This window comes from Pelecanus crispus, chromosome 9 (genome assembly GCF_030463565.1).
Source record: "Pelecanus crispus isolate bPelCri1 chromosome 9, bPelCri1.pri, whole genome shotgun sequence".
NCBI classification, from domain to species: Eukaryota; Metazoa; Chordata; class Aves; order Pelecaniformes; family Pelecanidae; genus Pelecanus; species Pelecanus crispus.
In genome coordinates, this window is record NC_134651.1 from 21,873,152 (window position 1) to 22,017,330 (window position 144,179).

Here is a 144,179-nt window from a genome sequence, read left to right on the forward strand (position 1 = left end):
TGAGGGACAAGGGATCACAACGGGTCAAGGCAAATAGTTAGTCACGCTCTTAGAATTGAACCCATTGTTCAAGTAGGGTAAGCAAGTTTTACACTACTAATTTTAGTCTGCGTTAGAAACTGTGGCCAGTGAGTAATGTGAATAAGGATTAATAATGGTGATGGGCAGGGGAGATAGCTGAGGGGAAGGGTGGCATTTTTGTGCCTGTAAAAGTTGTAGTGGTTGCACATTTCTCCCCAACATAATATTTTTGCTGTTTACCTCAGGATACTGCAAGAGGAAATGTTTGGGAAAAAATGTGGTTGGAAATATCAGCTGCATACATGTTAGGAAAGTCTTACAATTGACTGTCTCAGTAAAGCAATACCAATGAGTAATTTCTAATGGAAACCTTGCCTTAAGGTAGAATTCAGAGAGATATGTTCCTGCTCTTTACTGCTGCTACAGACCTGTGTACAAGAAAATACACTCAGGGTTTGGGGCTGACTTCCATTAAAGGAATGAGATGGTTACTGCTGAAAAAAAACTGAGGGGAATGGGACTTGACAAAAGAGTGGTTGCAACTGAAGAAACACTGTTTGTTGGTGCCATCAGCCTATGAAATAAAAGGAATTAATTTGTATGTCATAAATTTAAAAAATTCTTAAAACGAGGTTCATGCCTGTGTAACGCAGGATGCAGGTACAGACCTGTGCACGTCTTTTGCTCTAATGCTACAGTGATGCTCGGATCCCTGAGAGTGGATTTGAGATCTGGTTGTGCTAGAAGCTATACAAGAATATCTCAGTACCTGACAAGACCCAGCAGATGGGTATAAATAAAAAGAGAACAAGAAAATACAGTGGCAGTGTTGCCCAGCACAACAAACTACCTTATTCTCTGAACTCTTCCAAGATCAGTGACAGTATTGAGGAAAACAACGGCTGCCACTTTTCTGACCTAAAAACAAGGGGTGGGTTTTTTCCATTGTCCATCTTGCAAGTTTTCTTTTCTGTGCCTACTATTCTGCTTATATGAAGTTAATCCAGGATTTGGAATATCCTGCTATAAAATCAGTGCAAACACTGAGCTAGAACACACGCATATGCTCATTTTCCCCAGTTAGTGGTTCCCCTAAAATAGGACAAATAATTTCTTAGATAATAAACAACCATTCTCTTGTAACTATAGCTTCTCTGAAATCGGGACAGAGAAACACAGGTTTCAGATTCTGAGGTAAGCTCATCATTATTACTTTAAGGCTGGCCAACCTATAGACCGCAAGTCCCACAGTGCCTTATGGATGTTACCAAATGAAACTGTACATCTCCATATTCTTTGCAAGAATGGAGCAACAGGCACTGGATGTCTACAGATATCTCCAACTTGATATTTATTTAGCATCGCTGTTTTCCCGTGGGCGTTTAAGGTAATCGCCTACATCCGATTTCAAAAGTATTGCTGCAGTGGCTGTTTAAGGTCCATAAGGAAGTCTGTGCAGAACTCGGGGCAGAGCCCTTCTCCCAGATGTAAATTCCCAATTTTAATCTTTCTCCTGTCCTGTGAATGTATCAGTCATGCCTGCATGCACAGAAAAAATGCACAAATGCTTTCCACTTTCTAGAACAAAACCCAAGGATTTTGTGTTTAAGTCTAAAGAAAGGCAGAGTCTTCCTCTGCCCTACTATTACAAAAATAGCACACTTTCAAAAAGGAGGGGTTGGTTTTGTTCCTTACTTTTAACACAAACAGTTTTCTTCTACATGGTTGCAAATATTTTGTTCATAATAATGGGTGGACTATCTCAGATAGGATGGTTTAATCTGAGTTAATTAGGATTTACCCTCTATTAGAAGTGCCAGAAATCTTCAGTGCTCTGTAGGGAACCTGTCTCTGATGCAGTTTGATTGGTACCATCATTGCATAAATAATCTCTGAAAAGATTGCTGTCTCTGAACACACAGAATAAAAATGAATTAGAGCTCTGACACTCTGTGCTTTCGATTATTTTACCAAAAAGACAATTCAGAGACTTTGCTCAAAAATTATCTTTATTGATACAGAACATCTAGTGGTGCTATAGAAGTAATCCTGTGTACTTTTGTTTTTTTTAAAAAATAATACGTGCAGTAAATTATGGCAGAAAACCTAAAATTCCAGTATGAAAACAAATCTGGGAAACATTTTTTTTTAATTTATATTAATTTTAGATTTATTCTGTTTCACATTAAGGGCCCAATTCTGCTTACCTATTAAAGCTTAGTAGCTAAGCTGCTACTAAAATTCAACTTTACCTTAGTACAGGCCAAAATCTAGTTCAGAAATCTTAAAACTGTGACCCTGTTCTTGAAAGAGGCAAACTAAGTCTGTCTGACTAAATACTTTTTTCCCACTGCAGAAAAATGGGTGTGTGCTTCTAAAGAAATCTGGATGTAGTTTGCAATTCTCTCTGCTTGGACTTTAGCTCTACCCTTCAATCTCAGCAAAGGCTGCTCTGAAATCGCTACAGGTTCCCCGCAATTTTTGGCAGAGGCTCTTTCGCTTACACTTGTTTTGTTATTAATGGAGCACGCTCCCTTGCAGCCGCTGCAAGGAGCAGTAAGGAGGAGCCCGCCGGTGCAGGCTCCCCTCTGGCTGGTGGCCCTGGCCGCTGCCAGCAGCGATCCTCCCACGAACGCCGCTTGCAAGGCCAGCGCGCCCCAGTCCTACATCTTCGTCCCGCTAACTTCTATTTTCTGGAAGCCGATGCTGCTCCCAAACGATGGTGAATGAGTAAGAAGCGCAGCTGCTAAGGACTGGCAGTACAAAGCCAGCGACATTCAAAAGCAGTTTGTAATAATTAAGGTGTCTGTTAACCTCCACTGCTTTAAATAACCTTTCAATGAAACGTAGGCAGGCACATTCCTCTCCGGGTTGCCAAGCATCTGTGCTAGCACTGCAAACAACCTGCAGCCTTACACAGTTATTTGCACTGCTTTATTGGTCACACTTCCACAGGAAAAAAAACCTGCAGGTTGCTGCTTGCCCCCTGGTCTTACTGAGGGTGAGAGCAGCAATGAGCTAAGCCGACCCCTACGTTGCAGAGGTGGGCATTTGTATTTATTACATTCGATGTGCTTATTAGGTGAAAAGCGGTAGGTAATACCTGGTTGGACATCCTGGTGCATTTATTTCTCTTTTGCTTGCTCAGTCTGTACTGCTTTTCAGATTTTACCTTTTGCCAGTGCCCTTTAATGTTTGTTTATTTTAGGAAGCATAAACTGCATCATAAACACTCCTTGCTTTGTAAATAGTTTTGGGGCTCGGATTTCCTTTCAGGGACTTGATAATGGCATATTATAAATTTTAGACTATGAGATCTGAGTTGTGTTGTCAGGAGCAATGTAATAAAAGGTACGACTTCAATTGTCATTAAAATCCTGTTACATTTCACTTACGACAATCTAGTTTTCCTTAGCACTGTTGGTTAGAAAAGGCAAAAAATCTATGCATCTGCCTGTCCGTGTATTGTCAAGTCACCACATGTGCCTAGTCCGAATAAAGACACTGTCACAGGCCCTGTAATCAGCATCAAGGCAGTAACAAATAGCAAACTCTTGTGATGATGATCACGATTAAGAAAAGGAAATGTAAATAATCTGCAGTGCCTAAAGCTCGCTTTTTTTCAGAGTGGATTTGCAAATGAGCTATAAACCTGATCCTTTTCTTATTGAGGTCAGCAGCAAAACTCCTGCTAATCCCCGCTGAAACAAAATCATTCCACCAGCTTGATGTTTATAGAAATGCATATTACCTTCATGTAGAAGTTCTCCTGCTATGGCTTTTCGTATTACAGACTGCAGCTTCATCTGACGTAAACATGACCTGAGGAATGAAATCTTACTCTTATCAAATAAAAAGCTGTTATTCTCCGATAGCTAACAATAAATTTTGTCAAGTAATTTATCGGCAAATGTTTGATACTCACAGGTCCATCAAGAATCAGTAAATCCAGGGAGGGGAAGGCTAGGCACATCTGAGCACTCGCACTGGGAAGGAGCCGGCAGTTACTCTGCGGTGCCAAGCCTGATAAAGGTGCACCTTTGGGGCATTATTCCCTTTGACAATGAGACTCTGTGTGTGCGTGTTCAACTTCCCGGGGTTATTTCACACTCCTTTGCAAACAGCTGAGTAGTGTGGAAGTTCTGTGGGAGTGGAGTAAGTGGGATTGCATTTTGGTGGGCAAAGGCTTTTCAGAGGAGCCGGGTGAATTTTTTCCTGCAGGCTGTGGAATTGCATACTAAAGGAAGAGCTTGTGCTTCCCCCCCCCCCCCCGCCTCCCCCCGCTTTCTTCTTTTTCCTCTTTTTTTTTTTTTTTTTTCGCCCGTCTAAATGTAGTGCTGGGCCTCAGGAGGCCCATGAACACATAGAGCTTCCTACTGAGGTTGTCACTTGACTGACAGCAAAAAGCTTCTGGGGAGATGGACGAGCATGAGTAGGTGGACATAGAAAAATGGAGAATGAAAAGATAAAGTAAAAATAGAACAGAATGTTCATCCAAAATCACAGCCCTTTCGGGGTCTGTGAACTATTTAACTTATGAGTGTTGTGTTCGCGATTGGGCAAAATGTAAACCAACTACATGCGTGTAAGTGTATGTGCGCGACAGACACTTAAAATCTATTCAGAATGCTCTATTAGAACTGATACCACCTACAGAAATACATCCAAGACAAACCACATGTGCCAATGCCCAACTATTTGTATACTAATACATTCCCTTGATGTTTTAAAATAAGAGGAAAACGAATTGTGAATGAGTAGGAAATAAACCAATCTTTCAGTCCTTACATTTCAAGATGATTTACAGTTTCTCAAAAACTCCATGTTTGTGTGTTCATGTGCCTGTTTGTCTATACCATTCAAGTCCTATAAACAGTTCCCTAAATAATTCAGCTGGGGTTGACCTCTACGAAGCAGACAGGATCAAACATTTAACACATTGTCATAATTATTACAGTGTGTGCTGCAAGTGAATATCATTTCAATAAGGAGCTGAGACAAATATAAGATCTGAGACAAACAGCACAGACACTGGCTGTGCTTTTTCGAGCTGCATTAAATTGACCGTTTAAATGGTGTAAAGTTGATTATGGTGCAAACATGATTAGTTCCCATCAAAGCCAAATCACTCCTGATAGTGAGTTACAGTAATGTAAGCCGGCAGGTTGGCAGCAGTGCAGGCTGCTCAGTTAATAGGCAGTTAAGAAAAATGTAACAGATCCAACGGCTGTAACAAAATTTTAAGGAATAAATTCTGATGTCAGGTACTTTGTTGTACGGTGGAGTTACTTGCTGAAGCTGAGAACAGAATTTAGTCCAAGGATCAATGACATCTGTTAAAACCAAGCTGGGCTTTTACGATCCGTTGAAATGACACCAAGTAAGGAAATTGTGATTATTTTGGCAAGGCTTCTTAAAAAAAAACTTTTCTTGGAGCCAAAACGTAATGGATTTGGTAGAATTGCAAACATTTTACTTTATGACATTTGCAGGCCCTTTTTACATTGTCTGTGTTTATTTTATGTGATTTTTTTTAAAACAAATTAAAATTGCATTAATAGAAATATTTTTAAGGTTTCAAAGTATGTAGTATTTCTACGACAACTGACTTTTCTGGCATTGCAACAAAAATAACTTCAATGAAGAAAAGAAGATGTTTTGATGCTCCACCATTCCCATAAAGTTTGTCCTGACTTATAGTAGGTCTGTCAGATGCATCAAAGACGTGAAAACAAGAACCCTCAGATTGCTTTAATTGAGGACTGCCTATATTTTTGTGTAAATAATAAAAAAGGAACTAATCCTTTTCTTCCTCCTCATTAGGCCAAGAATTCTTGTAGATAATTAAAGTCAGGAAGTACAAGTTTTAACAGTTGCATTGACTGTGCTGCACTGTTTTCTAACTCCCATTATCCAAGCAGCTGCGTGAAAGGTTTATTTTCTACAGAAAGAGAAAAATACACCAGCTATCTTTGCAGAGTTATCTTTAAGGTTCTGCCAGTGGGTGCTCCAAAATAAAAGTTCAGGGCAAAGGAAAACAATCTGAGCCTCAGAGCGTAGAAACCTCATTGTAAATATTGCGTTAATAAACCTTTTTGAGGCGGTTTTAAAACCAGAAAACGCACCCTACCCAGACCTTGACCTAAAATTGAAACAGGTGAAAGATACTCTGTATTTTGAAGCAAAAAGTACTAGTACGAGTGCGTTTCTAAGCTTTACGCCTTACAGGTATTTGAATTTGGGACGAAGTAGAGCGATTTAAAGAGAAAACAGCTGACTGACGACTGGCATGTTTCCCGTTGCACAGAACTGTTAGCCCAACTTTAAGACGTATTCGAAATATTTTTTTAACTAACCGAGCTTCTATAGGGGTTCTGCGCTTAAACTGAAGTTCATGTGGCAATAATTCGTTTTACCCCAGACAGAAGAAAAAGCTGTGGGGAGTCTGGGTGCGATCCCCTGAAGCCGGGGTGCTGGGACGAAGCCGGGAAGAATTTGGATCCCGCTGGGCCGGCGGGCAGAGCCGGGGGGACGGGGGGGACGGGGCGCCGGGGGGGACGGGCCGGTGCGGCGGCCCGGGCACGGGCAGCGCTCCCGGCTTTGCTGCCGCCGGGCCTCGGCCCTGGCCGAGGGCACCGCCTGCCCGGGCGCCGGGGCAGGGGCCGCAGCCGCCGTGCCGGGGTTCGTCGCCGCCGGGCTCACGGCGGGGAGCGGAGGCAGCGCCGCGGGGTAGCAGCGGGGCCGCTCCGAGCGCCCGGGCGGCGGCGGCGGCGCCGCGGCAGCTGCCGCTCCCGGAGCCTCGGCGAGCGGCAGCGGCGGGGGCTGTTGCCGCTGCTGGCAGCGGTAGCGGCGACGGCGCCGCCGAAGCGGAGCCCGCAAGCCGTGGGCAGGCAGCGCTTCGGCAGGTCGGGAAGCGGAGCGGCTGCAGCCGGTCCCGGCGGAGCTCGGCCGCCCCCGGCCCCACCGTGCGGCGGTGGGAGGCGGCCGCCCGCCTCGGGGCAGGCCGCGGGGCAGGCATCGGGGCAGGCGTCGGGGCAGGCCGCGGGGCAGGCTTCGGGGCAGGCCTCGGGGCAGGCGTCGGGGCAGGCCGCGGGGCAGGCGTCGGGGCAGGCGTCGGGACAGGCCGCGGGGCAGGCGTCGGGGCAGGCCGCGGGGCAGGCCGCGGGGCAGGCCTCGGGGCAGGCCTCGGGGCAGGCCGCGGGGCAGGCGTCGGGGCAGGCCGCGGGGCAGGCGTCGGGGCAGGCGTCGGGACAGGCCGCGGGGCAGGCGTCGGGACAGGCCGCGGGGCAGGCCTCGGGGCAGGCCGCGGGGCAGGCGTCGGGGCAGGCTGCGGGGCAGGCGTCGGGACAGGCCGCGGGGCAGGCGTCGGGGCAGGCCGCGGGGCAGGCGTCGGGGCAGGCGTCGGGGCAGGCCGCGGGGCAGGCCGCGGGGCTGCTTCGGCAGCGTTGGCCGCTTAAGGACAGCGCTCGCTGCGCTGCCGCTGCCCGTACAGCCAGGGCTTCGCGGACTTCTAAAAACTGCGGATTTCTCCTAAATACGCATCGAGAGTAAAAGTTTCATGGTCGAAGCGTCCAAAGCAAAGCAGGGCTGCGGCTGCATGCCTCTCGTTAACAGGCGCAGCCTCTGCACCGCCTTGAAGACGCCGGCCAGTGCGGGTGTTACGCGGTGCCCCGCCGCCTTGAACCGTGGGGGTCGGTATATGTATATATCGCACATATAGCCGGGGAATAGGGCTGTATGCATGAGCGCCTGCGTCCTTACGGGTCTCAGCCTTCAGAGGGGATCGCTCCTAACCCTGGCTTTTTCCTAAGCCCCCCGGGCTGCTGCCCTTGTGCGTACAAGCATTAAACATTCGCACGTTCGCGGTAAACGGCGGGAGCTGCCCGCTGCCCCCCGGCGTTGGCGGGAAAACCGTTCCCCGGCGACGCCGCCGCCGCCGCCCGCCGAGCCCGGCGCCCCCCGCCCCCCCCGGCCGCCCAGGGGCGCGCTGCGCCCGCCAGGTGGCGCTGTTGCTCAACGGTGGCGCCGCGGCGGGCGGGGCGGGGCGGGGCGGGGCGGCGGGAGGCTCCCGGGGGCCGGGGCCGCCCCGGCCTCGGCGCGGGGAAGGCCCGTCTGCGCGGCGCGCCCGCGGCTCCCCCCGCCGCTCCGCGGCACCGGGGGAGAGCGTGAGGGCTGCTCCGAACTTTTTTTTTTTCCCCCCCTCCTTTTTCTGTCATTTGTGTCCGGCCACGGTTAATGTTAAAGATCTCCGCGCAGCGCCCTCCTCCCGGCGGCCGCCGGCTACGCTCGGCCAGCTCGGGGCAGCGCGCCCCTCAGCCCCCGCCGCGGGGCGCAGCGCCCGGCCCCGCTCCCCGCTCCCCGCTCCGCGCCGCGGAGCTGCGGGGGCCGGGCGGGGCGGGGCGAGCGGCGCGGGGCGGGCGGCGATTGGCGGCGGGGTCTGACGGGCAGGCGGCGCCCCGCCCCCTTGGCAATGTCTACCGCCCGACGCGCGCCCCATGTAGGCAGTTATTCCACTGGGATAGAGCGGCCGGAGCGGCGGCGGCATGGCCGGGGTCCCGATCTGCGCCCTCCTCCCGCTCCTCGTCGGCGTCTGCGGGGCCGTCACCGGCTCCCGGGTCTATCCCGCCAACGAAGGTGAGGCGCCGCGCGCGTCCCGCGGCCGGGCCCCGTGTTCCCCCGGCGGGGCGCCCGGGGGAAAGTTCGGCGCCCCCTTCCCCGCCGCTCGCCGGCCCTCGCCGCCGGGACCGCGCCGCCCCGGCCGGCGGCTGGGCGTCCGGCAGCCGCTGACCTGCCGAGCGGCGCTCCGGGGGGCCCGCCCGCCGCGGCGGCCCCGGCGCAGGTGTTGCGGGGCGGAGCGGCCCACGCCCGTCCCGTCCCGTCCCGTCCCGTCCCCCCGCGCCGCCGCCGGTGCCCTCGGCCGGGCCGCGGGGCCGCAGCGCTCCCGCAGCGGCGCCGCCGTGCCGGGCGGGCGGCTCATGAAACCGGTTTTCCCGGGAGCTGTCGGCGGCTCCGCGCCGCTCCCCGGGGCCGTGCCGCAGCCCGTCCTGCGGGACGGTTCGGCGGCGTCTCCGCGGCCGTCCCGCCGTGCGGGCGGGGGGCGCCGGCCCCGTCGGGGAGCCCCCCGCCGGCTCTGCCGGTGCCCGGCCGGGGCTGGGCGAGCTCCCGGGCTCCCGAGAAGTGACAGCTGCGCCCCGGTCGCCAACGTGCAGTCGCGCCTGTGCCGGGCGGCGGAACAGGCACCGCTCGCCGGCCCGGCCCGTCCCGCCCCGCTCCCCCCTTCACGGCAGGAGCACCCCTCTGTGCCCCCCGCCCGGGGCGGCGGGGGGCCGCGCCGTTCCTCTCGTCTAAACCGGAGAGAGTTTCAAATTGGTTTAAGGTACTGGCGCAGTCGGAAATAACATTTCATTTCAAGCTGGAGGTGGATGCGATCCTGCTCCGCGCATATGGAAACGCTGAGGTGAACGATTTATTTTAATATCGCCTTTTGGCAGCTGGAATTTAATCTGTTTTATTTGTACCTTTCCGCAGTTACCTTGCTGGATTCCAGATCGGTTCAGGGAGAACTGGGGTGGATAGCGAGTCCCCTGGAAGGAGGGGTAAGTTTTAAACCGCTATCTGATCAAAAGGGTAAAGGGGGTGATTAGTAACTTTCAGAGGGTCCTAATGGCTCGATTATTGTTGATTGTGGTGAGGAGGTCAGATTTCTTCCCCGGCTTACCAAGTGAATTACTCTTTGTTGGAGAAACTCTATACTCCCTTTGGATAGTTCTGTCATAGAAGAAGTGGAAACCAAAAGGGCAGAAAAGAGGCTTCAGAATTAGGAGATTGGTTGAGGCGTGGGCTTAGATGCCTATTTAAAACTGAAATACCAACAAGAAATGTGATCTGGCGAGTGAACTGGCATTCTTGACTGTAATTATTATATCTATGGGCCGTCTCGGCTGGGAGATGTTCTGGGCAATTGCTGTTCTATTTCTGGATGAAGGAGTAGGGATCAATATACAAGATAGACCTTTTGGTGTGACGGGACAGTTGTCCTATTTCAGGGTGTAAACATCATATGTTTTGGTCTCTGAACGGATAAACTGAAGCACCCAGTGCTCGACACTGATTCCTTGGAGTTTCTTTTTATGTACTTTTCAAAGAAGATACAATTGTAAGAGAAGATTGCTTGAATTGACTGCTGATGGTGATGTGATGGCATTGAGAGATTCACACAGCCATCGCTGGGGCTTAGAGCCCCTTGCTTAGTGAGCTGCAGGCAAGGTATCTCTGCTAATTTAGCTTTATTTTAGTGGATGGGCACCTTGCTGCTCCCTCATCTGTGTCCCATCGTGCAAGGTGCCCAGGACCTCTGTGGGAAACTCCTGAGAACGCTGGACTTTGGAGTCGGTGGGATCTGGTGGAGACTGTGCTTCATGGGATCTCTTGATTATTTTTTTTTTTTAATAAACAATTAGAAAGGCCTTTTCTTTCTTAAAGCGAACAATTTAAGAAAAATGCCAGCAATGCACAGTAAACAATATTAAAAAAACCCAAACCACCTCAAATCCTTTTAATATTAAATAAGTAAAGCAGCTTAGTACGCTTAAGCAAAAGTAACTAAGTCAAACTGATTGAAAAATAAAAGTGCTGAAAGATCGGGACCTGTGCGCAGCAAAGCACTGGGTTCCTTAGGAAACCTAGAAATTTACTTTTTTGTGTGCGTTCCCACTCGTAATTAGAAGAAGCAGAGCTAAGGAAACAGCAGTGAGTGGAAGGAATCCGAGGTTGCGTTGGTTGGTGATGCATTATGCATAAGCTCTGAATAACCATAACGTGGGAGAATGGGGGATTGTTTTGCTCCCCCATTGTTGTTCTGGGTGAACTTGACTACAGTCGTGGCTTGCGCTCTGCCTGAGCACACTGTGCTGTCCCCAAAACTCGCGTTTTTTCAAAGAGCAGGGAAGTGATTGGCAGGCCGCTGGCAGCGCCGACGGTGCACGTTCACTGCTGATTGCGGGCAATTGCTCTCATCTTTTGACAGTGTGGAAAGGTACAGCTCTGTCTCGGTGCGAGTCGGGCTTCCTTGTCAATCCTGTACCCCAGAAAGGTCAGTTAATGAGAGGGGGTCTTTCATATGGCTCTCCAAGGGATATCTACGCTGTATATTAACATAGGGCCTAAAATACAAGTTTTAATAAGTTGGTAGTAGAACTGATGATCAGAGGACTATTAATGGCTGTTGGATTTTCCTTTTTCCCCCATGTTTTCTCTGAAAGCGCCATGCAAGCTTGAGAAGGAAAAGTGTGCTGTATTGTGGACGTGACTCGTTTCGCTAAACTTACGTACGTGTGTTCTATTTTTAAGCCAGTAGTGAAAAATTTAAGAGTACGTGGTCTGTCTCTGAGATACAGTGCTTGGAAAGCATTTATTTTAACTTCATATGCTGCAGATTTATTTTGAGCAGCAGAATCTTCCTGGGAAGATTCTGTCCTTCAGTGCTAGTTTTTCTTTAACTGTGTACACCTTACTCTCTGTTACAAAAGGTATTTTTCTAGATCTGCACCATGCAGTTCCTGAGGTGTGAGGGTTGTGTGGATAAAAAGGGCTGTAGATAAACACAGTAATTTAGCAGTGACTAGCAGTAATCAAATATATAGTAGCCCTGGAGGAATTAATGAATTGCATTATAAATGTAATTAATGATTTACTCTTGCATTTCACAGTTGAAAAGCAGGTTTTGTGTCCAGAATGTTTTACCCTGCGTCTTTAAACCGTGGGAAGAGTTGAATTATAAAAGTTAATTTCAGCTTGAAAGCAAAAAGTTACAGCTCTGACCACATACTTAGTTACAAATAATTTACAGTGGCTGGAAATCTGGGGCTGTACTTATTTTCAGCTCTGGCAGTAGGACACGCTGAGGTTTATTTTGTATATGTGTGTTTATGATAAAAGAAACCCAGCTCTGTATGTTTGTGTGTCTGTCAGGAGCCAGGGGTGTGCGCAGAACCTGATCTGAAACTCACTGAATTGAGTTGCAGTCTGTCCGTTGACCTCGGCGGTCTCTTTATTGAATCCTCTAGCAACATCCTCCATTGTATAAATGTACTAAAGGAAATCCCATCAACAAGTATTATTTCCCTCTGCTTCTTCCTTTCTCTTGTGCCACACACAATATAGGTAGCATAGACAGTCTGAAGATAAGCAGAACGGAAAGTGATGGATCATGAAGACAATATTGTAACGGTAAACTAGCTCTGTGGCAGCTGTAAATTAAACAACTCTGTCTTCTTGCTAGCACCGTGTTACACTTTACATTGATAGATGACTTTTTAAGATTTATTTTTTTCCTTTTCTGTGAAAAGGAGTGACATGCTGAGTATTGATTTCCACACCCCCCCTCCCCACCCAGTTCATTTTAATTTGCCGTTATCTCTAGGCAGCAAATAAAAAATTATTCTTTCTGCTCCTAGTGACTCATGGTGCTAACTACTGTCATTCTATAAACGGATTCAGCTAAGCTGGAATCTTTTTAAGTAAAAATCACTTGCATAAGAGCAATCCTTGTGAGAAGAAGGCAGGATATTATACAAGAAGCCCATTAATGTTAAGAAGGCTTCTGTTTATCAAAGCCACGGCTTCAATAGTTCTGAAAAGCACTTCTGGGAAGTTTCTTTAAAGTTACTACTGTTTTCCAAGGATAATTTATACACTTCATTGTATCACCTGCAAACCCAGACACTATATCTAATTTTTTTTTAAAGAAGGATTTTTCTGATACTGAAGTGCTGTGGGGCTTTTGCTGGAAAGATCTCTCTCCCTAATGCCCCTCCTTCCCCCTCTCTCCCTACCAGGAAAGCACTGTGATAAACTTTCTTCTGTCTATGATAATCCTTAAAACAATTTATTTTGAAACTGTTGGTTAGGCATGCTTCCCTTTTAGAAGTTCATCATGCTGAACTACTGAATTAGTGCCAGATCTCTGCTTTCCATACCTTCCTTGGATTGCATGTATTGTTGTTTCGTAACTATGTTGCCTGTTAGTTTGGCACTTCTGAAGATGCCTGAACTTGATTTGAGGGGTGTAAGAGTTTTGAAGCATGCTGCTACCCTGCTCTTTCAGCACTTACCCTCTCTGCTAACCTTTTTGGGTTTTTGAGAATATGAATTTAGCTATTTCCTGACACTTCCTCTAGCACAAGATGTGTAATATTCCTTCTTTTCCCACTAATAAGAAACTTTGTTTGGATAGCAAAGTTATGGCAGCGTTGCTGGTAGACTGATGATGTTGTCTCCTTACCTGTCCTTCCATCTCTAAGTGCCACCAAAGTCAAGGACACAGTTCTCTCTAGACAGCTATTTCTGCCCCCCTCCAAAGTAAAGACTATTTGGTGAGTGCGACTGGGATATTGCTAGCCCAGGAAAATAGTTGGCAGCTTAGAGAAATAATAAGGGGTGGTTTAAGAGTTTAAAATATGCGGTGGTGGTGCCAGAAATGTGGATGTTGCTCTGTGTCTGCCCTGTGCTTTTTGTGTGACTAAGTCATGCGATCTCACTGTTTGATGTTCCCACATACGAAGTGGGGTCCATGTGTTTCCTGCCTTGTCTGCCTCAGGGGAAACACCATAGTGTCAGTGACGTACTATGAGTTTGTCAAGTGCCGCGTGTAGCCCTGATCTAGGCAGGGTCCTGTGGGCTGAACTGTAGCGCAAATAAACATCGTTGGTCGATAGAATATTCTTGGATTGGTTCAGAGGGCCTTTGAAACACATGCTTGCTTCTTGAGGTGTTACTTGATTTGGAGCTTGTTTCTCCTGAACAGATTCTTCTTTTAATGTCCAAGTAGTTGAGGTCCTGGCTATGGCTTGGTCTGCTGGCTTTTTTTTTTTTCCCGGTTTGTTTTCTTGTAATGGAAAAAATGCAATCTCCACGTTAGTTTTGGAAGTGCAGATTATGTTTGCTGTGAAGCTCTGTACTTCCTTTTAATACTGATGCATTTTTCTTCCCCTTTCCCTCTTCACAGTGGGAGGAAGTAAGCATTATGGATGAGAAGAACACTCCGATCCGCACCTATCAAGTCTGCAATGTGATGGAGCCCAGTCAGAATAACTGGTTACGAACTGATTGGATTCCCCGTGAGGGGGCTCAAAGGGTATATATTGAAATCAAGTTCACGTTAAGAGACTGCAACAGCCTGCCAGGTGTCATGGGAACTTGCAAAGAAACTTTCAACCTTTATTACTATGAATCAAACAATGATAAGGAGCGTTTCATTCGAGAGAGCCAGTTTGCCAAGATTGACACCATTGCTGCTGATGAGAGCTTCACCCAGGTGGACATCGGTGACAGGATCATGAAGCTGAATACAGAGATACGGGATGTGGGACCGCTCAGCAAGAAAGGGTTTTACTTGGCTTTTCAGGACGTCGGCGCCTGCATTGCTTTGGTGTCTGTTCGCGTCTTCTATAAGAAGTGCCCGCTGACAGTTCGAAACCTGGCACAGTTTCCAGACACCATTACCGGGGCTGATACATCCTCTCTGGTGGAGGTTCGCGGCTCCTGTGTCAACAACTCGGAAGAGAAGGATGTGCCAAAAATGTACTGTGGGGCAGATGGCGAATGGCTGGTGCCCATTGGCAACTGCCTGTGCAATGCTGGCTACGAAGAACGTAATGGTGAATGCCAAGGTAGGATGAGCCATATTGTACTCTTCATTAGGGCTTAGTTGAATGCATAATTGAATCGGAGATGAGAGTAAATGGAGTAAAGCCAGTAATTAGCAGCCCCTGTGGGATGCAGTGGGACAGAGGGGTTTAATGAAGAAGTCCAATAGCTCCAGGTGGCAAGGCTAAGAATTATATAATGCAAAACAAATGATACTGCCATAATAGGCAGAAGGCGAAACACATTTTCTAGCAGGCGCCTAAATTTGAATTGGCTCACGATAGTCACCAAAATGCGAATGACTGCAAAACAGTGCAGTCAAGCTACCGTCGTTTAAAGAGACACATCTTTCAAGTTTTATCTGAAGTGAACTTTGTTAAGCACGGGAAACTTTGGCAAAGTCTCCTCTGGATAATGCGGTGGGGTAAGAACCAGTCTGGGAGGTGGGGAACAGGAGTTTTAGCTGGATTATTTTTCCTCTTTGGGAAGGGGAAGTCTTCAGTGTTTTACTTGTTGCAAATTTTTAGCACTAAATAACCCTTTGATATTTGACACTGCTGCCTTTGTTAAATATTTTCATTTCTCAGAGGGTCTCTATTGTCAGCTTAATAATAGAGGTGCTAGGATACTCTTAGAAATGCTAGAAGTCTCCACCCCACCCTCCCACACACACCATCCTGTGTGCTGCAGAATTAGGGATTAAAGTTTGTATAAAAGACAGATTATCCTAAAAAGAAAAAACCTCAAAACCTATGTTCTCTTCACCTCCCCCTTCTGGAAAAAGAAGTTGGAAAAGGTTGGGAAAGGAGAGAAGGGAGTTTATAAATAAAATATCTTTAGCCTTGGCTTCTAAACTCTTGCTCGTGTAAGCATAAATTAAGATCACTCAAAGGGAATCTTGCACAGGTCAGTGGGCTTAATTTTGCTGGGTGCTCAGCTCCTTAGTGGATTTGGACCGATGTTTTTGGGAAAGGTTCTTTGGAGCTAGATGACTTTGCTTCGCATCTTCTTGGTGTGTTTTTCACTAGGTCATTTTTTTCATCTTGAGACTGAGAACAAGATAGCAGAGCAAGTAACTGACTGCTTTTGTGCTAGACTCCCAAGAGAACAGTGTCTTTTGCATGTCCTACTTAATTTCTTTTAAATGATAATTTATGGTCAATATGAAGTTCATTATTATGCATTTAAATTATATAGCACTTCTTTTCTGCCAAAGCTTAAACTTTGGCCTTCATTTTTAGTGTTTTTGCTATATGGAAAAAGCCAAAGTGTGCCGTATTGGCAACAAAATTACCATGGGCTGTAGAGAACCGCAAGATGAGCAGCACGATGACAGGGCATCCTGGCTGGGGTAAATTACTCAGTGTTTTTGGAATCCGGTGAAATGGAAACTTGAAAACCTGTGTATTGTTAAACATGTGAACCTGTGGCTGTGGTACTGACTGGGTGCTGCTGGGGAGAGCTGGTGGTGGCTGGGGAGATGCTGTTAACTTTCCAGTAGCTCTAACTTCTGGGCAAAGCTTCTTGACACCTTTACAGCCTGGGCTGTGAGAGGAGGAAGTGAATGGGGGAAAAAAACATCTTGGTTTATTGCGCAGAGATTATCTGACCTTCTCCTAAAGGTCTATTAGGTCAGTACTGGGTCAGTCTGGACACAGATCTACCATTTTTTGGCGTTAGTGGCCCAGACGTGATGAGCTAATTGCCTAACAAATCCTGTATTGTTCAAGGGAAATCTCTTGAGGTTTTGCTGGTGGGCAGTGGTGATAGTGGGATGCTATTTTTAGTTTATTTTTGTGGTGTTGGACCAGACCTTGGGGACGAGTGTCAGTTTACGTATCAGTTCTCAGCTGCACCCAGGGAAGCTTGTGCTCGGGAAACCCAATTCTCTGTTTCCCAAGTAAAAAGAAGGTCGGGATGCCGTATTTACAAAGGAGATAGAAACATTTTGTCTCTTGGGCTCTGCAAAGTGCAGTTGGCCTGTACTAGTCATTTTGCGAGGATTGGAGCCAGTATGTAATTTGAAAGCGCTAAACCCATTTCATCAGTGGCTATTTGTGGTTTCCTTTTCTCACGTTTGCCATTCTCCAGCCAGAACAGTTTACCAGGAAGCTCCTCTTCATGAATTCATGAAGTTTACTGGAACTATGCAGCTTGCTCTCTGGTTTCCAGCGAGGCTGCTGAAGCAGTTTGGCCTTTGACACTGCTGAATGAGGCTTCCCCTTTTCTTAACTTCATAGTTCAGCAACTGTTCTGCTCTGGCAGGTTTTTGGAGGGGAGGAGGATGATGAAGTGATGAGGATTCCTGTGGTTTTGGTACAGAGGATTGGGGGTGGAGGGAGGGACTTTGAGTTTGGGAAAGGCTGGGAAGGGGTGCGGGCTGGGGCTGGTGAGCAGGTTCCACCTCAGTTGTTTTTCAATAGGTTGGCTGCGGCAGGACAGAGACAAGGAAAGGTCAGAGGTGGTCACTTTCCTCATCCATCTTCCCCTGCGATCCTCGGGTCAGAGTTAGGATTGATTAAGATCTTAAATGTTTGACAAAAGCTCGGTGGGCAGAAACAGTTTAGGCCGGTGGATGGGGGCTTTGCGCTTGTTGGGAGATCCGCGGGAGATGTCGGAGCTCCCTGTCCTCTCCTGGACCTGCCCCCTGCCGCGCAGTGCCGGGGCGGGCCAGCTGGCGCTTGGGTTGCCCTAAAAGCTGCTTCAGGTTTGCTTGACCTTCCGATTATTTAAATAATACATTTTCCTTGAGCTGCTTTTGCTTAATTTCTGATGTGTGTGTGGGAAGCGTAATGGGAAGCCACTTCACATCTAAAGTGGTTCCTGTAGTGGGAGTTAATGACTCTCTGACCTTGAACAGGATTTTTAAAAAATTGTGTTGGTGGTATGGAGGTGTCTGAATATGATGACAAAAACCTGTCCTTCCTCTGACTGCTATTTTTTTTTCTAGCTGACTTTATTGATAATTGTCTTACTGAATGTGTGTGTGTGTATATATATTTACGCAAAAATGCAGGGCAGAAAGGGAAGGGAGCCAAGTATTTAATCCATATTTATTTGGGAAACTTCACAGGTGTGTCACAGGAGTGGTTCCACAAACTTGGCCTGGATAGGTAGAAATATTAGGTGAACAATGATTCTTTTCTTACAGGTGAATTTGTAGCTGTGAACTTGAAGCTTAAAAAAAAAAAAAACAACCAACCAAACAAACCCCAACCAACCAAAACAAAAAACAACACAAACCCAACTGGCTGGTGACTTTTTTTTTTAAAATTACTTATTTATTATTTTTTTTCCCCCAAATTTCTTGCATTAATAGCTACCCATTTAGGACAGCATAAATGTGGAATATTGTTGATGGAACATGAAACTATCCTAACTAGTGGCGCATCGCAAGGCTAAGGTAATTAGTGCTTCAGGGCAAAGTTGAGACATAAAGTAATTTTAAACTTTGCTTGTATGCATCATTGTCATGTAAATTGTTTTGTTACACATTATATTAATGTGGTTTGGATATAGGTACGATTTCTTTATAATAAAATGCATATCTTTTTAACTCAAAGGAGGAGGGGGGAAAACAAGCAGGAAAGGAGAAAAGACAGATTAAAGAAGCAATAGACTGTAGCCATCTGTGATGATTTTGATGCTGTGAAATTACAAATCTCAATTTTAGACCTGCCACTTAGTATAAATATGTGAGACGGTTGAGATTTTTACTGTGATATTGTAAAGGTTATGAGAGCCAACAGCTTTGTCTTCATCTACACTTGCTTTTTTGAGTTGTGAATCGGCCAATTGGCAGAAAATCCAGTGTCACTTAAAATATGGCTCAGTCCTGGTTTCATATCACTGCTGTTTTTAGAATTTTCCTTCGAACTTTGATAAGAGCATCCCTAAGAAGTAATAATTTGAATGATAAGATTCTTTTTATCTTGGAGGCTTTGAAGAGTGGCTGTGATCATTGAGAGCAGCAGTTCAGTTTACATCAGAAGGGTACAGTCTAATTACATTTTTTTTCCGTGATAAGATTTTTTGGATAGTGGGTTTTATAGGGGCGGGAAAGTGAAGTAATTTGTGTGTACTTTCCCATTTTAGTCATAAACAACTTTTTTTGTCAGAATAACACTGATGAACAGTCTGGCTGCACAAAAGGGTAATCAGAAGGGTGACTAAGACTGTGCAGATTTGAGATTTCAGAAGGATTTTTTTTCTGGTTGATTATTTTTGGCAGGGAATAAAAAAAATTCACAGACTCAACATGTTACATTTTAAAAGGAGCTCAGAAGACGGAAGCTACCAGGAGGGGCATGGGAGCGATACTGAAACACAGTCTGTCTGAACCAAATTTAGTTGGTTCTCTTCTCTGCTGAAGGAGTGATTTGGTTTTGTTATGTTCTCAATAGATCTTCCAAGGGTTGCTCCCTCTGATTTTTGTACTACCTGCTGCATTTCAAAATCTCCATTTAAATGTCATTGCAGGCTGTGTAATACTTTCCTCCTCCCTGGTCCCCTCAGAAGTCAAGCTACAGTTGTCAAGCAATTGTCCCTTCATGTATCCCTTGAAGAAGGGCTGGGATTGCTTCCTTCTGAATTCCCGACAAAATTTCTGGTACACAGGGGAGCAATATCTGGTCCTTACTCTGTGTGTTACTAGTAAAAGGCACAGTCCTCAGAATCAAAGCCAGATGAGCTGTTGTGGTGGTATGAATTTCGTGGCAGGTCTGGGTAGTCTTTTGTGGGGCATAAAATGACCATCTTCGGTGTTTTTGTGTGTTTTCAAACAAAACTTTCCAGACAACTCATCTTGTGTGTGACTTCAGTATTCAGATCTTGGCTGGGTAAGTGTTATTATCGGTCTAATAACACGCTCCACTGAGCTTGGTCTTTATTGCGCTTGTGAGAAGTGATTAAAGAAATGCTCAGCAGTACACTTCAGTCTTTTGAGACTGCATCAAAAAGCCCCCCAAACTTGTGAGATAAATATCTTATCTGGTTTCATTCCTTTATGCCACATCCTTTTGATATGTTTCAGGGAGCAGGTGAGGTCACACAGTTTTGTGAATCAGAGACAATTAACACTCCCATGACTAAATGGCCATTTTATGAATATTCAGAGCCTGCTTCACCTCCCTGGGAAGCAAACACGTTGGTTCCCTTCTCCTTCCTCCCGCTGGAGACTAAGGAAGCTCTCCCTGTGAATGGGGATTGGCAGCTGTCGGCAGCTTTGCCTTTTGCATGCAGCAAATTCCTCATTTACATCTTTTGTATACATCCTCATGCAAAGTAGCACACCCATTTCCCCATTTCACAAAGGAGATAAGAGCTTCCTTTGGAAACGCCAGCCAAAATCTCCTTCTGTTTATGCAGAGCTCAAAGATTTGGATTTAATGCAAATGGATTCTGTTTTGATTTTTTTGATCTCTTTGTTTAAGAGATAGTGTAATATTTGCACAGTGTGCTCCTTGCGTCTCAAGGTCTCCTCTTGACTGTGACTGATTGTCGCTCTTTCCCCAATCTCTGCAGCCTTCTTGCTTGCTTTAAGCCAGCATGTGGGAAAGCGCTGTGCTCTGAAACCCTAGCCTTGTTTGTAAATGATGGCTGGAGGTGCGGGGAGCACCGTTTCTCGTGCCTGGTGGGGCTGCAGGTCCTTGGGTGCCATCACCTCTAGATGTTCACTGGTGACCAGGAAGCCCTTCTGTAGCTACATCCTCAACTGGGGGGATGACCAGTTTCAGGAGGTGGGATCCCCCCTGCGCTGTAAGTGTGCGCGCGCACGTGTGCATGGAGAAGCGGTACATTTTATGACATTTTCTATGTGTTGAGTCAAGGACCTGCTCAGCCCTGGTGTAGTGCCCTTCACTTTGCTGGCCTGGCTGCAGAAATGGGCTTGGCTCACGGTTATGGTTTGGTGCAAAGGGGAAAGGGGGCTGGTAGCACTTGGGTAAACGTGCACAAATGTGCACAAATGAACTGCTGTCTTTATTTATTGAAAGAAAATAATCTGTGAGAAAAGTTCTGCTTTCTCAAGCCTCATGATTACACAAGAACCAATATTTTATTTTATTTTTGGTTTTATTGGCTTTCTTTTCTTTTTAACTTTTCTTTATTTCAACTTTACTTAAAATTGCCTTTGGCTTGCATTAAAGCTGAGGCTCATTAAATGCTCCCAAAACACAGGCTTGTTCAGAACGGATTTGTTGAAAGGTTTATTGATATAAGTTAGAACACATGCTGCACGAATGTACTGTATTTCTTTAAAGTACTGTTTTTCATTTTGTGTCTCTGTAAATCAGTGGTATGAAATTGGGACCCTGATCGTATTGGGGCTACATCCTATAAGAAACCAGAAGGAAAAACAAGGTTGTGGGAGGTTTGCGTTTTTGTTGGATGTCCAATTAGTGTTTAACTTGAAGGTAATTTCGCAGGGGTAGTAAACTGCACAGTGTGAAACCTGGTGGCATAATTAAATGGAGGAAAGGCTCTTTAAAACAACAAAGGAACGTGCAAAAACTTTGCTTTTGTCCTAATAGTCACCCAGAAGGAGAGGTCATGCTGTTTAAAGTACAATATGGATGGGCTATTAAGGTGGGGGGGCGGGGGGTGAGTTATACTGTACAGTTGGTATTTGCTTTGGCTCATTTAGTCGTGGATGCCTAGAGAAAACGCGGTTTGCTGGTCCCCTTAGATGGGTGGGCTTAAATCTCACTAAAGGAATCTGTAAAATTAAGTTCACCCATACAAAGCCACTGAAAGAGCTGCGCTCAGAGCCAGGCCTTCTGCGGAGAGGCTGGGGTCGCAGCGGGCTGGGCGGGGGGCTCCTGGCCAGGAGGAGGAGGAGGAGGAGGAGGAGGAGGGATGCTCTTGTGCTGCAGTGGCTGGAGGGCGGCGGGAGGAAGACTAAGTAACTTGCCCAGAGGCACGCAGGATGTCTGTGCCTGAGATGAGACCTGAGGGAAGGCTCAGTCTTAGTGTCCTAGCTGCAGGATAGCTTCTCCGCCCTCCACGCTCATCAAAAGGCATCGGTCACCTTTCCCCGCGTTACCCGTCGTGCACGCTGGAACTCCTTAAAACATCATTTGAACTAAGGCAATCGATAACTATTGCTTCTGCCTGTACGTGTGAATGCTTTGTACAGCCACAGTACAAAGCTGCAGTACAGTGTCTTAATTACCCAGATAATCCTGTTTGCTTGTATTTTTAAACTATGGAGCGCTGGGTAATTATTCAATTCTTAATAGAAGGCAAATGGCAATGTAAACAATAATTAGGATGTTAGACTAATGCGCTTCAAAGCAAATTGGATTTTTTTTTTCATACCGTTCAGCATGAAGTCCCATAAAGCTAACAATTTAGTGGCAAGGAAGCAAGTTCCATTTTGTTCATATTTTCTGGTGTTATCTCTTCATGCCTTGTTTCTGTGAATAAGTTTGCTCGGATGATGCTGCCTGCTCCAGAGCCAACGTCAGGTTGACAGTCGGCTCACCACTGCTTGCCTACCCTCTCCTGCGGCTTCCGATGGGCTCTTTGTCCCCTGCAGCCAGGGGTTAGAGGTCAGCGGCATCCCGAATTCCCTCCCGCCGCAGGGGCAGGTGAGCGCGGAGGGGGGCGGCTGGTGCTGCAGGTGCAGCCGGGGCTCGGGGCGGTGGGTCGCGGCTGCCCTGGGCCGGCGTCCGGAGGAGCCGGCTGAGCGTGGTGCCTGAGGCTCTTCCTTCATCTGGGTTCAGCTCTTCTTGCTTGCCGACCAGGGCTGACTTTACCCTTGGAAATAGAGATGTACTTGAAAGGAAATGCAAGTTTTCGACTCTTTAATCTCTGAAAGCAGGGTAATATGCTGTGGGTCAGAGCTACAGCTCATTAGCTCCCTTAGCTTGGAGAGCGCTCCTGGTTTTCACAGCTCATCTCTGGTTTTACTGGAAGCATGATGTGAGCCACAAACACGGATGCAAAACACTCAATTGATTCCTGTTCTGTCTGCAAATCTTGTGTGTGTAACATATTTCGGTACTTCCACAGACCGTTAATTAAATCCTGTCATTGTATCCATTCCTTGCGTTGTATTTAGCCAGTGATCGAAGACCGTGTGTTGGTAGCAAAGGCGTTAGTCAATAGTGCTGCTGCTTTCCAAAATATTTTAATAATGCCTTTGTCACACTGAGGGTTTTGTCTGGCCTTTGCCGTGCATTCTCAGCGGTCTGAAGGGATTGAACAATCGGTTTTGTTTTCCCCATTATTAGTGCTAAGAAAGGCCAAAATGTTCTCCAGTGTTGATGCTGAATTACAGAAATTGAATTACAGAAATTTGATTTTAACTACATTTTACTTTACTTCTGAGAAGTGGTGGTGGGGGAAATCAGCGGAACACTTCGAGCGGTTGTGGCTGAATTTTTTTGATACTAATACAGGCTATCTTTATATAAAAGTGTGCGCTTAAAGGGTGTGGATTTTCTTACTTTAAATCCCAGAGGCTTCTTGCCAGGCCACATTTTAATAGCATTAATTAACAAGTCTGTCTTTCCGTACATCAAACATCTCTCTCTGGGGAGCTGAAGAATACCGACCAGACCAGCGCTTCTCTGAACTTCGTGCTTGAATTCATTTGTTTTCAGTTTTAAGTGTTTTCTGCAGTTGAAAAAGACATCGCTGCTTTGAAAACAGTTTCCTTTTGATGTGTCCAGCCTGGCAATGACTGAAGCAGCCACTGGGCAAATTAGCATGTTAAAAGGACCGGATCAATACCTTCCTCTTGCCTGCTCTCCTCCTCCGGGGCTGGGGCTGGGTCCTGGCAACCCTTGCTTGGGTCTGGCCAGCCGTACCCGTGTGTTTCAGGGGAGCCGTCAATAGCGGCGCGGGTTGCATCAAGCTGAGACAGCTTGATCCAGTGCCCAGGCTCTTTCAGGGATGGCCATGTGAAAATGGATTTGGGGGAACTGACAGCTTTGGGAAGATCAGGCAGCACGTGTAATTCTGGAGAGGATTAGAAGGGAAGTGTAGGGAGAAATAGGGGATCAATCATAGCGCACAAGTTGCCTCAACTCCAAATGCTGGAGTATTCAGTTTTGTTGCACTTAGCTGGTGTGTGTAAAAGATTTCTTTGGGCTTTTTCAAGAGACAAGTAAACACAAATTAAAAAGAGGGTGTGTGGGTAGTCCCTACTGTTTCACAGAAATGCTTGGGGGCAGCGGCTGCTGGCTAAGTATAGCAGGAGATGCTTAGATACAACTGTGTTTGCAGACAAACCGAAGATGGTTCTGGCTTCCCCAGTGCGTGGTCTGCAGCCCCAGCCTATGTGCCCTCAAACCGGCAGCAGCTGGAGCAGCACTCTCCAGGAGCTCCGGGTGGGACGCTCTCCCCTGCACTTGGCTTTCTGGTTGCCAAACTCCTGCGCCCTGATGAAGGCCCCCCTGGGGCCCTTTGGGCAGTGCTCAGTGCCTGTGCCCTGCTGGGAGAGTCAGCCCCTCCAGCCCTCCTTGGGAGTGGGGTGAGCAATGAAGGTTCCTCCTGTGTCCATAAATGTTAAAACAATGAACAAATGATTGCAGTAGTCAAAATTGCACCGGAGCTATTCTGAAATAGAGACTATTTCTTGAGAGGCTTCCTGTGGTCTCACACACCAGAGATGCTGGAAGATAGCTGAATTCTGTTGCTGTTTCTTTTTAGTGGCTTCAGTGTTTGCATCTTGCACATCTGCCAACTTACCCTTAATCTCTAAAGTACCATAACACAGTTATTAGGTTGACACATTTTGTCCACCCGTAATTAGTTCTTGTATTTCCTCATTTATTTTTTGTGGTGATCGGAAGTGTCTAGGGTAGAGCTTATAAGACTACTGAAATCAGGACCAGGTTCCTATGTGCACTCCACCTGCTCATTAATCAAGGACTCTGCAGTTAATGAGAGTACTTTCCAGGTAATATTTAATTTCAGAGTAGCAATAGTTACAGTTAATGTAAAAGAACTTTTTTTGCAGTTTGTTGCTGAAGTCATTCCCATGGCACAATAGAAGCTGTCCTCCTGTGCTAATCCCAGACAGTTCTGTCACGCTGACCCAAATTTAGGCTACTTCTGAAAATCCATACAAGATTAAAGTACTGGATTCCAATACTTTAGGCTGGAACTGACAATTTAGTGGCTGCTGGTACACGTGCATACCTGTGGACGTGGCTGATAGTGTACATTGGTTTGTAATGCTTTGAGGTTCAAAGGCCTGTCTATGTGGGGAGGAAAGTTGAAAGGAATCCACTAAAGAGGTGAAGTCAGTGTGTATAACTTAAGGTGCATTGGTAATGACTTGTGAGACTATTTCCCTCCTTTTTGGCTGAATCTACCAGCGTGCAGATCCTTTATCCATTTAGTTGATTCACCTTAAAGTTCTTGGTGGCTCTCTGAAGACGTGCACTTAGTACCCACTTTTAACGTACCCAGAGTTAATGTACTTGGTAACCTTGAAATCAAGGCACCCAATAGCTTGAAAGTGAGCTTAAAGGGTTGTGGGCACTGTGAAAGCACCCATTTATAGCTTTAGCATAGATAGAGCACTTCAGTTTGTGAGAGAAGGGAGAACAAAATCCACCTACATTTACCTGCAATAGAGGATGGAGCAGCAGCGGAAGGGAAAGGAGCATTGAGCCTGGCTGCAGCATTGCCAAGGAGGGCAGCTGGCCGGCTCCAGAACGGGGCAGGAGACCTTGTCCACTGTGAAAGAGTAGCACTGGCTCTGATGGAGGCTGAAGGAGATGCACCATGGGTCTGATCCAGCTCTGCCGGGAACTGCCCTTGCCTTAGCAGGAACTGTGCAGTCCCAAGAGCAGTATGTGACCTTATGAAGTATCACATCTCCTTCCCCTTAGGCTGCAGTGGAACAGTGACTGTGCAGAGCTGGTCCTTTTAGTTCAAGATGAACTGTAACCAGGGTATGAAAGTGTGAGAAAGGAGGTCTCCTCTCCGTCTTTCCTGTTTGGTTGGACTTTGGTTTGTCCTTCCATGCAGTCAGAGGACCTCTGTAGCTCTAACTTGCACTGAGTTTTTAGCAGCTGCCGGCTCACTGTGGGGATACTGGGGAGAAGGAGCTCTGCCCACCATATTGCTCTGCTTCTTTAAAGGTCACTATTAATGCCTTTTTCTTGTGGTTGTGTGTTTTAGCTAGCCTTCTGCAGGGTTCATGGTAATTTGTCCTCTCTGTACACCTGTATTAAAGTTTGAGTTAAAAATGCACTGTAGCAGAGCAAAGGAGAGACATTCTTCCGTGGGTTTGTTGAGCTCTTTGAGAATGCCAAATGGCTGTTAACTCTTGTGCAAACACTACCTTATATTTGACTTTGTAGTTTGCCCTTTGAAATACAGACATATTTGTGTCAATCAGCCGGTCTCCCTTCCGGAGTTCTGGTTGACCCTGTGCAAAGAAATGTGACTGTGCAATTATTAAAGGTGAGGCCTTTGTTTTAACAAATGCTGAGTAATTGCTATTCACTTGTCTCTGCACCTCTGTCATAAATGATGGTGAACTGCCCTTCAGCCCAGCTAAATAACAAGGAAGATCCTTGTTTGGAAGGAATAACTCTTCAGAAATTTGCAATATGTCAGAAGTATTGTGTCATGGGGACTTGCGGGTAGGGCAAAGAAAAAAAGTTGCCTGTCTCATCTTAGATTGCAAGAACCTTATTGGGGCTCTAAAATGCAATTAGGTCAAATAGGTATACCTATGTCACCCGGGCAGAGTTAGTAGGCGTGGTCAAAGTCTAGCGGAGGGCAGAATTTGCCTATTATAAAACAATCTGAAGCGAATATGGAAATGTGATGCTCTGGCGACTTACCTAGCACTTTTTATTATGACAAAGATGAAAGCTCCTCCTCTCCCCTGCCATAGTGTTGGCAGGTATTGGAAAAAGGCTCTTAATGTTTTCCAGGAGTGTTTCCACAGTCTGGAGACTTGGACCTGGCTGGTGCCACTGCCCTGATTGATTCTGTACAGGGAAGTTGTCAGCCACAGTTGTGAGACTATGGATGAGTCATGCCAAAGAAACAGAAAATGAGACCTCACAGCTGGTTTTGGAGAATAACCCCTGTCCTCTTCCAGCTACTTTTTTTTTTTTTGGTCGTTGTTTTTTAGTAAAAACCTTCTGAAGAACCAGAAGCCTGGTATAAAATTAATTTTTTTAAGCAGTAGTGATGCTGTATAGAGATACTACCAAGATAGCCCAGTGCTGATTTGACCTGCCTCTTCTTTCTGTATTGGCTCGTAATTCCTATATCTTCATTCAGTCTCTATGTGATTTCTCAAAATAAATTGTTTGTTGCCCTGAGCTCAGCATCATGAATCTTGCAAGCAGGCCTTCGATAACAAATAAGTACACGTGATAAGGGGAAATAAATGTTCTTTAAGAGAGCACTTTTCAATTTGTTTGTCAAAGAGCTTTTTCAGAAAGCAGTGGGTTCTGTTTTACCTATTCGCATCAACTGGTGTATTTTGGCCTTACTCCAGATGGAAATAATTGAAATACTAGGTGGTGTCTTGTTAACTCGTCCAGACCTTGATTGATGGACTTGTAGCCGTCAGGCAGGCTTAAGAGACTAAAGCATCCCTTCTGCCTATGTTAGCATTTACTGTCCAGCTCACTTTAAGCAAGTCCAAACTTTGAACTCCTTAGAGTTGAACATACCTTGAAATTTTTCTCACCTTTCTTCTTTAACCAGAGGTGCGTAGAAGTTGGCTGTAAAGATGGAGCTGGTAACAGGCAGGAAATAATGGGATTAAATTGCTAAAAGAGAAGGTTAGGCTAGACCCAAGGAGAGGGGGGGAAAAAAAAAAATTATAATCGGAGATCTGTAGTGCCAGTGCAGATTGCCCTGGGATGTGGGGGAATCTCTGCATTGGAGGATTTTCAGAGTAAGTTAGTTAGACATCTAGTAGCATGATTTAAGTACAGGTTATCTTCCTGTGGGCCAGGGGAGTAGAGTAACTGGGGTTGCCTCCAGCCTCATCTCTCCTGGTAAATGCTCTTGCACAGTTGCTGTGGGATCCCCATCATCTTACAGCTGAAAGGTAGCTTTCGATGTCTGACCTAGAAATAGAGACTTGATCGTGCCGTCTCCTGACCTTTTTTGCCCCAAGAGGTCTCTTGGCTGCTAGAGCTCTTTCCCTGCATTTCAGTTTTCCACTTAACTAACCAGCTAATTTCAGCTAACCAGAACCCTCTTTAGGCATCTTGGATACCCCTCTGTCTGTTCCAGTCCCCCGCAGAGCCAGAGTGACACTGAACAGGCCCTGGCTTTTCCAAAGGATCGTGGCTCTACGTACGAGGTTCATAGCTTCATTTTACTGGCCTTGGTGTCCCCTCCTTATCGGAGCCCGTGGTGATGATATGGTGTGGCAGGGATGCTGTGGAACAGCCACAGTGAGCCTGTTACTGGCTCGCCCGGAAAGACAAGCAGAAATGCTGCTTCCGTCTGGGTCCTTCCTCCGCCCCCGTCTGCAGCAGTACTGCTTTCATGGCTCCGGAACAACACGCTGTCTCTAACACTTCAAGAAGCCCAGAGTAGATGTGCGTAGCAGATGCGGTGCTGTGCGCCTTGCTTTGCGAGTCTGTGCTGTGTTTTGGCTTAATTTTGCATTCCCTCCCACGCATCTCAGATACCTGGCAAATTTATCGCGGCTTGTTGAAAGATGGCCTCCCTCATGCAGATGGAAACCTTCTCTTTGCATCCAGGTTGGTTTTAATGTGCAGCACATGTGCTCACTTACAAGTTGAATAAACAGGTACCTACTGAGAAGATACTGGCTGCTCAGGTGCAGTCCTATATCTGTTGGGATGCGGAGAAGGGATATTAAAATTGTTTACAAGGTCAGAGCTATAGCGAGCCTTGCACCACCTTTGAGTTACGATATCATTACCTGAGCTGCGGGAACCAAGAAGTAAAACCTTTTACCATGAAATATGAGGCGTGCTTGTGACTTTGAAGTATAGAGAGGAAGAAAAATGTACACTATGTCCTAGTACATTTTTTTTTTTTGTTCTATTGCAGTGGGTTTGATTTTGCTTACTGGTGACACATATAGAATAGAGATGGCATTTTTTAATAATGTTTGTGCTAGAGAAATGCTCCTTTTACTAGTGCATTTCTTCTGGGGTCACGGCAGGAAAAATGTTCCTTTCTAAAAGGAATAAATTATTCAAGCTTATTTAAATAAACTTGCTATTATTTCGCTACCTGCACTGTTGCAATTTCAGTCACTTGTTTCCTTTTACCACATTGTGCTTCCCATCCTTTACGTGAACGGTTTTTTTTCTGCTCTGGTGTAGAAGGCATTATTATGTTTAGGCCAAATGAAAAGTTGCATTAAACCATCGATGGAGTAGAACAGAGATTGCTGAAGCAATATTGATTAAGCTGATTATTCTCAATAGACGAGAGCAGCTAGCAGTTTAGCTCTGTTACGAGAACCACTGGCAGTTTTTCAAAGACTGAAAACAGTTGATATCTGTATGTTCTATAGGTAGTGATCTATCAAAACATATTTTGGCAGTTCTTATATCGTCCTTTATAGGTACTTGTCTCATAAATCACTTTCGTGGAATTAAATAACACTATTACAAAGTTAAGTATCTGCAGAGTGAGAAAGAATTTAAAAGCCATCAACAAGAGAGAAGAATGTGTAGGTGTAAAAACTGGAATGAATGTGGGATATTGGAACAGAAAGATGTGCTGCAGACAGCGGGAAAGGCAGCAAAGACTGTCCCAGGAGAAGCTGAGAGACAACTGCCATGATGAAAAGCAGTAAATCAGTATTTAGCAAAGTTAACTTTTGGTTTCTTCAGAAAGTGGATTTTGTGGTCTTGCTGGTCTACTGTTATGTCAATAACTTGCATCAAAACTTCCTCGAGTCAGAACATCTGTTGCGGCCAGTGGAAAGACTCCCCTTGACTTTAATGTGCTTTGGATCAGGCCCAAAATGCAAATAGTTTTTCTCTCATCCTTTGAAGTCTTTAACATTTCATGGGCTCCCTTATGTTATTGGTAATTTGCACCAGAGGTATTTTGCATGCAAATGAAATTTCGGCAGTAACGACGACTGCGTTTGTGAATATGCATGTAAGTACGCACACACAAATATCAGTAAAGCAAATTTCAGTACACCAAACTAGAAATTTCTTTGTAATAGTGGGTTGTTCATAGTAACTAGAACTGCAATCAAATGTATTGACAAATACATGTAAAAGACTGTATAAAACTGCCAAAGTATGTTTTGATACATCTGTATAGAGCCAATTGATCTCTTCTTTTTTGTAGCTTGTGCATGTTAATGCATGTTTTCTATATGAAACTGGCATTTGTCACTAACTTGTTACAGCACTGTAGATGTCATAAATTTAAATACTGTAATTGAACCTGAATTCACTATGGATTTATTTACCAGATCAAAGACTAACTTCAACCTACAGCAGTCACTTTGTTTGTTAGTGTAAACTCATGAGCTTAGTGAAGTGCCAGAGAAGGATTATGCCTTTGAATTATGTGAGTGCTAGAAAATCACAGGGTTTTAGTTTTTAATAAACTGGAAGTGTAGTTTTTTTAGCTGAGAGATCCTAAAGTTGTTTAACTCATAAAGACTATTGGAGTGCTCTCATGGGAGTCTGAATGTGTTATTCTGCAATACCAGAGCAATAACATATGGCAATAAAATATGACAAGCTTACAGTGACCCTGTTTACCTGATATTAGGATCTTACTCTATCATGTGAGGGGGGTGAAGGTGCTTTGCCCCCTAGTACCTCTCCAGTTAGCCCTGTCTGAAAAACACCGAACGTTTATGGGGACGGCATATTGACATCTCAAGTTGTCACCTGCGCCGAGCGCTGGAATGCCTTTCCCTATGTAAAAGTCAGTCTTTCTTGCTTAACCGTTCAGTTTCATCCTTTTCTGACCCAGCCGTTTCTGCCTGAGCTCTCATTGCAGGGCAGTCCTGCTGAATCCCAGCAGGTTCAGCTGAAGTTGCATCCCCTGGGGACTCGCGCCGAGGTCCTTCAGCCCTTCCTGCTTCCTGGCTCCCTGGGGCAGCTGGCCCTACCTGTCCTGCTGCAGGGCAGCTGGGTCGGCTTTACTTCAAGGGCACAGCCAGCCGGTGCCTGGGAGGAGAAAGGGAAAAATAATTTGGGTTTCTAATTGCCCTAAGATATGATTACGAACACCTTTCCACAGAAAAATGTCTGCTAATAAGAGTAGTGCAGGAGGGGCTTGTCAGTGCTGTTGCCTGTTAGGAGATCACCACGTATGACTGGAAATGTAAAGAATTAATCGTTCTTTTCATACCCCAGGCTGTTACTTAAAGCTCTTGCTGGGAATGGCATTGCAACAGGGAGGGAGTAGCAGGAAATAAGGGCTAGGGTCAACAGTGACAGTGCCAAGTGGTGAGAAGGGATGTGTCAGAGGAGCGGCGGTGCCAGCGCCGAAAGCCCTCGCCTGAGCCGCAGCGCCCTCCCGCTGGGCGAGTGCCAGGCGAGCGGGGCGCTCGCCGCCCAGCGAGGTGTCGGCTTTGGTCGACTGGGATCTTCTGTCTGAATTTCTGTGCCTTTATTTGCCTGCGTAAAAGCAGCACGTAAATAATCAAAAACTGAAAGCGGTCTTTCGTAGACCGACGTGATTGCTCAACTCTCGAAAATGTAAGTCACCGAAATATTTGTCTGTTGTCGCGGGAAAGCGTTTAAAAGGAAGAAGTGTCTTTCTGGTTCTCTGCATTTATTTTGTAGTGATTTAACAAAGTTTCATTTTGAGAAAGAGGAAAGACAATGCAAGGGTGAATATATGAGGGGAGCTAATGTTGCAAGCCATATTAAGTAGCTGCTGGTGGTACTGGGACAAAATAAGCTGGGCAAATCAAAGTGCTTAAACTGTTAAGGATAGCAAAGGTGTTTGACTATCACTGGTCCTGGTCTGGAAAATACTGAAGGGAAGGAAAGGAGCGGGGTTTGGACTAGGCTTTGCTGAAAAGTGGATTTGGAAGCGCTATAAAAACCTGCCTCTTCCCACGAGGCCGTCCTCAGCTGAAGTGCCCTGAGCCTCGCTGAGTCAACACCTGCAGACCCAAGAGTTAAGGAAGGAGGCAGAGGGCCTCCCTAGGTTTTAGGGAGTTTTTTTACGGAGAAGCCAGTGCCAATGAGCACTCATCAGAAGCAGCCTGAGGCTGCCTCATTTAATCCTGGAGCCGTGGGCTCCTCGAGCACCCTCCAACTTGAGAGGGTAGGGTACCGCTTTGCTTCCTTCGGTTGCTTGTACTGCAGGGCAGTGCTTAAGCCACGCTCGACTTTCCCTCCTCAGCCTTCCTCCGGGCATTGCTCCGGGCACAGCCTCAGGGAGGACTTCAGGTGAGCAGGAGGGAAGGGTGCAGTGGCATTCATGCAAATCCTCGGCTGCTTTGAGCTCCTCTGTTCAAACCCAGGCTGTGGAGGTTTCTGATTCATGGGCTGTTCATTTGCTTAAACATCCTGCTTGCATTTTCTGAAGGCAGGTGGTGTCCCAAATTACTATGTAGCATGGACTCTTTAATATCATGAGTTTGAGGGCTAACTTTGATATGAGCTGCATAAGCAATGAATAATAGCTGCTTCATTCCTGGCAGAGGCTTGGTGACGGGTATTGGCAGGGAGCATCTAGTTAATTTTTGAACTCTCTTCCTCCATCCAAAGTTAAAAGCTGATCCCAAACTATCGGTGACGTCTGGCACATGAACTAGGTTGTTAAATCTCAACCCATCGGACTTTGTGATTTGGGGGCACTGCTCAAGCCGTACCGTGACACCCAAGAGTGCTTGGAATTCACCTAGCAAATGTGCTGTTGTGTTCCTAATTCACTGCCACCCCTCTAGAGAGTCAGCAAGTGACTGGTCAGTGCAGCAAGAGCTGGGGTCTGTCTGAATTAGCATTCCAAAATAAGTGGGAGGTATTGCCCAATTAATATACTCTGCATTACCTAAGACCATGAGTGGTCTCTTTTGTGAGAGCCAAAGTTGTCTTTATAAAGAAACAATACAAAGATGTCTTTAAATATGCATGGAATGCATATTGATTATTTTAAACACTAAAAAAACCTTGCTTGTTATCTGGGAGACGAAGGACAGTTGTTTTATTGTATTGAGCCTTACAACATCTTTGAAACTTTTCAGCTGGGTACAAGTCTAGAATGAGAATGATCTTCTAAGTCTGAATCACATACAAATTGTAAGCAGTATTACAATTGCCAATGCAGAAGGGGGAATGGAGGTGGGGAGGGCTCTCCTCCCAGTAATGGGACAGGTTTAAAATGCAGAAATTGGGAGTTTGCATGCTGTTCTTTCACTTCTGCGCGGTGGGGGTGGTGGTTGGTTGTGGTTTTTTGTGTGTGTGTGGCTTTTTTTTTTTTGTTTGTTTGGTTGTTTTTTTTTTTTTCTTTTTTTAACCCCGCTGGAGAGTATTTAGGCCGTCGTTCCAGGCTTTTTTTCACTGCCAGGAAGGATGTACGTTGACTCTAAGATGTCAGTGACAGTGCCCACTTAATTGTCTTTAGAGAGTGAAATTTTGATAAAACAACACACACTGTGCAGATCATGCAGCAAACTGCTGATAGCTGGCCTCTGGCCCATGAAGCGACACCTAACGTAACGACACTAAGATTTCGTGCGGTACACAAATCTGGTTCCTTGCGAGTCTTCTCAGTGCACAGCCCTTGGGTCTGCATCTCCTGCCTTACAACTTCTATATTGGTGAAACTCCACTAATGATGAGAATTTCAACTTGCTACTTAAATTTATGTTGATATCAATGTGAGGAGACTCAGACCATGTGTTATTAAGGCTGGTTTTATGAGAGCAGTGATCGGTCTGTTGAGTTTTTACATTTACTTTACACATCAGATTTTAATTGCTTTATGGAGCGTGTTAATTTTTGTTTAGTTCGCCTGTAGCTTATGAATGATACTTGCCTCTATCAAAAACTACCACCAGCTCTTTAATCACTACTTCTATATAGTGCCACAGTTCTTAGAAACATGCAGGTAGGATTTTGTCCTAGGTAACTATTAAGTTGTAGCTTCAAAAATACCATTATGTTTTGTTTTGGCTTGTTTTCTCCTCCCTGTTAGTAGGAACAGATACAATGCCCAGAACAATGTGAGCAATAATCAGAACTTCTTAAAGATCAACTAATATGGGAGATAAAACTACCCAGGTGACATATTTATAACTGCAAGCAGTAATAAAGCCATAGGAGACCTGATTATCTCCACATTTTAAAATAATTTGTTGAGAAGTATATTACTGTTTATTTTAAATATCCTTAGTATAAAGCTCCTGGGAATACACAGCTAGAATGTGGTATGCAAGTCCCTCTGCACGGGGTTTTCCGTAGGCAGCTGTTCTTTGACCTTGCCCTACATGAGGAGTTTTAGACTTTCATTTCTGGATTACTGACTGCCCTTTCTCAGTATTACACATTCACCTTAGCTTTCTAAAAATGCAGTGGCAAATCAGATTGCGTTAATGGAAAATGCCGTGGCCTAGAAAATGGCTTTTGCTGCTGACAGAATGGGCTGATGAAATCTGGGCTGGTAAGGTATGCTATTTTTGACTGTGAAAAGTAGCATTTTCTGAAGGTTTGCTGAATGCAGTAATGCAATTTCATGTTCTTCTTTGTTAGTCATCTCTAGCTGCTGGTGATGGTAATGGATGTTTTTAATGTTAAACATTTAATCAGCTAAAGTATATGTCTGTCTGCTTTTCTTTCTCAAAATTTGCAAGGATTGTTATCAGTTCCATATATTTTCTAAAAAGTCAAAAGCAGCTCAGAGGTGAACAGAGATCTGCTAAATCCATTTTAGAAGCCTGTGAGTACAAATGAATGATTATGTGAAAAGAATTCAGTCTTCTTACTGGCTAAAGAGGTGCTTGCAGAAACCATTGGCTTTCTCCAGCCTTGCTGTGACCATTTTAATGAGGTCTGATTCAGACTAATTCCCACAATCTGTAGGTTTTATTCCCTGCTGGGGCTGGAATATTTGGATGTCTGTTCAGACATACAGTTTTCTTTTTAATTAGCACATCAGATTTTTTTTTTTTTTTTCCCTCTGAAGGCCACAACCTCTGTCCCAATCCGGGCAGGTGAAATTTCACAAGCACTTTATCATGGCTCATACCTCAAGTATCCGGACACACCTTTCTAATTGTCATTTATATCCGCCTGTCATTGCCTCTGGCATTTGCTGAGTTCACATTTCCATGTGATTTACTGCAAAACATTTTGTTTAACAAGTCGCTAACACACACTGACAGGGAAGTCCCCCTCAAGAAGCTGAACTAATGATTGCCTTCATCTTTGCTTGCTTGAGGTAGATGCTAAAAAGTCAATCTGTTGGTATCAGTGCTTTAGACTTTGCACATGTGAAGAATTCTTGAAACTGGAAAACTCTGACCTTGAATCTGTGAGTACTTTGAATTGCAAATGCTTTTTGTCATGGACTCTGTGTGTGTAACAAGGCGGACGAGCTCTGAGGCAGCGCGTTTAATCCCCAGTTGCAGAATTTCGAGTGCAGTTGGCTTATGAGTCAGCGGCAGCTCTGCAAGTGTTCAGGTAACCATTAAAGTATTTGGATGCTGAGGCTGCTCCTTAACAGCAGTTCTGGGAAACTTTTTAATATACCAGGGCAGCTGCTCTGTCTTCTGGACTCAGCTTTCTTCGGTCCCTGTCCGAGGATCCCGTGCGCAGCAGGGAGGGAGCCCTCCTGGGTGCCCCTTGCCCGTGGCCTCTCGCCGGGGCTCGCCGCAGCGGCAGCCCGGTGCGGGGCACAGCCCAGGTGGGGAGGCTCCTCAGGGAGGCTCCTGGTTCACCTCCATGGGCCGGGGAGGCCTTCGGCCAGGGGTCTTGGCGAGCTAGTTTTTAAGGCCATGGATGAGTCCAGTGTAGCTGTTCCCATGTGGGAGCGACTTTCCTTCTTTCCTTGTTGCCTTGAAGCAATCTGGGTTGGGGACATCTAATTTAGGCCTAGAATTTGCTCTCCTTTAGTTAAATATTCAAGCCCCGCATTCCACTGAAGCCCTGAAATTACTGATGATGATCACAGATGAACAGTTCTGTTTGTGTATTTCAGAATAAAGTCACTAAGCATTTGCAATGTCAAAACCCACTTAATGTTGACAAAGATGATTCATATGGGTTTTTCAAAAGATTGCTTATGTCCCATGATGAGTTGGGCATAACCGAAAAAAATAGCTCTAAGTGGCACGTTCACAAAATGTAAGCAAATGCATAAGAATAAAATAGGCGAAATAACCATCTCCCCTCTTCCCCCAGCTGCTGACCTCATGTATTCAGGGCTCTGCCTGGCACAGTGCAAATTTACTGACCCATTAGTGGCTGCTGTTTGGCTGCACCTTCACAAAGGAAAAATACGTCTAAAAAATAAACCTGACACATCAGATGCGCCGTAACTAGTTCATTTCAGCCAGCACTTTCCCTCCTGCTCTGCTTAACTGCCTCAAGTTTTGATTATGTACAAATTTCATGGTTTGGTTCTGTTGGAAAATCCAGGGTTTGTCTATCTGAGTGTGTATTTCTTAATGAATGAATGCAGGGAAGAAGAAGTGTTAAGTAATTGCAAGTAAGGAATATGGAAAACTAGTACGCTGACATGAGCATTAGTGTTCAAAAGAACAGGTTCTTCTACGTTTTTTTGATAGGCTAATAAAGATTTTGGTAGTCAAGTGATAAAGTGCTTGAAAATTAAAGCAGACTGTGGTCCTCAGAGGAATTCTGGCTGGGGCAACCTAACAAATTCAGTGAGGTCGGCTTTGGTGGTCAAAGGTAGGGTGCAAGTAACCCTTCTGTGGGGCAGGTGCAGGAGAGAAGTCTCTGGTGGCCGTAGACGGCTGCTGGGGCTGCTCTTGAGGATCGTCCACTGTAGCTGTATGATGCCTTACTGTATGCCACTTGACAGTCACCGGAAAACCGGGAAGGCAGTGAAGTTTTGCAGGGTGGTTTTCTCTAATTTGGGATGAATCCACTGACAATTGACAAAGAGAGAAAAAGGGGAGCATTTTTGCCTCGGGTTTGTTTGGCTGAAGTTCAGAAGTGGAGGTTACTCTGTGTGAATTTGGGATCTCTTGAAAAGTGAAAGATATGTGCTGAAAATAGATGCTCTTGCATACCCAAGTATATTTGTTCAACTGATGTAAGATCACATTGTTGACAATATTTTAAAACCTCACTCTCCTAAGCTATCTTAGATGCAATTTGGAGGCTGCTGATAGCACTCTGTTAATTGTTGAGGCAAAATTAAGTCTTGATATGGTTTAGTGAGAATAGATAAAAGTAACGCTGGTAAGAACTATGAACTGATAACTTATCATATCGGGAAGAGTGTGGAGCGATCCGGGCGGATGTGAGTCACACCCCGCTCCAGAGCGTGTGAAGCCTCGCTGAGACATACCGCCAGATTTCCTTGCTAGACTAAATTTTTGTGGCCTGGACTGAAGTCAGTGGTGCTTTTGGCCATTTCTGAAGAGCTCCATGGTTACCACAATTAATTTCTTTGTTTATTATCTTGCACTAATTTACGTATCATGTAGATATTTGAATAAATAGCTTTATCATGTCAGCCGTGAGGGCCTCTGAGCCAAAATGGGATGTTATTGTTAGGTTTATTTGCCAGTAGTTTTGTCAGAGACGGATGCTTTTCCAGATTAGAAGCAAAATTGTGTGTGTTTTGTCACTTTCTTCTAATTAGCAGCTGTGCGACATCCAGCAGGAATTTGAAAGGAAGCTTTTCTTCATGTGCATCACCATTGCCGGGGTAAAGGCTCTGCAGGCTGGGCTGTGTCCTGACCTGTATCCCAGCCCATGGGCTGTGCCCGCCAGGTACCTGCTCTGGCGGCCAGGGGTGCAGGAGGCTCCGGGCGACGTGGCAAAGCCCCCCGGGCACGGCTCATCAGCTGCCCCTCCCAGGGATGGGACTGGCCTCCGGTGGTCTGCATGGAGAGAGGGAAGAAACCCATCATTTGTTCATCAGCGCTGACTAGCAGTAATCCAGCCACCTGAGAAGTCTTAATTTGCTTTAGTGATTGGGTCAGCCATGGGCTCGTTCCTTGTGCTGGAGCTAGTCTTGTCTTGAAACTGCATTATCGTGCCTTGGTTTGTGTGCTTCCTGCAGCGCCCAGAGTGTGAGCTCCATCTCCCACAGGAGCAATAGGCACCTCCACCATGTAAGCCTTGAGCTAGTGTGGTTTTGCTTCAGTACGGATGGATTCATACTCTGGATGCTTCACCTGGAGTGAGCCAGACCCCTGCCACCCCTCTCCTAATGTACCATTTCCACCTGCCCACGGGTGTCTGCTGAGAGCGTCCCTGGAGTTGCCTGGCAAAGGCTAAGCTGGGGGAGAAGAGACCTATCACAACTATTTTTGTTCATGCCTAACATAAGTTGCTGCAATTTTTTTCCCCCAGGATTTTATTTCATTTCCTACTTTTTTTTATGTACATTCCCATACAAAGGGTAGACTTTCTGCAGAAATCCTGAAGAAAAGTTTGGCTTAAAGCATCTGGCTGCCTGCATAAACAAACCTACTTTCAAATCTTACTGGGTGATATGCCCATTGCACAACTGGGCCAAATCCTGTACTCTTAGGGCAGCAGCTGTGTTGTAAATCTGTGGGTTATCTGGACCTCAAAGACGGATGGGCAGAGCTGTGATGTAAAGATACCATACACCAGCTAAAAGGAATTAGTGCATGATGTGGCTTGTGAATTCAGGATAGGAAGGGATTTAAAAGCTAAATCCGGCTCAAATCGTAATTCTTCTTATCCAGAACTCGCAGCAGCCACTCATAGAACTGGTATCTCTCTGGCTATTCTTTTTCTGAACCTCTTGCTTGCTGGGGCTGCTCAAACAGGTCCCCCAAACCAGCCTCTCTACATTCAGTGCCTTGCCTTCCCTCTGCAGAGAGGTGTGATGATGAGACGGGGCACTGAGTGCAGGCTTGGGGGAGACATCTGCTCTCTGCAGAGCGAGCGCTGATGCACCAGCGTGGTGGAAACCATTCTGAGTGCACCTGAACAGGGTCAGCAGTGCAGCCTGGACAGCAAACCTGCTGCTTTCCTATTCCTTCTGGATTGGCGCACTGCCACTGCTGGCATCTCCTTCAGGATGTCGTGATACGCAACTTAACAAGGGTTCTGCTGCACCGTTGTTTCCATTCGTGATCTAACAGATTGTGCTTCAGTGCTACGAGTGATAGGCTTCTCCCCAGATAATTCCCTCTCTTGCTTTTATTTATTGGTGATAAAAGACTGTCACAGGTAAATAAGCATGTTCTCACTTGACTTGATAATTTACATGACGTTGCTGAAGGTGATTTATAATATATACATGGAAAGGATTTGTTGATCTCATTAATAACTTTCCAAACATCTAGATAAACATGCTATTGCTCTGAATCAAGTGAACTTGAAACAGCCAAGGTATTCACCTGCAAGGGCTTCTGGCACTCCACTCTTTCCCAGACAACAGAAGTTTGACAAAAGAATGTGGGAACTGCCAAAACACGTTTCTCCTCACAGCCACCCAGATCACCCTAAGGTGGGAGATTTCATCTATTCTTGCTAAATTATTCTTCTCTGTTGAAAGGCTTGTTGACAGGAGCAGATTCCCAGCTCTTTGATTTTTAAATAGGGACTGTATTTCACAGCTCTGAGTGCTCAGCCCATGCAGGCATTTCTCTGCATCCTCTCGAATATCCTGCCAAAGCCTGTGATGCAAAGGAGCAGGTAAATAATCTCCGCAAGCTTTCTCTACTGAAGCTGTAAGAGGAGAGTTGAGGCAGCCCTGGATATTCCCTGCTGAGTATGCCAGGTTGTTGCAATGAGATTTTGTTTCATCAGAAGTAATCACCTACGGCGCCTTGTTATCTGGACATCTCAAAGTGCTCTATATGTACTTATTGCTTAATTAAACCTCACAACAACTTTTAGATGTATGTATTGTGAATTTTATTGCCACTTTGTAAGTGGATAAACTGAGGCAGGGTATTGAAGTTTACGCTCTGGGTGTCTGTGTAGTTACACCCTTCAAATTAGGGGGCCCAAAGGAACAGCCCTGCTTTCTCTTCCACTGCTCTCTGCTTCTTTCTTGCCATTAACTCCTGTGAGAAAGGGTTATCCACGCCCGGGAACCTCCCATGGTCCACAGGGAGGTGACCTGGAAGTTACTGAGGGGAAGATGAGGCCGGACCAGCTGGGAAGGAAATGAATGATTTTTCCTCTAACACTGTGATACACACCGTGTCTGGGAATGCCAGAGGAAGGTCAGGCAAGCTGTCCTCAGCCTCTGTGACAGAGCCAGGAATTAGACCTGGGTGCCTGTCTCAGTGTCTCCTGTAGCCATGAGATCGCACCTCATTGTGAGCATCAGGCTGTAAGTGAGACAAATGTAGGATGGCTTCCAGATGCCTCCCTGCAGGTTTTGCAAGTTAGCCCAATGAGGAGCAAATCTTCAGCCTGATTTTCACATCTAGGATAGAATCAGGGAAAAAAGGTATCTAGAGAAATTCTGGATGGTTTGAGTCTTCCTCTGCCACTTTCAGAATGTCTTCGGTAGCAAATGCCGCGTTTAAACAAGGGTGCACCTGCATGTGCCCCACGTCCGACACTTCTTGTGAAAAGGTGTGGCCTGTGTAGAATAAAGAAACATGCAGTTTGAGCAAATTTAAGGAGAAAAGGACAAACAATTGAGCTGCTGTTTTCCTCTTGTTGAAATTAAGCTTTGTGCTAAACTTTGCATTGGTAATGAACTAAAAGTGGTCATGCACTCCAAATAGCAAAGGGCAAAGAAGAGAGAAGCAACTCATCAATGTATGACCCTCTCTAAAATGTCATGGGTAATCAAGTGTGAAGTACTTAATGGATCATGATTTGCACGCCACTATTTTGATTGATGTACTACTTAGTAGAGGATTGATAGTTTTTTACAGTGATGTTGCTGGGAGTCTCTCAGAAGCACCTCCATCTATTTTCCGTAGTGCTGGGGAGAGCCAAAGCAGTGTTTGTTTGAAGCCATTGTGTTCCCAGCATCTTTGTTAAATGGTCAAAAATAGTACAGAGTTGTTATCTTGCATAGACCCGGATCTTACCAGAACTGTCTATATTTAGGCATCTTCCCAAAGCTTTGTGTCAAGCAATTCTCTGGGGAGACCAAAATAGCTTTTTTTTTTTTTTTTTTTTTTTAAAATCATGTCATACAACCATTTCGAGAGGATGTGATGATTAAACCATATTAAGGCATCTTGCTATAGCTCTGGAGATAGGAGCTTGAACTCTGTTCTGGGCTGTTCACAGTTAACCCAAGAATAAAAAAGCCCAGAAAAACACTGTAGTTTTTAGTTTGCTGGCATGACATGGCTTTGTCACAGTCATGATACAAGTTCAAACAGTAGCAGAAAACATTACAGCTATGCTGAGTTCTGCTGCAGAGTGAAATTCCACTTGCACAAAGGAGACAGCATTAAAGGATTTATGTGCAGGATCAATCCACAAATTCTTGACAATAGACAATTCGTTGAAGGGTGTTAATGTAATAATTATTTCAGCCAACTTGCAGTGTCTCATTAGGATGTATAAAATACAAGCACTTATTAAAATAACTGAAAATAACATGTTAGATGCTCTTTAATACCTTAGGAGTACACTGGTTTTCTGAGTCCAGGACCCTTAGCTGATGCCAGCTGATGCTTGTGTTAGGAGCAAACAGACATTTCAAACAACAATGTTGGAGCTACGTGTCAGGCCTTTCCACGTCAAACTGCTCAAGTTGCTACTGTGCTCTATCACAGACTTCATCTAGCTTTGGAAGTTTAATTGCCTTTCTACAGAGCTGTTAAGATTTAGGAGACGAGAGCTAATCCCAGGCTGGCTGGACAGTGCTTTGAGATACGGATCTCTGTTCCCATCAGTGCTTTTACACCACTGGGGAGAGCAGCTCGTAAGCAGGTCTCCTGACAAGGGGATTAGGCCTTGTTAATGTGGAGATTCAGGCCAATTAATCAGCTTTCGCTGCAGTATGTTGTAAAACTTTAGTAGTGATTTTTTTTTTTCTGTAAAATTTAGTTGCTTAAAGAACAAAAATCATGATTTTCTATGTTCGTTTTTATTTTATTTAAAAAACCCTTAACTTCTTCGGTTTGCTTAAAACTCTGTCAGTCTTGTGATTCTCCTCATGGCTGCTTCTGTTCAAGGGAAACCATCAACTTGTTTTTCTAATTGAGTAATTATTTGAAGCTGATTAGTTGACTCATCTCTTAAATCTCACAGCTTGTATAAAGGTGATTAAACTTTCAAAGTTAGATGAAGTCTGTGGTGGAGCACAGTGACAGCTTGAGCACTCTGAAATGGAGAATATACCGACACTTGACTCAGTAATATTCTGAAGATCCTCTTAGCAGTCGCACAAGTGTGCGAGCAATGTTGGTACTCCTGCACCGAGAAAGGACACAGCCGCTCAGCTGCTGTTTCTGAGAAGAGGGGTCTTTATCATACAAGGGCTGCTGTTTATTCTTTAAATATTTAAAAAACTACAAACGCAGACCATTGAGGTGCTGAGTCCCCAGTTCAGCAGTGCATCCCTCTTCATTCTAATGAAGTGCTTTAGCACAGACCATTGAGGTGCTGAGTCCCCAGTTCAGCAGTGCATCCCTCTTCATTCTAATGAAGTGCTTTAGCACTGAAATGTGAAGTTACGCCTGCTTTCGGTAGCCTGCGAGCTGGGTGCTGGGGCTGCCTGGCCGGGAGGGCCCTGCACGGACAGTTGGCCCCTGCCGCCCGCCGCACGGCCAGCTCCCGGCTCCCGGCCCAGCGACCGCCTTCCAGGGAGAGCGGAGCAGTGTGGCAGTGGAAATTCCTTGTGGGAAGTGCCGACTTCTCCCTCGGAAAGGTTTTTTGGTGTGGATTTTTTTTTTTTTTCCTTTTCCAGCCAGGAATTGTTTCACTTGGGGCCTGAATTTTTTAGCTTTCTAATTTTTGTTTTAATTTCAGACATACCCCCAGTGCAGCAAATACCTGTCAGGGGCTGTTTTGCCGTTGATGATGTCTTGATGAGGCTTTTCGGCTGACTCCCCTAGCACAGGGCTGGAAGCAGCTTGTGCCGGCGGTGTTGACAGTGCTAATGCAGGATCAGGGCACTACCAAAGATCAGTAGCAATCCTCATGTCGAAAATGTCAAACTTAACCCCAACTATTCCGCCCCCCTGCCAAATACCACAGCTGTAGCAAAGATGGGTGTTGCGTATGTAAGCTATTAGTTTATAGAAATACGGAATCTTCAAGTTTGTATATTTTTTGAAAGTGTTTTTTTTTTTTTTTCTTAGCAGTTGTGATTTATCACCTGTATGGTAAAGTTCAGAATCGTTCTTAATAGTTTTTAAGCATGAAAACAAATTTTTCACATTTTGGGCTTTTCCATGTATGTGCCTGTTGAACTTTAACATATGAATTGCAGATGTATTTAATTTTTTCTTTTATACTTTTGACTGTCTAGTTTCCTTAGAAAAGGGTGACTGATAAAGTATGTTTCAGTTTTGGAAATGATTGGGTTATCAGCATAAATCCATTTCTTTTGTATGTGATGAAAGTCAGCTTGAAAAGTTTCTGTAGAAGACAAGCGTAGCATTTCTTTGTGTAAAACCCAGGAGAACAGATACTGCTTAGGAGTGCCACTCTGTGCCTACAGAGAGGATTTGGAAGTGTAATGATGCCAGTGGTGCTGTGGGTCTGTGCCCACAGTATGCAGTCTCCATGTGCAGGGCTGCACGGTAAAAATGTCTGGCAATTGAGTCTGAAGGCTGTATCAAGAAAATGATACCTGGGAGAACAAGACCTCCTTGGCTGGGATTACGAGGCCGTTCTGGTTCTTGTACCGTACACCTGGCGGCTTTGTTTGTGCCTGTAGCGCTCTCTTGAACAGACTGCCGTATCAGATGTCCTGTCCTGTTGTGCTTGTGTCCTTTGCTGAGATAGCGACTTCTTCATTTCTCCTGTTTTATTTCACTGGACTTCATGTATATTAAAAAAAAAAAAAAAAAAAAATTAAAGCCCTGGACTTCAGGAGACCAGATTTTCACTTGTTCAGGAATTTGCTCGTCAGGAGGGCAGTGAAGAAGCCCCCATGACCTGGGTTGTAAAGCACAAGCTGCTGAAGGTACACAAGCAGCCCGTTGCAGCTGCAGAAGGCAAAGCAGGTGTAGCAGAAGCCCAGGGTGGATGGGCAGGGAGCCCCTGGCACAGCTCAGACACACAAGGGAAGCGCCCAGGAGGATGTAATCTAGCCATTGCCTGAGGATGCGGTGCAGAAGTTACGAAAGCCAAAGCTTGGCTGGAGTTGGGCCTGGTGAGGGGTATGAAGGACACCAAGGACTCCTGCTTCTGCAGGCACCAAAAGGAAGGCTGAGGAAAATATAGAATCATAGAAGCGTTCAGGTTGGAAAAGACCTTTAAGATCATCCAGTCCAACCATTAACCTACTCTACCAAGTCTACTCTAAGCCAATCAAGGGTAGACTAGACTAAACCATGTCCCGAAGTGCCACATCTACCTGTTTTTTGAACACTATATAGTCCCACCGCTCAGTGGGGCAGGAGACCTAGTGACCAAGGACATGGAAAAGGCTGAGGTACTGAATGCTTTTTTGTCTTGGTTTTCACTGTTAAGGTTGGCCACCTGGCCTTCCGGGTCCAGCAGAGTCCGTGGAAGTGAAGTGTTACAGGAGAGGACCGAGTTAAGGGGCACTTAAGTGAAGTGGACATATATGAGTCCATGGGACCTGATGGGATGCATCCGAGGGCGCAGAGGGATTTGGCTGATGTCCGTGTACAGCCAGTCCCTGCTGTTTGACAAGCCGTGGCAATCGGTGCCTTGCAGTTAGCAGTGAGCGCCTCATCTCTTTCCCTCATGAGGATTCAAGAAGAGACCTGGGATGGTGATTGTGATTTATTTCCACACCAAAGATATCTCTAGCTCCTTCTCCTCACTAACTTCTGAAACTGAAGTAGACAGCTGAATTTCTTGTATCCTAGGAACCAAAAAAAAAAAAAAAAGCCACCTATCAATGAGATGATCATCACCTCACCATGGATGCACACCAGGCAACACACTGATGGATTGCCAAAGGCTTCTGAGTACTGCTGTGACTACATACAGCCACTGCCTTGGGATGCTGCCCTCCTCTTCCTTGTCCTGCTCTCTGCAGCTGAGCCTTTCCTGATGGCCAAAAGGGCTGCAACAGTCACCCGCAGAAGAGCCACCATCGTTTGGTCCGGCATGGCAGAGTCCTCCTGCAGTGGCTGCTGTAGGTGCTTGGGTGGGTGCAGGTGGCTGATGGAGACTCGCCTCTGCAGTGCTGTGCAGCTGGAGACCACGTGCCCGGTGTCTGTCTTGTAACATTTAGAATTATTGCATTGGGAAAAATCCAGCCAGATAACGTCTTCCTTGGAGGATGTGGACTTTGGCCTTGCAAGGGTCGCGCTCAGCGTGGGTTGGAAGGGAACAGCCCCGTATGTGCCTGCGCGGCTGCCACCTCCGGCAGTGCTAGCCCAGCCTGGGGTGGCCTCATCTCCGGGCAGCCCCTGGGGGATCCTGTGCTCTCCTGGGGCTGGGTGCCTGCCACCCCTCTCCTCTCACCACCTTGGGTGCCTGGGGGATGATGAAGGTGAGCCTCTTGGCAGCGGAGTGGAAGCGCCTGGTGCGCAGGGCTTGTCCAGGGCAGTGGGGGAGAGGGCTCGCAGCCGGCTCCAGGAGGGACGTGGGTGTGAGGTGAGCAGCGGCGGCAGAGTCGCATCACCCACAGCGACTGGCTGCCAGACCTCTGGTTCCCACTGTAGGAAGTGTCGGAGGCAGCCCGGTGCAGCCCGGCAGAGGAGCGCGCCTTGGGCTGTCTGGGGTGGCTGTGCTTTCCTCCACTCCTGCCAGGGCTGCAGCTCTCCTGTCATCGCGGGGTCAGTCCTCGGCATTTGAAAAAAAAACCAAACAAACCACAGCACAAGCTGCAGACTTGTAGCCAAGGTTGCTACACTGGGGAAAAAAATAACCAAAGATGTGGGGTTTTTTAAGGTTGTTCAGATTGGCTGTGTGAAAAGCTCCTCCACTCAGTTTATGCTGCGGCTTTGGCTTAAACAGAGTTTGGATTTTGCATCATAGTACATTTGAGCTCCAAGGTCCCCTTCTGTTTTGAACTTCCCAGGTTTGTACACAATCATGGAGTAAAAGTGCTCTGAAGTCAGTCAATCTAGGCTCTTTCTCTAGTGGGACTGTGTTTGTGTTTCCTTGTGTCATTCATGCAACAGAAGTATGTGCTTAGTGTGTAGGAATACTGGTTTTCTCATCAGAGATACGAGTTAAAGATGGGGAACTCGTTTTAATTTGTAGCAATTGTACAGTCATTATCAACAGAAGGGAAAGATCTTGCAATGTGAACATCAAAGGAATCTGACGTTACTTGGAAACAGCATTTGGTACATTGAATCAAATTCTACAACTTGACTTTTAAGGAAAGGCTCAAGAGAAAGCTTTTGCTCCCCCCCACCCCCCCAGCTTCTAAGGATCTTTATTTATCACCCTCAGGGGCATTACAGTGAGTAATTAGATTGGACCAGGAGAACGACTTAATTTTACAAGAAACTCATTAATTCATCCTATTTAAAATCTTCTCATTTCACCCCAAACCCAATTATGCTTGTAGTGGCAATGATCTGGAAAGGCATTGTCTCGTAGGTATTAGGGGGGCCACTGGGACTCCTGCGGTATTCATGTCGGGGAGACAAGGGTGACTCCCTTTCTTTGACTTTTAGGTCAAAAGAACTAGTCGCTGGGACAGCTTGACAATTAGAAAACCCTGATGAGCATTTGGGAGTGAAACAGCTGTACAGTAACAGAGGGGTTCGTGGTGCAGGGCAGAAAGCTCATCAAAAGAGACTATCCAAACAATTGAGTTCTATAATTAACACACAAAAATCTGTTCAGAAATGGTAATAACAGTAAAAGAGAGCTGAGAAGATGCTGCCTACTTATGTGGCAGATGTGGTTTTGTTACAATCTGAGAGAGAAATTCCATCCTCTTAAAGAATAAGAACAACATTAGAGGGGAAAAATAAAAGTAACTTTTTGTTCCTAAGGGTGCGGTTAAAATATGAGCTAAAAATATTTCTAGACAGGGAAGAGCTGTAGAAAAAGTAACCAGTGATGAAAGACATGAAATACACTATCAAAGTATTTTTTCAAGTCTTTAAACACAAATTTCTTTTCTCACTGAAATTTATAAGCCTGACACTGAAATATTTTTTCTTAAATTATTTGCTTTGTCCTTTATTTCACCAAGAATATTATTTTAGGGTTTTTCATTGATGTTGGCTACAATCATTGACTTAAAAAAAGTCTCTCCTCTTCTGTCGTGTGTGGAGGGAGATTTGATTCAAAATTGCATCTCAAGGAATTTTGAAATTTTCATGACTATGTAGCTGATATATTTTTCTGCTTCAAAAAATGGAAAGTATTAAATGCATCGTTTTTGAAATTTCGGCTAACCCACAGGTTTTTAGCTATATTATTCACTCGCCTGTGCTAATAGTAAATGTTCTTAGCGGTGCGCTGGTGCCTTTTGAGAAGGAGGGGTGTCCAGTGGGAGCGTGGTTTGAGTTCGGCTGCTGAGCCTCTCCTGGTTGAGGGCCCTTTCCTTGCAGAACCCATTTGGAGATTGGAGCCCTTAGCATAGTCATCTATAGGGTGACGGCTCTGCAGTCCGGCGTTCCTGTGCCTCTTCAGCGGAGGCCTTGGCAGCAGGTAGAAACTCTTTCTTCTGGCGTTGGTCCGTGGTTGCTGCAGGAGCTTCTGCTCAGAGCTCAGCCAGCTCCGCCTGATCCCGGGGCCTCTTCCCTCCCCGGTTCAGTCCCACTCAGCCTTCTTGTGGGTGAAGAGCAGAGCGCTGCCTCCATGGCACTACCAAAGCCTCGAACTGGAGCTCGCTGAGACTTTTTTTTTTTTTATAAGAGATGCACCGCATTTTTAATGATTTAGGAACTTGTCAACAAAGAGATTGGGATAGTTTCTTTATCCAAGCCTTTGCAAGACATTATGCCTCTTCTTTTTAAAGAACTATTAAGCATCAAGCCTTTCCAAACTATGATGGAAAGATTCATTGCGGTTTCAACAAGGACAAAGCAACAATTTAAGAGCAAGCACTGGGGATTTTTTTTAACAATTTTAAGTTTGAAAAAGTAATTTTTTTAAAGATTCCCCCTCATCAGAAAAAAAACATAGCTTATTTAAAAATAGTTAAAAATTACTTAATATGTATATTTTGTTGTAGCTGTGACTAAAAAGAAGGTGACTAGAACCCCATCCCCTGTAAGTTGAGTTTTTAAATTCTGAAATTGCTGGCTGAAATTTTCTGATAGAAAATTCAGCATTTGGAGAGACGAAGCAAGCAGATTTTCCAGCCCACACATGCATTCATTTTTTTTTGGTGTTTTTGTTTTGTTTTGGTTTTGGGTTTTTTTTTTTTGAGAAAGCCATAAGAGTCTGACAATCAGGTTTTAATGAGAAAATGGAGTTTAAAAAACAGCTTGAGAAAATTTACATCCAGACTTGACTGAAGTTCCACAATTCTTCAGAGCAGTTTTTGCAGTTTTAACATGTATCACTCTGGTAAACTTAAAAAAAAAAAAAAGGCATATAGTGACAACCAGCAATGTTTGACAAATCCTGTCTCACTTTAAGAGAAATAACATAAATTTAAAAGATTTTAACATTTAATATTTAACAAAGATAGCAACATAATTATTTCAAGCTGATGTCCATTTAAAATTGATGTGATTTGTTCTGAGAAAAAACTGTGAGCTTTTTCATACTGAAAATATTTTTGTTGGAGAATCGTTCTTGGATTTAGCGCAGATGATTGTAACCTTGTGTTTGTGGGTGATCTGAATGCGAGACCAGGTTTTTCTTTTTTTTTTTTTTTTTTTTTAAAAAAAAACAAACCCAAAACTAACAAAGAACTAATTAAGTCAAAGCTAAGGAATTGAATTCAAAGTTTGCATTGCACATGTGAACTAATCTTTTTACAATGGTATCTTTCGAAAGCTGTGTCAGAACGCCATTCATGCCGGGTCTCACCCAGCAAATCCTTCCTGGAAAAGCAGCCGCATGAAGATTTGTCATGAGCAAGCAATAAAGACTTTCAGGGAACAGGTTCTGTCCAGGCTTCTTGTTTGCCTACTAAATCATTAACCTTCAAAAAAAGCCCATCCATAGCCTTAACAGGCACTGGTTGTAATAGGTGTGTCAGCAGTACTTTATGCTAAGAACAGCTTTTAGAGGATTAGATTTGAGTTTTTAAGTGATGGTACCATGGAGCTCTTAGGGGCAAAGAACTACTGGTTTAATGCAACACATTCTCTAATGTCGTTTTATGCCACATGCTGAAATGTGGTGAATCTCTGAGCATGCTAAACTGAAGAAAATGTAACTGTTGAGGAGTAGGTGATTTTTGAAGCAAAATGGCTGTGTGTGCTTTAGGAGCAGCCACTGCATTTGGAGAGCTTTCTTCAGGTCTTGAAATATTAATGATCTTGGATTAATATAGTAGAAAACAAAATACAGTGCATGAAATGGGGGGGGTGGGGAATCCTTGAATTACAGACTGTTGACCTTGCAGTACCCACTGTATCCATCTATTCGCTTTTAAACCATTGAGTCTGAAAAGACAGCGAGGAGGAGGAATGGTCGCAAAAATCTTTACTTATTTTACTACCTTTCCAACAGCATGTTATAGCCCAGGCAGGATCTTCAGCCTTGTACTTAGATTTTTTTATTCTCTAAGTATTTTAATACTAGGAAGATGCAAAAGACAGCTCTTCATTTAATAATTTCTGTGAACTGTGATGTTCATATTAACAGCAATGTTAGAGTTTACGTGTTCTATTTTAATAACCTTGAATAACAGAATTCTGTGGATAAGAGCAGTCAGCCTGGTCTCCTCTTGTATTCCGTTTTTCCATGCCTTATCTTTATACATGGCAGCAGGATTCCTTCTGTCAGCGTCTGTCCTGGTCATGTACAGGCTTAGGTGTATTTCTGATCTGAGCTGTGGCAGGGAAAACCGGGAACGGTATCTCAGATCAGAATCTGCCACTTGACTGCTGCTGTTGTTAAACCAGGCACGAGAGGACATGTAGCGATAGTACAACTCACTCGCCAGATATTGCAAATCACATCAAAAAATGAAAGGTAATTTTCCATGGTGGTTTGGTTTTTTTTTTTTTTTTTTTCCTGGGCAATTCACATCACAAGCAGAATAAGGTATTTTACACGAGTTGCCTTTGTGTACTCAGGCTGCCTAGCTGATGGGCTGTGCGCAGTGGGTTTGTATTTGTGCTCGGGGACTAATTGTCTCTGATGTGGGGAGGCTGGGTTTGACCCCCGTGATTCTTCCTGCCAAAGCCGTGGTTTCTGATTTTAATCGAAACCCCAAGGCCGTTTGAAGCATGGCCAAAAAGCACCTTGCAAGTTGAACCTTATCTAATAACGTGATGCATGTAACTCTGGAAGCATAAATCTTAGTCACTTGAGCGATGTGTTCTTATAAGATCCTCTGGTCCAGTGACAGCCGCAGCAAGCAAAAGCAGACCGATCTCCCAGCGCTCCTACAGATGGTGCACGGCACGTTCTAAAGTTAGGACTCATTAAGGAAATTCCATAAATGGCTTTGGATACTAAGAATGAAGTAACTTGCTGTTTTATCAATGTGTTACTAAAATCCCTCTCCATTTCGCATTGGAAGGCTTTGTGAGAGAAAAAGAACGAGAGGCACTAAGGGAAGGGCAAAACAAGGAGTGAGCCCCGGCTGTGCGGGGGGCTGCGGCCCCGTGTTCCGGAGCCTGTGCATAGCAGGGGAACCCTAAAGCTAGCGTAGGTGATAGATGATGAGATGGGAGAGTGAGTCACGCGGTAAATACTGGGAACAACCTTTCCTTTTTACACATTTGCGTGCCTGGGTATTTTCTCTGTTCTCTGTAGCGCTGAAAGCTAGTGGTGATGGTGGGCTTTTATCTCTAGCCAAGGGAGAAATTTCTAGGATGACATACTTGTTAGCCACTATTAAAATGTGTTATTAATGATGCTAATGAGTTTTTTCCAAGTGATGTAAAAGTAGCCATCCGTGTAAGCATTGCATTTATGAAGATGATGTCACTGAAAGCTTGCCAACTGCATGTGGGACCTGGTGGCAGCGGTGCAGTTACAGCTATACCCTGGCTTCGAGAAGCATTGCTGATTTCCTCCCTTGGGGAGAAAGAGCCAAATGAATTCTGCCTTGCCAGGAGGGAGACATGCCATTTCCGGGCATGTTAGGCTGAGGACCTCGCTGCCAATCCCAGTGGGTTCCTGTCCCACTCCCTCTTAAAAATTGGCAGCGTTTGACTGTCAGCTGCCATTCCTTAAGTGGTCATAGAATAAACCAAATGCACCCCTTTTGTTGTGCTCTGCGTGTGTGTGTGTGAATGCAGGTGGACATGGGTTAAGCAACATGCAACTTCACAGTAAGCACAAAGAGGCAGCTGATTTTCTGGCAGTGTCAATAGAACAGTATAATTTTTTTTTTTTTTTTTTTTTACCATCTCCAAGCCAGCTTTTAAAGTGGCTCTTGTTGGAATTAGAAATCAGTATCCCCTGACATAGGATTACTCATTAAGAGTGTGACAATTGTTAATTCTTCACCTGGGGCTAAGAGGACGTCATTAGATCTCTTTGAAATGTCTCCTGCTTTGATTTTGAATAAGTAAGCCAGCAATTTATGATCACAGCCTGGGCAACTAACACTCTCCCTTCCTTTTCCTCCATCTAGCTTGCAAAATCGGATACTACAAGGCGCTCTCGACAGATGTTGCTTGTGCCAAATGCCCGCCTCACAGCTACTCCATCTGGGAAGGCTCTACCTCCTGCACCTGCGATCGGGGCTTTTTCCGAGCTGAAAATGATGCTGCCTCCATGCCCTGCACTCGTAAGTTGGTCCTTCAACAGTCTCTCCCCCGTTTCTTCTCCTGTCTTTCTTTCAATCGTTGCCTGGAGATCTGTGTCTCTTAAGAAGTGTCCTGCTTCTGAGAGCAGCATTCAGTAGCTCTTACAGCCCTTTGCAGATGCAGTTTGCTTGTTGGATCACACTTCTGGGAGAGAAAGCGTTAGCTCTCAGCCCTGAATTCCTAACAGTGACATGGTTGCACTGACCCTTGGGAGCTCACAGTCTAAATAAATCAGGAGACTGGGGAGGAGACAAAGCCACAAAAGAGGAGTGACTTGCACACCTCAGTAACAGAGCTGAAATAAAATACAGGTCTAAGTTCCAGTCTGAGGACCTGTCTCTAGTAGATCGCATGACTCTTCATCTATTTAAATACTGATATTTGTAGAAATTGTGAAGGCTTTTCTCATAATTGTATGGGCTAGGGTAAATACGTAATATTTAATAATCTCATTATATATCTGATTTGCTCAAAATATAGCTGGTGACCCTTAGGAACATAAAAGCATTCCGCGGAAAGGGGTGGTAATAATAAATCTTAAACCTTAATGAAACAAACACCCAAAGTATGGTTTATTTTATCCTTTGTAGATAAATGCATCTAAATCAAATTTGCTTTAGTTCCACCAAAATGCCTTCAGCGGGGAGAGCAAGAGGCATAGTGCACTGAGCACACCCGTGGGGTTGCTGGAACAACTCCTTGTCCTGTATGTTGGTTAATGGCTCACAGAGCCGAAGACCTGGGATTCCAGGCATGCCCTGGTGTTAAATCGTGATCATCTAGTTCTTCAGTTTTCACTTCTATAGGAGCAGAGCAGTTTGAAATTGGTTAATGGTTGGACTAGATGATCTAAAGGTCTTTTCCAATGTAAACGATTCTATGAAACAGTGAGTGAAAGGACTGCATTTTAGCAGGGGATATCCATGTGTGGCTTTCCCTGAAAGCTATTGGAAATGCTTCCAGATTTTAGGAGTTCAGCTGTATATTTATGTAGAGAGTGTGTGTGTCTGTGAGTGAGGGAAGGCCGAGATATTTCTTTTGTAACATTTTAATATAGTCCAAATTCATTTTGGAGAGATGACTCACGTTTATTTAAATCTCAATTTCTCCCTTACAAGGCAGAAACAAAGTATGTCCATAACTAAGCCAGCGCTTATCCCTTCCCCACACCCCCTTGATTCCAGCTCTCCTTCAGTGATCTCCTCCTTTTCAGCTGTGAGTTTTGGTGGGTGGTGGTTAAGCAGGTCTGGGCATAGCCAGGAGCAGCTGCTTTTGCTTAGTAGGAAAGCAGAGAGGTCTGTATATCCCTTGCCAAATGTTGACTGGGGATGGAGTCTAACTGTATTGTGAAACCTTGCTGCAGTGGGTAGGAACATGCTTTTTATAATATAATTTACACTAGGAGATATAAAGCTTGACCATTTTGATAGGAAAAATGTCTTTTTGCAACAATAAAACTATTGTTCAGAAGGTACACCCTAAATAACATTATACCAGCAAAAGTTTCCCATAAAGCCCTGGTCCTAGTGAGTGATATCCTGACCAACTTGAAATGAAATTAGTAATCAACTGGTTGAATTTAAATAGGCATGTGCAGTGAGTGAAGTATGAGGAGAGAGCAAAACACTTCCAGATGGGGGAATTGTGAGCAAATGATATGTATGTTTGCTTGTATTGCAAAATGTACCCCTGCAAGCTTAGCCCTTTTTTGTCAAGTCTTGGGCCTACTTCTGGCACCCTTCCCCATTCCTGTCTTCGGAGGTCAGTCAGAGTTGAAGTCCCTGATCTTGGTCTTTTACCCTGAAAATACGAAGAGGGAAGAAGAGCAGGCAGGGGCCATGGTGCTGGCCTCGGTCTCTGCAGCAGTCTGAGAAGAGTCAGCATGCAGAAGCAAGCCAACACTGCAATCCTGTGGACACCTGGTCTTGGAAAACAGGCCTGCCTCTGGAGGTCCCATTTCATAGCTTTGCATTTTCCTGTAGGTTAAGGGCTTCTTTTTCTGTGATTCAAGGTGAAGGAAGACACAGAGGTTGTTTCTGAGTTGGCTTGTGGGGCAGCTCCGCTCCCCCACGCGCTGCTGTGCTCGCTAATATCCCCTCTTTGAGGTCTGCCTTAGCAGTGTTTTAACATTGCTATGATGGTGGTACCTGCACAGGTGCAAAATGCAGCCCTGCGCGTGTGGTGCACCTCTGCACTGAGGAAGGAGTGGGGTGCCAGGGGCTCCTGGGGGGCCATTTGTTCGCCATGCTCCCCACACCAGGTAGCCTTCTGCCCATGCACTGGAGGCAAGTGACAGAAAGCATTTCAAGGGCCTCTGCTGAAGGAAGCCCCTCCGGAAGAAGCTCTCCGTTTGTCTGCCTTTCCTGACAAGATGTGGAGACAGAAGGGAGTGTAAACATCAAAGGTTCTTTCAGATGGATTCATGGATTCAGACTCTAATCAGTTCTTACCAGTTGGTTAAACCAGGTGACAAACCCAATTCCCTTGTGCTGACAGCCATAATAATCAGGCACCTTCTTTGTTCATTATGCTCTCTTTAACCCTGGTATTCTCATTCAGCCCTGCATTTAGTAATCGCTCAGTGTGACGGTGCACTAATGAAGAAATAAAACACAGTATCTGAGACCCATTCTTCTAGCAAAAAGATAGACCTGCTCCACTGGCTTGTAAAATCAGGTTTCTGTTCACTTGGAGAGCTATTAGACCAGGTGAATAAAAGTAACATTGGGTAATTTGGAGAGAACACCTGGAATGGACTGTGGATTGATCCTTTCTTTATTATTTCTAAACACTTTTTCAGATGAAGAACTTCAGCCTTCTTAGGATGTGTTTTTGTAAAGCTTTGACCCTTGGCTATTGATTTCCTTTAGTAATAAACTGGCTGGCCTCATCACTTATCTTGCCTTCTAGGTTGGGGGAGGAAGACTGTTCTGACTTTCTGTTAGCCTGATTGTGCTAGTGGATGAAAGGGAATTGGAGAATTCCCCTTCCTTTTCCTTTCTCACAATTCCCATGGTAAGTAATAAAAGCAACACCTACTTCCTGATGCACTGGTCAGCAGAGGTGCTCCAGAGTCTTCGCATTCCGTAATGCCACCCTCTGACATCTCCATCTGTTGTTGAGTTGTAAAAACTGTGCCTAACTTTCAAGTACACCGGGTATCCAATTTAAACAGATAACTCAAACTCTAGTTTTAGTATTCTGCTCTATTTTGGCTTTGCTAGAGTGAGTAGTTATGTCTGGCTTAAACCTTTTACAAGTAAGAGCAGAATGTGGAGGGATGTGAGCATAGGAGACGGCGGAGTGGGCTGTGTCAGAAGGCCAGGCGTAGACACCCTGACATACATGTGTTTACTGATGCGTCTTCTCCCTCAAGCTTGCCTCATGGGGATAATCATCAACGTATCTGTCACCACTGAGGAGCAGAGCCGCCCTGCATCTTCTGCTTTGACCTAACTCAGGAACTTAGACTTTCAACTCTGAAGCACTGTGGGCTTGTCAGCTGTGTGCTTGGGCATGGAGATGGTATGCTTGACCTGTAATAGACTTGAGCACTAACTAGGGAAAAAACGGATGCCTTTCCCTTTTGGAAGCATCACAAAAATAATGTTAAGGCAACTATTCAGATCGTGATTATATTTCAGTACTTGCTTAGAGGGTGGGTCTTTCATAAGGTTAGCAATCTAATGGAGAATAAATTGCCTTACCAACACACAAATACACGAGGCTGGAAAACAGTCAGTCTCAATCATGGTCCTCACCCCTGAATTTCCTTCTCTGTAAGGAGGTAACTCTGTGAACTGCAGCCTGGCGCAGGCAGGTGCAGTTCCCACCCAAGTTAATGGGCATTGGTCCTGCGTCCCCATCATTAATGAGTCGGGCTCTCTAACTGTTTCTTAACAAACAATGCTCACATTATGAGTGAGTATGGAATGGTTTTGTATTGTTTATAGTGTCTGTTCGATTCGGATTATTAATGATTTTTAATTGGGAGCCCTTTACAAAAGAGAGGTTACCAGCATAGACTGTCCAGCTTGAAATCTGTCTCAGTAAATGACCCTGAATAATTTAGTCCGTTGTGCCACCCAAACAGTGACTGATTGATTGATATTTTGGCGTGGCCTGAAATATTTCTAAAATGGTTGCATTTAAGACAGTTTATACCGGAGAAGCTTAGAGATAATGAGAGCAAATTTAGTGAGATGCGAGAGAAAAGTGCCTGCTTTAAAAGGGCTTTCTCCAGTTTAGGTTATCAAGAAATCAAAGAGCCTGACTTCAAACAGCAAGCGTCACTTACTTGTCTTTACATTCGCCTCTTCTAATTGAATTTAGTGCACTGCTGTATTTCCTCCAGAAAGTATATTGTTTTTAAATTACCATTTCAGTGCTATTACTCAAGGCTCCTGCTTCTAATGCTTTCTGACAGTTATCAGCATAATGAACCATAATGAAATGATGAGCAATCTACAGTGGAAACTCAATGTGGATTCCACTAGAGCTGTGTGACTGTGTTGTTAAAATTTGAATGCACATTAAAATAACAGTCCTTATTTTGTTTCCAAGGTCAAGGCTTTAAAAAAGGTCTGAAAGGTCTGAACACTTCAATTTTGTAAATGTTGTAAATGTTACAGTCTAATATACGCCCATATCACAATCTTGTGTTGCATTTAATATATCTCAGAGATAAATATTTGACCTGCATTTTCAAAAAAGAGTGAATTTACCTACCTAATAACTGTGCTTGCAAATGAGTAATTACACAGGAGCTGATTATTTGAGGATGTGTTTATTATGATTGCTTAGACTTCTAAATAAACAAATGTGCTCTTTTTCCTTCAACTTAACTTGTGCCTCTTCTAAATTTCCAGACAGACGCCGATTATCACTGTTCTAGCTTTTAGAAGAATAAGAAAGTAGGGTGCAATGCGCGGTCACGCTGGCTAGTGTGTTGTAGGTAGCTTTGCATTGGCTTTGCCGTGCTTCCTTCCCAGGGTTTGCATACTTGTTCTGGCACTGCTTCAGTCTAACCTCTGCTGTTGGAGCCTGTTCTCTATAATATGAAGTATATGCCAATACAGCCTCTGATCTTCAGAAGTTAAATTTATGACATAATAATTCTTCCACGTCTTTATATATGTCCGCACCTTAAGTAAATTATTTTGTTCTTAAAACATCATATAAGGTTGTTCATTATGTAAACGCCAAAATACGTCAAAATGCCTTTTAAGGTGCAGTATGGCAGTTGCAAGAGTAGAGGGAACAGTGGGTAGGCAGTATGGAGAGAATGATTTTTCTTCTCCACATAGGCTGGGAAAGTAGACCATCAGTCGCTGCCAGACTGAGAGAAGGGGTTTGTGAGTGATGGGAATCTCAAAGGAGAAGGCTGTGTGTCCCCTCGTCTGTGGTGACAGGCTGAAGGAATTGAGAAAACGTTGAATAAGGGGAGTGGTTATGGCTGAACAGAAGAGACGGGAGTAATTTGGCAATGTGTGTTTAGACTTAAAATCATCACTCCTTTAAATACAGCAACTGTTTATTAGCTGTCTTCTGATTTTCTGGCCAGAGCCTTAAATTAACAGAGACATTTACTCAATTAACTGGGGGCTTTGATTTGGTTAGTCAGGACCCAGTTCTGTAGAGTCGTCGAAGTAAATTAGAGGGCTAACAGAATAAGAAATTCAGCTGTTGGGCCAATGACGGAACAACTTATTTTTCTGGTTGGATTTCTTTCCTGTCAGACTGTCAGATAACTTTCTGGTATCTGCAGTGGAATTCTTTTTTTTTATCTCGAAAGACTGAGTGAACACAGGTGGCATTGTCTGCAGCACAGCGTAGTAGAGCAGATGCGATAACGTGTCTTAGCATACGTGGCAATGCAAAATGTTCTTATATGGCAGTTTTGGGAAGAGAAACCCAGAGCCCACAGGGGTGGCACCTGCAAGCATCAGTTTTCCCACACCTCTGCCAGTGGTAACTGGATCTCTTTGCTTAAATCCCTTAGCCTGGAGAGAAGAGGAAATATCAGTTGGATTGTTCTCCAGGTGAAAGGAACAAGCCTGTTGTGAAGATGGTAACCAGGGTTCTTTTGGCAAGTCAATAGGAAATCGTACATGCCAGTAAAATGGGCATTTTATCATTGGTGCTGGTCCAAGACCCCTAGCTTGGCAGAACTCCCACTGAAGTCAAAGGAATCTTGCCCAAGTAAATAAATTAGGAATTGTTTACCAAATCAGTTGCCTTATTAAAACCCAGTTGTAATGCTAACCGTGCACAGAAAGGAGAAGAGGGGTGGAAATAGAGCAGATGACTGATATTTCAAGTGGCTGCTGCATCTTGTGGACTGTAGACTTTGGTCTCACCAGTTGTAAAAACACATAATCTATAATGATAAATGGTCAGTAATAGCCAGGCAGACAAGAAGCGAGGGTTGTCCGAACTGTCAGTGCTTGTGTAAATTAGCCCACAGCAAGAGGAGACCTGTCCACAACTGCTGAAAGAAGCAATTAGTGGCAGCAACATATACAACTGTCACAGGAAAGTGTGGGCTTTATTTCTGAGCTTAAACTTACACAGCCCAGGTGTTTACTCTGCGTTATAACTTGTCTTTCAGATGGTTAAAGATCAACAACAAAGGCTTATCTGGAGGGCTTCACAGCTCACATGCTGAAACATTATTGACAGCTCCACAGTTGTACATGTTTAATGAAGCTTTATGAGATGGAAAGAGGAGGCCAACGTGCTTTTTCTTGATGGCCGTGCCTGGCACCACTTTGCCAGACGTTTTAGTGAGGGAACTTAAAGAGTTTAAAGACATTGATTATTTAATAATTACTTTCTTTGCATCCACTCTGAAAATAGTAAACTCTCTATTTCACACTCAGCCCTGCCTCCAGGGAGATGAATTTTAGGCTCATGATCAAGTTAAAGAGTATTGATTAGAATTGTTAAAGGCTATCCGTACAATAACGGCATCGTGAAGCCTTGTTGAGAGAGCAGCAGTATGGTCACATTGGCAAGACTGGCAACACGACTAAAAGCCTTAGCACAGTCCTGCTGCCTCTTAGTGCTTGAGCTAGCCCCTTCAAAGGTACTTGATGTAATTCCAGTGACATTTCATTGCTCTCTGCAGATATGCTCCAAAGATCTTTGGAGTTGCTCATTGTATGGATCTTTTCTTTTTTACACCTCTTTATTTGTTCTCTTTATTCTTGCTGTGTTGTACACAAAAGCTGGCTTTCAGGTCCTGTATAGCAGGAGATGTGCTAAACTTTTCACTGCTTCTGATAGTGCATTTCTAGCTAGGTTTTCTTGCTATTAGACAGTTGGATGCTTACTACCAGGTGCCTGCTGCTCCTGTAACTTATCAAAGACTTAACTGCTCCTCTGTAGTACAGCCAAGGCCAAGTTGCCGATTCAAAACAGGCCAGTTCATACTAGGCTCCTTTTAAATGACGGTGAGTCATAGCAACCTTCCCTGTTGTATGAATCTTGTTTATTATGTAGCAAATTAGCTCAAGATTTCTGAATACCCTGAGTCCCTTTGAAATCACCAGAGATGAAGAGGGTCAGTGTCTCTGGAGCAGCCTCATAAAGAGGATCCTTTTGTCAGTCCTGGTCCAAAGCCCATTGAAGCCTGCTGGTCTGCCTGATTGACTTTGATTAACAAACACCCATAGTTGGCACTCTGCTGCATTTAACAGTATGTTTATAGGGTTTTCTCGGTTTGAGGGTGATGTTGGAAAGCTTCAAATTGCAGCAGGTTATTGTATTATTTTTACTGTTTGCTAGAATAATTTTTAATCCTTATCAAGCTAAGGTCTACTTTTTCTGCCTCAAAAAAGAGAGGTGATATTTTCTTCGAGGAGAGTGTGGGAATGGCTAAAGAAGATTAAAGTCTTTTCTACATGCTTGAGGTTTTCTGATGTCTGGTGGGAATTGCCAATGAAGCTTCCTTCCGATTTCACACTGTCAGGCGAATGCAGACTGAATGCAGGGTGACAACCCACTTGAAAATAATTATCCATTGCCCTGGCTGCAGAGACATCCGTTACCTGATAGAGAAATGTGCTTTTACACACGTGCACACACAGACTGAGTAAATTTTTTTTTAATCATTTTCTCCTTCCAGGGCTCAAAAGCCTCATCCTGCTTGTTACTTAGCTACATACATATCTTTTGAAAGAACCTTTCTTTTAAAGGAGTGTACATTTTAAATGCACTGATCTGGTGACTGACAGGATGCTCATAACGAAGGCTTGCCTTCTTGAGGGTGTATATTTGAAATACCTCCATTAGCACTTCCATGGAGAGTGTGGGTTTCAGCTTGCATTTTTAATAGATCTCCTCCCACAGACAGATCTTTCTAGGTAATAAATATTAACCATACCATAGGTTAGTAGTAAATAGATGTGGTTACAGTCCAAATACTGATAATATCAGTTCAGTCCTTAATGGGTAATGTTCCTGCCCAAATAATCCACTACTTCTGTTAATGGCTGAGGACTAAGCTGGCACAAAAAAAGGAGCTCCTGGTAAGAAGCCCTCTGCCAGGGGACACGCTAAGACAGAGTATTGTGGGCAGGCAGCTGTTTGTGGCTAGAGAGCGCTTTATTTTGGGTGCCATCAAAAATGGGTTTCTCATCAGTGCTAAATTCACTTTAAAGGCATTAAGTGTCAGAACCCTGTGCTGAGGTGCTTTTTGGTTTGTTTTGTGATGTTCTTGTTTTTCAACCTAAGAAAATAGTATATAATAGCTACTCGGGTCTGATACAATTGGCCAAACTGAAGCCCAGAACTTTATCTTCAGTACTTTGTCCACGGGACTGCTGAGAAAAGGAAAAAGAATTTTTTTACTTGCCTATAGCGTTGGTGAACAAAAGGTGTTTGCCCAACATTTGGAGCTGCTGGTTGTCCAAAAGTGGGATTCTGCAATCCTATCAACCTGGGGCAGCAGAGGACCAAACTGCAAGGTCCTCCTTATTTCTTGTCATTTTATGGGACAACAAAGTCACTCTGCAGCTGTTTTGCTGGGAATCATTTCTTTCTCTTCCCCTTTCACTGTCCTTCAGTCCACGCCTCCTAACCATACACTGTTGCTGAACTAAATTAACTGGTTTAGTGAAGACAGTATTCTTTATGTCAAACAAGTCTGTCTGGTCCACTTGTAGAAAACTGTAATTGAATTTACTGCATACACCCACAGAGACTTTTAAGAAGCACCTTGCTGGGCAGATCAGTAATAAAAAAGGAAGATGTAAAACCAGGGATATTAAAACCTGTGTCATAACCATTTAAATACAGTTCCCCAGCACAGTGCACTTATAGTTCTACTCTCAGATCCCAGGGTTAGTTTCCAGAGGTATTTTTCAGTTGCGCAGATCGGTCGGGTTTACACCTGTAGGGAGAAAGGGTGGGCTGACTTGGTTGGAGTCTATCTGCACACCTGACAAATCGTGCCTGTCTGCTGGAGTCCCTCCAGCTCCAGGAGCCCAGCTACGGCATGCCCTTTGACATGGGTTTGAGGTGTATGGAGTTTGTCAAGGGAGAGGCGCTCTCCTCTGGACTGGTGGCTCGGCGGCGGTGCTGAACTTGCAGTCCTGGTGCAGCCTGGTTAGACCCTGTCCTCGGGCACACCGAGGGTCCTGGTGGCTGTACTTTCCCTTTGACATGCATGAAGAGCTGGGCGTGACCAATCCCTGAGGGCAGCAGGAATATTCACTCAGTTGCAGCTCATCGTCTTTGTGTTATTTGCCTTTGAAATTGTTCATTGCGTTCAGGATAGACTTTCTTTTTCTTTGGCAGAATGACTTTGCCAGTTCCACTAGGTTGAACCTCCTACAGTTGTACTGTTACCCTCTGGTGGCAGGAAGAAGGGGGCTTTGGGATGACTTCCTCAGCGGGATGGCATCTGAACAACAGGCAAACCTTGAGCCAACAACCTCTGATAGTCCTGCAGTGTGTAGGGCAGCTGATTTAAAGGCGAAGTATTATTTTCCTTGCAAATAAACGGTTTACTGATGAAATGTCGTTATGCCCCGTGTTAGTCTGCAGCCTGCTTTGCTTCACAGCCGTGGCCCCTTGCCATCTGCACCCCACAGGTGCTAGTTCAGTCCTCGATAGTGAGTTTGTTACAGGGTCTTCACTGTGGAAGCTTTATGTGAGTCTCTTTGGTGCTCAGAGTGGCCTTAATCCCTGGTATGAATCACAGAGGCTCCTTAACTATGCCCACAGAGACCTATAATCCACAGAGAGCTGGCACATAGGTAACGTAGCGCACGGAGATGTCCTGTGGTCTGGAAGGTAGGAGGGAGCCCATCAGGTGTTGATACGTGCCCTTGTCATGATTTTCATCAAGCCTCTTACCAGAATTGTGGTGGTGTGCGGGCGGCTTCTGACTGGAGAGGGACTTGAGTATTTTGTAGGAAGGGAAGGAGGGTAATATTGGTGCATGAAAAGTTAAAATGCAGCCTGAGATTGTGGTAAGAGTGCTAAAATACATCAGTCCTTTTAGTGCAAGTAATGGTCATGCTATTAACACCTTAAAAGCTCTAGTTTTCCTGAATATTCATTTCACATAGGATACAACATTATCCTTAAGACAGACAGATCTGTATCTGTGGGTGAGAGACAGATAGATATAATGGCTATAGCTTATTGCAGCAAGAGAAAGCCAAACAATCTGCATTGCCCAATACATTTCAGTAAATCTAATAGGAGGGTTGAGGAAGATAGCTTGACAAAGATTATTTGTGGCTAAACAGAGTCTTCAGTGTTTCCCTCAGCCCTGACACACACAATGAACTGCTCCACCCAGGGTCTTTCCATTTGCTTCATGGCTCAGTTGATTTTGATGGGTTTATTGTGAAGCAAGATTTATGGAGCCCCAGGAAGGAATAAAATTAAAAACTTCCGTTCCCTATGTTCCCACAGAGGAGTTCCCCGTGTCCCCTCACGGTGCTGGTAAATGGGCTGGGTGAGGGATCCGGCTTTCAGGCCCCATGATCAAACTGTGTCCCCTTTGCAGTCCCCTGACGGGAGACGTGTGAGCGGCTGTGCAGATCCACCTCTTGCGTTCTGCTGTCTTGGGCAAGGAAAGCGAGAGCGCTTGGCTTCCCAACATTGTCAAATGAACTTTAGAATTAGTTGTTTTACAAAATAAAAATGTCTAGGTTTTTTTATTTTTTCTTTGTAGGGACTGTCACATTTTTAAGCTCTTCTGGGCTATTAGCTCCATGCTTCCAGAGTGCTGAATGGCTCATGCAGTAGCATGCTTCCATCAGTAGGAGTTTTAAGAAAAATGCTGTAAATCATGGGGCTCGGGACAAAATCACAGATGTTGACACCAGTTTCAGTGCTGCAGTGCCTTGTCTCCCCTCTCATCTGCCCCATAGCGAGATTTTTCTGCAGGAGGACAGAGGGTTTGTGTGAGGGCGGTGGTCTGGCCAGCAGAACGCTGTTCCTGCAGGATCCTGCTAGCTGCGTTCATCTTGAAACAGCACTGGCATTTCCAGCCTGCCACGGCCCTGAAAGGGTTTTAGTCTCATCTATCGGCAGCGGCTCTGCTGTCAGAAACAAAGCAAATCCTGATCACCATTGAAGGAGCAGATACGCCCTGTGTTGCAACATCTGAAACCAGGCCCATCAATCTGAAACTCCCCCCCCACTCCCAGTGCCAACAGCTCCATTGATGACTGTGCTCCAGAAAGAAAAGAAATTGCTTTTTCCCTCACTGTAATGTCAGCCCACCATTTGGAGACTCCCCCACATCTTCCTTTTCATGCTGGAGGTGGTGCACTCATCTCTGTGACCTGCAAGCATCTGCTTCCCTGGTTTTCCGCTTCATTGCGTCTCTGTTTAGACACTGCAATGCCCTGTCCCACATACTAATTACTGACTTTTTGCTTCTGAGGAGCTTGATTCATTCTGGCACATTTTCCCACGTGAAACTGGACCTAGAGCCTTGGAAAATATCTTAATGGACATCAGAGTAAGTCTGAGTTTAACCCCAGACTGGCTGCTGTATCTGAGCTAAAAGGCACCTCTTTCAGACCGTAACTGTGGCAGTATGAACCTTGCTTGCGTGGAGTACTTTGCTTCACAAATACCCCCCGAAATAAGGGCAGCCCTGGCAGAGCCCGGAGCCGGGCGTTGCTCAGGGAGGGGAGGTGTTTGCACTGGCACCACCTTATCTCCGCTCTCCTGGCCGTGCTCCGAGTCCATGCTCTTGCTTGTGTGATTGCAGCAAGTGAATGCTCTGTAAGAAAACGCCTTTCGCTCTTTCTCGCTGTAAAGCTCTTGCCGTTTCCCACAGGAGCCGTTTCTGTTCAGGGCTTGCTGCTGCCATGTACTGAAAGGCCTCTGCGAGGACAGACGCCCTCAGCTCCCACCGGCAGCCGCTCTGGCGAGGTCAGACCTGTGCTGCAGAGCGTGGACGTAGGCTTGCAGTCTGCTGGGGCTGCTGACTTCCTCCAGAGGCTTTTGCTTGTTCTCCGGCCTCCTTGGCAGTGCAGAGGGGTGAATTGTCACCTTGGGACACCTGCCTGCCCTGAAGAGAGCCTTGGTGCGAGGAAGTCTGGGGAGTTTTGGGGTAGATGGGGTTTAGATCAGTTCCTGCACTGCTGCTCGAGTTCATGACTTCAGGAGAGTCTTCCACCTCATTGCACTCGGAGTGTTTTTTTGAAAAGGAGGCTTGTGTATTTGCAGGCTAAGCAGAGAGCGCCTTCTCCTGCCCGGGGGGGCTGGCAAACCCAGCTTTTGGGGGAAAGAGAGCTGGTTACGGGGCAGAGGCTGAGACTTGGGAGAGTTGTGACCGACACCCAGATGTGCAAGGCACGTCTTGTGTGCCCTTGTCGTCTCACCCATCTCCCTCTACCTCAGTTTCCATGGGATGAAGAGAGATTAAAACCAGTTTTTTTCCCTTGTCTTTCTCTGCTAGTTTCTAAGCATTTTTGGAGCAGGAAACATCTCTTACTGCGTTTGGTAACTGATCTCTGAGTAAAAAGGTTTTTGTCCTTAGGAGTCCTAAATGCTGCCAGTGTATAACTAAAAGTCACGAATAGCAGCCCGGCGGTACGGCAGGCAGGAGGGCTCCCCGTCGCAGGAGCTGGCCCGGGCGCTCTCCTCTCCTTGCAGTAATTCTACCTGTCAACCCCGATGAACTCGGAGACTGTTTCAAAGGTTTGGCAGGAAGGGAGGATTTCCCTCTTTTCAAAATGGATGTATTAATTTCTTATTTCTGCAGTGAGCACAGAGAAACAATCCTTGCTCAGCTACTCTTGCAGCAGAGGCCTTTCATTTAGGTACTGAAGATAAGTAGATACGTTTGACCTCTATGTAATTTAAGACGCTTTTCTTAACCTACCTGCCTCTCCTAAAATAAAAGTCCTGTCTCCTGTTGAACATGTGTTACCTCCTGGCAGCTTCAAGCACAGACCCAAGGATGTGGTGCAGGCCTCAAAACCTCGCCATCCACAGCGTGGTCTCAGGCTTTTAGGTGCACCCGATGGATGGAGGCCAGAATTAATCTTCACCGTAGTCACCTCTTAACGGCTTAACCTCTTCGCTGCTACACTTGAGTCACTTTGTAATTTCATCAGAATTTCACCGTAGTGTATTCAGTTCCCATCTTACCCTGATGGCTATTTTTCTACCTTTGGCATATGAGAGATTATGATTGATTTATTTATGCACTTAATGAAACTGTTGGTGCTGGCTGAATTTTTTTTCAGTTTCTTAACATTGGACAAATAACACGAATGGAAAACCTGGAATGAAACTTGCCAGAACTTTCTCTTTCCCTTCCTTTCCTGCCAGGAGATCTGGTTGAACCTTTTTTGAATTCCAACCATCAGATGTATTTTGATAAAATTTAAGAAAGAAGCTTTCACAAGCTCTCCTGTGTCTTGAATAAAAATTGAAATTGTGACTTTCTACAAAATTATTTCCAGTATTTTTTGTTAATAATATTTGTATTTGAAGCTCTAACTATGAGTAATTACTGAGGACTGCTGGTTTTACTCTGTTTCAGTTTGGGTCATTACATTTTGCAAGCTTTGTTCTCACTCCCTGTTTCATTTCTCTTTGATACAGTATCTACCTTATGTCGTATCCCAAAGTATTGTGTGCGTAGTCAGAGTGCCCTTGTGCTCTACCCCAGAACAGGCTGCGTTTCGATGATCAGTGAAGCTTTTTGTGATGTATAAAATACCCGTCTGTTTCACGGGGTTGCTCTGAATCATCCTCGTTAAATTTAAGGGTACAAAAAGTGTGTCTCACCTCAACTGTATTGAAATTAGATTAAGAGTCGCAGGATTGACTCTTCTGCATTTTCAGTGTGCTTATTGGTTTTGGGCCTGTGGGGATTTAATCATATAAATAAGATTTCTACCTGTGTATTGGTTACAGAGCGAGGCAGGGCACTGCTGGAGGCGGTTTGTCGGGTCGGGCAGAACCGACCATTTCAGTCCCAGCGGGTTGCTGAAGGTGCTGGGAGGAGCTGCCTCCTGTGGGCTCTGCTCCGCTCCTGCTGCCCCTTCCCTGCACTCCAAATTCTCTGTCCTTCAAAGCCTTAGTTCTGTGTCTGGCTTTCTACTCAAATCTTCCTGCATCCCAAAGTGTCACGTCCATCTCCCTGCTTGATGGGCTTCAGCGTTCACTGAATGCGATCTCACATCAATTTGTCTGGAAAATATTGCACTTCCACTCTTAAGAAAAAAAAAAAATTGGGAGATCAACAATTCCAATGAGAGTCTGCCTGTAGGTAGTGGGGAACCTTGAACATCTCAAGTGAGGCAGGAGTTTGCGCATTTGTTGCTTTGCTCAGGAGATCGTGGAAAAATGACTGTAAAATATGTAAATTTTAAGTTTTTCATAACAATTATAAATAGTGGAAGTGGAAAAAACCCTGCTCTTGTTTAATTGCAATACTGGGCTTTCAGGCTCATTTAGAGCTGGAAAATAGTGTTACTTCATCAGATGAAGAGATCAGAGTTTGACTTGCCAGTTAATTTTTCACCTTCGTTAAGAACATGGAGAAGTAAAATACTGTGTTGTCTCTGCTGTCCTTGACTTAACTGGGAGTTGCACATGCTCAGTATCACCCAGGAGCCTAATTCTGAAGATGCTACGTAAGGTCCTTCCAGTTACTAAAAACGTGGCGACTTTTTCTTTCTAGGCCCTCCGTCTGCTCCCCAGAACCTGATTTCCAATGTCAATGAGACATCGGTGAACTTGGAGTGGAGCCCCCCGCAGAACAAAGGTGGTCGGGAAGACATCTCCTACAACGTGGTGTGCAAGAGATGCGGTGCTGGCGACCTCAGCCGCTGCCGGTCCTGTGGCAGTGGCGTGCACTTCAGCCCCCAGCAGAACGGCTTGAAAACCACCAAAGTCTCCATCACTGACCTTCTGGCACACACTAACTACACCTTTGAAGTCTGGGCAGTGAATGGAGTGTCCAAGCAAAACCCCAGCCAGGACCAAGCCGTGTCAGTCACTGTGACAACTAACCAAGCCGGTAGGAACCTAAACACGAATTCTCTTCCTCTCTCTTTCTGCCTGTTTTATAGGAAAGCTGCGATTTCCATTACGTTTAGCATTAGCAAATGAATGCAAGGAGCCCTAAGATGTGTAACTGGGTCAAACCCTTATTTTCTGGTTATTTATATGGATAGTTTAAATTCTTTAGAGCTAGAAAAACAGAGGAGGGTTTGACTCCCGTAGCTGGGAGCGGAGCTGTGCTGCAGCACGCTGCGAGGACACTGGGAGGCATTCTGCAGAAGCAGAACAGCACAGCTGCCCTGGGCGATGCGAGGGGACGCAGCCAGGGCCGCCTGCGGCTGGGCCCTTTGTCGGGGAGACCCTGCACATAGACACGAACATGCCCTTGGTGTTTACAGAGGGCAAAAATCGGGGAGCGCAGGATTGTGCTTCTGCCTCCCTCCAAAAAGGGCTGTGTAAGATTAAAAAAGAAGAAGGAGTTGGTGCTCCCTTGCCTGCCTCCTCTCTCTCCTCTCCCTGCAAAGTCAATTACATTCTGTCCCTTTGTTAAATAAATACCTCCTTAACCTGCTGCTAACAACGTTTCAATTGATCAGAGATGGCATTACTTTAGCAATCCTATATGAGCTTTCATCTTCATGCTGGCTGAGTTTTGCATTTCACTCGTCTGTCAGAGTGAAACACCATTTCTGTTTATACCTGATTGTTTCAGATACCCTAGCCAGCTCTACTTTTTTCAGTCCCCTGTGCTTGACCTAGTAAAGGCTGCTGCAGCAGGCTGCGGCTTAGTTTTGATGATCATTTGTATGATTTTTTTTCTTTAATTACATGAAAACATTTCTTGTTTGCAGCTAGCTAGGGTTTCAAGCACAGGGTTCCAGCTGAATTTTTAATTTAATGCACAAAATTATATACATTTGAATAGGACACTCTTCTATATGCAAATTAAATATCCAGACTGTCAGACTGGCTACAAGACTGTCAAACCTGTTACCTAATCGCTCACAGCACTGATTGCCTTCAAGTCCCACAGATGTTGCAGGCATTCAGCACCTTAGAGTGTAGCTTGCAGGGTTATCATTTATCATTAGACTTACGGTGTATGGGACAATATTATTATTATTTTATATTTTGATAGTAGTGGACTATATATATAAATATTTTGAATTCTGTTTCCTAGTAGATGCGTGTGAAAAATAGGTATGCATAGTCTAAATCTACAAATTTTAGGTGTAGTCCAGAATACTTCAATATTAACAGTGAGAGATACATTCAATTTTGCAATGACAGTTACAAGCAAAATTGTCAAATCCATCCTGAAGCTCCTTTGAAAATCTGGTCCAGTGTTTTTTGTTCTTTACACATACAGTCGACAGCATCCCTTTTAAATTATGAGACAAAAATTCAAGCTATCACTTTGCCTAGTGAAAGAAGACTAATAGAGAACAGGGGCTATTAAAGAATATTAGGAGAAAGCTGCAGGAGAATGCTGTCATATGCTATACAGAAAGAGAAGGTTGAGAACAGCAGCAGGGACAGTGTTTTTGTGCTATGAATGCCTAGCAAAGAGAGTATTTCGGACTGATTTTGGCATGTGTAAGGATTAGCGGATGCATATATGCTTGAATAAGTGAGTGGGATCCATCTACCGTGTGAAAATTCTACCATCTTACGCTTTAATATGCAAACTGAAATCTGATTGAATATGCAAATAAGAATTGATTTTGTTTATTATCCTTGAGTAGCAGTTCTTCACATCAGGAAATTTGTATTTTTGCCAACATTTCCAATTATGAAACATGCCCAGTCTATCAAATGCTTCAGGGGGCCGAAGAAAACTGTAGTGGTACAAATGAAAATTAACTCCAAGGTGCCGGTGTTCTCCTGTTCTTCGTAAAGACTTTGTGTATTCCGCTGCATAGAAGATCTAAATAGAAATGTGTGGCCTAACCCTACAGATCTCAACTGAGATAAATACACCTTACATATGCAAATAATCCCATTGATTTCAGTGAAACTGCTTGCTTGAGTAAAGCTTTGTAAAGTTGGACCCTTGGGTTTTACAAGTACTGATCTGTTTAACCATTGTAAATGTGTGTCTGGGGTGCATTAAAATCCTTGTGCCACTCATTTTTTTCACTATATTTCATTATAAAAAAATCATGTCATGGTAGAGCACTGCCACAGGCTTGGTTTTGATCTTGCACCTTTTTTACACTAATGTAAAGCTACCTTGGTTTCTTTGCAGCAATTTCTAAATGCAGATTAGAGCCAAGCTCCTCCTTTAATAACACTCTTTCCCTGTTTTGCTAATAAAAATGAAACTACCAACACTAAAAATCTGTAAACGACTTTATTGGTTTTGCTATCCACACTTGTGCTTTCCCATATTTGATAGGGAAAAAAAAATGTTGTTAATGTGGTTCTTTAAATATGAGCAGTGCTTTTGGGTCGTATTCTGGGGAATTTGCTGGAATTGTTTGCAAGAGGTGCACCTTTGAGTTAAATTCAGTAGGGATGGTAAGTGTGCAAGGGACCAGGAAAAACTTCCCCGTAACAGCAGTCTCAAATTGACCTTCCAAATATGCAACCATATAATCTGAAGAAAAGATACAGAATTTTTAGAAGGCAGTTTTTGATGTCAGAATCAGAAATCCGAATATTTGTCTGTTTGCTTGCATTGATGCCAGCCCTTACAGAAGGTATGCATTTGGAGATGGACAGAAAGCAATGAGAAGTCAGTTACTGGTATATTCAGTATAAAATTGAAGAAATGTGTTGCAATGACATAAAAGGTGCAGTTGAAAGGCACAGGTGGTTTTTTGTTTGCCTTTGCCATTTTACTCCTGGAGATAATGAAATGAGGCAGTTTACTTTCGCCCTTTGTTTAGAAACTTTTCAGTTTCCAGTACTGTAGAAAAATGTTTAAATGAAAATAAGCTTTTGCCATTCAAAGTAGGATCAAAAAGCATCTGAAAAAGTATTTTTCCTGCTTCCTTTGAAAAGGTCCTGGGTTTTATAGCTTTTTTTTTTTCTTTTTTAAAGAGAGAAGCTAAATTTCAGGCTTTGAACCAAGTAAAAATTTTTCTCTCTTAGTAAAATACTTCAATGTTGTGATATTTTAAGAATTTTGAATGGTGAATTCAGCTTGCTATTCTACATGTTTACTATAATAAATTTTTTGAGGTTTTTGAGATGGGAACTGCCACTCTTTTCCCATGTAAGATTGAAAAGAAATTAAAAAAGCAAAGGATGGAACACTGAGATGCTGAAATTTGGAGCCACTGCCCTTAGCAGAATGAGCGCTGGGAAATGCTGATATTAAGGGTCTCCACCAGCACTGGTGGCTTTTGTGGCTTTCTGTTTTCGTTCAAATGAAATCAGCACTTTGTCCATCTTTTAAAAATGTGAAATGACTTGTGGAAGACATGCAAACCAGCAATTCTTATGTGATGGTGCTAGGAGAAGCTAATTTCAATGAGAAACCCTACCAGGCAGTTGACTGAATAGCTCAAAAATCTCCGGGCTCTTTTTTTTTTTTTTTCCCCGCTAAGGATAATGCTACGAAGCTGTTCAAAATTAAAAGTAAATCTCTCAATAAAGAGACCTTGTTCACAGCAAGCAGGAAGCTTTTGTTTTTTTGAAGAGGCGCTGAACATTTTGTATTTTTATTAAAGCTTACAGCCAAGCTGTTTAGGTCTCCAACCTGACAGCCAGGTTCACTGGTAAGTTGGTCCGTGTGCGTGTCTGAGGGGGCAGCCCCGCAAGGACATGGTTTTGCACGGATGCTAAAGGCGTTCATAAGGCAGGGCAGCAGTGGGGGGGGGAGGCCTACACAAGCTCTAAATGAGATTTAAAATCCAAATTCTTCATGCTGCTTGCTTTCCTGCCTTCTTTTGTTTGCATTTTTTGAGGGACGGGTGTCCTCCTTGCTCTTTTCCTTGCTGGTTAAAACGGTCGCTATTTCTGAATAAACAGACTGCCTGGTGATTTGTTACCTTGTTAGGTTACCTTGGGCTCAGTGCTTCTTTAAGTGGACCAGCACGGCTAGATGGAGACAGGATGTGCCAATTAGGATGAAAATACAGTATAAATAAATAAACTTACTCTTTCTCCCATTGCATCAGACTGGATGTTTTCAAGCTGCCTGTGCTCAGGATCAAGAACTGATCTTTTTTATGAATATCTCAGGCTCTCTGTCCCATTTTTCCCTCTTTCTGTTCTTCCTCCTCTCCCCGGCTCCTTTGTCTCTGCGATCCCCCACACCTTGCCTGTCTAGCTGTCTGTTCGCCTGTCTCAAAGCTGCTTCATCTCCGAGGCAGAGCGGTGTGGCTGGCTGTGCTGCAGTGCTTCCCCCACCTTCTGTATCCTCCTCCGGTCCCTCACTGTCACTCAGAGCCCTGCAGTGTTCAGTATCCATTTCCAGGCAGGAACTAAAATGGGTCACGGTGCCACCAGGACTTGAGCACCACCAAGAAGACCCATGTGAATCGAGTATTCTTCTGGGACAGGTTGCAGTTGTGGTGACAGAACTGTGATGAACCTGAAATATCGACATTCAGTGCAGGGAAGGAAAATGTCAACTGTAACTCAGGTTTATTTAGCAGTTAGGTTTGTTTGTTGTTTATATTCCTATCCTTCTGTTACTAAAAGGTAAAAAAAATCTGAAAGATCCTGATCCTTTGAGGATGATTTGTGTTTCAAGTTAGAAATGGCAGGGGTGGGGGGAGAAGTGGGAGTTATTTGCTTCCAGATGACTCACAAGTTCTACTGGACTTTTTGGTAGGGGAATATATATTCCCATTTTGCATTTCGGTGGGTTGTCTTTGAAAGCCCACGTTTCCTTTCAAATGCTGATTAGCATTCCTCACGTGTTGTACAGAACAGCACAGCAAATGCATATAAGGTCTTACATTCTGCCAGTGTGGTTTAGCCTGTGCAGAGCTAAATTTGCAGTCAGTAAAAATTCATGGACATACATCGCCCTTGGTCAGTGTGCACTCCTCGTATCAACAAAGTAATAGGTGCTCAGGCAGATCAAAAGCAAAACATGCGAAGGCCAGGAAACCCAAGGTTTTCAGTTTTTTTTTTCATGTGCTACTTTCCTGGATCTTTATAACTTATCTGTAAAGAATTGCTCTGTAGTGAAACATCAAAAGACATTGGTAAGTAGATTCCAGTCGCAGAGCTTTCTGTAGGTGCCTGCATGAATACCCTTAAACCACTACTGGAAAATAAAATTAACAGATACTCTGAAGATCGATCGATCCATCTGATTCTCTAAGCTGCATCATGTTCTTTGAGTATAGTCCTGGTTTCAGTATAAATAACAGTAAATCATTTCTGTTTGCTGAGAGGAACGTAACATTTTTTGATTTTGTATGTGGTGATATTTATGTGCATATTGAGAATCTTATCAATAGGCAGGTGGTAAAAGAAGTTAATTTAGCTTTCAAAAATAGCAGGGTCTGTAGTTATTCAGAGTTCTATAGTTTTATGCTCACTCTTGCAAAAATTTTCCTTTTTTTAATGCAATCCTGGTGATGAGCTGTTCGTTGTTGTGTTGAAATGTAATTTTGAAGGGCCGTATAATCCCAAGGAAGACGTCATCTCTAAATAGCCGGGGAAGGAGCTCTGTGAACTTGAAGACAGGATTCATCATACAGTTGCATCACAGTTTCACAGACCCACTAAAATAGAGTAAGCTGGCAAAATAAGTCTTTGTCTGTTTTGACACTGCCCTTCCCTAGTGCCTGCTGAGGCTATCAGGAGGCTCGTGCAGGTCAGCTCCCCTTTGACGGCCGGTGAGTTTTCCAGTCCAGCTCCCTGCCTGGCTCCCTTGGAGTGGTGCGAGGATGGGGTAGTGCTGGTGAGGTTTTGGACATTGTGGAGGGCAGGATTAAGGTGCTGGGACAGGCTGTTACTAGGTGAGCATTTTGGACCAGTTGGAAAGAGTTGAACGGCTTAACCTGGAAGCTGTGAATGTGGGTGAGTTCATGTTTTTGCCCAAACAGAGGACTCCGTGGCACTCCCAATGCTGGGCACAGCAATACCTGGCTGTAGCCTTCCCAGACATCCAGGAGTAGATTCAATTTTGGTCCATGTCCCGTCCCCCCCCCCCCCCCCCCCCGCCCCGCCAAAGGTACTTGCTACCACCATGGTCCCACCCTTTCCAGTTACTTGTTTGCTGTGGCCAAAGGATACAAATAGCTTGTTCCAGGAGTCCTTTTACAGGCACACAAATCCAGGAGGAAACTTGTGCATGTAGCTGGGTGTGTGTAAACAGTCGCAGCACCCTGGCCACCCAGTTCCCCACAAGTCTGATGTAAAATAATCTCTTGGCAAACATCTGGATACATGCCAGCCGTTCAGAGCAGGGGGGGTGTGTGTGATACTTCTAGCTGCCGCATGCTTTTTTCTGCAAAATATCAGGGTAATGGAAAAGGGGTGTTGCAAAGGGGTGTTTCTATTTTGCTTTAAAGGTGTTTGTGCTAAGGATGATGGATCAGCAGTCTCCTTGTTCCTCAAATGGAGCTGTGTCAAGCGTGAATTCAATAGGGAAAGAGATTCAAAACTAGTAAGCAGGGACTTGAAAAAGGAGTGATCTGTGAGCGTGACACTCTGAGTGATTTCTTGCAGCATCTCGCAGAATTCAGGGCTAATTGCATGCAACTTTCTCATTTTGAATCTAAACCAGTATGGTTTCTAAGGCTTCACATTTATCTGCTAGACATAAGCAGCAATCCCCCCGCCCGTGCACCCATTTTCAAGCAGAAGGGCTGGGACAAGTTGTCAGCTGTTGTAGGGTTTCACCTGCCGTAATCGGTGAGGTGACCTGCCAGGTTGTGCAGGACCATGACCTGCCTCGTTCTTCCCTGTCTCCAAGGGAGTTGTGTTTTGGCTTTTGCTGTCTGAAGATTTACATTGAAAGGAGTTACCATGAGGACTTCTGAAGCAAACCAAAAAATGTGTTTTGAGAAACCACAGACCTTTCAAATATAAACGCGGTGAGAGATCCAGAAAGAAGATAAGTGATCCCAGTGCAAGAAATTTGAGAATTGCATGGAAGCAAACAGTTAGGAATACTTTTGAGTGGGCAGATTTCAGTGTTGAGTGTGAGATTTCTCAGAGCCTCAGAGATGTCATGTGTTGACCACTTCAGATTTCTTCTGCATGTTTAATCACATGTGTAAGATAATGTGTCTGAGTAAAGGAGCTTCTCCAAGCTGGTAGATGCGAGTGCGAGTTTCTTACTAACAACTCTGTGTTCTTGCACAGGCTTTAACTGATGGTCTGTAATAAATGTGTAGTTATATGCATACGTGCTCCCTTCTTAAAAACAAAACCGGGAAAACTATTGTTGGGAGGGATTAAATTATTATTTTAAGGTAACTACAGCTTTCCACAAAGAAATAATAATTAAAATAACAACTGCCTGCTTGCTGGCAAAGCTGTCTGCACCACCCATTTCCATGAATTTGTATTCAAGGTGGGGGATACAAGTCTTGGTCGGAAGGAAAAAAAAAAAAAGCTTTCTAAAGATCCTTAGTAAATAACCAGCTTCAGGGTTCAGTGAACAGCTTAGACAAGTTGCATGTCAGATAGAGCCAAGAAGTAATTGCAGCATTTAAATAAAAGTTTGGTCACATTTTTAAAAAGATCTCATAGTTTGCTATGGAAAATGGAGGTTAGTTACATATCCTCCTGGGGAAAAAGGCATTTAAGTTCAGGACTGGGTAGCATTGGCCATATTTAGATCATATAAATTTAGTTTTAGGAGGCATAAAATCGGATCAAATTCTGGTCTCGGTGATGTTGGTACAGATGAATAGTTACCAAATTGACAGAGATGAAGATACAGTCCTGCAGCTTTTATTTGCTCTGGACTATTTGACTGTGCGTTTCCTTTCGCTGGCAGTGCCCTGTCATTTCAAATTCGTAAAGCTTGCCGTCCAGTCTGAGCGCTTCCCTTAAACAATTGGCAAGGAAATATTTGCATGTGGAAGGAGATTTGGCCCAAGAACGTTTGTGGCTACCAAATGTTTAGATGGGCTTCTAAATTTTCTAATATTTTTTTGCAGCTGACTAAATTAATTGGAAGGCAGCCTGAGAGACAGCAGAGTCCGGTCTGTAGTTGAGCAACAATAAAAGGCTTCGGAGAACTTTATCAAAGCTTCCATTAACCCCCTGCTGATGTCCTCAAACAGGATTTTTTTGAGAGAGTGGAAACACAAAAGCTAGGCTGCACAACTGCCCCTGTGTGTCCATTCAGAGGTTTTAAATCCGCACGGTTACTAATTAAAATGCCATGCAGAGTAGCACAAATAAACATTGCTAGTCCCTGAAGCCCAAAGTTTCTGCACCGGCTCATAGTTTGGAGGGCAGGATGCTGAACTGACCCCTAAGGGTGGGTAAAGCAGCCCCCTTTGGTTCAGCTATTCTGTCCTTGTATGCGGAGTTGCAAAACGTGTGTCAAGTCCGTCAATATGCATGAAATCATATGCCCAGAATGCCATCCCAAGGTAGCCTGTTATTTCTTATTTATTTTTTGCATAGCATTGTGTTGAACCATGAGGACTAAATAGAGCTGTGGCATGCCTGCCGGATCTCTATAATCATGTTTGCCAGATTTTGGCGGACATCAAAATGCTGAGCGCACGAGTGAATACTGCTTCTTTCATTGAGAAATGTCACTTCAGATTTAGCCCCACGTGTGAACTGGTGTGCAGGGAGCGCTTTATTATTATGGCAGGGCTCCAGTGGGCTTCCCCTCCCAAACAAAGCAGGCAAATGCGTAGCCTCTGTCTGCAGCTATTTGAAGGATTTCATGGCGTCTTCTTAGATTAAGGTAATCTGCCTTCATTACTAAATTCAAGAACCAGAGTCCCAGAACTCTTAGTAGTGTGCTCTGAGAATGGATTCGGGGTCTCTGAAAGTTGTGATTTGTAAACTGATAATAACAGAAGTTGATCACGGTTTTGGATATATTTTTTAAAATGCAGTCTAGAGAGATGTAAGACACTCAAGCATTTGTATTTTATTCCTCTGTTCATTTGTGTTTAAAAACATCCCTTATGGAAAAGTCCTACTGTTAATTTAAAAGGAAATGATAACTTTTGTCTCAGCCTTCTGAACTGTTCCTGCAGAATTTATTAGGATTTTTATCCCTGCTATTGAATTCTATTACCTGGTCTTAAAAGACGATTGACTGGTTCTGATTTTTTTATTAAATACTTCTACTGTTCCATAAAATCTCTTTGGTTTTGTCTGTATTAAAATCCATTGAAAGTATCCACGGATTATTACAGACAGAAAACCCCTTAAACTGTAATGTGCTTTGGATATAAATGTCTTTCAGTTCCATAGATTACTGAAGTCTAAAAGGAAAGCACTGAAGATTTTAATTAGCTTTTTATTATTTTTAATTTTCTATGTGCCATTAAATGGTTCTATCAATAAATACTAGAATAAGACAGTTTTGGCTAAGCAAAATAGGAAGGTATATTGGGCTGGAAGCGATGCCTCATCGATGAATTGAGTTTTTGTGTGGTGTCCATTTATTTTAGCAAACAAATAAAGGCATGATTTCAAGACAACCCACTACAACGGCTCCCTGGGAAGATTGCGCTTGTCTCGATAACATACTGCGTTCTTTAAATCTGTCCTCTGAATCAGCCTCAATTTATCTTTCTTAGCATAAAAGGGAATGCAGATGGAATGGCTGCAGCCTCCCTTCTAGTTTATCAGGATATTGTGCATGCACATAAAAAAGACGGAAAGCGACTGGAATATGTAAGTGGCTGAGTGTAAAACCCCGTGTTTTTCAAGCTCTCCAGGCACTCTGGGACAGGGTGGCCGAGGGGAGTCCTGTAGGAGCTGCAGAGATTTGTGGGCCCTGCACCATAATTCAGACAAGATGTGCAGACCCAGCGGTGCCTTTCCAAGAGCGTTTCAGCTGTTTGCTTTCGCTGCTGCCTATGCTGAAGGTTAAAACTGCAATTATGCAAGTACTGGGAAGAACTGATTTGAAGAGAGTGGTCTGCGCTCAAAGGGAGACTTCTTTGCAGCTGTGGCATTTTTCTTTAACCAGAGAATATTTTTATTTATATTTGTTAGACCGACAAGCTGCAAACATTGCAGGTTAGAGGGCTCTGTAGCACAGGAGTTTCCTAGCTTATATTCAGTCTGACTGATCCTTAAATGGAAGTTACCAGCTTCATCTGGATCAAATGAGAAGATAAGCAAATTTTTTGGACCTGTTGATGACAAAACCGAACTGAAAGCAAAACCATGAACCCTACAGGGAGGAGAGACATAACATTGAGAAGTGCTTCGCACGCTGTTGGAAGAAGAAATGATTTTTGAATTGCAGGTTTTGTATGAAGATTATGTTCTTCCTTGCAGTCCCCATCCTGTGCGCTTCTCAGTTCCACCCTGTAAGTACCCTTTGGGGCCCTGGCCTCGGAGGGGAGGAGAGACTGCTGCGGAGATCTTCTCATCAGGAGTCAGGGCGGGCTCTCAGCGTCCTCCTGTCTGCTGCAAATCTGTGACTGGAAATGAAGGTCCAGACTCGGAATACAGACAGACCCATCTTTTTCACAGGCTTTTATTTGCCCAGACTGTAGCTCAGTGCTCCTCCAGGAAACAGACATGGCTGATTCCTTTGTACAACTCCAAATCTTCGTAACCTCGTGAGGTTGATTTTTCTTAATTATTTATTTATTTTTGTAGGATTGAAATTGTTCAGACTTTGTAATGGCACTTGCATTGCACAGGAAACTTTACCAATTATCTTTCTGACTGTTTTCCACTGAGGCAGCCACCTTTAATATTTAATTGCTTATTCCATTTGGGGTTTTTCTAATTGACACAATTTTTAAATGAATAATGCACTAGTTTTCAGTATCCAGCACAAAACCAAAATAATGAAACACCTTTGTAAGTTTAATTATGTGCCACCTATCATGTAATAGGTTACTGACATCATGAACTAAGATTTTAATTTTAAGGTCTATGTGTTTCAGGAAGCTTAAGACTCTTCCCCAGTTTGTCCCTCATCGCTTTTTTTTTTGTTTGTTTTTTTTTACTGAACAGCAAACTTCAGGTAGCTTTGCTTTTTGCAGCAACACTGTGTGCAGAATATAGTTTTCTCTCTCATTGGGTCTATTAATGATTTTTAATTTCCTAAAGAAGTCTGCCCATTGCAGATGAAGGAAAGGGGGCTTAATTCAGTTCCAGTGAGAGGACCTGGTAGACAAGCTCCGAGTGTGAGAGTTAGGTGTGCTGCAGTCCGATTCTCTGTGGTACTTTTCCAAAAGCAGAGAGTATCTTTTTCCCCTGAAGAGGAGGAACTTTGATGGGGGAGTATGGCAGGGTGTTTTGCAGCATCCTGGAAGAACTGAGGATCTCTAAGTGCTGTCAGACCAGTATCCTTCACAAAATGCTACTAATGCGAGCCCAGAAAACCTAAGCCTTGATTCAGTCTCGAGTTTCTCAACAGCCCAGAGGCAGAGATCGTATCGTGTCGAATCCATCCGACCTTTGTACAGAAGGTGCTTTACCGGAGTTCCAGCTGAATGCTCTGAATATCAACTATAATTAAAATTTATGGGTTGTTCAGCTGAAATGTAAATACGTAAATGCAAACCTGCAGCAGCCTCTTCTGTGTGATGGAGCTTAAAGTAAATAAAAGTGAAGTTCCTTAACTTTGGTGACTTCGAAACAATTTATTACTCTCAAGTGTTAAGACAGGAATTGTGATTTTTATTGTCAGGTGAGTCCTGGGTTTTGATTCTTTTGGGTGCCGCAGTCTCAGGAGGGCACGTCTGAGCCTGCAGTTGCTGTTGGAGCTGTGTATCACAGTTGAAGTAAAATGTTTATAATTTTATTATCTTTTCTTCCTCCAGGATTCTTGCCATTTCTGACTTTGGGTGATTGATCTGAGAAACCCAAATGGCAAAGTCTAACTCTCTGCTATTACCGTAGCACTTCAGAGGCCAGGATGAGACAGTGTGGCCAAATCTATTAAAATAGCGGATGCTGCTTTAGCAAAATGAGTCATAACATTTATTTATTTATTTTGTTTAGAAGGTGCTTCAGTATTTCCAGAGCATCTAAGTGGCGTATAGGGCAGAGGCTTTTATTTGTCTGGATTTCAAAAGGGCTTTTAAGCAGCTCTTTTTACAAAATCTAATATTCCTAATGCTGAAAATAAGTGACAAAGGAAGTTATTTAGCATCTATATATATCATCTAGGCATCCACGTTTCGAGTAAATAAAAAGTAACTGTGCGAGAACCAAGGAGAACAGCATTAGGAGATATATTGCCTTGGGTACCAAATCACAGATTTGCACCATAGTGGGTTAAGCTTTATGCCGTAACTGTTGGGGTAACCGCACGCTCAGGTGGCTGGGTGGTAAACATAAGAAAGGACCAAGCAGCAGAAATTAGGCTTTCTGTTAATAGATACAGACATGAGGCATCAGGTGAGAGTTGTTCTTTGCAATGTGAGACAAAGGGTTACCCCTCTGGGATTTTAATAGAGCAGGGTCAATATTTTTGGTACCATTTTATGGATTGTTGATATGCTGTTGTAGGTGGTTTGAAAGCTTCACACAAGAAGTGGTTTGCAGGGCACAGATACAGTAAGTTATTTTGTTGGTCCTGTACAATTTAAGAACAGCTCTACCCGCCTCACCTGTTGACTCATGAAGTGTATGCAGATGTATCTTAACTCCTCTGACCACGGGATGGGAAAGTGGGAGGAGGAATAGCTGGATGGTTGCTTGACTTGAGGAAGAGCTTAAAGAATGGGACAGGGATCTCATTTGGGGGCATCTGATGTGTGTTTGAGGGTAGCTTTGATTTCCATGTGGAAGGGGCTGAAGAGGGAGTGGAGGAGTTTGTTTTGAAAAGGCAGCTCAGCAGATCCTCCTCCTGTGCAGCAATACAAAGGTGAAGGACAGGCTATTTCTGGGGAGGAATTAGCTCTGTTGGCTACCTCGGGCTTCCCGCGGGCTTCCCGGGAAGAACAGCAGGGTGTGCGGGTGAGGTAGAGTTACCCTGAGGGGATGGTGGTTAAGTGGGTCAGATTGCTCCAGACTACTTATTTTGAGTGGTTGGGGGATGCCCCATTTCCGACATTATTATCTGTTTTAATAACTAGAGGTTATGGTCTGTAATTTCTCATTCTGGCTCCCCCAGAGCCACTGCACCCTGCTATACATCGTGTCCCAGCATCAGTGGTTTCTGGCGGTCTGTGCTTGCTGGACTGGCATCTGGGAAGTAAGAGGGTGATCACAGCACATGCTTCCCAGAAGTGTTCAATCCAAATTTGGGTCATGGGATGCTACCTCTAAGCATGACTGGTCCAGGCCCTAAAGGAGGACTCTGAGAGTTACGGCAATTTCTCTTTGTCCGGACTGCGTGGCCCATTTTCTCTGCTTCTCGCAATCCAATATAGTGCAGTGGAGCATCGGTGTTGGCTTCTTTAGGCTACAAAATTTATTGTTGTTTATATTGGGTCAGATTCTAACCTCAACTAGAGGGAAGAGTAACTGCAACATGACCTGCTTTGTGACCAGCGGCTCCAAACCTACTCAGGTCAGACAGCTGCTGACTAACTCCCCATCTTAACAAATTGCTTATAGCTCTAGAGTTTCTTAGAGCAATTCACAGTGCTAAGTACGTTCACCCTTCTTGTGTTAATCATTCTCATTTAAGCATTTAGAAATGTTTCAGTGCTCGGTTTTTTAAGTGGTTGTAATGTTCAGACAGATTTTTATAAATTGCCTTCCAACTGAAAGACTTGTTTTCCTGTTTGTTTTAAACTGGCATTCATACATACAGGAAATACACAGTATTCTGCCATGTTTCTGTTGGCAACTATTAAGTTATCCTTGTCAGAACATGCCAACAGGATTTCTTAGCAAGCTAGCAGAAAGAAAACAAGCAGTTCTCAGACTAAACAGACCCCATGCTTGAGTTGTAATACAGATCTCTTGCTAAATGCTGTGTAGATTCTATAGTCTTTTGGTTTAAGGCAATCTTTGGGATTGCAGGTTGCAGATTCAGATCTTTGGAGTTACTCCAGACCTGCATTGCGTTAGCTGACATCATTATTTGGCCTTCAGAATTGGAGGGCCAGTACCTGAAAATAATGTATTGCTGTCAAGAGCTGGTCCTCAGAAATTAATAGCCAGAACGAGACGTCTCTTGGGTGTGCAAAATCTTCTTCGTCACCCCTGTCTCATTGCAGTTCCTGATGTAAACCACAGGGAACTGTGGTCAGACCTCAGCTCCTATAATTGGTTTGATCTAAATTAGAACAGTTCTGGTATGCTGAAGTAGCCTGTGCTAAAACTGACACAGAACTGGACGTGCAATCGAGAAAATACACAGGCTCTTTGTGGATCCTCAGCAGCTACTGGATGTCTCCAAGAACTGAAGCTGGAGTAAGGTAGTAAAAATACAGCACTCTAATAATCCTCAACTACTACTATTTGTTGCTGCTAGCAGCCTGGGTTTTCCTTCAAACTTTTGATTCCATGCAAGTCAGAGCCAGCTTTTGTGGTTTGGCAAGATTTGTGGCACAGGTTCTTTTGGGAGAGGCAAGAAACGAAAACTTTAAAACGGAGGAAATGTTTAAAACATAATAATGCTGTGTTAACTGTCTTTAAAATCTCATATTCTAGCCCCTTTCTTAATGAACACATCATTACAAACATAACTGATGTGAGCCGGTCCCTAGGTTTGAGAGCTTGTCACTTGTTTTTCTCAGAACTCTTTGGCGGTGACTAGGTTGTGGAGCCTGGAAAGAAAGAGAAGATCACTTGTGCCTGTCATTTTGGGATGAAGGTATCCTACGAGAGCATCCTGTGGCTGAGCTGGTGCTTTTCCTGAGCAGCATGATTTCTAGTAACAAGGAGGGAAAGTTTAGTTCAGAAGTATTACGTCTGATTGAGGGGATTGAGAGAAAGAGGCCAAGCTCAGCTGCCGCACTGCTTCACGTTACATCGGCCAGGATTTTCGAGTGTGGGTGGATAACCTTGGGCGCTTTACTCTAGTGGCATAGATCTAAAGTCTTTGCTTTAAATGCTAAAGCTTGAAAGTGCTGGCCTGAATCTTGGCATGTCTCAGTTTCCAAGCTGGGAGGTGTTCCTCACCAGTCGTCATTCCTGGGGGAGGGAGAGGCAGACGGTGGGAAGACAGAGGACTCGGGAATGCCTTGGGAGGCTTCCAGTAGCTTGGTTGAGCAATCAGGCTTCTAGATCCTTGTCCAAGTCCTAACCTTTCCCCAATCATTACTTGTACAAATGTTTGCTCCACTTATACAGAGGGAGTAATGAAAAAAAAATAAAATATGCATGTGTGGTTAGTTTTTAAAGTGCACATCCAGCCTGCAGACTCTTGCTGGTCCCTAGGAGAAAGGCGTAGCTGTCATACTGGCAGTGAAGAACAGGAATGCCAAACTCCAGCTCAGTTCTTCGGACGTGCACAGACATCTAATGTGTGTGTGCACATAAGCTCACATGTGCAAAAGCCTTTCATGTGCTTATCCTTATGTACGTACATGGCTTATACATATGTTATGCATATGTTTGGAAATGCTAAAATGCATTCTCCTTTGTTTGCAAAGCCATTTGCCAGGAGCACTCGGAGCGCAGGGTGGTGGTACTCAGAAGCAGAAGCATGTCTGCCTAGACAAGAGAGAGGCGTGGGTAAAAGGCCCAAGGGACCAACAGGAAGCAGAACTGAATGGCAACATTTTAGGAAGGAGCAGAACTGCTTTCTTTTTAATTTATTCTGGTACATGTAACTAAATAGGGCTGGATACTTTTCCCTTCGCTTGATTTGAAGTCAGTGTGACAGCTAGTAGAGTAAGGTGCTCTCTTACATGAATAAAATTACCAGAATCTGACCTGGAGAATGTTGCCTTTAGCAATGATTAAAAACATATTTGATTCTGTGTTGTATATCCTTTTCCTGCTGTGAGATTATTTGATAATATAATTTACAAAATCCCATGTAAAAATCCACAATATTACAAGGTAAATATTCAAGAGCAAACCTGAAATGTGCCAGGTTCCCTTAAATGTGTTTTGTCCCAGTTAAGAGAAGATCTTTTATTGTCTTGTTTTGATTTCTAAGAGGACTTTTATTCAGTGTTAGATTCTCAGAAATCTTTTTTTTTTTTTTTTTTTAAGTAATTAATAATGGAGCAGGCTTTTAGTATCTACCCTGGAAGGTAAAAACCCTTAATCACAGTAACATCATTAGTGCTTTCAAGCATTTAATTTTGATGCTTGACAAAGCGCATAGCCATTGATAAGAACAAATAAGTGGTGTTGTGTGCAATTGAGGGGAAAAAAGAAAAGCATGAAAACCCCTAAGCTTCAAGTAATTAAATTTAAATATGTTATTTGAATTTAGCTGAGATAATGTACAAACTGTGGGTATATTTTTCAATCAGTGAAAGACCCCTTGAGTAAACATGATCCATTTAAATTCAAATCATGGGGAGTGGAAAGTAAACCCTGCTGTGGTTAAGAAGGCATCTTCACTAAAACACTGGGCATTGTGTATCTTTGATATCTGAGTACTCATGTGTTGTAGTTTTATAAAGGGCTGTTTTCACTCATGGATGCCTACATGCCAGAGACTTTATTGCATCTATTTATTTCCTGTTTTTTTTCCTCTCCCCCCTCTCCTAATTTGAACCAGTAATGAAAAACTGACACTCTGCTTCTGCCATCCTTTAAAGGGCCTCGAAACTGTTACAATTCAGCACTTATTAGCCTTGGGATATGGCTTTATGGCATTTGGGTGAAGTTTTTGTAGTACATCTGTGCTCTTTCTCTCTCTGTAGGCCGCAAGCTCAGAACCACAGTAATAAAACTACTAGTAGGTGTTTAATGGCAGGTTATTGAGGAAGTAGATAAAAGAAAATTGCAACATTCACATCAGTAGGGAGTGGGGTTTTTAAGGGAGAGGAACTGCTGAGCTTTGAACTAGGGAAGGTTACACTTGGTGCTTTTGTTCAAGGGGACCCCTTTTTAGACACCAAAATACCTCATCATTCTTCCCTGTGAAATGGGCCGTTCTGGTAGAATTGGTGCTTGGTATGTACAGTCTGTGCACATGTGGCAGAAAAACTTGCTGTTGTAAGCCATGATGATTGAGAAACAAGTTTTTGCTTAGTGTTCCTTTCCAAATATCAGGGAGTAGAGAGGAGGAAAGTGCAAAAAGTGAAAGAAAAAGTGATCTCCCACTCTATTCCAAAAGTATTACATGATCTTATTGTGAACGTCTTAATTGTGTACATAATTCTTTTTGGTCAAGCTGTCCTCAGTATGTTTTGTGTAGGAATGTGTGTATATAATGAACAGTTAGCCCATGCACATAGAAGATTCTGTCTTTTATTCTGCTCATGATCAAAGCATCATTTTACAACCTGTTACATGTTCATCTTCACATCACCCCTAAGAGGCAATTTAATGGCAAAAGGGAGAAGAACAAAGAATGTAAGTATTTTGCAGAAGCTCACCCAGAAGGCTGTGACTGCTGCCTGGATTGCCATGATGAACTGGCAGTGGTGATGTCCTCTTTGTCCTGGACTCTACTGACCGGACTCTTACGCCCTTTTGCTAATATATGTCCAAGGAGACCCAGACCCGTTGTTCTTCCAGAAGCCCAGTCTTTCAACTACTCAGGTCAGCTGGTGGATCCTGGAAAACAAGGAAACAAATAAACCTGATTTGTAGGACTATTTGCAGAAATAAGAGAGAATTGGTAACGGAGGATTTTATCCGTGCAGTGGGATAACTGTAGTACTCCCTGTGGTTACTGAGCCCAGTTCCTCAAAGTCCACAGAGTTGCAGATCACCATCCGATTGCATAGATCGATACAGGCCTGTGCTGCAGAGATGTCAAAGGGCTGCTGGACAGCCCCTTGCACTTCTGGTACTTCATCCTGTAGTTGGACTTCAGCACTCTTAGGATTTCTGTATAGCATATGGAGAGGCAGGATGTACAGTCAAAACAAAAAAACTCGGAAATAAATTGCTCATCTGCAGAATATAGGACAAAAGAAGAGATTAAAAGTTAAGTAGGATGCATTTGCATATAAAGGACAGGAAGGAAAAAATAGGGCCATTGTTACAATTGTAATCATAAGGAGTAACAAAGGAATTGATGTACAAGTCCTCTTTGTGTCCTGGAGGCCAGGAGCAGGTTGTTTATTCCAGTATGGTGTAGTACCTAAGATCAGCTGTCCATTTTTGAGAGACATGAGGAAGCACTTGTTAAACTATATAAAGCTAAACATCTTTCACAAGAAGGGGTAGTTAATATATATTCTTCTGCTGCAAATAGCCATTTTACAACAGAGAAGAAATGCATTTTCAATACAGCACTTACCAGCCCGATATTGAAGGACTCACTAAATTCCAATATAAATGCCTATAGAAATGAAATGGAAAACCAAGGAGGTTAAAAAGAGGATAAAGGAAAGAAAGTGAACTTTCCCTCTACAATTTTTGAGGTCAGACCAGCATAAGTGACAGATTCTCAGTAAAAAGAATTGCCTGTCCGCCCTGCATAAGGCACCGATTAACTAAGCAGATTACTCTCCGATTGGTTTATCAGTAATGTCGCGTATGTTTAGCGTAACAAATCTGGTTTCTAATTTATTAGCTGAGCAGTACTCTTACTGCAAAGGGGAAGGAAAAAAAGCCTGATTCTCTGTTGAGGAACTGTGAGGTTATTAAGCAGGTTCTCAGTCATGCCACAGATATAACTTGATGGAGCACACCTGGATCCTCCCTGTTGGCTGTGTTTATAGTCTCCTCTGTCATCCAGTATTTGCCTTTGCATGTGAGAGACAGACAAGGAAAAAGAGAGAAAGGTTCTGGAGGCATTTCTAACAGAGATGCCAAACTGTCAAATAGTAAATCGGTAAGCAGCTCCCTGATGGTTTCACATCAAGAGGAGACACCCTTTTGTGACTGTGCGGCGTCTACTGGTTATTTTCACTTCCATCAGAACTGTCTGATATGGTCAAGTAGGTTTGAGGCTTTCAACATTCAATTTTCCTTTCATTTATTGTGACTGTTTTATTTATTTGTCTTTCTTGCTAGTTTTCAAGGATACATGTTTCAAGGATACTTTTTACTCTCTAACATTTTCATGGATCGTCATCCCAAAGTTTAAGGTAGAAAAAGAAACAAAAAGAAAGGGAACGGGGGGAAAAAAGAGCAACATGGCTACAGCTTCAGGGGACAAAAGAAGAAATATATTCAATTTAGGAAGACCTCTAATCTCTGGTTATACAGGACAGCTTTGTTAGATAAGATTAAAAATTTCATGAATGTCCCTTTTTATCCCTGGAGACTCCGCCATTTATACCAGCTATTGTCAGCATCAAAAGAGCTTGATAACAGCTGGCTAGAGACGTGACCACACAGCAACACAACAGCAAGAAAGGGGCAGCCGGGTTCATAAATCTTCAGAAAACCCGTTCCCCCAGCGCAGCCATGAATCTGCTGCTATCACAGTCAAAGGGAGAATGCATTGTCCTCCAGCCCGTCAAAAACCTGAACTTCAGCATTAGCAAGCGCTCTATTGAAAGTGTAGGGTGCACAATGAGATGTTTTCCATTATCTTCTTCATTGCAGCCCTTATTACTGCACGCAGATACAGTTTAAAGGATCTTTGAGTTTAGCTTGTTGCTAGGTAGAGTTTTTCCAAAAATCGCACAGCCCTTACCCTTGGCAGTGTAATCCTGCTTTTTCTATTCATCGCATCAATATAGCGCCACATGGGACTGGGTCAGATGATGCCGGTTTGGTACACAATGGACCAATTTCTGATATCTTCTGACTGGGAAGGAGCTATCAAAGCCAGAATCTGGCCCTTGGGTGCTGAGCTTCCTCATTCTCCAGGGACTGCTCAGAGACTCGGGCGTAAGCAGGGCAAGTTAAGAAGGAGAAATTGGCTCAGGCTCTTGAAATACAAGTTTCCTGGTTTTCATGGGAGGGTCCAAATTCATATATATTCAGCTTTATTCCGGTCTTACTTAATTCAGTGGCAATACTCTCTCAGCTTTAGAGAAAACCAGATTGGTCCCTCAGGAATTTCCTATTTTCTGTAAAGCAAACAGCTAATGAAGTAACATCAGTTAATTTTTAGGAGGTGGAAGAAGAGAATCACCGTGGACCAAAACAAAAGTACAAGCCTATGCACTGTGCCTAAGAAAGGACAAACATAAAGCAGAATCCTTTAGTACCTTAGCCTGTTATGAAGGTTTGTACCTGGGCATCATGAACATTGCAGAGTTTTGACAACTGTATTGTTACTTCAAAACCTACCTATCTAGTATTGCCCAGAATCCAAGAACAAGCTATATTAGAGAGGATTAAATGCATTTTTGTTAGAGAAAGCAGGAAAAATGCTTAATGCTTCTAACCTCCCCCGGCAAGAAAAACACAATTTCTGAAAGCGCTCATGTTGTGAAAGGTATGATTAAAATATATGTTTCTCATCAAAACGAAATTATTGTTTATAATTTTTGTTTTCTTCTGGCAGCTCCATCCCCAATTGCTTTGATCCAGGCTAAAGAGATAACAAGGCACAGCGTTGCCTTGGCTTGGCTGGAACCTGACAGGCCAAATGGAGTCATCCTGGAGTATGAAGTTAAATACTATGAGAAGGTACTGTTCAAAAATGGACAAGCAAGGAGTTTTGTTTGGGTTTGGGGAGAGCTTTTTACTTCATTCCATTACAGTTTATTTCCAGATAGGATTCCATCATTTGAAACCAAATAGATTCAGTTTAATAAAATCCAATTAAGGATTTAATGCACTTGAATGGTTGCTTGAAAGAATAAGATTCATAGGCTGTTCCAGCTGTCTGGTACGAGTTTATTTTGTTATTTTTTCCAACCTAGGAACTGAGCTTTTGTAGCAAGCATATTTATAATGAGAATCAATAATGTTGGGCAGAAGTGAGACATTGGCTTTACTTCATAGACAGAAGTATAATAATGAAGTATATAACACAGTAATAATAATAAGATCTGTTTGCCGATAGCTTCTGCTTAGAGCGATAGTGTGGGCTTTTAATAGAGAATAAGGAAAGAAAATTACATTCTTCATACTTTCCAAGTTAGAGGGAGATGTTATTCCTACAAATAACTTCTCAAGTATGGAACAATGAAAAGACCTATTTTCTTTGAAAGTTCTCTGCAAAAATGAACAATTACCTGCTCTTGCTTGTGTGTGCTCTCTCACATGCACATGCATACTTCTAAATTTTTTTTATAAAGATAATCACTTATTTGCTTCCCTAACACATACAGAAAAAGGCATCTGATTTGCAGGGAAGTTAGACTATTACATTTTCTGATGGATTTTCCAGCCAGAAATAGAACAGGTTTTAAGATTGGACTTTCTGGAAGACATTTTCTAAGTCTTTTCTTTCTTAAATATTTTTATCATTTTTTTTACATGGCTCTTGGCTGGTAGGAAGAAAAAGAAAGTGCTAGCATGTGTGAGTAAAATGTTGCTTGTTCATCAAGAGGATCCTATTTGAAGACTTGGCTATTTTCCAGAGGATTTTGTTGCGTGATTTCTTAAATAATCAGTGATATATAAGCACTATACCTACCGCCTCATCATCCTTTTTTGGCTTGCTCAGAGCTCCATGCAGCACGCAGCACTAGGGGCATTGAGCAAGGCTGGCAGCAAGAGCCCTTGGGACGTATTTTGAGAATTCCGTCATCGTTACTCATCTTCTTTCATCATGACAGTTTTGGCAAGGAAGTGGGGTTCCACGGTTCACGGTGCAGCAAGGCATTTTTACTTGATCACCGCTGTGTTCTTTTGTTGTTAGGACCAAAATGAGCGCAGCTATCGCATTGTGAAGACAGCCTCCAGGAATACTGACATCAAAGGCTTGAACCCCCTGACTTCATATGTATTTCATGTGCGGGCCAGGACAGCAGCAGGATACGGAGACTTCAGTGGACCATTTGAGTTCACAACTAACACAGGTAATGACATGCCCACTGATTTCTTTCTCTTTTCCTTGAGCAAAGAGTGCAAATGTAACTGAGCTGTGTGTTGGGAGTTTCCCGTTGGTTTCTTGGACTGTGGTGTGTCTCTTCTCAGAAAATATTCTTCCATGGCCACATGGCTGCTAGTGATGCCATGAATCTGAACCGAGACATCTATTCAGATACGCTATAATCTGGATTCTAGCAATGAAAATACTTCAGTGTGGCATAAGAAGACATGCACCCTGTAAACACTTGGAAGCCGTTGATTCTTGAGAGATTTATGTACCTATTTTGTTTACTGTAAATGTAGTTGTTTGCACATGTTTTTGGAATATCTCATTTGCAGGAGAATAGAACCCTGTTACTCCCCTTTGCAGGCTATTGACATAGATCAGTTAGGTGTCCTACATCAGCTCGCATATTTGCACTTTTCCTTAGACAGTCATATAAAGACAGAATGTTCAAATTATGTTGTCAGTAGTGCTTTTGACTTTGCTTAAGGAAACATGCAAATTTAACCCCCAAAACATTTGCTTTTTGGTGGGCAGAAGGCAATGTGACCAAGCCTATTTTATTTTGGACATACAGGTCTGTGTAAATCAATTTAAGGTCATGTCAGTTTGTGGCAACATCCTTCAGGATGTTAACAGCTGAAAACAATCAATCCAGCAGGAAGAGGGAAGACATTTTAAAATAACTTATTCTCCTTGTGTCAGTTGGGGAGTGATCATCTGGCCCCACTGAGAGAAAAAGGAGAAGGAAAGAAGAGTGGAAAGCAATTAGAAAGGAAAACAAAAAAATAGCCATTATACCCTCTGAAGGGGAGAAGGAGAGGGAAGGGAGTCCTTGTTCCCAGTGAACTGAAGTTCCCCAAATCATTATCAAACATCATGTCTTCAACTAATTAGGGCCCTGTTGGAAAATTTTGTCAAATGACTATATAATAAAGGCCTCAAAGTAGCTTTGAGTGCTACTCTAAACTGCCTTCACAAGCCAGAAAGCCTCACTGAGTGCTACCTAGGTTGATTTTTTGAGGGTGTCTGACACTAATGCTCCCTTTTCTGTTTCCAGTTCCTTCCCCCATCATTGGCGATGGTACCAATCCCACAGTGCTTCTTGTTTCAGTGGCTGGCAGTGTTGTTCTTGTGGTCATTCTCATTGCAGCCTTTGTCATCAGCAGGAGGTAAGAACTTAAGCTTCTCTCTCCCCCTCTCTCTTTCATGAGGGAGCTTTTTGTCTCCTCCAAACAAAGCTAAATTCTTTGATTAGCATCATAAACAGTGCATTTGCATTACAAGCCTTCTCCCATGTAGCTTTGATCTTCTCGACATTAGTACCAAGCAGCATGTGATGTAATGGCAATAGTTCTAGCTCTATTTGCCCTTCAAATGCAAAGCTGATTCCAATAACTGGCATTGAGAAGCAAGCCAGCTACAGATTTGCGGTTAGTGTCATTTGAAGTTAAGTTTAATGGGTGTGGGTACAGTAGATTTTCTTGGACTGACTCCTGATAGACAGGGAATAAACAACTGCACTGTTGTGAACTAAGCCATCAGACTGCTTTGCTTGTGATTTTTGTGTTAGTCCGTATGAGTCTGCATTAGTCTTTTGGGTTAGTCCTTCCAGTGTGAGTGGATGTGTAAAACAGAAGCCACGGTCATTCAGCATCATATGCAGTAACACAGCAGGCTGGATCGATGGTTATTTCATCTGAGCAGGACCATAATCTTCTACTGAGTACTGTTCATTCTCCCAAATTCAACCCAGGCATCAGGAACAATCCTGCGAATGGGAGGACAGTGTAGCAGAAACACAATGTGAGAGTTTCTGTCTTCATCTTTGTGTTCAGTCTCATTTAAAAAGATCAGTATGATTTTGCTTCAGCGTAATTCTGAGATAAAACTGGATGCATCATTACCATATCTGAAGCCTGGGATCTGAGGGATGCACATTTTGTCAGTCTCTGTTGATCAGTTTAATGGCATCAGCCATAAATGTGCACAAATTCCTCTTGATTTGCTCTTACTTTACATTGTCTTAGAGAGCAGTTAACTCACTATGACTGTAATATCTGGAAAGTAGACATGCATTGTCATAGCTTTCTGTGGGTGTTCAGCTCAAAGCCTCCGTGCTGGCAAGAAGAAAGAAGAGCAGAACATATGAAAATGTAATGCAGAGAGACAGGTTTATTAAAAGCCATTGCAACAGAAAATAGCATCACTGAGCTTGATGACTTAATCTCCTCTCCGCTTTTATTGGTCACTTTATTATTTAAGGCAGGATTGATAGCAGGATGCATTGGATTTCTAATTATGAGTCTCCACCTTGGAGAATTGAGCCTGTCGAGCTGCTTTGAGATGATTCCTTCCCCTCCTCCCCTATAAAAAAGTGTTGCTTCCCAAGGCTGATAAACACTGCTTGGTGATTGGCCCTCAATGGATCACTTTTTAGAAAATGAAATGTCAACCCCTTGCCCTCATATTGATTCTCTTTAGTATCGGCCATAAAGCTGTCAAAGGAAAGGCTGCCTGGAGCCAGGTAGCTGACAGATTCGCTGATGTGGGTGCACACTCAGGCAGGTCTTCTCGCTGCTCAGGCTGTCTGTTCAGTTATCTCTGCCCACAAGTGTTCAGCTTGGATAAAGACAAGACAAAGAGCAGGTGGACAATAGGGACAAAAGGCTGGTCCAAGCCCTAGTGGGAATGGAGATAGAAGTATCCTGGTGGCGATGGGTTTAGAGATGTCCCGTAGCTCTGCACTGGTAGGTCACAGAGAGGCTGCGGAAGGCAAAAGGCATAGCAAGATGAATGAAATACTAGGACAGTGAAACTGCTCTGTGCATACTAATGCATGGTGCCTTGCTAATTAATAGCCTTCCTCAATACACAGCTCTCCGGTAGCTGGAAGTAGCTCTCAATAAACAGAATCTACTTTAATATTCACTATTACTCTAACGATTTTAACTACTTTACTGATGTCATTTAGAGGTGTGGGCTTTGGGGATATTTCATGATGTTCCTACACCAGCAGAAGTTAATAGCAAAATAATTGTACTTTGTTCCAAAATGACTTCAGATGAGAAAAAGCTTTTCTGTCTGTACAGTTCCCATGAGGAGGTTTTGTAATCTAGCCATGACCTAGAAGTCATATTTGTACAATCAAAACCATGCTCTGGCCTGCAGACCTGGCCTCTCTGCATCCGTGAGCCAAATGTGGGAACTGGGCATATGCTGTAGGTGCCCACTTTTGAATCCTGGGTTATTACTACTAATTTAGCATGATGTTTTTTCAAGTCATTGCTCAAATCCCAAAATTCATCTTTAAAACAGAATTTGTCAAAGAACTTTGCCTTCAGGCAGCTCAAGCTGTTTGGTTCAGTCCTGCGACCATGGCATTTGTGTTAACATAGAACTAATCTGCCTAAATGTTAGTTTAAACTTACTGAGGTTGAGTATATCTGTAGAGCAGAGCGCAGGAGGTAGCGTTAGTGTTTCTAAACCCTGCCCGGCAGGAATGCTGAGTGAAATCACAGTATCTCAAACAGAGTTGTAAACGATTTGGGAAAGTGTGAAACAGAAAGAGCCACTTTCTAAACGGGCTTGGGTGGAGTAAGATGGCCCTGCAGAATCCTCTGGTCCTGTAAAAGTTTCTGTCACAGATTCTTCCCACTGACAGATCGGTTGGTCTTCTGCTCCGTAAACAGCTGAGTGTGTTTGCCCACCTTTTGCTGCTGGTGTTGGATCAGCTGCCCCGCTGCTGCCCGAGCACTGCAGCACCCCAGCCCCTCTCTTCTTTGGGAGGAGGAGGTGGGAGCAGCTGTGCGGCGCCGGGTCCGTGCTGTGTCACCTCAGTGTGTGCTAATACCCTCCGTTGTTACCTCCTCTTCATCGCCAGCCCCCACCTGTAGATCTGCCTGTGTCTCTGACCCCTGCAGTTTCTGAAAGCTTCTGTGTTCTTTTCCTGAATGCTGGCTATTTAATCACCGCTGCCAAAAACCCTGTAATTATGGGGTTCAAATCTGCGACAAAGGCTCCCTTCTGCCACTCAGGTGAGCTGCCCCGAGAGGCAGCTCCAGCCCTGCGTGCCCCGTGGCGCGGGGCTCCCAGGCTGCTCTCGGGGACAATGGCAGACAGGAGTGTCCTGCCCCAAGCCAAGCAGGAGAGGTCAACAGGTGACACAGGGAGAAGTGGAAGTAGGTAGTTAGTTTGGAAGGTATTATTTAAAGTTAATAAGCTACAATTATATTGCTTGAACAGTAATCCTTTTGTTTCCCTTTGCTTTTTGCATGTCTTTGGGTTTTAATGGGGGAAGGTTATTTTTTTTTAATCTGTTGTTAGGGTGCTTGTACTTTTTAAAAATAAGATAAAGAGCATTTTTTCATACTTAAAATGCGTTCGTGCAAAGCCTGTTTGTGTTTCATAGTTCTCATCTGTGCCTGAACATTAATAAAATGAATTTGCAGGGGTCCTGCTTAAAATGCAGAGGTGGTTTTTTTTTTTTTTCTCCTTCCTTTTTTTCTTTTCTCTGAGAGAAGTTGTATAATACCTGAAACCATCTCTGCAATCCCCTTAGCTGACTTGGTCCCGTATGGCACTGGGTGAGATTTGTGCGGCCTCTTCCCTTCTTACTCTGTTCAGTAACTGGGAACAGAATGTAGTCCTTTTATTTAACTCGGCTCTGTTACACCAGTGCTGTAAGTCCTCAGGCAAATAAATGGTTTAAATTGATGTTTGGATCCAGTGTGGTTTTTAATAATGCTCTTGTGATTTGGAGCCATTTGCATTTAATTGACTTTCATCAAGAAAAGGAGCTCCCAACCATTTATGATTGGATGTGTACCTGCTTTTTATGTCTGAACACAAGTCCTGTTGATGTTGTTGGGAGCTGTGAGGCTTGGTTCAAAGATCAGGTAGTCTTCACATGTTGAACAGGATTTTTTTTTTTTTTTTCCTTCTGTTTCATGGTTAATTTATAGTTTTTATTATTGGCATAATGTGTTTAGCACCCAGCACCACAAGACTGCAAAGACAAAGGCTGGGAAATGGCCTTTCAGCTGACGGCGATGGGAAGCTGCCGTTCCACCCAGGCCAGGCACAGAGTGTGAAATGAGATGCTTTTTGCTAACGGGCAGAAGGGTTTTGCTGACGGGAGGGGAATGGTGAGACTCAGGAAGATTTGCTGCAAGTGAGGCTCTCAGTCACGTGTTTTCTTCCTGTTATCTGCGAGTTTTTGACCCCTTTTACTCACATCTCCCCATGGGTCTTTCTCTCACCCACTCCCATTTTCTTCTTCTACCCATTCACCATTTTCAGACTTCTAACCCAGTCTCACCCCCGTGTCCCTGGCAGGCCTGGTTGTCTCCTGCCCCGCTCCAGGCAGTGGGTTGCATGCCACAGGCAGTACCAGTCTTGCCTCCTGTTCTCCAGGCTTGGTTTCTCCTTCTGCCTTCCCTCTTCTTCACGCCAGCCCAGACTCTTGCCACTTAGCTAACCTGGGTCTGACATGCTGGGAGACTTGGACTTCCATAGGAACAGGCAAACTGAGGAGTAAGCAACAGTAAGCCCTTCTCTTTGGCGATGTCTGTTCTTACACCTGCTTCTGAATTTTCCGTAGATGGTGGGTAAAAGCCCAAATCAAATCTCTATATCTACATACCATTAGATGCTGGGGAACTTCAAATCCCAGTACACATTTGGCTGAGCTGACTCCTCAATATCTTCCTTAACAGACTAAACTCATGTATTAACTGTTCTTAATGCTACTTACCCATTGAGGTTTAAAGCTGAACTAATTAACTACATAACTGGATACAATATCATGTGTGTAGGTGTAGAAATGTAATGTATAGAATTAACATACTATACTACATTATTGTCTCCAACTCAGAGGGTTAGTAGAGGAGCTCTCCCATCACGTGTTCTTTGCCCCCTTCAGTTATACAGTGATTAAAAGAATAAACAAAATCCTTGGGATCTGCATTCTTGATGGTCAGGGGTTTTTTTGCTGCCATCCTGATTTCTGTGCTAATAGACTGTTTCCAGTTTTAAATTTGCAGATAAATAAGTGTGTTGGTCTTGGCATTTGCCTAATTATGTTTGAAAATCAATCTACCAAAACACCTCTGTTGTAGCATTTACATCCAAATATGATAGGGCTAAAAAGCAATTTGGCCTTTTTTTGCACAGAATTGCAAATATACGTTTGAAGAAAAAGTAGCCGAAACGCAAGCTTTCTCTTCTTTCTTTAAGTGCCAAGATGCAAACAGGGAGATTTGTGTTTCCCTTTATGCTTTGTTGATGCCAATAACACTTAGGGCAGTTTGAGGAGAGGAGTCTCCTACCCCGCCGGTAAGTGTATGTTGTGTCATGGGCTGTTGAAGGGGAGCTGCCGAGCACAGGTCGTGGCAGGTGCAAACAGCTCAAGCCTCAGCAGGTCAAGAAGACTGAGCTTGTCTCAAAGTAAGATACTTATTTTGAACTGTAATGCTCTTTTTTGTTCTGACAGGCGCAGTAAGTACAGTAAGGCTAAGCAAGAGGCGGATGAGGAGAAACATTTGAACCAAGGTAAAAGGCAGTGGTGCTTGGGTTTTTTGATTTGGTTTGTAAAACATGTCCCATGCTAGGGAAATAAGGGATGACATTCCTCTTGAGGTGAATATGTTTCTGTTTTCCTCTCTTGCAAACACCCTCCTTCAAAACTATGCACTTTAGTAACAGGGAAAATAGAAGTATCTGGGTAAAAATTTTTGAGGAGACAGACAAGAGAAAGGTTCATCATTTTTTTCCATTGTTGCATTCCACTGAAACATCTGTTCTTGGCTAGTGATAGCATGATTTTTCCCCGCAATATTCTGCTAAGGCAGTTTCTGGATGGGTCAGAGGCAATCCTGCAGGAAAGAAAACATGAACTTTGCGCCTTTTTTCCAGGACTGAATCCTGCTGTTACTTCCATCTCAGTCATCCAGGTACCAAACCTAGGACCGGAGCTCAGAATTTCGTGGCTCCCAAAAGGGAAATGTGATGTGTTTTACTCTCACAGGTCCATAGACAGGCTATTTGCCTGTTAGTGATGGCAGTGATTTTTGAAGCTCATTTATTGGCAAAAGCCTGGTTCCTTACATCAATATTGGGAAATATTGTATGTTTACATTTAAAAAAAAATCACATCGGGGAAAAAATACATTAAGTCCTTCCTTCCTTCCTTCCTTCATCAGTCATTCCTGGCTTACAGTACATTTTTATTGTACGCTCTCTTTGCTGTTATATATCATTAAGGCTTCAGTCTCATATGTTCTGTGTTCAGCAGCATGTAGATCAGTGACTTCAAATAAAACATTTCTGCCTTGCAGGTGTTAGAACATATGTGGATCCTTTTACATACGAGGATCCAAACCAAGCTGTGAGGGAATTTGCCAAAGAAATCGATGCCTCCTGCATAAAGATTGAAAAAGTTATTGGTGTGGGTAAGTGCCAGAGCTTTTGCATTTTTTTCTGTAAATATAGTTTTGAATTTGCTTTTAAGAAACATGGGATCCTATGATTTTTGTATGACAGTTCCCCCAAATGAACTGACATAACAGTTTGACAGCACAAGTGTATGCTTCATGTTCATGACCACAGATTCTTGTGCCTTTTTCCTTAAGGGGAATTTGGTGAAGTATGCAGTGGACGTCTCAAAGTACCAGGGAAAAGAGAGATCTGTGTTGCTATCAAGACTCTAAAAGCTGGCTACACTGATAAACAAAGGAGAGACTTCTTGAGTGAGGCCAGCATCATGGGACAATTTGACCACCCCAATATCATCCACTTGGAAGGTGTAGTTACTAAATGTAAGTAGGTCATTTTCATGACAAGGCCAATTTGGAAGTCACTGAGAAATTAAGTCTGTGGTGGTGTGTGCTGGGTTTGGTTTTTTTTTCTCTCATTTTTACCCTCTTTCCTGTGAAATGACAGATGGAACAGATCCACTGATAGCTAATAGGAGGAAATCAGTGGAGGACAAGTCATTAATCTTGTTGTCAGCTATAAATGGCTTTATGGTTTCAACTGATACTCTATCTGTAGGCAGCTTGTACAAGATTTTTAGGGGGAATTAATACTGCAGGGGTTGGCTCTTTTTTTCCCCCCTTCTTGCTATGCCAAGCAGGCATCTTTCACATCTTTGCTAGAGTGAGCTGATTGTTACAGGACAGGCAAAAGCAGATGGTGAGCAAAGAATTTAAAATGGTTGGGGGAAAAATACCAAAACAAAACTATAGAGTCATATGTTTAAGGTCCAAAGCACAGATGTATGGAGCAAGCCTTTGAAATGAACTAGGCTATTTTGGTGTGAAACTTGCTTATTTGTTTTCTCTAATTTACAGGTGTGATAGTTTCACTCTGCAGAATTTACCTGGCCAGTCTTTTTGTTTGTTTGGTTTGGGGTTTTTTTAAGTCTGTTAGCATTCGCTGTGCCATGAACCCTGCCTTAGAAAGAGAATGACAGCACTCACTGGATGCTGTTTGTAGGCTAGAACTGAAAATACACCTGCGAGACAGACATGCTTGGGTCTGACTTGGTAAGGTGCCACTGTGATGGTGTAGCTATTGTCCCTACTCCAGCTGCTCTAGGTAGCATGTTGGCAGAGCCTGGCACTGATCTCTAATCCTAAAAGACCTTTTGGATGTAGGGGCTCATGCTCAGGGTAGCAAAGAAAGCAGACAGTGATCTTGTGAGCTGCTGTTAAAGGGTGGAATTTGTGAAGCTTACCTTCTGCAGCTGATGGTGTGCATGATGAACACAAACACAGGTTATTAATAATGTAAGGAATTAAAATTAGATATGGTTGAAATGTTAAAAAGTAAAACATTACTAGAAGAATAAAGTCTCCCACAGAGGCTTGTCAAAGCCATCAATACCACTGAAAAACCCTGTCCCTCTTGAATGTTGGTGAGAGCTGGATGCTTACTCTACCACTTGTGTTTCTGGAAATCTTACCCTTACTCATTTCTGTTTCCCTCTCCTAGTCTGCCTTCTCTCACAGTTGTTGAAAATGGTCATACGGTGTGTTGCTGTTTGCTTTTCAAGACAAATTCTGCTAGGGAAAATAGGGGTTTGGACTAATTTTGACCATCGTTTACTGAGGGCCTCCCTCAAAACTGAAATTAAAAGATAATACTCTGTTTAGATTTTGCAGGTCTGATTCTCTCTCTTTCTGTTGTTGTTGTAACAAAGGGGGAGGAGGTGGTGTGGTCAGGCCAGTGTTTGCTACGGACAGTGATTTTTCTAGCACCTCTGTAAAAGAAAGGCAACAGGGGAATCTTTGTGTTGAAATCCCACCGAGGCTGGAAACCCCATGAGCTATTACAGCTCTAGCAGTTATAAATGACTGTATGCATTTGCATAATGCAGTTGTCACTGAATTAAAATGATTTGAAATTTTCACTGAGGAGGTGGTAGCCTGACCTGAGAATGTTTCATTGCCTGACTCGCAGTAAGTGATGCTTCCACAGCAAGCCAGCTTGGTTACCTCGGAGCTGGTGTGTTTGGTAAACAGGGCTACTTAAGAAGACATTTATCTCAATTTCTCCGTAGGTTTTCTGAATGCTGTGATAAATGAATGCATTTAATAAACTGAAAATTAAAATGTGAGATAAATAGTGGTGTAGATGGGGGTTGAGAGAGGCAGCAAAAAAACACGAATACATTATTGGCTGCTAGTCAAGTACTTTAATAATTGACTCACTGATGGTAACTTCTCTCTCTATCCCCCTCCCCTGCTAAAGAAGTGCCTGAGTAATGAAATTACATGTTAATGCACTGAGAGAGTCTCCCTTTCTTCCTTTCTACGTTGATACAGTATCTTTTGATTGAGGAAGGTTAATTAAAACCCATTTAGCTGTATTTGTTCAGTGGAAGGGTTCCGGTCACAGTTGCAAAGGATAAATGAAACAGTGACATATGCAGATTTGGTTGGAGGTTTTTTTCTTTCTACCAAAGAATGCTTGCAAAAGTGAATTAGAGGGAGAATGATGTTTTATCACATCCCTTTCTTTAAGGGTGCATGTACTCAGCCAAGGTCACTAAGCCCTTCATGCAGAGCACTTTGCTTTATGCCATACCATTGCTTCTCTGCTGTGTTCATGCAAATCAGAAAGGGTTCAGCTGCCCGACTGGCATTTCACAGGCATGCCAGTTTGCATTGGACCAAAACAGTAAAATTTTTTGTATCAGTTGGAAAGGGAAGGAGAAGAAGCAGGAATAGTAAAAGGCCTGCAAAGGATAGGTTGGGACTGAAAAGGTGAAATAAGTAGTGATGAGTGAAATAAGGATGTATTGCACATACATGTTGGCCTAAGTGAGATGATTTAAATTTTCAGTACAGTCAGTCCTTATAGCATACTGTTTTCTAATAAAAAAAAAGGTTACTTCAAAAACAGAAATCCCTGACAAACGAAGAGAAAAGCATCTTGGTGAAAAACGCACTGAGGTAGAAATCGTTAGGGGAACTTTCAGTGCTGCAACATTTCATGGTAGGGTAATTTTCATAGCTGGTTGTTCTGGAGCAGATACTTGCTGGTGACCAAAGAAAGTTGAGTAGTTCTGGTACCCCTGATGCCAAGACAGAATTGAGCTATCTACAGTCTAGGTGACGTGTCCATTGAATCCTTCTTTCCCAATAACGTTCCCTTATTCAGAGCTGCTTCAGGACGTACAAAAGCAGAGTTTCGCTGGAACACTGTCTTTTATTTAAGAAGAAACTCGATAGTTCCTGTAGCTGAAGCAAAACTGGGAGGAAGGGTTGCCATGCCAGCCTGGTGCTGAGCATCAGGTGCTCCCTTGACTTTAGGTGGTCTTAACAGTGCTCATCTTGGGACCAGGCTTTTGCCATTTGACCTTTGATAAGTCATTTCTCTACATCTCTCATTGCTCACTTTTAGAATGGAGATGATATTGGACCCATTTCTGCAAATATCTAGATGCTGAATAGCCAGCATGATTTAACCCAGTGAAATAGTGTTACTTGTATGTACCTAAATGTTTTCTGTTTCAGTGTCATATGACTTTGTAAAGCTCTTACAGACAACATTAATCATTATTTATGTATTTGCTGCTGTTTTAGGCAGGAGAGTGCCTAGAAAGCATCCCCATGTCACTAACGCTACATTACATTTCTCTTCAGATTGCCCAGCTTGGCTCTCTGTATTGCAGCATGGAAAGCTGAGTGCTGCAGAAGCACTATGCTCCATGTGTGACACAATTTGTTGAATCATTTATCCTGTGGTTGACTTCGTGAGGCAAATGGCTTTGGCTCATTTATAAATAACGAGAGACATGGGATACAAATTTGGGACGGAGAAAGTTGAGAGGAACAGCTTGTATTTTGCATTCTTGAATCCAGTTGTCTTGGAATACCTTGTAGCTGCTGACAGCTTCTAACTCGCCTAAAGCGTTGATCTTTCGAAAGAGGCAGAGAGACCAAAGCATTCGTGAATTCCATTTTGAAAGAGGAAGGCTTTCTAGTCTGCAAGCAATTTAATTACACTAAAGATTTTTGTCAAGTTTGAACAGACCTTTGTTTCTTAGCTCTCAATTATCAATTCATATATTCCTTAGAGAACAGGAGCCACTTTAGTTAAAGAGACTGTCAGTGAGTCAACAAACGGGTTAACGTTCCAGATGGGGCCCTTTAAATATTTCTGTCCTATAATATTTCTTCTCTTGCTCCCCACAGCTGAGGCATAAGCTTGGTGCTTTTCAAATTAAATTAGATTGTGTAAGCCAGGTGTCTTGGCAGTAAAATCATGTGCAACCCATTTTTATCCCATTAACATCGGTGTTCATCAAGGAATCGTGTTTTTCTTTCTGCGAACTCTAGGTAAACCAGTAATGATCATAACTGAGTACATGGAAAATGGCTCCTTGGATGCCTTCCTCAGGGTAGGTGATTTCTTCATAATAAGCTAAGGAGTTTTTATACTGGGAAACGTTTTCTGGTTTTCATTCTGGTTCTTTTTTGCAGAAAGATACTGAAAATTCAGCATTTTTAAAGAAATTATGTTTGTACTTGGGAAATTTTGTTTTCTGGTGTTGCTCCTATTGAAAACCAGAATAAATGTAAAGTGGAAGGATATAGAATAAATGTAATGTTTAAAGTAGCAGGGTCTTAAATAACCCATGTTTAATGGGAACAGTTCTGATGTGCTCCATTTTTGAACGCATCGCAATGCTATAGACTCAGTAAAAACAGATTCATTGCAAACTGCATACTGCATCACTGGAATTTGTGACAGAACCTCTGGGTTTGTACTTTACTGGTGAATTATAGACACTAGTCAGGAGAGTGAGGAAATAACATTGCATTTTATTTGAGAGAAGATGGGAATCCAGATATATGCTTTTTGCCAATTTCAGCAATGACAATAATGTAGCTTTTAGCTTAATGCTCCATGATTTTCTTCCTTTCCCCATATGCAGAAGAATGATGGCAGATTTACAGTCATCCAGTTGGTCGGGATGCTTCGTGGCATTGGCTCAGGAATGAAGTATCTGTCTGACATGAGCTACGTGCATCGGGATTTAGCTGCTCGAAACATACTAGTCAACAGCAACTTGGTCTGCAAAGTGTCTGACTTCGGGATGTCGCGTGTCCTGGAAGATGACCCTGAAGCAGCTTACACCACACGGGTAAGGAGGAAAAGAAAATGTCCAGTGGGTTTTCTTGCCTACGTATTGGTTTTGTCTGACTGTGTGGGAGGTGACAGTGGTTTGTTTTAAAATAATCTCAGCCCTAAAAATAAACATTGGCCCAGACTCCATAGCTAGTATAAATTGATGTACTGTTATTGCTACATCAGTGCCTACATCAGTGTTTCTTCTCTGAGGATGTGACCCGTGTATTCCTCTGGTTCCTTCAGTGTGCTAGAGTGCGTGACCGGAATCTTACGCCAGAAATTAGAGCTTGGGCTTCTATTCCTTCTGATATCTACAGGAATGCATAATTATTTGCAAGTCTGTAGTCCCACTGAGGTTTGATTCAGCAAGTGTAGATAGGCCACCAAAAAAAAAAAAAGTCACTTTTGCCCATTACAAAGCTAATCATAAATTTGACTGAAATAATTTGGACTGGGAAAAACGTGAGGCCTGCATTCCCATTTTTTTTGTTTCTTTCTCATTTTATCTATAATTCAGCATCTATATTTTCTATCTATTTTTTCTATATTTTAGCACTCAACTAATTTTTCTAAAGCCATTTTAATATGCTGCATGTGGAATAGTACTAATGCAAGTAATTCTGGCCACAAAACAACATCCCGACCATTACCAGCCTTTGTACCAATACCTCTGTAATTAACATGCGTGTGAAGAAAAAAAAGTCAGAGTTTATAAAGTCTCCTTTTTTAATTGCTTATTTTCTTCGTTTTTAAATATCTGCCATTCTCCATCTGTTCTCCCTAGTGCAGAGTTTGTTTGCAGCACTCAGATTTTGCAGTTTAATCCCAACACTCATCCTTTAATGGATTCACAGTTCATTACAGGGAAGGATAGACTCACGTAGTATTAAATGCTGGCCAGCCTTGGTATTTCTCACTCACAAGGGTGGCAAGTGGAAGAAGCAGAAGCAGAGGTCTGAAAAGCTTTATTCAGGGAAATGAAAGTTTAGACAAACACGCAAGGGCAAGACAGAAATGATTGAAAAGCCTCCCTTTGAATTTAGTGAGTGGAAATATAGTATTGTGTTTGCTCTCCAGAGTAAACTACAGGGAATCGATGACATTTGCATTACAGTGCGTTGTCTTCACTTAGTATCAGTAATGAAGGATCAGGAAAATTTGGATGTACTCAAGCAGCTAAATAAAAAGAGCTTATTGACAATTTTTAGAATGACAACCATGTATAAACAATGTCCATGCATCTGTGTCTGAAAGGAGGAATAGAGCTTTTTCATAATGGGAGACGATGCAATAGAATGCAATTTTTAAAGCATCCTTTTTTAAGAGAATGGTGTGTTCTGCTCCCCGTTTGTAGTGTCACTCATTAAAGCGAAAGCATCCTATAGTCACACAAAGCGTATACTGCTGCAGCCTGATTCACAAAGGGCCTGATGCAAAGGCCAAAGAAGCCAGGAGAAGGACCCCTTTTGATTTCACTTGGCTTTTGAACAAGTCCATATTAAACACTTAAGAGAGATATTAGAACTATAAACCATTAAGTGTGCACACGCTGCACTCCATTATGGATAAAAACTATCTAGAAAATTGCTGAGAAAAAACCTACCAAAATAAACTTAATCAAAAAAGCATAAAAGCAAATGAAAAAACCCTAAACCCTTTGTTCAGCTTAAGTCATTCCACAGATGGAACTGCAGGAAACCAAAAGCTCAATTAGAAACACCTTGCATATTAGCATAAACAAAAGGAGGAATCTCTGGCCTGGGATCACTCGGCTAAGGCAAAATCAGATAAACAGGATGGAGCGAGTTCCTTTTAAAACAGTGAAGGACCTCAGTGGCCCAAATCAGATGCCCAAGTGTTTTTATCTGTTTAAAAAGAAGTATTGTAACAAGAGGCAGCTCTCTCCAATAGGTATCAAAAGCAGCCTTGTATCATGGTCTAGTGTTGATCTCCTCCCACAGGGACTGGGAAAGCCCAGAGGCTTGCTTGCCTTCTCACATCTCTGGTAGGAGTTGGGATATTGCCCATGGGAAGCACCACAGTATTCATGTATCTTCCCAGTTTATCCTCTATTTTACCTTTTTGAAAAGCAAAACGTTTATAATCCCATTTTTCTGAAACAGGCCAGACGGGTCAGACAGGCAAGCAAGGAAGTAGTAATTAACAGCATGTACTTATTTGTTTTGTCAACTAAATCTTTAATATATACTTTGTAAAACTCCTGGCTTGTTCTCATGCTTGAGCACAGCCCTAAGCAGAGATCTCTTAGAGGGCCGATAAAAATACATTTAACAATTTACTGGTTCGCCTCCTTGTGACTAAAGAAAACAGATGGGCAGCATTGCTTCCTGGTTGGATCTGACAGTTTTATGGCAAGAGAAAGAGAAAGTGGATGCCTTTTTAAGAAGGATTCTGGAATTGCGTACAGAAAACCATTTTGTATTTTTAATGGCAGTGTAGAATGGTGTCAGCCATGCACATTACTGGGTCAGTGACTCACTAGCCTGTGGTTTCTTTTATTTGTTACAGGGTGGCAAGATCCCCATCAGGTGGACTGCACCAGAGGCAATTGCCTACCGTAAATTTACATCGGCTAGTGATGTGTGGAGCTATGGCATCGTCATGTGGGAAGTGATGTCCTACGGAGAAAGGCCTTACTGGGATATGTCCAATCAAGATGTGAGTCTCCTTCTGAGCTTCCTCTCCCTTTTCTCTCCTTTCCCCTCACCCCTTTATCTTTGTCCTTAGATGTCCGCTGATGTGTTTCTGAGTCAATTGCTATATGGTTATAAAACATTTACTCCAGGTTTTTAAAAGGATATCATGGGTGGTAGATTGCTGTTTTCTCAGGGAACCTCTCTGGAACTAAGACTTCCTTGAATACTTCAAGCCTGGCCTATGGTCAGGGAATAGGGGATTCTCAAGTTAGGGTCTAACATAGGTGCATGTATCTTTTTTCCTTTTTTTTTTTCTTCTTTTTTTTAGTTTTAGGAAAAATATAAGCAATTAAAGTAAGAAGAATGGAGGAAAAGGAAACAAATATATTTAAACGGTCAGATTGTAATACTGTCAAGAGAGGGAAGATTTGAATGTTGATATTAAATCTCAACTTTATTGAAAGTCTCTAAGAAAAAACACTTGAATTTAATGAGGCTTCCTATTAGTAGTTAATTCTTCAAGCCCCAGTATGCTTGTAATTCTTCCAGATGATTTTATTTCTTGTAGGATACCTAAAACAACACATGAAATCCAATTCTGATTATCAGTCAGAGCATCCTTGCGACAATTGCATAGCTGCCCCCCGAGGACATTAAAAAGCAGCTTTCCTAAATGACCATTCTTAAATTATGCATGTCCTGTTTAACCGTACCATCTGGACTACTTCAGTGTATTCCAAGAGGGAGCATGCACAATGGCTGCTATTGCAGAAGAGTATTTAATAATAATGCTAATAAGAGCTTTTGCTAATAGAATTTTTATTAAATGAAAAAAAAAAAAAATCCCAGTGAAAATGAGGCATAGATTATCCATAATTCTTTTCCCAGGGGATTTACAAACATATAAAGGAAGAAGAAAATGTTAATCTGAATATATGGTCATGGGAGTGGTTAAGTCATTTTACAAGTCATCTGCTTTCTTATGTAGAGCTGAACATTTTCAAAGTGTCTCTAGATGTGGATGGCATTTAATCTAAACGGGGGATATAATTTTAATTTCCTTCTGATGTGAAATGTCTCTTCTGGCACCCAGTCTTGCCTTCCTTTGCTAACAGGAAGTCATCAAGACTTAGCAAGAAAATAAAACACCAGATGTGTCTCAGTCATATCAGGCATGTCTACACAGCACAGTGGAGCTCACTGCAACAAATGCAGAACTAGCATATAGGCTGGTATACACTGCTAATGTGCAGTGCTAGACCATGTTGAAAAGCTGGCTTGAACAGGACAGTGAAAGCCAATATTACTGTCTTTGCATCCTCTTTTTAGTACATGGCAGGCATAGACATACCATTTTTTTTCTCTGTAACGATGGTGAGAGCAGTGCTTTTCACAATAAATCAGAAGTGGATTTCAAATTATTCTCAGTGTCTGTTGAATCAAGAGAAATCAAAAGGACCTGCATACTTTCTGGAGTAGTGAGAGCCACTTTGTTTGCGGTCACTGAATAGTTGCTAATAGTGCAAGCATATCCCTCGACCTGTCCTCCCAGTGGATTTTAGCCACTAATTGGACAAGGCCAGAACGAGGGAATTTAGCGCAGTTCAGTCTATGTGCACTCCTGGTCTCTCGTCTCATGGTGAATCCTGCCAGCAAAGTCATATCGATTAATTAAGATCTGAAGGCTTCTGGGTCGTGCCCTTGTCATACCGGAATTGAGTCCTGGTCACGTCCCGTTCTCCTGTGAGAGCTAAGAAGCTGTCAGAGTACTGAGCACTGGAGCCCTTTTTGGAGGTTTTGAAGTTTTTCTGGTTTCTGTTAAATATGAAATGCATACTTAAGCTGCATTGGACTTCTGTAACTTTCTTGATAAAGCTGCACAAAAGGGTTCCCATCTCTGCATTTCTTGGTTCAGCGCATACAGTGGTGAGAGAGCAGGTTCTGTACAACTACATACAGGCCTGTATTACTAAAAGAGATGAGCTAGCCCAGGAGGAGAGGGAGGAGGGGGTGATCTGCTCTACCCTAAAAATGGTGGGGAAAATTTCATCTTCAATATATCGCACCCAAAACTGACAGATATTAAAGATTTGCTGTAGAGCTGTTGCTTCTCCAACACTCTGTCCAACAAGGATAGTTGCTTAATTCTAACCTAGGCTATTTTGTCATCCCTGTTTCCCATGTGCTCTTTTGTGATACATTGCCCTGCTGTATCTGATGTCTGCTTTGGATGCTGTACCCTTTTAGTTTTGAATTGCTGAGGAGAAATGACAGTTCTGAGACCACCAACTGTCTGAGTCTGAGTGCAATTTTCCATGTTGTTTCACTTAATTGTGGATTTGTTTCCATACTTTGGATCGCCCTAGGATAAATGATACTCAGCTGGTAGATATGAGTAGTGTCTGATGTTCTCTAATGTTTTCCTAATTGTGCCATTTATAGGTTATTAAAGCCATTGAAGAAGGGTATCGGCTGCCACCCCCGATGGACTGCCCCATTGCTCTCCATCAGCTGATGTTAGACTGCTGGCAGAAGGAACGCAGTGACAGGCCTAAATTTGGACAGATCGTCAACATGCTGGACAAACTCATCCGCAACCCCAACAGCCTGAAGAGGACAGGCAGCGAGAGCTCCAGGTCAGCTGTGCTTTTGTAATGGTGATGTATGAGGGAGCACAGTGGAGATGACAGGCAAAGCTGCAAGTCACCTAAGCCCCTGCACTGGGATTGAAGTGTGCTCTGTAGCTCTGCAGAGCCAGACTGCACAGCAGATTTTGCACCGTGCAAGAGAGTAGAGGAGTTGTGCTGGCACATTGCTGAACCCTGCTAGGGCACCCCAGATTCTCCTAGCTCTGTGAGAAGGAAAACCGAATGAGCAGAGCTGTTGCTGTGTCACACCAGCGCTGACCAGTTTTATAGCACAGTCTTAAGCATGTCCTGAAAAAGTTCTGATGCAGGCAAGCTCTGTCTGAAGACAGTTTGCTGCGTCTTTTCCCTCTTCCCCCTAGTGAAAGGGCTTGGGCGGGTAGCCCTCATGCAGCGTAGCTAACAGGAGTGATGTGGTTTTCTGCAGGAAAAGTACATCATCAAGTTTTATAAAGCCTGGATTTGTGCAGGATTTGCAAACGAGCGTTACGGCATTACAGCCAACGCCTTGTGGGCATTGGGAAGGTGTGGATTAATTTTTATGTGAATTTGAATTTAATTTTGTGGAAAGCCAGTTTCATGTCTCCACCGATCCCACATTACATTTGTGTTTTGTTTTGTTTGCTAAGCATGGTATACCTGGTACGTGCAACAGAAGCGCAGTAGGAAGGAAACTCCCAGAGTTGTAGGGTAAAACCAAAATATCTTTGTTGGGACAGATCAGCAGTTTGTTTAAGCTGGTGAAACACTGCTGAAGTAATAGGAGCTTTACTAATTTGCACCAGGTTTGTTCTATTTTTTTCAAATGTCTTTGCTTTGTAAGGTAAATTTGCTTACGGCAAATACAGAAAAAAGCTTAAAAGAAATGAGGAAGATAGTGGGAAAATATTTTTCAGTAGAAGGGAAGGTACAAAAATACCCACTGGGCAAATATCCATTGGGCAATACAAAACTAAGTTTCTTGAATCAGTGAAGGAATAACAGAGGTTCTGATTCAGACTCCAACAGAACATTCTGGAAGAAGCTATTTTCTTTTTTAAACTTGTAGGTCCCTTTGTGACTCTTGCTTACAATGTACATTATCAGAAGAGGGATTGTTAACCCTGTGAGGCCCCTATCACCACATATCTTCCAGATTGCCCTAATTGCATTGGTAGCCTGGCAAAAATGTGTCCACCCTTGAGGCTTAAATAATTTACATGGTGAGAATCACAGTATGATCTGCTGTGATAATTTGATTTGAGAATCACAGTATGAACTCCTCCATTTTGCTTTCTTTCCAATTTACAGGTGCGCTTTGAAAATATATAGATTTTACAAAAGTTAATAGCCTGTTCAAGGTCATATATTGTGTGTGTGTGTATGTATATATGTGTGTACATATATAAAAGCTAAAAGTTAGTAGCCTATTCAAGGTCATTCCATGTTCATGGCTATTTATAGATCTTTATATTTCTTCTCTTTGGAATATGAATTTCAAAGACGCATATAACATTATTAATTTATTATATTACTTTATACGTGAAGCATAATTGTGTATAATTACATTGCCATCATTGGTCTTGTGTTAGTACAGTAAAAGAGTTGTACCAAGTATTACCAGCGTGTACGCGGTGCCTTAGGCAAGACATAACTATGTTATTGCACACCTCATCTTTGATGATGTGCATTTTCAAATAAATTGCTAAATGATAATTGTTTTGGTTAGATAGATAGTAGTAATTTATAATGGCTTAATGAAACTGTGATTTACAATATACATGAAATAATAAATGAGATATTAATAAGAGAAGCAAATTTTACAAAAATAATTATTCACAAATCTGTACAACCGAAAATGAGAAGCACATTCCACAGTGCAAACAAAGATCAGAGCTTGCATGATTCCCGCCACTCCTGGCACACGCGCTGGTCAGGAATGGATTGATTAAAGAGGGGATTAACTCCCTGCTGTCCTGAGTTTGATTGAATGCACAGAGCTTGCCTGCGAACCTGGCTAGAAGCAGGACTTATCTGAACCCGCCCTGAATTTTGCCTTCCAAACCAGTCTGGCAGGTTGTGAGCTCCCGGTTCCTTTGCGCATACTTCGGTAGTGTTTCTATAGCTGCCGAGCTGAGGTCTGACATATGCAGGATTGGCAAGGTCTTGCATTGCTGCGTGTGAGATACAGACCCAGTAGGCTGAATGCCTTCCAGCATTGCCATCTTCTTTGTTTTTTGAAGCAAAAGCATTTTCTGTGAACTTGGTTGCATCTGAGGTGGAAATTGTAAGCAGCGTAGTGGTTCAAATTAGATCTGAAAGCAAAAATAGAAACCTAAGGTCAAATTCATTCTTAGCAGAAATTGGCCCGTTAGTTTGCATTTTGTTAAGTTTCTTGCATTGATCTACTTTGCTGTGCAGAGAGCCACCAGTTTTGCATGGCGCAACGTCTTGCCCTTCCTTTCCCTAATCAGTGAGGATAATTGTTGCAGAGACCAAACTTTGGTTTGTGATTCATGATCCGGCTGACACCATTTCTCCATCCTTTCCCTGTTTGGCATCCAGACCTAGCACAGCCCTGCTGGATCCCAGCTCCCCTGAGTTCTCGGCGGTTGTTTCTGTCGGTGACTGGCTCCAAGCCATTAAAATGGAGCGATACAAGGATAACTTCACAGCTGCTGGCTATACCACCCTAGAGGCTGTGGTGCATATGAACCAGGAGTAAGTATTCAGCAATATAACAAAAAAACTGGTAAATCTGGATTTAATCGGCCTCTTTTGCTTTGTGCTGCATATCATTACGCTCATTAAAGGAATGGAATGCCTTTCATTTGGACGGAGGATAACTTTAAAATGCCTCCACAATGCCTTCACTTACTTAATTAAACATTTCTGTACATCTGCCTTGCTTTTGCTGTGTTGCTTGTGGTTGACTCTTAATATTTTTCTCTGCACCGGCATCTGATCCATGGTTCTCAGCCCCCTGCTTCTTCTCTTGCTTTCCACAGTGACCTGGCAAGGATCGGGATCACTGCCATCGCGCACCAGAACAAGATCTTGAGCAGCGTTCAAGCAATGCGCACCCAAATGCAACAGATGCATGGCAGGATGGTTCCCGTCTGAGCCAGTACTGAATAAACTCAAAACTCTTGAAATTAGTTTACCTCATCCATGCACTTTAATTGAAGAACTGCACTTTTTTTACTTCGTCTCCTCGCCCGTTGAAATAAAGATCTGCAGCATTGCTTGATGTACAGATTGTGGAAACCGAGCGTGTGTTGGGAGGGGGGCCTCCAGAAATGACAAGCCGTCATTTTAAACCAGACCTGGAACAAATTGTTTCTTGGAACATACTTCTCTGTTGATCAATGATATGTAAAATACATGTATCTATATAAATATAAAGCCACATTCAAGTTTTGATGCTATGTTTGCTGCCAGATACTGTGCTTAAAAAACAAAAACAAAATTACTTTCCTTCTCCCTGTGACCCGTAGGATTACAACCATAGTGTTTTATTTGTGGGTGAAACCACCGTTGTACATCTTTCACTGGAATGAAGAATCTGCCCTAGGATATTTTTTGCAGACTTGATGCATCACTAATACCTTGCAGAAACCTCAGTGAGGTCATTTGGCTAATCAGTGCCTGTCGATTAGTGATCTACCCATTTATGGGCTTGAGACATGAAATGACCCACCTCGTGGATTACTGGGCAAAACTGGACTTCTGGGGAGATCATTGGCTGTTGTTGTGCTGTGCTGAATCCTACCACTTAAAGACATTTTGTGAACATCTTGCCAGTAGTCAGCTGTGACAATCGTGGCTGTGGAGCTTTCAGACTTCTTTTCTCTTTCCAGAAGTGATTCCCTTTGCCACACGGAGAAGGTCAGTGGAAGTACAGTGTCCAGCATGTTCATGGTGCTTTATTTCTTAAACTGTTCTAGGATTTCATCACTGTTGGGGCGGGGGTGGGGAGTGCTGTAGTGTGTATTACTTGGGGTTCCCAATGGGTTTGTATGAACCTGTGCTAGTTTCCCAGACTAATTGCTTAGTGTTTCCCATTGTTTGCTCTATTTGATGACAGTGAAAATTGCTCTGTTTCAAAACCTGGTTTTGCTCTCAAGGTGTTGCGTGTTAGGAAGTGCAGACATGATGTAGGAGTGTGTCTTGGGGCCCACTCAGTTCAGTGCTAAGAGCCTGACCCCGCTTTGCACTGAGAGCAGTTGGGATGCCCTTATTTTTTGGGGGGGAAAACCCACACATATGGATCCCATAGAAAGTAAGAATAACCTTGTAAAGTACAGATACTCATGAATGCACCAAGAAGACCCAAGGACTTTTCCTGCCCTCTCATGAACAGCAGTAGAACCGATATTTGTGTTTTAGAAAGATCAGTCTCAGTTGCTGTGTCAGTGGTTTTAAGGGAGGGGGAGCAGAAGGAAATGGGATTGTGCACACAGCCTTCCTGGTTTTGCACAGTTTGGGTGTCAGGCATGGTGATAGCTCTATGTTTTGCAGCAGCATTACACTTCGGACACAGTGATCCAGTCTCACCAGCTGTGGGAACCAAATTCACTTTTGAAACCAGCCCCATAGGCTGGATTATCAAGACAACTGTGGGTGTGAGTGCCAGGTGTAGGCTGCATGGCTAAGGTCTAAGTGCCCCTCTGCAAGTATGGCAAACAAGATGGAGCATGACCTGCTTGAAAAGCTGTCCTCCAACTCCTCTTAAGAAATCAAAGGAGTGTTGAGTGAATAAAAGCATCCCCTGGGTTGCTAGGTGGAGGTGACTGCTGTAGGAATGTGGTTGTCCTCATTAGGTCACATCAGATAAAACTTTATCTGGTAAAGCTCTGAACACATTTACGCTTGTATTTTATTTATATTGAAGCTTCTATTACTCTTTTTGAACAGAGTGTATAAATTAGATTCCTTTTAAAGTCCTTGCGAGGACCAAAGTGATGAGATGACCTTAGAAAAGAGACAGGATCAGGCCCACTTATGCTGTGCTGGGTAGGAGGAGGATTTTTGTGACACCCTCTGGAATAAACATTGTGTTTCAGCTGTGGCAGGCACAATGTCAGAAAGGTGAGATTTATATTTTGATGGCACTAAGACTGGTTCTTTGGTCTCTAATATTTTGGTCCCGCTCCGCACCTGACAGCAAATTCAGAAATGATTTAGTGGCTTTATGTGTCAGATTTTTTAATAATTGCATTTAATTCTAAATCCAAAACAGCTCACTCAGTTGGACAAGTCACACTTACTGTATTATCACTCACATCACTTTCTGTCACTTTTAACAATAACTTGCTGATTTTAACCACTAACTCTCCCTCACCTCCAACTTTCTCAGAAAACAACTTGTTCAGAATATGGGATGCTAAATTTGGATCCTGTCAAGTCATGACAGCCTAGTAAAAACTGTTCTGCAGTATTACTTATAAAAGCTTTTCCATTTCAAGAAATTTAAGATTTCTTTTAAAAAAACTACTTAAACCAGCATGTTTTAATGTCATTTTGCCAAGCAACATAAGAAGTGGTTACTCATTTTAAAGACATGACACTTGTACTTAAAAATTCTTTTGCTTCTTAAGTGCACAGATACTTTAAGTTTCCTTTTGCAGTAAATCTGTTGCATTCTGTTGAGATTGTCTTTTTACGTAAGAACGAAATACACCCAATTTTCTAAAATTGCTTTCTTGGAGTCTAGTAACCATAATTCAGACCACTCCAATATTTTCCACACGAAATGAAAAACTGTGTCCCTATAGAATGAAAACTGTGAAGGCAGCTCAGATGCCAGGTTTTCAGAACTGCCACTGATGGTTGTGCTCCCTGTGATAAAATATGACCAGTGAGGACGCATCCACTTGAATGTGATTTCAGCTGGGGGAGAGCAGATTAAAAAAAAAATAGGTGGCAGATATAAATATATATCTACAGATTACATATCTCTTTTAAGGTATGTCATGGAAGCAAGACTTTGAAATAGTGTGAGGGAAAGAGAAGGGACAAGGAAGGCAAAGGGTTCTCACCCTTTGAGAACTGCTGGTTTTATTTGTCTCACTGGCCCAAGAAGGCCGAACGAGGCAGCGACAGCGTGACAATATGCTGCAGCCTCCTGCATTTACAGTTCAGCCACCCTTTTGTGTGCAAATTGCATCTCTTTCTACTTTCTCTTCTGTCCTTTAGGAAATCCTTCTCCCCTGTCTGGGGACAGGTTTAATTCCATGAACCTGCTGCCATGTCACCTCATCACCGGGGCAGAGATGAGTTCAGGTCTTTTCCTTTGACGTGAATCAGCAATTGCACCAGCCAAGGAGGGGCTGGCTACCTACAGCAGTGCTTCTGCTGGGAAATCTAAGACGAGGCATTCGGGCAGGCGTGGGTGTCTGTCTTGTTGCGTGTTGTTTAATATACTTGTGTTTTCTTTTTGTGCAGGGAGATCAGATTTTGCTTTCACGGCCTCATAGCCTGTCCTATTGATCATATTGACCATGGAGGAACATAGACCAGACATGAAGCCTTCTGGATCCACGGTTGCGTCTTCCCTAGCACTGATTCTGGAAAACACACACTGAACAGTCATCGGTCCCTGAAGAGAGCGTGACTTTTACTTTCTCTTTTTTTTCCTTGCCACCCACCCCGGTTTTTTTCTTCATTGAGGGAGAACTAACGCGATAAGACTCAGCACCCAGTTGTCAGCTGAGGAATGTACTGTGTCAAAGCCTTGCAGACTTTTTTCTCCCCTTCTGCTTTCTCTCCCTACCTTTGGTTTTATTTATATATTTTGTTATTTTTGTCTCCTCATCCCCCTGGCTGTTACTGCTGCATCTCGGACAAATGCAGGTGATGGAGCACTACACATCTTACCATGGACGCCAGGCCAGGTGCCGCAGCAAAGAACCCAGTTCCTGTGAGCTGCCTATGTACGTTGCTGAAGTGACATTTTACACAAAACGTGCCATTGCAGTGATATAAATATATTTTTTTTCCTTGAATGGATAATGGATTGTTATCTCCTCTGAAAGGTGCGTATGTGTGCTTGTGTGCGTGTGTTTGCGTGCGAGTCACCTCGTGTAGAACTGCCTGTGAATGTGCCGAAAACATCTCTGGAAGCGCAGGAGTCCCCTGTCATATGAGAGCAGGCCGATAGCTCCTGTCTGCAATGGTAGCAAGAACACACACATTAAAAAATGTTTAAATTTCTGTATCTATAAGTGTATTTTTTAGCTGCCACACTAACCTTAATGAGTAGTTCTGCAGCCTGAAACGGGCAATTTCAAGTCAGTTTTGGAGATGTGGATTACAGGATCCATAAGCGTGCTAAAAATTTTCATAAAGTGGTGTTTATTCATACTAATGCCCTGTCCATGATCAAGATCAACCAGTTTCTCAATGGCAAGGTGATGGAGGCAACACCTGCATATCCATCCACTGGTAACCCTGAACTGAATTCTTAAGTAGCCTTTTTTGTCTGCAAAAATAGTTTTTTAAAGACTTGTTGAATGCGAACAAATATATGCAATTCTTCCATTCGCAGAAGCACCTTGCTCTGTGTGCAAGCTGTGAAATCTTGTAACGTAATAATTGAAACACTTCATTTGCTTCCAGCACAGTCAAGGAACAAAAATGCAACAAGACCTGTAGGGTTACAGTAGTTAGCAAGAGCATTGTGAAGTGTGTCCTGTTCCTTGTGCGGGTGAAGAGCTGGTGAAGTGCAGTAGAAGGCACTCTTCTGTGGCCTGAGGAACAGTGCTGCAACTTACTGGTACTACCTAGAAAAGCTTTCTGTGTTTGAGGAATTCACTGTTAATGTAGTGTAAGCTAGTTTCTGAGTGGAGCCGTGTGCTTGAGCCCAGGGAACGTACGGCTGCTGGGTATTTGGAGTGGGGCAGGTGATGCTCCCCGCTTGCTTCTGGCCGCAGGGGGCTGGCGTCTGCTGCGGTACTCCGTGCAGCGCAGCAACCTGCCACGGGACGGGGGGTTGCTCCAGCAGACGGGGGGGAAGCTGGGTGCGCTGCGTTAAAAAGAGAGCGCAGCCTTGGCCGGAGCTGTGAAGTGGTGTCCCAGAGTTGCTCCTGCTTCCTCCTCTTCCCTCCTCACCGACCCTCCGAGTTCTTGTCATTCTGCCTGCTCTGGTAGAGGAGCAGCTGCAGGTCCGTGGAAGGGAAGCGAGGGCAGCCGCGCTGCCGGCAGAGGCTGGGCATGGTCGGGGCACCGGGAGGTGCCATCTGCGCCGCCCGACGTGGGCCACCTGCGGCGGCTGCTCCGGACGGAGCTGGGGGCAAAAGGAAAGCGGTGCCGCGGCGCTGCTTCCCCTTGGGGAAGAGGTCCTCACCAGGACTGTCTCGCACGGTGAGCCCCTGGTTGTTACGAAATTGTCCTGCTCACGCACCACTGGTTGATGTTTGTCCAGGTTTCTTGCTGTACTAATTTTGTGATGGATCTTATGTATTAAAAATATATATGTATAAAATACAAAAGGCTGGTAAGTAACCAGTAAACAGGACTTAAAAAGCAGTATTTTTCTTTTACGTGACATTTTCATAACCAGAAAAAAAAATCTGAAATACTAATCAGACAAATAAAAAGAGAGTGCATTTATTTTTTTGTATCACTGCAAGTATGTTGGAATATGCAAGGACTGTGGTTAAAATTAGAATGTATGAGGCATATTATAATTTAGTTCATACTGAAAAAAATCTAACAGCATTTCTTGGTTCGTGCATTTGAACTATCTCTGGGTTAGATATAGAGATTTTTCTATTTTGTTTTAATTTGTAATTTTTCTTCCCCTCCATGAATTTTAGGTACACATAACTTATGTCATTTATTTATGGTCTTTTATACCTAGTTTGTAAAATTGTAAAATAGCAAACAATGCAAACATTTGCATTTGAAAATAATAAAGTAGTTGCTGTACAAACCTGAAATGGACTATTTCTGATTATTGCATGTTTTTTCTATTTAGTGTTTATCCACAACAGATAGGAATACAGAACTCAGAGTAATAATCCTGGTGTTTGCCCCAAAGGGATTCATTCTCTTCAGTACATTTCACAGGAACGCACTCCCGAAGTTCACTTAAACTGCGTAACTCCCACGTGTACCTTAAAGCACGTTACTTTTTCTTGTTACCGTCACAGATTGTGGTGTGCTGAATATTTGTAATGCAGGAAGGACGCTGCAGTCAGGCTGAGCTTGTTAACCATCTCAATGATCTTTCCTTGGAGCCCAGGTAGCATCCATGGGCGCCATGCCTGAGAAAAACCTGCAGGATCATAGTGTTGTTTCATTTGCACTCCTGGGATCTGCTGGGAATAGTCTTCCTCCCCTGTCTCCCGCTGTCTGGACCTTGCCAGGGGCCAGATGTCACCTTGGCAGAAATCCTAGAGTTTTTGCAGCTTCCTTTGGGCCTGGATTTCACCTCTAATGCGGGAACTGTGACCTTGCTGCTGAGTTACTGCACTTGCTGCTCTGCTCGTGGGCTACGTTTGCGTGGGCTGGTGGGCTCGTGCTAGAGACTTGTGGCCAGAGTGGGAAAAGATGAAAGAGGCAGGAGGGAGGGGAGAGAGAAGCTGAGGGGTGAGATGCAAACCAGAGGTGTGAGAGTGTTGGGAGCAGCAGAAAATGGAGAGGGACGGTTTCTGTGACCAGGGCTGCAAGCCAGAGACCGAGGGAGTGGATATTGTGTAAAGGATATTGCTGTGTAGTGGTAGCACACGTATGGGCGCGTGCTGCGTAGTCTGAGTGCCAAGGGTGTGATGTCCGTAACCATCGCTTCTTTACGGTGCTGCTGCTTAGTTTAGGTTATACAGACTTTCTGGCGCTTTAACTACCCGAATTATATATGTACATGGTCCAGAGGTACCGCAGAAAGGGTGGTGGCTCTTCTAGAAATTTGCTAAAGCTTTTGACTTGCCTATTTGAAAAATATTTTGAACCAAATTCTTCTTGGGAAGGATTCCAGTGAAGCCAGCAGAACTGTATCATAACAGCATTGGTCCCAAGAAGGTCCCCCCGATGGCACTGGGTTTATTGTATTTTAAAAGTCAGTTCATTGTGTCCTTTTGTACTTGAGAGAGCAAGCCAGCCAACTGCGTGTTTCTCTGGTGCCTTTAGTCGGCCAGTCGGTGTATTAGGAGAGAATGTGTCATGGCTGGAAAAACAGATTCCATTTCACACTCACAAAGAAGAAGTTTTCTGAATGATTGAGTTTTATTATGAAGTGAAAGCAAAACCTTTACATCTTTTTAAGAAACAACTGTTTCAAAATGCCTGGTGAGGATTGAACACTTGGGTACTCTTCCTTCTCTTTTTGATTCTCTGCTCTTTTTCCCTTTTAGCTCCAAAATCTATGAAATCATCCTCTCAAAACTTTTTACCTCAATGGTTTAATTTTCTTCCAAGTATATGGATTTTACTGAAATAGTTCCTTACAAAAAAAAAATGTGTTCTCTTTGCCCCTCGCTCTTTCCACATATTTTTACAGTAGCATAAGGCAAGTGATTCTGGTTACATATAAAGCCTATATATTTGCATCTTGGTAACAATGTACATAGCTGCCCGTGGGCTGAGCGTGGAGTAGTGTGAGGAACAGGCATGGTTTATCTAGAGACACTGGGGCCGTTCTAGACATGTCAAGAAAAATGAAATGGGTTTTGACAATTGGGAAGAAGAAAAAAAAAAAAGGCATATTATGCTCTAAATCAACAACACGATTAAAACTAGAGCTGCATTTGAGGCCTTGACCTCAGTTATTTTACCCTTTCCCTTGCAAGGAAGTACCCTTGGGCCATTGACTGATTCTCTATTGAATGGGTTACAGACCTCTGACATATCTTATTTCTGGCAGTGGCCCTGAACATAATTCTTTGTTTACAGGAGCCTCTGAGAAAGTTACACGAATATGTAGACGTTTTCCTTAAAAACTAAAATTAAAACCTAAAGCATTCTGTTCCAATCAGCTTAGTAAAATGTGTTCTCCATGTGTGGATGGAGAGAGTAGCCACAGGAATATGCTACACTAGCTTACTTTTATACATATATATATATATACAGGGCAATTACATTCCAGTAATCTGCTGTGGATTATAGCCTGTAACCAGACCAACAAAAGATAATGAAATCCTTGTTATTACAGTGCTCTTGAAGTTACTCATGATTCTGTTCTATAAGATCTTGTAACGGATTAAAAGAGCGTTTTGGTATTCATTTTTTGAAGACTGTTTTTAAAATAAAAACGCTGGTCAGCAGAATATAACAACCCTCCGGAACCCTGCTCTCCTCCCATCCCTACCAAGGTAACTTGCCTCCCCTGGGGTCAATAACTAAAATCTCAGGGCCGGGCAGTCTGGGGCTGTTAGGCAATTACAGGTGCAGGTAGGTGCCTACTGCCAACTTTTTAATGATGCTTTGGAGCTGCTTAGCCGAGGGGTGCAGCAGCTCACATAATGAGCTCCCGCTTCCCGGTTGGATTTTCAGCCTTGCATTAAGCGTCTTGCTGACGAAGCTCCCAAAATGGTCTCCATCATAATCACCCGGGGGATGGATTTTTCAGGAGCTGACTGTCACAGCAAGAAGCCACGTAAGCTCAGAGAGGTTGGAAAGCTACGGAGGGACCTGCTGCGCTCCTCCGGTGCCTCTCACACCCCGGAGCCTGCTGCAAATCCTGCCCTGAGCCAGTCTCCGTGGGGGACCTGCCCGAGGCAGGTCCTGCCCGTGCAGGCACCTTCTTCCTTCCTGCCTCTTGTGGCCTTCACAATCAGTCCTTCTCTCACAGTATTACTGGGATGGTGGCTTTCACAAAAGGTGGTGTCTCTCCTCCTCCTCACCGGCAACCAGTGGTCTGACCTGGGTCTTCCAGCGAGTGAGGGGGCGGGTGGGTGTCCCCTGTCCTGGGAGATGCTCTCTGAGCTTCTGCTCAGTTGAAGGCTGGGGGAAGGTCCTTAGCTCTGGGACAGCATCAGCATTTAGGCTGTTCAGCAACCGTGGCTGGCAGTCATACGTGCTTTGAAAATGCAAACATCTGGGAGGCGAGCAGGCGTCAGAGAGAGAATTTTCAGTAGGTTTAAATCCAGAAGTCCCTTAAAAACTCTGACCTCAAATTTTCAGAAGTGCTGTGGAGCTCGGTGCCATCTCATTCCACGTGCCAATGGGATCACCTGGAAACTCAACACTTAAAAATTCAGCACGAGAATCCCCAGGGAAGCAGGGGAGTGCCCTGCTCATCTGCTCACCTGATTAATCTGTGTCTGAGAGCTTGCCTGGGACTTTCCAGCCAGCAGATTTGCAATATATGACAAGTATTAAAGAGCATTGACTTTCACCTTTTTGAAAAATTGGTTAAAACTCCCTTGGAAAAAAGTGCTTCTGGAAAAAAAAATGTGAGGTTAAAATTGAATGATGATGTTCTTCCACACTTAAAGAGGCTGCTGGGTTGATCGAAGCAGCGTAATGTGAAAGGCCTAGGAAAGGTGACACTGACAATAGTAAGAAAATAAGGATAAATGAGTTGATCTGGTCCCACAGGTGGTATGAACTGATTTCCCGGGGACTGCCCTGTTTTGCATCAGCTAGTCCTTAGCTACGTGGAACTTTAAGGTAATTTTTATTTATATTTTTCACCAGAAAATATGCTTTAAAGTGCATTTTGGCAATGACTCAAGTAGCGATAGCGCATGCAGGTTGGTCTTTTTGTCTTGTATTTTTTTATGTGGCCATTACTCATGCAAATATTTGAAGTATATATTTAACAATAAAAAATAATGGTATCCAACAACAGACAGGAAGGTTTCTGCGGAGTCCCGCAACTCCTCTCTTTGTCAGCTTTGTTTTCAGGTTCATATTATGATGGCAGATGGGGTTTGTTTGGCCAAATGGTTGTGATTGCAACGTGGTGGCCTCGGAGACCTTTTTTGTCATTTTTGCAGACTCTCTCAGAGTGCTCCACTATGGTTATTGAACAGGCAGGACATCTATGTATCATTCACCATCTTTTGATCTCTAGTATCCACAGGTGGAAGAAAGAAATGGAAGACTATAAATAGCCCCCTCTGCCATTAAATGAGTTTCAGGTTTGGGCGGGCGCATGCAGACCCAACACGCTCCCAAGCAGGCAGCAGCAGCTCAGCTTTGCCTGGAGGAGCTGTGGGAATGGCAGAGCCAGGGTTCGGGGGCTTTTGCTGACTTTGCCGATCACTCACAGAGGGGAAAGCAACCTAATAAGCTGGCTGTTGTTTTTTTGCAGAAGTACCAGCAGTGCAGTTTCTGTTGTTTCAAGTTTTGAAGATGCACCCACAATGACGCCGTTTCACACCGTGTGTGCTTCTGTGGTGGCTTCCTGCTGCGCTGACTGGTGTAGGCAGGAGAGCCAAAGCCGGTGGCAATTACTGAATATTTGCAGGCAGCATCTCCACTCTTCCTGTGCCCAAGGATATCGCTTGCCTAAGTGTTACTGGCTTCAAACACTCATGTCCAGAAACTTCTCTTATGCAGGTGTTGCTTTGCTTTTCACCTGCTTTTGTCTTCACACCAGGCTGCAGCCTGCTAAGAGCTACTTTTGACTTACCCAGGGTTTTGGAGCTGATTAGTTTTGGAGCCAGGTCATCATCCTGAACAGGTGGAAGAGATCATCAAAAATTTTTAATCAGCTTTGAAAGTGGGTGTAGTTGATCCAAGAACAAAAAGCATTCACCAACTGCTAAATCCAATCAACCGTGGGTGACTGATTACTTTTAGCTTGCTTAGTTGATTGACTGTGGCATTTCTGTGAGGAGCTATTCTGAAACCCAAGGAAGTCCACACAACTGTTTCAATTCTGGGAATAACTTGTTAGTTATGTATTAAACCTGTGTTTGAATTCAACAGTACTGAGTATTATGAGCAAAATATACAGATGGGTGTGCAAGAGCTGTGCTGGATTAGAGTGGGAGGGTTTTTTTCTCTTGCTTAGTAACAAGTTAAATGAGGGGAGGAATAAGTTTATGGATCCTTTGAAAAGAGGTTGAGGAGTTTTTCCTAGTAAAAAGTTGCTGTAATATTGCCTGGTAGCATCCAGCAATGGAGTTTTCAAAAACAGGCTCCTTCCATCCCAACAAGGTGTAGTACAAGACCTATCTGTGTCCATCTATGTGCATATGAAATTGCCTTGTATACTCACATGTGCGTGAAAAGACCTTTGTTCTGGCTGACTGTCGTGGTGCGGCACTAAGCACCGCACCTCTGGTCTCACCCCCGTCCAGCCACGTCTCTTGGGCAGAATTACTGCTGAAGACAGCTGCTGAAGTTAGGTTTGACATTGCACCGACATGCCAAGTGTGCCGGTGTGCGAGACCTTGCTCTGGAGGATGTGACCGTAAGCTTATGGTGTGCATGGGCTCACCTGTCCCAGGACCACCCTTACGAGGCAATTCAGATGCGCTTTGTAATATACGTGCCAGTTTTTTAAATATGTTCAATTACTTTTACTTGCACAACTGAAAATGAACCTGTCAAGTGCTGAAGTACCATTTCCACGGCAATGCTGCTGCCAGTGTGTGTTGTAGGGCAAATCATTAATGTCATTATTGTTTATTTTCAACACAATAAGGCGACTCCAGCTGGCAATGAATGTGCATAATACACAGGGATGCTTTTGGTACAATACAGAGCAACCTGTCGGAAGGTGACTTGGATCCAAAGAAAGGTACAAGCCCTCATTCAGCAGGACTCACTCATCACTCTCAGCTTTCAGACATGTGTCGTGATGGGCTGGGACCAGGACTCTCATGGGATTGATGGAGAACATTTTTAAAAGTGCTTCTGAACCTGTGGGAATTTTTGCCGCAAGCCATCAGGGTCCCTGGGATCAATCACCTTCTCCATAAAGTGCAGACTTCTTCCTGGTTCAGCCTCTTTTCTCTAATAACAGTAAGAAATATCCTGGGAACATTTTAATAAAAAATACCCCTCTTCATTCTTATGAAAGAACATAAGTGAGTCACACCACTCTGCCCATGAGCTTGACTGGAAGGTTTTGGGTGGGACTGATGACTTATTAAAATGATAGAGATTTGGTTGGTAGAATTATTTCTTTGGGGCCACTTTTTACCTGTGCATAGGTCTGGCTAAGGAGAAAAGACAAATACACTGTTGACATTGCATGTTTTTGCTGCCCTGACTTCAGCTACATTATTTTTGCTTCTATCTGAGGTAAATGCAACTGGTTGTCTTCAGCATGACCTTTGCAAGGTGTATAAAACCACCAGTGGTCAACGTATATCTAGCCTTTGCCAGCTGTGGAAATTATCCAAGGTGTAACCCAGCTGCTGGGCATCTCTTTTAATTGCAAGCCACAATTAGAGTGCTCTCACGCTCTTGGCTCCCTAGCTAGCCAGCAGCCGCTTGGAAGGGGAGAAGGAACTCACAAGGAGCCAGTTCCCTGAGGATACAAAGTCATTTTTACCACTTTGGGCTGGGGGTTGCTATGGTATCAGGAGATGCAAATGCTGTGCATATGTGAATTAATTGTAGAAACAGTACAGGCCCTTCCTGACCAGAGTGTGCTTCCAGGTTCAGCCAGGGATGCACCTCAGCCCTGTGCACCTTGGGGCATCCCGAGGGATGGTGTTTCTGGGCTCAGAAGCTGGGGAGCAACAGATCTGATGCCTTGGCTGGTGCTTTTGTGGTGGGTATGTTTTGTATCATAGCAAGCCTTTAGCTTGTCATTTGCTTACTAAAGAGGTGGGGGAAAGCAGCAAACAACAAAGTGTGGCTTAAATCAGAAACACCTGCAAAATCATGCAAAGTTTGTGTGTGTATGTATTTTAACTGAGAGCAGGGGCGTATTGTTTTTTTAGATTGTAGCGCTGCAGTTTGCTGAAAAATGCTATGGTCTCCATTCCCTCCTCCCAAAGTTAATTGTTGTCAAACACTGAGCTAACTGAAATAAGCTTTTTTTTATTCACAGTGGAGGAAGAAAAGCTGAACAGAATTGGTTTGCGTTCCAGGAGCGCATGCGGCCAGTTCTAGGGCTGAGCTCAGATTTGTATTGCATTGATCAAAGAAACCAGGTAGAGCAATAAATAAAGCAAGGGCCTTGTCTGGATTGTCAGCAGAATTACTAGGTTTACTTGGCAGGTTTTACCTGAAATTCTCCTTCTCTCTGAAGAAACTTGCATGTTTTCATTTGAAAAATTACATTAACTGGTGATTACTCCACACACTGTTATCAGCAGTGCCAGTACTGGGTTTCATCACCTGTGCTTGGGTCTTCGGTCCCTCAGTGCACTTATTCTTGATGCAGACAATCTCAAGTCAAAGTTTGTCTGACAAAGTCCTGGTTTATTGGGTTTTTTTGGTTGCTTCCTTCCTATGCTCATCCCAAATTATTCATATTTCCTATTCTCCAGCTCCCATTTATGTCAGTTTTTTCCCTTTCCATCATTAAACCTCCCTCATCCCTCACTCTTAAATTGCCACTGGGGAGGATTTTCTATTTTCTGAAGTCCTGAATGCACTGTGATTTCCTGGCAGCCCCGCTCTCATTACAGGGCTGGAGAGGCTCATGCTTGTCATAACAACATACATCCAGAGAGCATCACTACAGTATCTAATGCAGATACAAGCATATTTCAGGAATAAATGAAAAGCAGCTCTACTTAAATTATTGAGGAAATAAAGACAATGTGCTGTTGGGTACTGGAATGCTTCCTCCCTTTGCTCACAAAGAAAGCAGTTGTTAAACATCGTGCACGTGCCTATATACGTGATTCGTGTTCTGAGGATGAATTTGCTCCTTGTGTATGACTGAGAAGCTGTATGTGGTGTTGTCAACAGACACAGGACTGCCCAGGTAATTCCAAGTGTTTGTGTAATTGAACAGCTTCCCAGCACAGGACAAATCACCAGGTGATTTTTGTAACACTAAGTCTTATTTTCTTGCTGGAATATAAATCCTTTGTTCATCCACCCTTTTCCTTATTGGTTCTAATTTTTATTGACTGTTGAACAAACTTATACTAATGCTAAGCCCTTTCTGCTCGTATTAAGAAGGGATTTCCATGGACTTGTAAGCTTAGCTTTTTTTAATCAGAATGACATGTTGGTTTATCTTATAATCTTTAATATCTCATTATCAGCAGGAACAGCATATGGAATCATAAATTGAGCAACTGGAGGTCTTACTTGCGAACAAATTGTGTTTGTTGTAAAGTCTGAGCCTGTGCAAAAAAAAAAAAAAGCATGCCTCTCATACATAACTACATGAACTAGCATTTATCCCTGTAGACGAGGTGACTTGCAGTTGAGTATTTACCTCGGGCAGCTTTGGACCAGTGGGATCGGAGGTGTGTTGCTTTGTTTGTTTCATTTTGCAGCTTTTTTTTTTTTCTCTTTGGCCTCAGTGTTGCGTTTTGGAGCTTTGGTTCAAGTGAAACCCACTTAAAGTGGCTGCCCTTCAGCCATAGATGATATCTCATTTGTACATGATATTTGATATATATATGGTGGTGTTCTTTTTGTTTATATATTGTTTTGTAAACCAAACCGGATTGTTTTAATGGATTTGCTGAAGAGCACAACCAAGCACTCAGCTCATGAATTGTCCTCTTTGATTCATCACATTTGAAATTCAGTGTGTGACTGGGCAACTGAGTTGCATGGGGTTTTTTATGTTGCTTGAATCAATCAAATTTTCTCAGCAAGGAACTACAATTTAAAAGCAAAACACAAAAAACTGAAAAATCCTCTTCATATTCTAAGGCCCAGATTCCTACAAGTGCGAAGTAGCCTTAAAGATGGCTTAAGAAGTCAGCTGGGGTTTTCCTGGCATGAAATAGCACAGAACTACTGCAGTTTGTCTTACAGCACTTTAGTTCAGACCAAGCATTGTAAGCAGGTATAAATCTGCACAGCCCCGATGAGTTAGGAGGTTGTCTTTGCTTCAGTCTGGGCTCCAGGCTGTGAAAAGTTTGTCTGAAAGCAGGAGGAGGCAGCTGGGGCAGAACTGCAGCCAGGCTGAGAAAAAAAAGGGAAGCCAAGAAAAGACGGGGGGAGAACGAGCAGAGGAACGACTTATAACACAAAAATGTGGAAAAGAGCATGTTACGAAGTTTTTCAAAGAGGAGAATTTGCTCATTTTTAGAGTTGTCACAATGAAAAGTGAAGTCATGAATTAACAATGTTTACTCTGCTCTGATTAATTAAAAATGCACAACTACATTTACTAATTATCGAAACAAAAGATAATCTAAGAACGTGAGGTCTGTTGTGCATTAAAGAGTTCAGAACATGAATGATGGACCCGAGACGTCCCTGGATGTGGCCTGAGATGTGGAGCGGGGGTTTGTAATGCATTGCATACGTCCCTCCATGCACATCTGATTTGGAGCTGGCAGTCTATGCTGTATATTTTAAAGGCACCATCTCCTCCTTCACTGAAAATGAGGAGATTACTTTTTATTTTTGTTTTAATTGGACATGAGTAAAGCAGATTCCTGAAAAAGCAACAATCCAAACATTTTTCTTTCTATTACTTTTTAGAGAGCAAATATTTTTAAGGGTTCAGAACCCTCTGCAAGCCAAATGTCAGAACTGGAAAATGAGAAAGAGTGGGAGATGGAGGGAGAATTGTGGTGAAGAATGGCAGAGTGCTGGCTGGGAAAAACAATAATGGATATTATTGCTTTCTGGGTAGAATGAAAGGGCTGTGCCCTTGGCTGGTGTTAATTGGCCTAACTCCTCTAAAGTTGGTAGAGGATTGATTCACAGCAGCTGTAATCCTCAAGTTAAATCCCAGCCCCACTGGGAGTTTTATCATTGTCTTCAAAAGAAGAAAGATTTTAACCTGTGTTTTATTTTATTCAGTCACCTAGTGAATCTCTTAGCAGTAAAAGAACTCGGCTCAGCCACCGCTCCCCTGCGGGAGGGATGGGGTTCAGACTGCTTTATGAACTAAAATGTGGAACTAGCTTTCTGGAAAAACTGTCAAAAACCTTCTGAACAAGCCTTTGTCTAATTTTAGTAGTTTATGTTTTTTTCACAGCTACTACTCAAAACTGCTGAACTGCCAAATTTTCAAGTCCAAGCCAGGTGAAACATCAGGTTTTGGCTTGTTTCCTCGGAAGAGTTTGGGTTTATGTCCAAGCTACAGTAATGATAATGTGTTTTCACGTAGTCATGGTAGACAGCTAAGCTACTGTTAACCAAACACAGGAGCATGTGCATAGACCTCATTTTTACTACGTGGCATGCATAGGAAGCAAATATTGATCCTTGGTTATCACAAGTTCAAGGAAGCCAAACACTACTGTAAGGTGTGAACCAGGGCAGCTGTTTGGGGGTGATGAGATTTAATGTCAGGAATGAGAAAAAATACAGTCCTCAGCTGGACTAAATCTCCACCTGATGGAGTCAAAGTGGGCTTGGCCTTTAGCTGTCCCTGTGCACTCTGATGTGATTTCAGAGTTACCACAGGCCACACAAACCCTAAGGAACAGAAAACCAGCATAAAGCTCCTATTTTTGCATCTTTTATGGGTTTTTCCCACAGTTTGTAACTTTTGAACCATCAGAAAGCTGTGTTTAGGTTGCTATTCAGGCTTGCTTTTGCAGTTTCAAACATTGCCTCCTCTTTTATTTAACTTTATGGAGTTGTAGCCTGTGTATACAGAATATTGACACATTCCTAATTGTCTTACTCATGTATGGTGAATTTAAGATACCAAATTCAACTTCCCTTAGGAATAAACTGGGCTCTGTTCCTCAGGCTCTGAATGAAATAGTGTAAGAGACATCAAAATCCTACTGTCAACACCATACAGATATACACAAAGCCAAGACAAACTCCCTTCACAACACAACAAACATCCGTACACTAGTGCACGGAAAAGCAGTATATACATGGTTCAAAGATGCGGATATTCATGCTGAGGACCAACTTGCTTGCTCTGAGCCTTTTTTCTGAAAATTGATTTATTTTTTGTTGTTGAAAAGAAATGACTGGTTAAAAACTAGCTCTTTTGTCATAGAAATGTGCTATCTTCAGGTGGTGGTGTCAAAATTTCTAACTTTCGGGGATGTCCCGTTCAAAAGTTGATTCCAAATTAGAATAGCAGTTTTTGGCAGGACTTCACTTGTTTTTATTTCTTGAAAAGAGGCCAGAAGAGTAACTGTTATGCCAGAATAGTGGTGTTTTAAGGGCTTTCATAAGGCAAAAGATAATGGAGAATCTGGGTTTTTTTTCTTGTTTTTTTTTTTTCTTTCTTTATGTTTTCTCTGTATTTTTTCCTCTGCTGGTGAACCTTTCCCCTGAAATTGTTTCTAAGCTTCTACTTCATGCCATTGTGGTCTTCTCAGCTTCACTTTTAGTTTCTGTTTTAGTTTTCTTTTTTCCTGTACTGACTTTATAACTAATTTTTTTTTAATTCTTTTTTTTTGTCAGATTGCTGCCAATCATTGTAGTATCTGAGAGCTGTAATATTTCATTCTAGGATTCTTTTCTGTAATTGTATACGAAATACAGGCTGCTGTTATATTTTATGAGAAATGAACAGTGGTCCACAGCCATCATTATCTGAAAGCTTGCTATAGACTTCATAATATTGGCAATGTTCTTGCAGAATTGCTGCTAGCAGAGGGGAGGGTAAGGCTCATGTCTCCGGCTGTAGCTTTCCAGCTCTAGCCACATCTGTGGGAAAGGGAAGGACTGGGACTAGGCTCTAGCAGGAGACTAAGATAATTATGGTGGGGAGAACTTGGTTGGGGGTGCATGTGGAGGGCAACTTTCTGGTCGGCTTGAAATGAAAGCTTGTTTTCTCTGTCAAGCTACGTACCTTTTCGTTAAAGTTCTTAACTCCTTAGTCTGTTCTCTAACAAGCAATTGCTTTTCTGTTTGGATATTGAAATAAAAAATAATTGGACACCAAAATTATATATTCAAATTCCGCTTTTTTTTCCCCTTTACATGTGTGGTCAAAGTCACAGCAACCCTAAGTTTGTGAATAGATGGGCTGGGACCCCAAAGCTCTCTTTTATTTGTGAATTTTAACTGGGAATTTCATTTAGGAGTTATTAGCAAAGGGCAGTTTGGGGGCTTGGGCCGTGTAACAGAAGTGTTTGAGCATCAGATTAACTTGGTATGGGGATGGGAGGGTTGAGGAGAGAGCAGTTCCTTGCAACACCCTGTCCTTCCTCTCTCTTTTCTGTCGTTCCACCAAACTACCCATCTGCATGGGGCAAGCCGCAGTCTGGTAGAGAGGGAATTACTTAGGATCTTTTTCTTGTTACTTAACATAAATTAGCACCATAGCCCCTGACAGTAAACATGGGCAACTGTAGACATTGCAATGAACAAGAAGACACAGTTTAGGCTACATATGCAAAGAGTGGAAGCCATTCAATATCAAATTGCCACAGACTTTAATAAGGACAAGCAAAGAGCTGGAGTCAAGAGGCTGTAACAGAAGAATAGCTGGGCACACTGATACTTATCATGGCTCTCCTACTTAGCTGGCTCTCAAGAAATGGGTCACCAAATGCTGTGAAGACCGCTGCAGCTATCAATGCTAGTAAATAGCTGAGGGCCAGTTAATTCTGGCCAGCTTAGGGGACTTAAAAATTCCATCACATCGTGCCACAGCTTCCTCTTTGCGCTGCACAGGCACTCCATAAATCCACACGGCTCTCTCCCTCTTATCTGAATCGCAATGCAGTTATTAAACAAATTGTAAGTCTATTTCATATCCTTTTTAATACTTCGAAAACTGCACAATATAAGGCTTAATAAAAGCCGAATGCTCCAAAACTGCTCTTAGAACTGAAAATATGACTACATCAAAAGACTTTACAAGGGCAGGATTTTAATGGCTGAATAATACGCTGGAACGGAGCAGTAATTTCTTCTCAAATGCTGGGATGAATTATTTATGCTTTGACAACATTATGTGTCTCTAAAGCAGCTTTTAGTTATTCGCCTGTTCGAGGACACAGCTGATCCTGCTGCCCGCTCTTGTAATTACATTAACCTCTTGACACTACATGACAAGCTTTTCCTGTGAACTGCGATCAATAGCCCATAACTGCTACCTATTTAATAGGGCCATGGTTACACTTCAGTTCAGATATAATTAGCTCTTTTCCCCCTTCCTCTTTTAACAGAGCGTGGAAAAACCCCCATGTTGTTTAAATTAAAAAAAAAAAAAATACACACAACAAAATAAAGGCTGTTAAGGAAAAGAATAAAAGCATTCAGATCACTGAATAGGCAAGTAATATGTTCCCGAGTTTCTTTTCAGAAATGCGCAGCCCTTCCATTAGTCCACATCTGCATTTAAATGGAACTGGAACCCATAGCCTATGAGGACTTGTAGGAATCAATTACAGAAGTGTTGGTACAGGTGGGCAAGGCTGCGACCTGATACAGTTGAAGCACACACTGATAATGAGATAAACTAGGTTCATTTCCGCTCTGTTTTCACCTAGCTCTAATAGAAGCATAGCATTTTGTTACATACCATTGGAGCTACTTTGTCTCAGGGATATATTTAGATTCAGATAAATACATACAGGGTTTGCAGTGAAGAAGTTGGACTAATTGTGTTAACACTTTTTAAATGAGTAATGCTTTCTTGCAGCTAATCTTTTTGTTCTTTGGGCTGTATTATGGACTATCTGAACAGACTAATGAACACCATATGAGAGATAAAGGTTGATCTTTGCCTTGATGTCACAGAAATTACCTGTCCAGTAGCCTGTAAACCAGCTTTCCATTCCTTGATCTGTAGACAGATGGCCATGCTCGTGCCATTGGCCCAAACAACATTGCCCTAGTTATAATTTAAAAGTTTATATTCACTATTCCAAAAAATTCTTTGCATTTTCATATGTTATTTTGCAAAATGGCCTTTGGGAACTAAAGAGGTTTTGTGGTTTTTTTTGATTTTGTTATTTGGTTGCGGGGCCGAGTACTTTACGCTGCTGCTCATTTTAGAAGGACAGGATAAGCACTTGTAATTAAGTTTAATAACTTTTTCTAAATAGGCCGTTTGCAAGAGTTGTATTCTTTCACTCAGGATCCACTAGTCCATGAGGCTCTTTCCAGCTCCTTCAAGGGATCTCCAACCAGGTCTGCACCAAGAAATATTAATGCTAACAAAGCATTACAAAGCAATATAGGTAGTGAAAGAACCTAGATTGTTTCTCTCATCAGAAACATGTCTTTTTAGATCTATGAACACTTCAGGTTGGGTGCCTCTTTTTTTTTTTTTTTTTTTTTTTTTAGAAACCTCACTTGAATTTCAAACTTTTTAAGGTCATATGCTTAAATTCATGTAAGATCTGGGTCTTAGGTCTTGTTTCCCCTTCTCTGAAATTACTGGAAAATATTCTTTACTTGCTTCACTTCACTGTCAGGAAATGGTCTCTTGTGAGCGTACCTGTGGTCACAAGTTTTTAAAATGCAAAAATTACAGACTCTACCTTCAGCTTGTAAGTAGTTATTCTCTAAAGAAAATACATTCACTTGCAGTAAAAATAATAGCTTTTGTTTACCTGTTCTTGTACCTTTTACTTAGATGATGCTACAGATTGTAGACATTGCTGAGGCTATAGGAGGCCTCATGAACTTGATAATGCCTTGCGTTCACTGAAACAGAACTTCAACTGCTCTGTGACATTGATTCTTTGGAGTAAGGGTGATGATTGATGTAAGCTTGGTGTAATCATCAAGTAAGCTTGATGATTAACAACATGTATTCCCAGTAAGGTCTACCTTTGTGTAGTAAATATTTTATTTCTTATTTCAGGGCTACAACAAAGCCACAGTTTTACCCTGCCCTCAAAAGCTCAGGATAGAGTAATAGATATGAAAGCATATTTCTGTTATAAAAACCTAGTTAGCAGTGTGTGCAGTTACTATCTGGACACATTTCCGCACCTCCCTCCCTCCCTCCCCCCCCGAGCATAGATGGATTAACAGAATTGTTAATACAGTTCTAAATTAGAGTAATAATCCTGTTTGAGATGGTAACTAGACACTCCTGGGGATAGTACTGAAGTAATCAAACAAAAGGCATAGGTTCCAAGGAAGCTCTGAAACGCCTTCCCATTTCTCCCAAGAGACAAAAGAAAAGAATGAGAAGAGCTGAATTAGCAGTTAATAATATATAATGAGTTAGAAGTTTGAAGTTCATGATGATTCACAATTATTATAAGAAACCAGTTTGTCGATTCATGAATGCAAGACAAGCTTGTTTTCCCGCACGCTGCCTATTGCCACTTGCTGTAGTTGTGAGGTGTTGTACTGCCTTTCAACAGAGCTTCATTTCTGGAGACGTTTTTTCTTTCCTACAGCATGTCTGTCAAGTAAGCAAAGGGTTTGGCTAGGTTTTCTGTTCCTCCTCCTTAAATAAAAACAAAAAAAAAAAAAAAAGGAGGCCAGTCAGATTTTCAAAGATATTTTTGGTAACAGCCTTTACCCCTCACAGATTTGTTGATCCCAGTAGCTGACAAGGTGTGTTAAAGCAAGTTCTCATAAAACTGCTGTCCTAAGAAAAATGAAAGATTGTCTGCTTCTCTGCAGAAGGCAGACATCCTCTTTTTATGACTGCTGAGTGCGTCAGAGGTTCTCAAACGTGAACCTCTTGTAGCCTTGACAGTCTTGAAAATAGAGCGAAGGAGACATAGGAAGGAGACAGAGGTAAAGGACCTGAGGGGAGGGCAGGGAAAGGAGGAGGAGGAAGGCTGGTTCTCAGAGCCGGGCAGAAGTGAACACCACAGCTGCAAAATGGATCAGTCTGCCTCAGACACTGACATTTGGATATGCATCAAATAAAAAAAGGTCATTTAGCTTCCACAGTTAGCAACCCCTCCACCCCAGATGAAAACAGTGATAATTTTCTTACTATTCTTATAGGTTAGTTCTATTAAGATGTCAGAAGATCTCTGTTCTTTGAGGCTTTCCTTGCGTTATTTAAACACATCACTTAAAGTTTCTCTACCAAAGATACTCCAGGCTATTTACAAAAATGGGAATATTTCAGTATCCCCAGTTTACAAAGTAGGAATTGAGGCATACCGAGAGGTAGTTATTTTATTAAAGGTCACCCAGACAGTATGTGACAAAGCCAGGAACAGAAGTCAGACCTTTAGGATCACAAGGATATGTTTCCTCCTGCATTTTTACTGTTTGAAATGGGCTGAGAAACCCTTTATGACTGTAGATTTGTTTAATGGTATTACAGGATTAACACTAGTCATCTGGCTGGAATTTCCACTAGCAAGTCATATCACTATGTATTTATTTAATATGAGATAACCTTTCATTTTTCTGCCAGCAAATATTTTATTTCAGAGATACTAAGCTGACTAAACTTACAACTTGCATGAGTGATATGGAATTTGAAGTTAAACAGCAGACTGTTTGTTATATTTATAAATGATAGCAAAAGGGATTTCAGTTCATAATTAAAAATAAAAAAATCAACAGCTTGTCAGCATTAAAGTGAAGGAAGTCTGCATTGGGAAATGCGTAGCATAGCTAAAGAATTCATGCACCTCCTCATTTGCTTGCACGCCCGCGTGATTAATCTATGTGCTATCAACTGGGCTTCCAATCAAGGATTTCCTCAGCTCTGTGTTGCACAGAGCAAGGCAGGTCCCGAAACAAGCTGAGAGCTGCTTCAGTTTTCCTGGGCTTTGCTTTTTGCGGCAGATTCTGGATTGTTATGAGCAGGGTGTTTCTCATCCTGCCAGGCCTTTTCCTAGAGTCCCTGCCAATTTGACCTCATGGTGGGGTACACTGGTCTTTTAAGGCTGAATGAGCTGAGAATGTGCTTGGGAGTGAGAATGTGGTTTCGATTGCTATCTTTAAGCAGATTTGGCACCTTCATCTGACATGGGTAAGTGGAAATGAAAATCAAACCTGGAATCACCTGTATGGCAATGCAAAGCACTCCCACTAGGCTGGCAAGACAGAAGATTGCAGGACACATCTTGAACATAGGCACAACTCCATTAAAACCTGTGTTACCCTAGTTCAGGAGCTTCTTTTCCAGAGGACACTGGTTCACTCTTTTTTTTTCAGCCAGGGAGGGAGGGGTTCAGGCACTTTTTAAAAGCACCTCAGTAAATAAGGTGTTTGAGTGTTTCACTGAGGTAACACTGGAAGTCATAGAAAAAGATATTTTTTTCCCCCTTGTATGGTAATCCACCCATTTGCCTATACATTATTTAACAATGGTCACCTAAGAATGGCAAGAAAGTGATATCTCATGCCCCCTTTGAGATGTTACAGGAATAGTATTCCATTACAGCATATAGTATCCATAATGGCTTGAGAGATACGTTCTCTGTATCCAGTGCCCATTTCAAACAGGGAAGGAGAACAACGGTAACATGATCACACTATCCATACACTGGGACTCAGGGTAGAGCTGGGCTGCTTCTGTTGAAAGAAAAACCTTGAATCCGACAGAACGATTTGCTTCCAAATTTATTTTTCTATTGCATTATTCCAGAAAGAATCATTGTTTTAAAACAGGATTTCAACTGCTGCAGAGCAGCTGTCTGCAGCAAGCAAGCTATGAAGTCTAACTAGCTTGTTGAAGTAAGCAGAACACAGACATCCTGAAGAGAAGACATTTGGAAATCAGGGCCCAGCCTCTAGAATTAAGTTTGAGCTGCCTTCTTCCAGAGCAGGGTTCACCCCTGCTCCTGTGTCACAGGCAGGAAGCAAGGTCAAAGAGAAGGAGCTGCAGGATCCCTGCAATGTCAGCAAGGTCAAACCAGCTGCTGAGCATCTCTGTGCTCCCCGGCATGACGGCGCTTGGCTGGGCACCTCCTATGGTTAGAAAGCTCCCTGTGGGACTGTTTGTCCAGACTTCCAGTAGGATTTTCCTCCCATTTATTTCTCCCCATGCTTCTCATACAAATGAAGTAGATCAAATTATTATTCCCCAGTCTTACCCTTTCATACCTCACAAGCCTTCTCACCTGATTGTTGTCTAACACTGTGGAGCCCAACTTAACCTCCCACAGAAGAAAGTATGTAAATCTCCAGGAATAGTGTCTTTCCAATGTCTGTCTTTTTTTTCCTTTTCACAGTGTTTGGATATAGTCTCTGATTATTTTTAAAGCTCATTCATATTTTAAAATGATTTGATTAAATGTTTCATGAATTTTGCTTGCGCTTTAGTTAACTATTTCCATACTTAGCAGTCCCTTGTTTGCTTCCTATTTAGTCCTGCAGTCAAGGGAATTGACTTCCATACTGCTCTGCATGGGTCCATGGCACAGACTGCCACAAAATGTATGGGATTATTTCTACTTCTTAACTAGATGAACATAACCCTCCTAATCAGATTCCTGTATGAATGATCATGTATAGAAAGTTAAGATTTGCTTTCCTAAGCATTCAGAGAAAATCTTATAAAACTCAATTTCAATGGTATTTGTGGAAAGCAAAGGTATCATGGATGCTAATATAACTGGAGCAGCTTTGTGTTTTAAATTTGAATAAATATTCTTATGAGATTTCTTTATTTCTTGAATGTTTTTGTATTATCCATGGCATTCCACTTTTGTCTATGGACAAAATCTGATTTATGTACTGAAAATTATTAATTCCACAGGTAGATTTGACTCTTGAGCCGAAAATAAAATGAAATATACTGTGGAAAGATGCGAACTAGTATATTTGAGAATAAAACCTATCTACACCATGCCCCAAATTGGGAGGCATATAGGAAGAAATGATGTAGTAAAAATGCTTGGGATTGATTGTTTTCATAAAATTATCTTTGATCTGCAATGTGCTATAACAGGAAGAAAGGCTAGCACAGTTTGGGGCTGCATTCATTGGAATGTGTCCTGGAGCAAATAAACCATAGACTGGGTCTTGCTTTAACTCCTTGGATTTTTAATGCCGTGTATTTTTCTGCCTGATTATATGCCTGATTAGCTGCCCTCAGTCTTTCATAGTGGTATCTTGAGGCCTTGGTATCTCCACATGCATCCTCATGTACTTGTGTTTGGGATATCTTGTAAGGTTGTCACTGACCTGAAAAATACCGATAATAGAGAAATAAAGTGGACTGAAAGGACTGCTGTAAAGAGGTAAACATAAGGCATTCTGGTAAATATTACATGCTTAGCAGGTTACCAGCTAAAGAGCAAAATAATGTGAAATAATGTAATTGATGTATATAGAAAAAAACCAAGGATTCAGTCACACCGTAGAAGCTATGACATAATTAGGAGCAGTAGAATGAACATAAAAAGAAAAAACTAATTTGAATATTAGGGAAAATATTCTGGACTGTCTTTAGCCTTTCAAATAACACTCCAAGTGAGGTTTTGGGGGATTCTTGAAAATTGATCCTATAGGTATTAATTAAAGAACCAATAAACCTGCAATAGACAGCAACCTTATCTCTCCTGGAGGGATTGCCCAAATGAGCTGTGCAATTTTTTTTGTCTCCACCACCTCTGACTTACGCAGATGAAAGAGCAAAAGCAGTAGCAATGTTTCCAACAGAGGTGGTAACATGGCCGTCGGTGAAACATCGAGTCAGCCAACCCTGCAGATGCCAAATGGAAAAGGGCAAAGAAAAGAGGCATCTGGAGGGGAGAAGAGCAGAAGGTACGAACGCAGTGCTCTTCTAAGAGGTACGTCAAGGAAAGAGAGCGCCAAGTGGAGCAGAGGCTTTTACAAGGGAAGGAGCAATGAGAGGAGAAGTGAGAGAAACCTGCTTGGGAGTAAATGAGCAAATGTGTGCCCCCATAGCTGTCCCCACCGGCGCTGCCTGGAAGCCCCTGGGGAGCAGGCGTAGGCGACTGAGCCCTGGAGACCCTCCCTCCACACACACCCCACCGCTCCTGTCCGCTCCCTCGTTTGACCCGTCCCTTCTAGCAGAAGTGGATCCTGCAGCGCTGTGTTCTTCTCTGTGAGCTGTATTTTAACTGCCAGCGGGTGAATTTCTTTGGTCTGGGGGTAACAAGCGCAGTGAGCACTTTTGTGAAGCAGCTGCTGGGGAGCAGGAGGGTGCTTCGCTGCAGGGGGGCTGGGCTCGATGATCTCTCAAGGTCCCTTCCAACCCAAAGCATTCTATGATTCTATGATTCCCTCCAGAATCCACTGCCCACCCTTTTGGAAGGGTCTGTCCACACTGCTGACAGGGTGTGAAACACAAAGGAAAGGTAAGCGGTGATTTCATCTGCACAAAGCATCTTTTTTTTCCAAGCCTAATTTTTTTTTTTTTTTTCTTCTTTCCCCTTTTGAAACAAATACGGCTGTTTGGGAATTGTACTAACGCCACAAAACTGACCCAACTCATGGAAATCTCACAGCAAACCCTTTAGCAAAACAAACCGCAGCACTTGGGGGCAAATGGCATTCAGTAAAGTGCTTCGGTACTAATTGAAGGTAAAGGGGATGTTTTCCTTCCCCTGTTTCAGCTGGTTTTGCTGAGTGTGTGCATGGGCTGCCATGGAGGAGTGCTGGACCCCCATACCCCTCTGGGGCTGCCTCTCCACCTCCACCGGGGTGCCGGGTCTTTCCCAGCACTGGGTGCCTCTCCTCAGGCGAGGGGGGGACTTTCTGTTGTTTATATTCCTCCTAGTTTTTGATGAGATCAGTGTTGAAAGTGAAGAGATGTTTTACGGACATGCATACAAAACATATCTATGGATATGCGTGTGCATGTATTTGAGGGAGTCAAACCAAGAGGAGTGAGGATAAAAGGTGTTTTCTGAGTGTGTAACAGTAAATCCAAAAAATATGTTCCCAAATGTTATGTTAGGTAAAAATCAACAGCTAAAGAAATCATTGTATCAACTGCTGGTTGATAGGCGCTTTGGGCTTTAGTGTTCCCAATATCATTGTAAAGGAAATTGTCTGTTTAGCCAGAAACCGCACGCAGCAGCGAAGGTGGCTACTCCGATTCCCTGCCTGTGTGTTGCATGTTCACCTCTGTCTCAGGAAACACAGAAAGCTGCAAGATGTCTGTCTCATAACATGCAGCAAATCTTTTTCTCGTTTAGAACTGGGATTTTTCCCTCCCTTGAGAAACACCAGGTCCAGCTCCTGGCTTGCATATTGAAAGAACTCCAGTGACTGGGGAAGAGATTGCTGTTTGTGTGTGCAGATGAGCCTGCTCATGTAAATTACTCGAGACTGCAGGAGAATAAGCATCATTTTGTGTCATAAACAAGCAGTTCATTTTGTGAAACGATGAGTCTGTGTTTTCCTATCTGTTCAAGACTGTGTTTTTTGCAAAAATCTATGTGATTTAATCTAATTTTAACAATATGTAAAGGAATTTAAAATGTAACGCTCACCATTGACTGGAAGTGCACAGAAAATTGCTGCTGTTGGTTTACTGCTTGATTAACATTGTAGCTATTCTCCTTATTTTTTTCATTTTTTTATGGTCTACTTAATGTATCTGTATTTGTGTGCAGATAACTTGTGTTATACTGTTTTCTAGTGCCAGCGCTCCTGTTAAATGGATGAATAATACAAAAATGCTACTACTAATACAACACTTTTTTTTTTTCCTGCACAATTTTCTTCTGAGTTGGACTGCTATTGATATCACTTTCCCTTGTAATCACATTGGCAAGTGTTCGAAGGTGTGATGGGAAAGCTTTTAAACATGTGAATGCTCCAATTGACTATGAGTATCAGTCGTGGGCGTGCTTTTGAGGTCATGCAATGATAGATCAGTGGTAGTACAAGGCAACTTTTCTGACCAGGCAGCAACTAATTAATGTTACTCATACAATTGAGAAATGACATTCCACAGCAACTGATAGGAATCAACCCATAATGTTAAATCAAAGAATTCTGGGAATTTGGCAAGCAAGTGAAGATCACACTTTCTACAGATATTTTGCAACAGAAAAAAAAATTCAATTTCTTGGATAAATGACCTTTGTAGGCTATTCATCTAGCTCTCATCAGAGCAGGTGCTCTGGGTTTTCTCTCTTGATATTCCCCAGAAGAAATTTGCTTTGTTTTTCCCTACCTGATTGCTATATTCCTTTAGAGGATATTTATTGTTAAGCCACGGCCTCTGTTATTTCCTTTGCTGCCTGAGCTTAGTCAGAACTCTGTACCTCAGACATGCAATAAAGCCCAGTAGCAGAGGAAATAACAGTGCAGTTAACCTCCTTAACACTGATAATAAATAAGCGCTAATAAGATATGTACCAGGGTAGCAATTGCTCTGACATAATGAAATGCACTAGTTTAAATAAGTGGTAGCTGGTGTCATCGTGCTTTTCAGTAAGGAACCTATGCAGGCACTATATTTTCTGGGTAATTTATGTGTCAGATTTTCTAGGCAGTTCAGCTGCTGTTAAGACATTTAGTCCAAGTGGCCCAGTTTTCATAAATTCTTGACACCGAGCAAAACCATTTGTTTTTACAGGTGCCTATCTCAGATCCGAGCCGTTTCTTTAAAAATATTACCCCAGCTGGGGGTGCTGAGCATTCTTGGAAATCTGGTCTCTGTCTCCTCCTGCTTTGTTTAAACTGCATTTCACTGGATTAAAGCCAGCTCGTTTGAGAATTTTGCTTTCCAGTTGCTACCGTGACTCTTGATTGAACACGGTATCTCTGCTATCAATTTACATCCCTGCAGATCAAATAGCTCTCTTCATCTCACCCTACTGATAAGCTATCATGACAACTCCATGGTGAATATACACACTATGGAACTGGAGAGGAGGTTTGCTTTATTGTAAAGCAAGTCTTCAGGGTGGCTTAGTGACACGTTTTGAAAGAAAGACGAAGGTTCTCTTTGGAGCAGGCCTAAACCAGGAAAATGCAAAATGTATACCACCACCCTTCCCCCCCCCCCGCCCCCCCCCCATCATCTTGAATACATTTAACTGTCTCACAGCTTGGGCACTGCTTAGAACAACTCATGGGCTGTAATTGAATTTCAATACCCACCAAAAAAAAAAAATGGTAGTACTGAATAACCAGGAGATGTTTATAACTACTGATATTAATTAAGCAATCATAGCTTATAAAAGCCACATGAGGATATGATTTGTGAATCGTAACTAAGTCTGAGTGATTGTGCTAATTTATTATGGTTTGAAAACAGAAATGTAAATTTGTAAGCCTTGTGCCTCATTATTACGATTATTATTTTTTTTTACTCCACAGTTCCCCTGACACTTATTGTGTTACTAAAAACAAGAATAATAATACCAGAAAATGGTCATGTTTTATCTCTGTAATATTGCTGGCAAATTGAGACAGAATGGTAGCAAAATCATAGAGGAAGTTTCCTCTGAAGTGCCCACGTCTCTCATTTATGGAACTTGTCAGATTTTCATCATTGCTTGGTTGCAAAAAAACATCTGTTCCTGCTTTTGAGAAATATTTGTAGCAGTTTTACAGCAGGATTTAATTACTGCCAGTGAATGGTGGTTGGGTGCCATACAGTACTAACAGATTTTTATCTATACTCCTTTATATCTATGAAGTGTAAATGACAAATAGGAACACTAACTGTGACTTCAGTAACAAAGGCTATTTGCTGAAGAACTATGTGGTGAGAGAGTTCAAACGATGGGCAATACTCAAAGGATTTTGTTTCGGAGTTGCTCAGAGTGATGTGATTTGTTTCTTCTTGAGTTCTATATTGGAATGCGGCTCGCTAAATCCTAAAACTGCGTTAGCCACAGGAGAATCTCTAATATGAACCCTGAGTGAATCTGAGATACTGGGAACCTTCTGAGCAGCTGCGGTTATTGCTGCTTATGCTTTTTTAAAGTGCTGATCACTGTTGGCTCTGAATGCTATGCTTTTGGTGCATTTGTTGCTTGTTTTAATAAATGATTTTGTTAGGTTTCAGTCATCTGTCTGCTGTTTGGGAAACATCATCTTAGACATCTATATTACCATGAGGATACAATCCGATTTTTATAGTGTGCAGAAAGGGGGCATCTCAATTATCTAGAAATATCAATGCATAAATATGACTGATAGCATTTAGTGATAACAATTTCTCTGGTAATTAGAGAGAAGCGCAATACCTGAGGCAGCAGTAATGCCAGCTTTGGCTCCCTCCCTTTTCTCCAAAAGTTTATGCCATTCTGATTTTTGAAAGCCTGCTTTCTTCCTGTTCTACTAGAAAAATAAACCTTTTCCTACATCTGATGACTTCCCTGTTTTGAGTTGTCCGTGAATTCTCTGAACTCTTCATCCTTGTCAATTGCATTAGCTCTGGAGAGAGAACCAACAGCAGGTCCTGCATTCTCTTACATGGTGTGTGTCTTCAGCTGAATAGCAAAGAGGATGGCTTTACAGGCATGAAGCCAGGGGTTGTCACAGATGTTACCGAAGTTCCAGGTTGGCCTGGGGAATCTTTCTACTGCAGCTCCCTGTTCTGCTCACGCCCTTTTTGTACAGTATTTGCATGAGAAGGAAAGAACCCAGCTTGGCTGGTAGGGGCAGGCCTGGGAATTTGTGGAGAAACCCTTCAGTGCTTATATATGGGACATTATATATGGAAATCATGATTTTATTATAGCTTATAAGAAACATTTATATTAGGGTGGCACCCACATGCTCCGCTCTACATTTATGTATGCAAATAAGTGACAAAGAATTTGCAGTTTGCAACTGAGAAACATTTTTTTTCTTTAATCCGAGTCCTCGTTCTGTTCCTGCAATGATCTAGCTGTGGCAAAGGTTCAGACTGTGGTATTTGAAAATAGTTTCAAGCGCCTTCAATGTTTTTTAGCAATACTGACATGCCTGCACAGGCAAGCAGACATAGTCCGGACTCTCTTTATACCAGCAAAAAAGTGCATTTGCCAGTTTATCTTGTGTATGGTTCTGGGATTGAAACAACCTATAGCCCTAGGGATATCTTACGTAGTGTTTGTATGGGGCTTTTCTCAGCACAGAAACTTAGAACCCCAGCAGATACTGTTAAGCAAAAGCTTCATATGTCAACCTTTATTTTCTTTAAAAATTCTTGGAATTCAAAAACAGTCATCTTGCCCTTTCCCTTGCTTTTGGCTGCTAATGCTTTGCAGAAGGTTTGGTGATGGATTGGTTTGTCTAGGTGTTTGTTACACACTGACATGCAATAGCGTATGCAGGGTTAATGCTATGAGTTTCAGAGAGACTGAGAAATCCTCCTTCAGCTTTCTCCTGAGCCCTAGGAACTCATTTCACATCTCATTCATTAGACAAACTAGCTGATCTGAAACCAGCATGCAAAACAGTCCAGATTACTCTGATGCAAAAGTTTAGTAGCCTGTTCCCCTGAGGAGTGCCAATAACTCAACCTTTAAACCTCAAAGAAAACCTGATTTTGAGGGTCCAATTTATGATGGCTTGAAAATGAATGTAGGGTAGTATTTGTGAAGAACTGTAAGCTAAAGACAACACGCATTTTGTTAGTTTAAGATGGCAGGCCTGCCCCCTCACCTGTAATCTCTGAAGATTACCGGCTCCTACTACACTCACAACATTGACAATGCGCTGTTCATAGTGTACTGGCCTGGGGCAGATTCATAACAACTCACATTTCTGCTCAAGGTATATAATTCCAGTGTTTTGACACAGGCAGTATTTATAACAGCAAAGGATGACGTTTTTGCCCTATCTCACGAGTGACAATTCTCGTATTCTCTCTCTCTCTCTGTTGGGCCTGTTGCTATCAATTCTAATGTGATTTTCAGTCTCACATATATATATTTGCAAAGTTAAATGAGACATTTCCTTGTATAGATGTAGGCGACTGATGAGGAGGTTTACTAAGGTGGAGTTCAGCATAAACACCCTGAATTCAGATAGTTATACAAAATGTGAGGCACTGTCGACCTACAAAGTTGACCGGAAATTTTTTGATAGCGTATTTTCCTACTTGGTCTCTGGAACTTCACTCAGGAATTAATTAGGAAATTCCTAGTTTCTGAAGTAAGAGGAGACCTTCTTTAATGTTTACCTGGCATAGAATCATAGAATCATAGAATCATAGAATGCTTTGGGTTGGAAGGGACCTTGAGTGATCATTGAGCCCAACCCCCCCTGCAGTATCATGCTGATGTAGGTCAGAGCACCCGAACTAGCAATTTTGGCATCAAGATTACCACTTCAGTTTGAGTGCTTCTGCATCTGAAAAGATTTGTACATGGGGAAATGTATTGGAAACATATTCAAATGTAAAGAGTTCAAGGGCCTAAGTGACTAAGAAACTAAACCATTCCGCTGGTAATGTCTTCTAATGACTTAATTAGCTTCTCTATTTAAAAATATGCATTTTAGTTCTCATCTGAATTAACTGAATTACTAATTTCTAGCTGTTGCATTTCACTATGGCTTTTTTTCTACTGTTATTACCACTAGATCTTTTTTTCCTGTAGGTGCTAGCTTGGGTATGTCCATGCATGCTTCAAACTTATACCTGTTTGTAGTGTAGACAAACACTGTTTCCTCACTGAAGAAGTAACAGTCTGAGTAAGCAAACTCAGTATAAGGCAGGTGGGGATCCAGGTGCAGAGAGGTTAGTGACAGCACAGGTGTATCTGAAAAAGCCTGGAGCCAAACCAAGCTCCATGCTCTCACCCTGAGAGCTCTAGGCATTGCTTTTGCCCAAGACGTTTTGATCTGTTCCTAATGTAGCAGTCTTTTACAGATGAGATTATCCTCTGTGAAACCCTGCACAGTAAAAGACTCCTTTCAGTGCCCATAACAACATAGGTTTAGGAAAATACCAGCAGTAATAGATTTTATTCTGCATGCTCTAAATGGGCCAAACTCTCCCATTGATTTTAATAGCTCTTTTGCCTGAGTAATTGTTATGTGAGCAGGTCATGATTGAAATGGCCTAATCCCCATTTACAGGAAATGTGTATGAAATAGAATAGAAATATCCAGAGAATGCAGCCAAGTGATCATTGTGTGTGTGGTAAAAAGGTTTCGAGTGCGGTGGAAAGTAATTTTAGCTTTAAAGGTAAAGCTACCACACTGAATTCCTTGCCTCTCCTATTCATTTCCTTCCACCATTGCCTCCGCTGCTTTTACAGGTCTTTTTCCTCCTTTTCTTGCCAAGTTCTGCCAGGGACTTGGAAGCTGAATGATGATTCTGCCTACAGCTCTGTCCAGCTCAGATTATGATTCTGAGCTGGTCAAAAGTAGTTATGCATATTCCTAAATACACGAACAATTTCTTCTTCTAATTAGAAACATACCCCCAAAAACAAACTACCCAAGGATCTCAGTCCCCCTAGTCCCACCCAAAGCCCTTGTCTTCTCCAACAGACTGAAAGAAAGAGATTTTAAAAGTATGGTAAGTAACCTTTTACCTTTGGTCCCTCAAGTTAATCAAATTGTCTTAAGATTCTCGAACTTGTGGGGTTTTTTTTTTTGGGGGGGGGGGGGGGGGCATTTGTGCCAATTTTCATAGAGCAAACAATCTAAAGTTCTTGACCAAAGTGACAGATAACTGTATAGATAATAGCAGATATCTGTAGTATTCAACAGACTCATCCTGCATTTGCAAGAACTAGATACATTGGTAAAAACATCTCCCTGGTTCTGTGATACAAGATGGCACTTGTATCAATCAAGGAAGCACTTAGCCAACTGAAGATAATGCTGTAGGCTGAAGGATTTTCCCCCTGAAATTCCTGCTGCAGAAACAAGTACATTAAGATAAATATTCCAGTGTCAGATGCACACAAGGAGGCCTCTGTCTTTGTTGAACAATGTCATTAGATTAAAAAAAGAGAAGTACACGGTGCAGTCTGCTCACTGTTACTCCAGTGTAAATCTGATATCCTTCACCTGGTTGTACAGAGAACCATTCCAGCTTTTTACCAAGGCACGTGACAGGAGAGTTTGCCTCCTGATTTGTTAGTATTACTTAGAAAGGATTTTTTTATGCCAATATATTTATTGCAAGAAACTTTTTCTGTGGGCAGAATGGGGTTCATTTATTCCCT

At 43.1% G+C, this 144,179-nt stretch overlaps 1 protein-coding gene across 4 annotated transcripts; it reads left to right on the forward strand.

Moving 5' to 3' along the window:
• Positions 1-8,564: 8,564 nt before the first annotated feature.
• EPHA4 (EPH receptor A4) lies at positions 8,565-110,340 on the forward strand. 4 transcript variants are annotated; one of them, XM_075716370.1, is made up of 18 exons: positions 8,613-8,655; positions 9,550-9,617; positions 14,027-14,690; positions 51,559-51,714; positions 66,906-67,244; positions 87,813-87,937; positions 89,118-89,277; positions 90,355-90,466; positions 95,788-95,846; positions 96,632-96,745; positions 96,926-97,111; positions 101,141-101,202; positions 101,740-101,949; positions 104,466-104,615; positions 107,036-107,229; positions 108,823-108,831; positions 109,789-109,938; positions 110,226-110,340. In XM_075716370.1, the coding sequence occupies exons 3-18, from the start codon at positions 14,045-14,047 to the stop codon at positions 110,338-110,340; spliced, it is 2,787 nt and encodes a 928-aa protein (XP_075572485.1). In that variant the 5' UTR covers positions 8,613-8,655; positions 9,550-9,617; positions 14,027-14,044. The 4 variants fall into 4 exon arrangements, with proteins under 4 accessions (XP_075572484.1, XP_075572485.1, XP_075572486.1 ...); XM_075716371.1 differs by having other exon boundaries at positions 101,743-101,949; XM_075716369.1 differs by lacking the exon at positions 108,823-108,831 and having other exon boundaries at positions 8,565-8,655; positions 109,783-109,938.
• The last annotated feature ends 33,839 nt before the right edge of the window (positions 110,341-144,179 follow it).

Bases quoted from the DNA above. Each gene is read 5' to 3' on its own strand.
- EPHA4 (XM_075716369.1), top strand. From the start codon at position 8,565: ATGGCCGGGGTCCCGATCTGCGCCCTCCTCCCGCTCCTCGTCGGCGTC. The intron at 8,656-9,549 runs GTGAGGCGCCGC...ACCTTTCCGCAG, and splicing joins GGTCTATCCCGCCAACGAAG to TTACCTTGCTGGATTCCAGA. The intron at 90,467-95,787 runs GTAAGAACTTAA...TTGTTCTGACAG, and splicing joins GCCTTTGTCATCAGCAGGAG to GCGCAGTAAGTACAGTAAGG.